The sequence below is a fragment of the Sus scrofa genome, chromosome X (assembly GCF_000003025.6).
Source record: "Sus scrofa isolate TJ Tabasco breed Duroc chromosome X, Sscrofa11.1, whole genome shotgun sequence".
NCBI classification, from domain to species: domain Eukaryota; kingdom Metazoa; phylum Chordata; class Mammalia; order Artiodactyla; family Suidae; genus Sus; species Sus scrofa.
This window is the reverse complement of record NC_010461.5, coordinates 125,372,541-125,515,300: the sequence shown is the minus strand read 5'-3', so window position 1 is coordinate 125,515,300 and position 142,760 is coordinate 125,372,541. Positions and strand designations below refer to the sequence as shown.

Genomic DNA, 142,760 nt, shown 5'->3' with positions numbered 1-142,760 from the left:
AAGAGCTGTCTCTGAGTTGAGAGACTGGTAGCTGGGAGACAAGTTGTGAAGCAATCTTCATTTCAATTGCGTAACATTGAATTTTGATTTTGATTTTTGCCCCATGTACCTTGTTATTTTTATTGGAGCCTGTTTTCTTAACATTTTGTGGCAATAATATTAGATTTATATAGATCTTCTTCACCCAAATCCTAGAAAACCATTTTGCTATGATTTCCTACAATGGATTGACAGTTCCCTTAGGAATTAAGTCATGTAGGGAATATGGAAGTAGGGATAACAACGATTTTTCCCAAATAGCTGGCTTTTTACCCCATACTAGCCACAGAATACTGCATTCTTTATTCAATGATTAGAAATTCTACCCCTTTCAAGTATTAAATTGTTGTATATAATATCTACATGCGTATATATATATATATATATATATATATATATATATACATATATGCTTTCGAACACTTATTCTGTAGTTCTTTAGTCTGTCTATTCCTTTCCTAACACTACATTGTTTTAGTTACAATAGTCCCATGGTATGTATTTATGATCTTTTTTCCCTTGAAAATGTTCGTTGATATCTTATGCATTATACTGGAACTTAAGAATAATTGTGTCGGGAGTTCCCTTTGTGGTTCAGCCAATTGAGAACCCTTCATGGTCTCCAGGAGCATATGGGTTTGAACCCTGGCCTTGCTCACTACTGTAAGGATCCGCTGTGGTCGTGAGCTGTGGTGTAGGTCGCAGATGCGGCTCGGCCAGCAGCTGCAGCTCTGATTGGACTGGGAACGTCCATCTGCTGCAGGTGCGGCCCTAAAAAGAAAAAGTAAAGAATAAATGAGTCAACACCTTTATCCACTCACATGTTGAAACAGCCAGACGCAGAAAGAAAACGACTGCGAGCTCTCACTGAATAGCTCAAACCTGAACCCCGCAAATCCATAGCTTGCAGAGGCCAGACGGCGGCTGCCGGGGACCGGGGGGCGGAGGGGGGAGCGGAGAAGGGCGCAAAGCTGCAGTTCCGCCAGAGGCAGAGGTTCTGTGCCGAACCCTGGAGATCTGCCAACCCTAGATTTCGGGTGCTGTCATCACACACACCCCAAAATGGCAACGCTTTGCGGAGATGGACGTTCACTACCTTGACTGTAGCAGTCACGTCACTGCTCACACGCATAGCGAATCACCATGGTGTACACCTAAAGCATACACAGGTTTTATCTTAAAAACGAAGGAAGAATAACTTCGTCACGTTTCCCCTCAGGCAGGGTTAGGATTTCTTTTTTCTTTCTAGGGCCGCTCCTGCGGCATCTGGAGGTTCCCAGGCCAGGGGTCTTGTGGCGGCTGCAGCCGCCGGCCTGCACCACAGCCACAGCCACGCGGGATCCGAGCCGCGTCCGCGACCCACACCACAGCTCACGGCAACGCTGGGCCCTTCACCCACTGAGCGAGGCCAGGGATCCAACCCCGACCGCATGGATACTAGTCAGGTTCATTACTGCTGAGCCACAACGGGAACTCCAGGGTTAGGATTTTGATTGCATTAATTTACTGACACTGATAGACTATGACCTTCCATTGATTTAGTCTCTTAATTTAATGTTTATATAGCATATTTACATTTTATTTAAATGGGTTTTCTCATTACATGTTCTAGTTGTTGCTGGTATGTAGGAACTCTGGATTTGTGTGTTTTAAAGGAGTACTGTTCTGTGAGAAACACATTGGAAAATGTTGATCTTCCGTGCTGTCATGTTGCGGCATGATGGTTATTCTGGCCTCGTGAAATCATGAAGTGGTTGGGTATCTGTCTCTTCACATGCCCTGGAATAGTTCAAATAACAGGGGCGTAGTCCGTTGCTCGAGAGTTTGATAGATTTCACTCCTAAAAGCTCTTGGTTCCAGCATTTCTTTGTATTTATGTTTCTTTTGTGGAAGGCGGTGTAGATCTGTAACAATCCTTCCAACTTATTTCATGGCTCTGGCTAGAGTCCACTGGAAACCATAAGCTAGACTTGTTCACATATATTTGTCGCCCTTCCCTGGATTCCCGAGTGACGTGGACATGTGGCCACAGGACTGGGAGTGACTCATACGTCACATAGCCCGGCTGTAGCCAGCTTAACGCATACATTCTTGTGAGCAAATTTTGGTAATTTATATTTTCATTGAAACTTATCTTTTCCTTCTAGATTTTCAAAGGCCTGGACATACAGCTGTAGTTAATGTAATTTTTAAATATATGTATTGGTGGATAGAAACCTCTCACTTATATGTTTCTGTTTTTTTCTTTTTATTATTATTCAGAGGAGTTTTTAGAGGTTTGTATATTTTTATCAGTATTTTCAAAGATCCAGTTCTGTTCCTGGTTCTTGCTTTTTCTGCATTGTAATGTATTCATTTCTATATTATCTACATAAATTTATACTGTCTTTTTTTCAAGTGAGCAAACCTTGCTCTGGTTTTTCAAATGCCAAGGAATCTTTAATTGTACTCTGAGCATTTTGAATGTTATGTGACTCTGAGTGTTGCTTAAATTCTATGGCAAATATCGGTATTTTTGCTTTAGCAGACAATTTACTGGACAGGTTAAGGTCTCACGTTCTAATCTGGCCTCTGTGGGATCTTTGCTGTGTTGGTGCTCCTCAGCTGACAGCCCAGAAACTGGGCAGTGGCCTATCCTTTTGCCCAGTTTTCCAAGTCTTCAGTGTGCTGAGTAGGAATACACACCGAACTCACAAGGTCACTTTCCTGAGCAGGAGGTAAATGAAGAGTGGAAGTTGTCTCATGTAAATGAATTCAGTAAGAGAGTCAGGGGCTCAGAGGGGGTGAGGCTCTGCTCGGAGTGAAATGGGAGGCCCTGGAAATTCTGAGCAAAAGAGACACTTGAGGTGACTTACACTGTACCAAAGTCTGTCTCCTCTGGCTTCTTTAGACAATGGATTGAATAGAGGCCCCTGCAATGGTCTAGGTGATAAACAGTGGTTTGGACCAGGGTGCTAGATGAGAAGGTGGCTAGAGTTGGGATTTAGTGATGCTCAAGATGAATGTGAAATCAAACCGTGTTGTGCCTGAGTGTGGGCAGACCTGGGGCGAGGTGTTGAGCGGAAGGAAAGGAGTTGTTTTCATTGCCTAGGAAGCTTTGCAGATGGAACAGTCACCTAAGCAGTTGGATTCGTGAGGTCTAAAGGTCCAAGTTGGAGATAAAAATCTGTCGCCAGTGCAGAGGGGGTATTTTTCCAACATGAGATTGAATGAATGCCTGAAATACATGGAAAGAGGTCAAAGGAGTAAATGCTAGGGAACAGCAGTACTTAAGGTCTGGAGCACAGAGGAACCAGCACATGAACTGAGCAGAAGCAGGCAGAGAGGCGGGAGGGGAGGAATGCTGAAAAGAGAGAGCAATATTCTGCGTCAAATGCAGCGCAGAGAGAACAGGAGGGAAACAATAGAGATTATGAATACAGACAACACCTTGGCGGAATTTTCTGTGAAGCGAACATGAGAAACGGGGATGACAGCTTGAGACGGAGTCAGGCCAAGAAAAAACTTGTTTTAAGGTGAGAAAGAGCCAGGGGGAAATGACTGCAGATGCAAGAGAGAGAATTGTTGGGGGAGAAGATTCAGGCACAGGTTCTGAGGGGGACAACCTATCTCTCTGGGGACTCGGTTCAGCCTGACAACTGGGGTGCAACTTTGCAGAATGTCAGGAAGAGAGTCAGCAGATGTAATTAGTTGAGGTCACCCTGAGGTAGGGTGGGACCCTAACCCAATACAACTCGTGTTCTTATAAAAGGGGGACATTTTAACAGAGACATGCACACAGGAAGGCCGCCCGATGAAGCTGCCACAGGCCCGGGGCTGCACTAAGTAACGGGGCTCCCACATCAAAGCTTCTTCTGGTGTGTGTTTTTTCTTTACCTTTTTTGGGTTTTAGTGGCAGACGGTGAGGACAAGATGTGCGGTGGAGCACGTGTTGGTTCCTCATTGCTTCGATCTTCTTGGCCAACGAGATGGCAGGGGCGCCAGCTGAGAGCAAGAACAGGGACCTGGCAGAGTCAGACTGAACAAGACAGTGGCTTAGCCAGCTCAGCCCAGCAAAGCAGGACGGGGACAAGAGCGTGAATGGTGCATGCAAGGAAGTGACTAGGATGTCACAGATGGTGAAAACCTGGGAGGCAGCAGAATGGCTTGCGGTTGAGATTCGAAAGGGGCGGCAGTGATGGGGGGAGGAACAGTATTACCCTAAGGGACAGAACATCCAACACCTTTATCGATGGAGGTAACAAAAGTTAGTGTGTTGGACATTTATTGATTCTTTTGAGTCTGGCATCAAGAGCTCCTACTTTCACTGAATCCCCTGTTCTTAAGTTTATTAGTGTTCTCATTGCATTAAGTTCTAAATAATCTATTTTGTTTTGATTTTTTGACCTAAGTTTTGCCTGTCACTTGAACACCTACAGCAAACTCCCTGGTGGCCTGGTCCTTTGGAACCCACAGCACGGAAACAGAATGAAAGATGTCAACAAGGGAGAGTTAAACTCCACTAGAAGGCCAAAAAATTTATTCTCCGAAACACCCAACTGTCATCGCATTTGAAGGCTTCAAAACACTTTTTTAAAAAAGTATATTACTCTGAAATACATGAAAACTTTGAGCTGTACAAAGACATTCTGAGCACATTCCTTCCCTTTTTGAAGTGCTTCTAGGCTTTCTTCTTCTCATCTGCTTTCTAAATGCCCCTTTCTCTGGTCATTACTACAGTGAACCATTTTGGGCCACATCTACTTTCAGAAGTTTCTGGTGTGACCAACTTACTCCCTATGGGGTAGGTGGAAAGTCAAGGACAGGGGTGTGCTAGAGAGCAGGGAGGAAGGCTCAGTTCCTAACTTGCACACCTCTGGATTGCCCAGGGCCAAATCCTCCTGCTCTTCCTGCCTTTGGTTTTCCAGAGCCATCTTTACTGTCTTGGACCACTCCTTCCCTAGGATAAAGTGTATTTTCTCCAGGCCCTTCTTTCTCACCATCTGACCTGCATTGCTTCTATCCAGAAAGACACCGCCAGCCCTAGACCTTGGTCATCTCTCAGATGGCTGAGGACCAATGGAGAAGATGAGGGTAACCGCTGGCAACTTTTAACTGAACACTGGTGTCAGTGTTGCAGTGTGACACCAAATGGATACTGAAAAGCTAGCTAGCACTGTCACTTTGCTCTGGTGTCGCAACTGATAGAGTTGAAAATTAAATGTCTAGGATCAGTTAATATTCAACTCTTAAGCTGCCTCTGGACCACCTGACTGAGAATAAATGATTGCCCAATCCAGCCTAGGACTAAAGTCCCCAAAGATGCAGGTATTAAAGAAAAGGAAGAAACTGTAACCTCCTGACCTTCTGCTCTTTTTGTATATTTTATTCTCTAGAACCCACAGGTTTGATCTGGGCAAATTAAGCTGATTCAGTCTAAGACTGGTTTACTTGAGAGTAAAACTTCATGAATGACCTACCTCTGAATAAAGCACCCTCAAAAGGCAAACAGAGTTGTTACACAAACAACCAGACATAAAATTATTTGAAAACCATGGCTAGGAGGCACGATCCTTTCTTTATACACAAACTGCTCAAATACACGGTGCACCCCAGGTGCATCCTTTTTGTTTAATGTGGCTAGAACCAAATCTGACATCAGACAAGAAAGGGACACAGGCAAAAGCAAATACTTGAGTTGAACTTTGAAGCACCATCCACAGCTGAGTTTCCAGGTGCAGATAGAACCCTGGGCCATGTTCTGCTAACAACTCAAACAAGAAGAGCCTCTCTGTGCACATAATACACTAACCAATTCCTCCCGCCTCAAACACTTCCAGTCCCAAACTAGTGCCTTCTCACAACCTGTCAGGTAAGCAGTACTCCCTGGGTACAGAAGAGCGTTAATCTGGAGAGAATATGGTTAATGAGCAGGCCTATCTATGATACTGGTTGCAGTTTTGGCCACAAGACTAAAACGTTTTGTGCAATGAGTTCATAGTTTCCCTAAAATTATGGCATCACTTGGCTTGGGGTCAAGGAGAAAAACAGCTCTCCAAACCGAGACAGAAAGGCTTCCATCTGGCCCTTTAAAGAATCTGAATTACTACTACCTTTTTCGCAGAAGTGGGTATTTAGCTAAATGGCCTTGTAAAAGGAACTGAAAAACGGAAGTAAGCCACTGTCAAAAACTGGCCATGATGAGGCCAGACCCAACAGGCTGAGTGAGAGGTGTTCAAAACCCTTTCTCCCTGGAGGCGAGGAGCTAACCCTGGATTGGTGTTCTAGTTTGGTTCCCCCTAGAAACTCGATGAAGGTGGGTTGTCAATGGTGTGACCAGGGGAGCCTGGTTCTGGTAAAATGTCCCCAGTACCTGGGTGAGTTGTACCTTGTGTGCCAGGGCCCTGGCCCTGGCTGGAACCACGGCTATGCACAGGGGGCTGTTGTGGCTTCTAAGGCAGGGCGGCTCCTGTACTCATCCGTGTAGTCTGTGGGGACTGCTGCAAGAATTTCCCCAGAATTGTTCAGCTGCCCCCTGACATGGTGTCCATGGTGTCTTGCCTGTCCCATGTCCTTCAGAGTAAACCAGTGCCAGATGTGGTCTATCTAGGTCTTCTTGGGAGTTTAAATGTGTAGTTATGCTGAATGTTGCCAACGCTCTTGGCAGTGTCTTCAGAGAGAACCCAATCCCGCATCAGTAATGAACAGATACAGACATGGCTACGTATGGGATTAGAACGAAGACAAACTTTTAAGAAATGAATCAAGATCCTTAAAGCTATCATGAGGTTTAGAGCAGAGAATAGCAAACTATAAAGAAAGGAGTGTATTCGCTTGTTCAGGAATTGAACTTAATAAATTATTGTTTAGGTACAGCACAGGAGGAAAGAAAGTCACCAAGGAACCAGATCTGGGTTTCTTTCTGGCCATGCGGCCGTGGATAAGGCCCTGCCTCTGTGGCCGTCGCTCTCTCTGCAGTGGAGGAGGGTAGGGGCAGCAGGGATGATGTGGTTCCCACCATCCTCTGCTGTCACTATGGACAAAACCACTCTCAACCGCTAGAAAAGACAATGCTATTATCTTTGACTCCGTAATTCCATTTTTGGCAAAATCTAATTTCAGAAAAATCCTTCTGTAAGAATGTAAACTGCTAATTATGTCTTAATTAGAGAAAAACATTTTAAATAACCCAAATGTCTGACTCACGGTTTACCAGAGTTCACCTATTAGAGCACAACTATGAAATCAGTAAAATAATGGTAATGTAAAAGCAGCGTACAATAAGCTAACTCCATGTTGAGTAAAGCAAACAGGATAAAAATTATAAAGACAAAATTATTTCAATTGTGGTTTTTAAAAACTTAGCATAGGAAAAGAAATGGAAGCAATGGAAACACCAAAGAGGACTGCGAGTGGGACTTAAATGTCTTTTTTTTCATCCTATTTTCTAAACTTTCTCAAAAGGAACATGTTTTACAGTATAAAACTCATTAAACTGCAGTTGCATTTCCAACACATTTTTTTGTTTTTTTTTTGGGTTTTTTTTTTTTTGTCTTTTTGCTATTTCTTGGGCCGCTCCCGTGGCGTATGGAGGTTCCCAGGCTAGGGGTCTAATTGGAGCCGTAGCCACCAGCCTAGGCCAGAGCCACAGCAACGTGGGATCCGAGCCGCGTCTGCAACCTACACCACAGCTCACGGCAACGCCAGATCGTTAACCCACTGAGCAAGGGTAGGGATCAAACCAGCAACCTCATGGTTCCTAGTCAGATTCGTTAACCACTGCACCACGATGGGAACTCCCCAACACATTTCTTAGTATCACATTTTGTGGTCAATCTTTTGCACGTTACTCTCTCTGGGTATATTATGCTAATATTAAGATTAAGCTTGAAAATATGTCAAATCAGGACAGTTATTTTATTCTGAAAATGTAAACTGTTATAAGACAATCTGGAAGAGGCATTTAAACATCCCTTATCTATTTAACAGAGCCTAATACTGTTTCTGACACATATTTGATATTTATGTGTGTCTGCTGAATAATTAATATTTCCTCCTTAATTCATCTCTCTAAAGAGCTGTGTTTCTTCATATTGTCTGGAATACCTGAAAATTCATATTGAGATTTTCATGGACTTAAAGTAAGACAAAACTAAGATCTTCTGAGCAAGTCATTCCTCTAATATTATCAGGGACATTTTATACCAATATACTTACCATAATAAAGTTTGGGGAAAAGTAGCACTTAAAATATCTCAAGATGTTTACAAACCTCAAATTTTAAAACATGGGAATTTAAAATTATGAAAGAACAACTGACAAGGAACTTTGGTATCTTTCAAATTTAACTTCTCAATTGTTTGTTCTGCCATCTTCCTTCCAAAAGGATCTTATAAGTTCTTGGGACATGGCTAGTTATATGTGCAACTGAATAAACTGTACAAATATGTGAAACGACCCATGTTAATTTTAGAAAGAATCATGAAAAAAAGGTGCTGTGCCACAGTTTTAACTTCACTGTTTTAATATCATGAAGTACAAGTACAAAACATTGTACAAGTATACTCTTCACTACACGGAGATGGAAGAATACATGTGTTTTTACCAGAATCTCTATCGCCAAGTACTAGCCACTGTGCCAGCGGCTTTCCACAGGGCTTTTCTGCTACTTTCATGAAGTTTTACCATGAATAAAAAAGCTCACAACTTGTTTAAACCATTGCAGAGATTTACATTTATCTTAATATTTCTGTTCAGCTGCTTTGGAGAACTGTTAAGAAATATAAAATCACCTTAGGCAAGAGTTTGGAGTGGGTAATTTTGTTTTTTCATCTTGGCCTTTATGCTGGCATTGCAAAGGCTCTGTGCACTTATATCGGGTTAGAAAAAGTGTTGTCTCGATAGCCCTCTAACTGTTTATAGGAACGCAAATTACCATGTCCTAAAAAGTACAGAATATTATAATGGTTATTGACTAAGCTGTAATTCATATAACTCTATTTACATAAGACAAATAACAGCAACAGAGGATCATAAAGGCCCACATGTACTAAAGAAAAACCAGTTTTCAAATATTCAAACTGTTTTTCCTACCTCTGAACTGGTTTAACCACACTAAGTGAGAGGAACACCAGCCAATAAAGAAAAAGTAAACTGTGCTAAACTGTCCAGAAATCAGCTTCCATAGCATACCTGACAGTTTTCAGCCATTTCGGTTCAGACCTTTCTTAGGACAAACAAACAAACAAACAAAAATGATGAAAACAGCACTGACTTTGTTGGAAATGAAAAAAAATAAAAATACTGCTAATTTCATAAAATATTTGAAACTAATTTTGTTTTATAAATAAATAAAGTGGTGTTATCTTTTTTTCAAGTTTAATTATCATTCTTGCTGTTAAAAATCATTTAAAGTTACGTCAACCTTTAAGGATAAACTTTGGGGTATTTAAAATAACATGTTTGGAAAACTGAACCATATTTTTAATTGCCAGCATTATGCTTTGTTCTTGGTAGAATCATCTTTGTTTCTTCTTTTCACATCCCAATTATAAACCCTGGCCATATCTGCAAGAATTGTCAAAGAAAATGCAAATGCAATTCTAAGATAACATACGTAATGACCAAGTATTCATTCACACACCGAATCAAAGACAGAAATCACACACACAAAATACTAGAGACAAGTCGTATCATGAGCCACCTTGCTATAGTATCATTTGCCAAGAAAAGACGAAACAAATTCCACAAAAACCAAGTCAGGGTTTCAGATCAGTAATTGCTTAGCATATCTAGTCAACTACGGTTTTATATTTAACAAATATGTGCTTGACACTCAAGAGTTTTAACGACAGTCCATCATGCATGAAATTTAAGAGACTGTTCAAACCATACCCTGACATGTCATAATTATGTATGACAGGTAATAATTTAAATTATTACACTTTTAACTATCAATGATTTTACCTCACCCTCTGCTCAGTTGCACAGGACACTCACCCAATTTATTCAGTGTCTGCATCTTTTCCCTTCCACGAGCACCGCCCAGTGTAGGCCTTTGCTTATCCATTACTTCTTTCAGGGATCATGCCTTTGGTGGTGTATCCGGAAAGTCATCACTGGACTGAAAGTCACCTAGATTTGCTCCAATGTTATGTTGTCAGTTTTTGTCTCTGAACGAAGTCTCCATGTTACCAGTCACACACCAACCCCTGCTCTAAGCCTCAACAGGCCTGCCTTCCCCTCACTCAACCACTCAACCCCTGTCACGTGGTCTGTGCCGGGAGAAGAGAGGAAGTGGAGCTCCCACATGTGAAGAGCTCCCAGTCCGGCATGAAAAACAAAGTACTATGTGCAAAGTGCTAAGTAAGCACAAAGGACCAACAAACCCCCCTGAGACAATGGGAAAAGTTCAGAACTGTTGTGCTGCTTGTGCCAAAATATGAAAGATAAAAAGAAGCAACCTAGGTCAACAAGAGGAAATCAGTCCCGGCAGGAGGCACTGACTGTGGAAGTACAAAAGGCATGGCACACACAGCGGGTGAGAAGACCTGGCCAGGGGTGCACTGGGAGCAAGGAAGCCAGCAGCAGGAGTTCGGACTGGCTGGGCACAGCTCACAGAAAGCCCGTGTGCAGCCCTTCCACATAGCAAATACCCCTGAAGTATTATAACCAGAGGAATAAAAAGAAAGAAGCATGACTCAGTAAATTCATGGTAGAGATAGTGCAAAGGACAGATGGGAGAAAAAGACTAGAGAACTACTGAGTCTAGACTCTAGAAGGCCAAAATGTGAGTAACAGCAATGGGCAGAGAGATTTACAAGGGAAAGTTGACAACAATCTGGTGCCTGGTTGGCTTCCGCTGATAAAAAAGAGAAGCATGAAGGTCGACTCCCAGGTTTCTGTCTTGGGCGACTGTGTGAGGCCCAGGACTGCGCCAGGAACCAGGAGGAGAGACAGGTCAGAAAGAAAAGGCCTCCTCTGCCGATATAAATCCTACACTGCCTTCGAAAACACTCTTAAGTTCTATCTTCTCAAAGCCCGTTCTGAACTAATTCTAGCTCACATCTATCTTTCCCTAACTTTGAATTGCCTTGGTATTGAATATATGAAATGAACTTACTTATATTTTACTATAAAATCATCACTTAGTTGTTTTACGGAGCAATACTTTGCCCCATGCAACTTAGCACAGTTGCAGGAGACCCTTAATAACCAACTGTGGAATTACACTACTTCATTAGCTATGAAGATGTCTTGAGAAAATATCTGAAAGAAAAATACTCATTTTGCTAAACTGAATTTGCTGTTTTCACATTTTCCCACTTCAAATTCAGATCAGTCTATCTGTAAATTTATTTATTAGTTCTAAATATGTCATTTACCACTCTCATAAAATCTGCAACTTAACAGTAGTCTAAGAATAAGAACATTATTGGAGTTCCCCTTGTGGCTCAATGGTTAATGAACCTGACTAGCATCCATGAGGACGTGGGTTCGATCCCTGGCCTTGCTCAGTGGGTTGAGGATCTGTCGTTACGTGAGCTGTGGTGTGGGCTGCAGAAGCAGCTGTGACTGTGCACTGCTGTGGTGTAGGCCGGCAGCTGCAGCTATGACTCAGCCCCTAGCCTGGGAACCTTCATATGCCACGGATGTGGCACTAAAAACACAAAAGACAAAAAAAAAAAGAACATTCTTCTCACTAAAGCAATGCAGGTAAGAATGTTAAAAACATCTTTCTTCCTTCCTCCCTTTGCCCTTTTTTTTTCTTTTTTTTTTTTCTTTTTTTTTGAGAAAGGATACTGACTTCCGTTGTAGTAAATTGATCTCGAAGAAAGTCGAGGTCTTCCTCAAGAGAATCAAGGTTCTTTGTGGCAGTTGACAAATTCTTTTCCAACAATGCCTGAGCTTCATCGATATCATATTCAAGCATTACATTAGCCTGAAGAAAGAAAATCATGACAATTAATAAACATTCACCTGGTCTTTATACATTAAAGCAGGGGCTGGCAAACTACTGCCCTTGAGTCAAATCCAGCCAGAGGCCCTTCGTCCTAAGTTTTACTGAAACCCGGCTAGTCTTTTTTTTTTTTAACGGCCACACCTGCAGAATATGGAAGTTCACAGCAATGTAGGATCCAAGCTGCATCTGCAACCTACGCTGCAGATGGCGGCACCTTGCAGCATCACCAGATCCTTAACCCACTTGAGCAAGGGCAGGGATCAAATCCGCATCCTCATGGATACTAGCCGGGTTCTTAACTCACTGAGCCACAGTGAGAACTCCTGAAACCCAGCTGTTCATTATTCACTTACACTTTCATGCCATGGTGGCAGAGCTAAACACAAGTTGTAACAGAGACTGCATGGTCTGCAAAAACCGAAAATATTTACTCTCTGGCCTTTTACAGAAAGTTTATTGACTCCCTGGGCTAGAGAATATATTTACTTCTCATAAACCCTAGTGAGGCAAGTTATCTTCTTCATAGCTAAGGAAACAGGCTCTGGGAAATCAGGTTACTTATTCTTTTGCTTATGGAATAAATAAATAGAAGAATAAGGATAAGAATCACTATCTTTAGTTACCAAATACTATCTTATCTACTAAGTCCATCGTGACACTATTTATAGTATTACATCTGAATCAATGTAAATAGTCATTTCTGAGCTGAAGATACAATAATTTAAAAGTTTTCAAAGGTAGACCATTATCTATATTTGATCCATTAAGACAAACAGCTAGCTTTTATCGCCCCCTCCCCACCTCCCACGCCAGCCACTAGGGGTGAAGGCAAGATGACTAAGTCTGGAATTCTGAGGATCCAGAGTGACCACATGCACACTGAAGGGGGCGAACCACACCTTTCCCAGGTCTGAGCTCTTCTAATCTGACTTCCTCCTGGGTATTTCTTGAATCCCTCTCCCCATCTGACAAATGGAATTTAAAAATTACTCAAAGGATTATTTTAAGAATTAAAAGAGACAACATGAAAGTATTTAGTGCAAATTAGGTGCTACATAAATACTTACGTATTTATGAATATACCAATCCATGATAATTAGAAAACTGTATAAAACTTCAGAGAGGACAAAAATATTCAAGGAAAAGGAAATGTCTCTCCAAACCCAGGCCCCTAATCTCATTCTTCTGTCAATTACTGATGCTTCTTAGAACTTTTTTCCCAAAAATGTCTACACATTGCTTACTTTTAACAAGAAAAAATATACAATACTTATGTTTAACGATTATATTCATTCACATAATTCTTCATTTATGTCAAAAAACAGTAATCATTCATTCGGGAAGTACCCTGCGCCAAGTATTTCTCCTTCGTTGATTCACTCCCAAAACACCGCCTTATCAGTCTCTCTACCCAATGGCCTAACAGACATCTCAAGACTAACATGCCCAAAACACAACTCTAAGTCTGTTAGTCTTCTGCCTGGGAATCTGTTAGTCCTTTTCCTGCTATATGAGTTACAAATATTTTTCCTGTTCACTGTCTTTGACCTTGCTATGGTCTTTGAATTTTTAGGCCTAAAAAAGCATCCTTATTCCAGGCTTACAAAGTAAGTTACCAATGACTTGCCTAGAACTCTGACGGCATCAGTATTTCAGGCTAAGTATGTGATCCATTTGGAATTCATCCTTGTGTGAGGTGGGCTCCAGCCACAGTTCTCACCAGAGCGCTCCTTGCGGCCCCAGTCCAATTTATGGAGTCATCTTATGCCCACCCACTGATGACATGTGCCCAAGGGGAACGAGAAACCAATGAGGATAACCCCTAGGATGTCAGCTACTGGGTGGATAGCTGCTCCATTTATAAAACAAAACCAAACAAGGATGGAAATTATGGTTGTAGAAGTAAATGTACAAACTAAAAATATTACAGCCAACAAAAATCAGGAGGAGGAACTAAGGGTTTCTGTGTATGAATCTGCTCAGGACCTCCCAGTAGGGAGGGTCTTGCTACATCGGATGGGAACCTGCCTGAGGCAACAAGAACTAAGGACAGCTAGCTGGACAGGTGGAATTGGCTCTTGGCTGGTTGGTCAAGGGACTGAGAGAAGTAAGATTTAAAAAATCACAGACAAGGCCCATGAAATTGTCAAAGCTGGAAAAAAAAAAAAAAGATTTAAAGAATGGTTTCTAGGTTTGGACGTAAAAAGACAGAAGACAAAAAATAAAAATTTTTTTTTAAAAAATGGGTTCTACGAATTCCTGTCATGGCTCAGTAGTTAACAAATCTGACTAGGAACCATGGGGCTTTGGGTTAGATCCCTGGCCTCACTCAGTGGGTTAGGGATGTGGCATTGCTATGAGCTGTGGTGTAGGTCACAGAAACGGCTCAGATCCAGCGTTGCTGTGGCTGTGGTGTAGGCCGTCAGCTACAGCTCCAATTCAACCCCTAGCCTGGGAACCTCCATATGCGGCCCTAGAAAAAGACAAAAAGAAAAGGGGAGGGGGTGGTTCTAACCTTAAGGTTTTTGTAATCTTTCCCCCCTTAAGTTTAGAGAGATCCTTCTTGAACTAACAAACTCTTATGATAAAGAAACACTATGTGAGGTTCAACAGTACCTTCTATTTTACTTACACTTAGGAGAGAAAGCATTAGCTGAAGGGGAAGTAGGGTTTTGATCACTTTTGTTTTGACTGGGAGAGACGTGAGCATGTCTGCGTGGCAACCTTCATCACACTCCTGATCCCCTCCGAATGCCACCCCTCCATTCCTCCCAGTCGAGGGAGACGGGCACTGTACACAGCTGGAACACCGCTACTGCGCGGGGGAAAACACACTGGCTTGCCAATGTCAGCCAAGGAAGCTATGGCGGTTACATCCACTTACCCCCAACCACAGACACACTTTATCAGTAGGAGGAACTGAAGCTTTGCAATACAGGTTATCTGCCAGTAAGAATCTGGTCTCCAGTGAACTGGTGGACTCCTTTAAAAAAAAAAAATACAGTACTGTACACAGTACATTTTAACACCAAGGTTATAAGGGAGAGATGGCAGAGCTGACCCTAAGCCATTTACAACAGTACCACGGGACCACCATGCAAACTAAGCAGGGTGGCAGCAGAAAGCAATGCTGCAGCCAGGCGGCTGGGCACGGAGGCCGTGGGTTCTGGCTGGCTCCTTACTACACCTCTGAAGGCTGCGTATGTGGTGAGCGGAGTTTACACAAACATACAACAGTTCCTGGCACAGAGTAAGCTCTATACAAGAATTGTCTGTTATTATTATTACTTCATCAGTGCTTCATGCTCAAGCAACTGGTTTTCTGAAGTCGCTTACACATTCATGATATAAAATAATGTACTAGAAAAAGGAGTTCCTGTCATGGCTCAGTGGTTAGCGAATCCGACTAGGAACCATGAGGTTGAAGGTTCGATCCCTGGCCTCGCTCAGCGGGTTAAGGATCCCCCGTTGCTGTGGCTGTGGTGTAGGTCACAGATGCAGCTCGGATCCCCCACTGCTGTGGCTGTGGTGTAGGCCGGCGGCTATAGCTCTGATTAGACCCCTAGCCTGGGATCCTCCATATGCCATGGGTGCAACCCTAGAAAAGACAAAAAAAAAAAGTACTAGAAATGGTTATTCTAATCAAGTTATAAATATACATATACTAAATATAAATATATAATATTTTAAATATAACATACTTATGAAATGTAATCTTTACAGCCTGTTTTTATTTAACAAATACTGGATTAAGACTCAGAAGATTTTCAAATCCAGTTCTGCTAGTAACTAACTACATGACACTGGTCTTTGCAAATATTTCTTGGATTGTGAAATGAGAATCTGAAACATAATTTCTAAGATTCTTTCCAGCTCCGTTAAGTCTTCGATTCACTCCTTATTCTTAGGGAGAATAATAACAACAAAAGCATCAGATGCTGCTACCTCAAAATACGGCATTTTCTTTTTGTATTTAGTCCCCCAAGAAGTGTGGGCCTGAGAAGGAAAGCTGCCTTGGGGGGGGAAACACCCGTCTCCCAGCAGTACACTGTTTGGACATCAGCACGTGTGCTCAGGAAGGCAGACCGGATCTTCCAGCACAGTTCAAACACCAGCGAGCAGAGTCAAGGAACACGTGTCTCCCTCCACTCAAGGATCCGGGATAGCTCATATTGACAAACAAAAATGCACTTACTTTTTTCTTCTGCATGTATTTTAGAATTTCTAAAGTTTGCTTAATTTCAGGAATCTGACCTTTTAGCCTGTGAATAAGAAAAAGGTTAACTTAGTATTCTGCCACCAGGCCACAGTCTTATCTAGCTTTGCATTTTCTACTGATACATTTTGAGGGCAATTTATATATAGGAAATATTTAAGATATCCTAATACATTTTGCTTATTAAATAAGGTATTTCAGACATAAGTATTTACTAAAATATTTAGATATAATAGCAAATATTTATAGAATGCCTACTGTGTACAGATCTTGTTTTACATGTCAAATACCCCATCGTCAGTTAACAATTCTAGAGAAAATCATAGGTGATTTGAATTTAATTAAAACTGCATTTTAAATAGATTTTTAAAATAACATACATTCAAATATTTTTTAATCCAGTTATTTGTTTTCTTTCTTTTTTTTTTCTCATGGAGGTTCCCAGGCTGGGGGTCAAATCGGAGCCATAGCTGCTGGTCTTCGGTACAGCCACACCACCACCAGGCCCAAGCCGTGTCTTCGACCTATACCACAGCTCATGGCAACACCAGATCCTTAATCCTCTGAGACCAGGGATCAAACCTGCAACCTCATGGTTCCTAGTCGGATTCATTTCCACTGCGCCACAATAGAAGCTCCTATTTGTTTTCTTATTGTTGAGTTTTGAGAATTCTTTTGTGTATTTTGGATGCCAGTCCTTTATCAGATGTGTCTTTTACAAACATTTCCTCCCAGTCTGTGGCTTATCTTTTCATTCTTTTTCAGAACAGAGGTTGCTAATTTTAATAAAGTCCAGCATATCAACTATCTCTTTCATGGATCGTTTTTGGTGTTGTATCTAAACAGAAATCACCACCCCCAAAGTCATCTAGTTTTTTCCTATGGTGTCTTCTAGGAGCTTTAAGTTTTGCAGTGTACATTCAGGCATGTGATTCATCTTAAGTTTTGTGAAATGTGTAAGGTCTATGTCTAGATTCATTTTGTGTGTGTGTGGATGCCCAGTTGTTCCAGGCTAGCAGATTTAAAACAAGGACCAAAGACATTAACAGATGTACTGAAGAAGGTACACAGACGGCAAATAAGCATATGAAAAGATGCTCCACCTCACATGCCAGGAGAGAAATGCAAATTTTAAAAAAAGAGAGAGCGAAGGAAGAAATGCAAATGAAGACCGCAACGAGTGGAAATGAATCCGAATGGTATCCATGAGGATGCAGGTTCAATCCCGGGCCTTGCTCAGTGGGTCAGGGATCCGGCGTTGCTGTGAGCTGTGGTGTAGGTCACAGACACGGCTCAGATCTGGTGTCACTGTGGCTGTGGCGTAGGCTGGCAGCTGCAGCTCTGATTCAACCCCTAGCCTGGGAACCTCCAAATCTGAGGGAGCAGCCATGAAAAGCAAAAAAACAAATGAACAAACAAAAAGACTGCAACGAGGCACCACTACACACCTATCAGAATGGCCAAAATCTGGAACACTGATAACACCAGATGCTGGTGAGGATGTGGAACAACGTGAATTCTCATCCATTGCCGGTGGAAACCTAAAAATGATGCAGCCACTTTGGAAGACGTAGTAACACTAAACATACTCTTACTATGCGATCCAGCAGTCATGCTCCTTGGTATTCACCCACAGGAGCTGAAAACAGAGCTCCACACAAAAACTGCACACAGATGTTTTTAGCAGCCCTATTCATAACTGCCCAAACTTGGAAGCAACCAAGATGCCCTCCCTAGGCAAATGGAGAAACTGTGGTACATCCAGACAACGGAATAGTATTCATGCTAAAAAGAAATGACCTATCGAGGAAACTCAAACGCACATGACTAAGTGAAAGAAGCCAACCTGAAAGGGCTACATAGTGTATGATTCCAACTATGAGACATTCTGGAAAAGACCAAACTATGGAGACGGTGAAAGGATCAGTGGTTGCCAGGGATTAAGGAGGATCTAGCGCTGCCTGGCTGTGGTGTAGGCTGGCAGCTGCAGCTCCAATTCAACCCCTAGTCTGGGAACTTTCATATGTCTTGGCTGCAGCCCTAAAAAAAAAAAAAAAGAAATAAGAGATAAAAACATGCTTAAAACACTGGAAGTCAAACTTAGGGAAGAATGAAACGGGTTTTTTTTTAGCTCTTTTTTTAAATGATCAGAAGCTGCCCGAGGCTTTCAAGTGTTTTGTATGGAAAAATGTGCAAACAGTTATCCAGGGTTCCTTTCAAATCACACTGTAATTTGTAACAAAACAGACTAAGGATAAAAAAACAAAGCTACGGTGATATTTAAATTTCATTTACATGCTGATCTTCAATAACATTTAGTGAAATATGATAATGAAAATGTACCTGCTGAATCATATAAAGGAAGTCACAGCATGGGTGAAGGCTAACACAGCACACTTTATTATACCCTGTGCTTAAAAAATAGTATCACTAGCTGCTAAAACAACCCAGTGAATAATCTAGAAACACACACTTAGCATTGATTTTTTTTTTTAAATTAGGTTGAAAGCCAATGCTCTGTGAACTCTTTACAGTTCAATACAGATCTTGGAGATCTCTTCAATGTTGCTTATTTTTGTGTACGTTAGTATACGTAAATGCTCGCAAGATGTAGATGCGTTCATTTATAAGATATCTGATACATATATAACATAAGTACATTCAGATGAAGTTTTTTTGGCCATGTAAATTATTTCTATGATATATTTTTAAATGTATAAAATATGACATGTAATATATAAGCTATGAGGCATGTTAATGAATCAAGCAGCTGCAACCCTGGCCAACTTAGGAACCAGACCACCAAGGCCGCTGTGCATGTCTGAGCAATATACCTCTTCCCAAGCCGGCTCTGTCCCAAAAGGCAGCAACTCTCTTGAACTATGTGTTCACAGTCCCTTTTCTACGTTTTTCAAACAGTTTCATCACATTTATGCATATCTTTAAGCAAAATATTCTTGGCTAGTTTCTTAGCATAATACATATAGTCTCATGCTGCATGCATTTTGCTTTATAACCCAATTAGGTTCCTAAGATTCGTTCATTCATTTTCACTGCTATGTAATATCCATTTACGAATATAACACAACTTGTTTACCCACTCTCCTGTCAATGGACACTTGGGGCAGTTCTAGGTCTTTGCTATTACATGAATGACGGAAATCTCTAGATCCTGGGAATAGGTAGGACAGTGAGGGAGAGACAGCAGCTTAGAAAGGAAATGGATCAAGTCTTCAAATGGGGGGTTTAAGGCTAAGACCAAAGGGTAACTTTCTAGGTGTTTTTCCTCCCTCTAAATTGCCCTGAGCAAATCACATTACCTACTCCATCACCGCTACAGGGCGGAAAAACAGTCAGAATGGCCAGAGGTAGGGAGAAGGTCAGGGAAAGGAGATGAGAAGACAAGTACTGGCCCCCGACAGTTCCCTCTCCCCATTCCTACCTCCAGGGGAGATGACAGTGAAAACAGCCATAGACAGGGGAACAAAAAGAATCTCCCAGAGGCCAAGGCACCTGATGGCAGAGAAGGAGCATTTGGCCAATGGCTGTGCCACACAGACCGTATCAGCAGCAGCATTCTTCCTAACCCTACCCACCAGGAGGGACTTGAATTACTCATACACCCACATGCCTTACTGGCCGAAGTAACCGATATTCCTGAGGGAATACAGGCTAACAAGAAAAATAAATGATAATCGGACAAATTCAAGTACACAATAACATAAAGGATATAAACTGGACAACCTCTACCAGATGAAACAAAAGCAAATACTAAAAGATTATACAGTGAGTATTTTAAAAATACCTCCAAGAGAAAGGACATGATATTGCTAATATGAAGAAGAAACATGTAGCTATAAGAAGAACCAACCGGAGCTCCCAACGTGGCTCAGGAGTACCAACCCAACTAGCACCCATGAGGACCATCGGGTTCGATCCCTGGCCCCGCTCAGTGGGTTGGGGATCCTGCGTTGCTGTGGCTGTGGTATACGCCAGCAGCTGAAGCTTTAATTAGACCCCTAGCCTGGGAACCTCTGTATGCCCCAGATGCAGCCCTAAACACACACATACAAAAAAGAGGAACCAACCAAAACTACTAGGTAGGTACAAAAAATGTAATGGTTGAAATAAAGAACTCATGAATATCCATTTAATTGCCAAAAGACAAATTACCAAAGTCAGCAGAAGAGAAGAAACAAAGAGAAAGGGAAGGCAGAATTAGAAGAGTCGACATCCCTATTAACAGGAATCCCACAAAGAGAGAAGAAAAAAAATTAACAGATGATAGAAAAAAATGATAATCGCAAAATTTCCCGTTAGAGAATGATAAGGAACATACAATTAATTCATGCATTAAAGAGGTCACCACAAGAGAATTATGAAATATTATATAACTCCGACACAGCTGAAGGTAAAATTAAGGACAAATGATGGTCTGCAAGAAACATTTTACAACATATATAAAGAAAAGTTAGGAGTTCCCGTCGTGGCTCAGTGGTTAACGAATCTGATTAGGAACCATGAGGTTGCAGGTTCAATCCCTGGCCTTGCTCAGTGGGTTAAGGATCCGGCGTTGCCGTGAGCTGTGGTGTAGGTCGCAGATGCAGCTTGGATTCCGTGTTGCTGTGGCTCTGGCATAGCCTGGTGGCTACAGCTCCGATTCGACTTCTAGCCTGGGAACCTCCATATGTCGTGGGAGCGGCCCTAGAAAAGGCAAAAAGACAAAAACAAACAAACAAACAAAAAACAGAAAAGTTAGTATCCAAACTACACAGTCATCTGCTGCAAAACAACTCAAAATCAAGCACAAAAACGGTTTCTGTTGCATAGCTGATATCACAGAGGAGAGGGAAATTCTAGAAAAAAAGTAAAAGGGAATAAAAGCTTTGAGTTGAATAGTGAGGACTAGAGAAAAGTAGGTGCCAGTACCAGCCGCAGACCTGAGCCTGGGCCCCTGACTCACAGCTCAGTGGGGGAGCTCTCCTATTAAGTGAAAGAACTTCTAATGGGCCTCAAGTGGTCCACGGCTGATACAGACTCACAGCTCACAGCAAAAGAAAAATCTTCTGTGGATAAAAGCAATCCACACAGGTAACCATGGTTACAGGAAGCTGACAGTTAGTTAAGAAAGAGTTTGAGAGAGATATGCTCACATAGACAACTTATAGTGAGATAAAAGCAATGGTGGAGCTCCCTGGTGACTCGGCAGGTTGAGGATCCAGCATTGTCACTGTGTGCTCTGGTTACAGCTGCAGTGCAGGTTTGATCCCTGGCCTGGGAACCTCCACATGCCAAAAATGTGGCCAAAACAAAAACAAACAAAACAAAAAACCAAAAGAGATGATCTTGAAAGTATCCAAAAAAAAAAAAATTACTTTATCTAAAAAGATAGGCTGGATTTTATATAGGGTTAAACTCACCAAGAAGACATAATTTTCTGTTTTTGGTTATGCCTGTGATATGCAAAAGTTCCTAGGCAGGGGTCGAACCCACACCACAGCAGTGGCCTGAACCACTACAGTGACAACGCCAGATCCTTAACCTGCTACACCACAAGAGAATCCAAGAAGACATAATTTTCAAACCGCATATACTGAATAAAACAGACTAAAAAGCTTTAAAAAAACAAACAAAAAAAAGGAGTTCCCACTGTGGTTCACTGGGTTAAGGACCTGATGTTGCCTCCCTGAGGATGCAGGTTTGATCCCTGGCCTCACTCAGTGGGTGAAGGATCCAGCATTGTCACAGATGCAGCTCAGATCTCAGATCTGGCCTTCCTGTGGCCCAATTCGATCCCTAGCCCAGGAATTTCCATATGCTGCAGATGCCTCAGTAAAAAGGGGAAAAAAAAAAAAAAGGATACAAATTGTTTCAGGTTAAGATGGCAGCAGACCAGCACTCCTACCTCTAGCTGTTCAAGTAGCCAGAGAAAATACACACTTCCTCAGTAACAAGGCAGCAGACAGCTGTTGAGGTGAGAGGAACTACAGGGCTACTCCTGCAAGGGAACAAACTGAGGGGTGAGCTGATTTCTTGCAGCCACTTTTACCAAACAGTACGTGAAGGGACATTTCTCTTTATAGAAGTATGCCAACTTACTAATAAGTAAAAAATAAATAACTGAATTAAAACATCGTCATTTCGCAACTCATAATTAATGGATCTAGGCAGTGAGTATCATCGTAAGAGAACTAGATACTACCTGACTCTTAATGGAAAAGCAATGTACAAACCTACAAAGCACTGTTGACAAAAAAAAAAAAAAAAAAAAAGAAAGAAAGAAAGAAAAAGAACGTGTGGAGTTCCCGTCGTGGCGCAGTGGTTAACGAATCCGACTAGGAACCACGAGGTTGCGGGTTCGGTCCCTGCCCCTGCTCAGTGGGTTAACGATCCGGCGTTGCCGTGAGCTGTGGTGTAGGTTGTAGACACAGCTCGGATCACACGTTGCTGTGGCTCTGGTGTAGGCTGGCAGCTACAGCTCCGATTAGACCCCTAGCCTGGGAACCTCCATATGCCGCAGGAGCGGCCCAAGACTGCAGATACAACTATCAATGTACAAAACAGAAAGAGCAAAGAAACATGCTTGAAAATCCCATGACTGCTTCGAAATTTAGCAACATACTTCTGAATATCTCATGAATTACAGATCTAAGTGTGAAAGATAAAACAACAAAGCTTTGAGAACAAAATACTAAGAATATCTTCACAAACTTAGGTTATTTCTTCAACAGATACAAAAGGCACTAAACATTAAGGGAAAAGACTGTTAAATCAGAGTACATTAAAATTAAAGTGCTGAGTCAAACAGTATGTCCACAGTGTATCTATTTAAAAACATAAAGAAATTGGAAGCCTACCATATACCATACATAAAAATAAATTTCTGATGGCTTAAGAAGTTAGATGTGAAAAGGAACATTTTAAGGCTTTTAGAAGAAAACAAAGTTCCTGTCGTGGCTCAGCGGTTAGCGAACCTGACTAGCATCCATGAGGACTCAGGTTCCATCCCTGGCCTCGCTCAGTGGGTTAAGGATCCAGCGTTGCCGTGAGCTGTGGTGTAGGTCACAGATGCAGCTTGGATGCAGCTGTGGCGTAGGCCGGCAACCATAGCTCCAGTTCAACCCCTAGCCTGAGAACTTCCATATATCGCAGGTGCAGCCCCCAAAAAGCAAAGAACTACTCATCAAAAGAATCGAAAGGGAAATAAAGATACATTACAAAAGAAAAATGTCTCATACATATAACCTAAAAGGACTAGTGTCCAATATATACAGAATTCCTACAAATAAAAAGACAACCAACTCACTATTAAAATGGATAAAACTCTTCACAAAAGTTTTCCATATCTGTTGTCTCTAATTCTTTTTTTTTTTTTTCTTTTTTTTTCTTTTTGTCTTTTGTCTTTTTTGTTGTTGTTGTTGTTATTGTTGCTATTTCTAGGGCCGCTCCCGCGGCATATGGAGGTTCCCAGGCTAGGGGTTGAATCGGAGCTGTAGCCACCGGCCTATGCCAGAGCCACAGCAACTCGTGATCCGAGCCGCGTCTGCAACCTACACCACAGCTCACGGCAACGCGGGATCGTTAACCCACTGAGCAAGGCCAGGGATCGAACCCGCAACCTCATGGTTCCTAGTCGGATTCATTAACCACTGCGCCACAACGGGAACTCCTGTTGTCTCTAATTCTATCATTCTCTTTGGAACCACTGTTCCCGTCCAGATGAGCAGTGACTTCCACTTTGCTGAGTCCATTCTCAGTCCTTATCCCACTGAGGTGAGCCATCAGCAGCATTTGGCCCAGGCGATCATTTCCTCCTCCATGATACACTTTCTTAGCTTGGCTTCCAGAACCCTATGATCCACTGAGTCTCCCTAACTTCATACTGTTGCAATGCCCCGATCTGTGTTTTTACATAAACTCTGTTGGTGATGCAGCTCATTTAGACTCCGGCTTTAAATGACTCCCCAGTTTTTATCTCCAGCCCAGATCATTCCCGAAATACAATCATTTAATTGCAAATAAGAAAAAATATCATATTCCCACCACCCAAAGATTTTCAATGTTAATATAATATTAGTGTCCCTTCTTCCAGATATTTCTGTGCACATATACATTTTTTCCAAAATGAGCACAGAGCGTTTTCTATCCTTTTCTTTCATCAACCTTCATCTGTCCATGTCAACGACTTTTCATATCATGTAACACCCAGCCCTTATTCAAAGTTCCTCAACTGTCATCAAAATCAAATGGGAAAATATACCTAAAAAATAAACTTTTTTATCTTTGCAGAAGTGGTACCCTCATGCCCAGACCACCCTTCCTCACTTTAGTTTGCCTCCACACTCATAACCAGCCTTCAAAGTTCTACACAGCCATCTGCTCCTCTCGGAAGCTTCCCCTGAGCCCTTTGTACCCTTCAGATCACACCTTCCCCTGTTGTGCCATTAGCTCACTGCTCTGCACCACAAGCACCCTGACTGCATACTTATTTACATACCTATCAGGCCCCTATAGACTATGTCACTGTTGAAAGCAGATACTAGACCTTCTTTCACCCAAAATAATATCTGGTACCTATGAGGAATTCCAGAAATATTTAACTGCCAGAAGAATGCTGGCACCTGTGCATAGCAGATCCATAAATATTCATCACTATGAACTGACTTCATAAGCTACTATAAAAATATAGGGGAATACAGGATTGAGAGCAAGGGTACTTTGGTCCTATGTCTATTAGCTATGAAGTCTTAGGAAAGTTATAACCTCAGCAAAATGAAAAGGAAGAACCAGACATTTAAGATGCTATGATCCTAGAGGCCTTGGAATTAAGGACCTCAATATTCTTTCTATTGGAGTTCCCGTCGTGGCGCAGTGGTTAACGAATCCGACTAGGAACCATGAGGTTGCGGGTTCGGTCCCTGCCCTTGCTCAGTGGGTTAACGATCCGGCGTTGCCGTGAGCTGTGGTGTAGGTTGCAGACGCGGCTCGGATCCCGCATTGCTGTGGCTCTGGCGTAGGCCGGTGGCTACAGCTCCGATTCAACCCCTAGCCTGGGAACCTCCATATGCCTCGGGAGCGGCCCAAGAAATAGCAACAACAACAACAACAGACAAAAAGACAAAAGACAAAAAAAAAAAAAAAATTCTTTCTATTATGTTTCCATAAGCATATTTAGACTGACAATACCAAGTGCTGGCGAGAATGAGGAACTCCATAAATTGCTGGTGGCAGTGCAACCTGGTAGAGCCACCTTGGAGGACTTCTGGCAGTTTTTTACAAGATTAAACATACATTTGCCATACACATCAGCAATTCCACCCCTAGGCAACCCAGGAGAAATGAAAGCATATGTCCACACAAAGACTTAAGACCAAATGGGAAAACAACCCAATGTCTATCAACAGGCAAACAGACAAAAAATAGACCAAAATTGTGGTTACATCCACATACAATGAAAAATGACTCAGCACTAAAAAGAAACTAATTTACTGACACAACACCATACCATGGTGAAAATAATCGTAACAGTGGTTATCTCTGGGAGTGGGCAGGGTTGGCAGGAAAGGGGCGGGAGGGAACTTCCTGGGGTAACAGAAATGTCCTATATGTATTGATCTGGGCAATGGTTACACAAGTGGATATGTTTATCAAAATTCATCAAACTGAACAGCCAACACACAGACATTTTATTTGTATGTAAATTATGTTTTGATCTTTTAAAAGTTTAAGCCACACAATATTAATTTTAAAAACGTAATCCTTTTTGCACTTACCTCCTTTTCTTTTGAGCAAGGTTGAGCTCCATAAACTTATACTTCTGGTACTGTTCATCCAGCTTCTTCAGTACTGTATCTGCAGTCTCATTCCCAGGCTGTTTCATGAAGGAATCTACATCTTCCTTTAAGAGCAAAAGAAAACATTACAAATTTGAGAATTTATACCTCTGATTTTTGCTTTAAGTTTTGGTTTTTGTTTGGTTTTTCAGGGTTTTTTGTTTTTTTTTTTTTTTGTCTTTTTAGGGCCGTACCCATGGCATGTGAAGGTTCCCAGGCTAGGGGTTAAATGGGAGCTACAGCTGCCAGCCTACACCACAGCCACAGCCACGCCAGATCCGAGCCTACACCACAGCTCACGGCAATGCCGGGATCCTGAACCCACTGAGCGAAGCCTGGAATCGTACCTGCAACCTCATGGTTCCTAGTCAGATTCATTTCTGCTGCGCCACGACGGGAACTTCCTAAGTTTATTTTTAAGACAGAAAAAGAGCCTGTGTTTCTCTTTCTCCAAAAGCTTGCTTTTTAACTAAGAAAGAAGCAGTTATAAAAAGCTAGAGGCCATTTCAGAGAGCGCACATACACTGTGTATATAAGTTATTCCTCTTCCACCTTCCTCTTTTTATTTATATACAAGGAAAGAAAGATGACCTTGTCTGCTTTATGCATCCTCCATGCAGCACTCGCAGCCACAAAAATGACTCGACAGGTTGTATGCCAAAGTTACCAATTTTTTTTTTTTTTGTCTTTTTGCCATTTCTTGGGCCACATCCATGGCATATGGAGGTTCCCAGGCTAGGGGTCCAATCGGAGCTGTAGCCGCCAGCCTACACCACAGCCACAGCCACGCGGGACCCTTAACTCACCGAGCAAGGCCAGGGATCAAACCCGAAACCTCATGGTTGGTTCCCAGTCGGATTCATTAACCACTGAGCCATGACAGGAACTCCCAAAATTACCAATTTTATTACTTAAATTTTTAACTAAACAAGTGCTGCCATAGAAGTCATGCTAAATATGGTCATTGGGTTCCCAAGACAAGCCACAAATGCCTCCTTAAGTATGAAGTGGTTGAAATAAAGTAAACCTAAAGGGCAAACAGAAGGATCTTCTGTTACAGGAATAATTAAGCAAAAGAAAAGCAATAAAACCGAACGGCATTTTTTTTTTCTTTAATGTATTCTACACATGCTGGGTCCTTGAAGAAAAGCTTGTTAATTAGATCAGGATCAGGAATAGGTGAAACTACATGGAAACTTTAAGGAGACTTTATAAGAGGCTTCCAATGGTTTAAAGAACCTTAGTCCTTCACTGTAAGTAAGTTAAATTCAAAAATCTTACAGTTTATGGGATCTCTAAATCATTATTCTTATCCATGCTTACTAGCAATAAGGGAATATTTTAGCCAAAACAAGACAAGAAGAAAAAGGAAGAGAAACACAGCAAGGGAGTGAATTATGAAGCCATCAAGCTAGACACAGTAAAAGAAATTGAAAAGGTGAGGCTGAAGCGATGGCTGAGTCGTGCATGTAAAATGGAGATAGCATCTTCCTAGAAGGACCACTGTAGGAAGAAAGAGACTGAGTGAGGTCGAAGTTTCTAGCACATGTTATTAGGAGGTTAGACTGCAGCAAGAAGAATTAACTACAGCAGCACAGGTTTATGGTTAGAAGACAGGGGCTGCCTGTTTTGAATGCTGGCTTCATCACATACTAGATGTACTGACCTCGGGGAAGTTATTAAACCTTTTGCTTTGTCTCAATTTCCTCATCTGCAAAATGAAAAAGAGGTAACCACCTCACAGGGGATCAAGTGAGTTAGCATGTGTAAAATACCCAGAAGGACATACAACAGCTACTAGTAAGTGTTCAACAAACATTAGCTATGTCTACAGCACAACGTGTGAAGGGAACAGAAGAAAGTGCCAAGAAGTCTGTCTTGGAGTGATGGTCTGCCTTGGAGATAAGGCAATAGAGATACAAACCAAACTAGGGTACTGCGTCCTATCATCACAGAAACTAATATATATTAAGCATCTACTTGCAATACTGAAAGCACATTCTGTTTCTCGTGGAAACTCTCTAAGTATTGTTACCGCCTATTTCAGTTAAAGAAACAGAGGCTCAAAGTTGTAAAATAATACGTTCGAGGCTGAGCAGCAAGTGGGAAGTAGAGGCAGGATTCAAACTCTGGTCTATTTAGAAACCAATGTTCTTTATACTGTGCTGTGCTATTCTAACTACTTTGAGAAAATAAAAATATTTACATAAAATTTGGATTGGTTTTATCATTTGGTAGAAATTTTAAGATCTAGAAAAAATAACCCATAACATTTTAAGGAAAAACGTATAAAGCCCTCAGATAAAGTTTATCCTTGTGAACTAGAGTGCTGAGCCCATGTCTCGCTGAGCACCATCACTGTAGTACTTTAAGGCACTACAGAAATTCAGCATCTGGTTATAAGCTTACACTATGTGTCAGGTACTGTGCCAGGATCAGGGGAAATGACAGTGAGCAAGACAACTACCTCATGTTCCTCCTGGTGGCAGAGCTTGACAGTAAGGAGAGGCTCTAGAGTCCTACAGAGGGCCCAAGTTCAAACCCTGGATAACTCTCTGGCACCCTGCGTGACTTGGGGCAAGTTACTCCAGGGTTCTGTGCCTCAGTTTCATCATCTACAAAATGAGAATAACAGTACCTGCCGCCTAGGGTTTTGTAACAGCATGAGGAAAGTGGCTGGTATTTAAGAAATTGTATCTCTAGTTAACAACTAGGTGGGAAATGAGGGTAAAGAAATAAAACGGCACAGCTCAGGGAGAAAAGACAAAATAAAGAAAACAGTAGAAAACTGAATCGGCACATGCAAATATGCATAGTGTACCTTAAGAGTGGCCTAAATAAAAGAATAAATAAAATAAACGGGTCTTTTGAAGACTCTAAGATATGATTAACAAAAAGGTGGAGGAGATAAGGCAACAGAGGCACAAACCAAAAGGTCGAGAAACTTCCACAGAGATTTCATAGTTGTTCAGCCAGAAGTGAGTGGACAGAGACGGGTTATATTGGTCTGGAAGGGCAGTCAGGTCTTTTCTCATTATTGAAAGAGCTTTCAAATACTATTTCGAGAATTTTACGGAAGCGCAGGAGTGGAAGCGTCTACTTGCTTCTCTTTGTTTGGACTCGGGTTGGTCTCCCCATTCTGCGAAGCCTCCAAAATTGCATTCCCTGCTTCGCCTCTGAACTCCACCCGATTTATTCTCTACTAAGTTATTAGGACGACGTACCTACAAGCAAACAGGCTGTACAGTGGCCTTCTTTAGACACCCGCTGCCCACTGGCTAAAGCCTCCGTGCCTCAGCAGGACACACAAGGGCCTCACGTTCTCACCGACCCCACTTCCCCGCCACTCGGCTCCCCCAAGGCAACAGACCAGGTGCCATTTTCCTACTTCCACACCTTAGCCCCAGCTCTTCTGCCTACTCACTGCATCCTGTCACCATGTGTACACCGCTCCCTCCAGCATCTACGCTGAGTCTCCAGCTCCTCGCCGCCTCCCTTTCTCCAGGCGGCACGGGAGGAAATCCCGCGTGGGGCGGGGAGGAGGGGCTGATGGGGCCGCCCCGCCCCCGCTCCCGAGTCCTCCGGGCCCCACGCCACCTTATCTGCTGGGGCCTCCTCGGACCGCGTTGCCCGAGGGCGGGTCCCAACACAGCACAGGGCGTGCCGGCGCGGAGGTGGGAGAGGACGGAGCACTCTCTCAGGTCCTCCCGCTCAACTCCGTCCCCCAACGATCGAGGCCGGGGTCGGGGCCAGAAAGGAAACGGTCGCCCACCACACAGAGACAAGATACCGAGGACCGGCGTGCCTCTTACCACAAAAACGGCCTCAGGAATCCCTAGGTGGAGCCGCCGCCCGTTCCCTGCAGCCACTTCTCCCAAACCACAACCGTCCTTAGCGTCCGCCATCTTGGGGAAGCGAGCGCGCGACAAACTGCCTCTCGGGCTGCCAGCCGCCGGGGGACTGTGATTGGCCCGCTCACACCCGCAGGCCCGCCCCTCGCGTGTGAGTCTGCGCATTCATTGGCGCACAGGAAGCAGCCGCCCCTCTCCCTTCGGATGAAACTCCCGACCATTGGATGCTGATTGGCTGCGTACAGGTGAGTGACAGGCGCGGAAGGGCAGCTGAGGCGAACCTGGATCTGCAGCAAGGACCAATACCGAGTCCTGGGAAAAGGGGTTCCGGCGGTTTTGGGGGTGGGCGGGCTGGAGGACCCCGATGATCCCGTACCAAGCCGGGACATATCCCACTGCTATCCTAGAACAGGCAGCGCTCTCCAGAATAGCCTTCGCGAGGCGACACGATCCCTTTTGGAATACAAGCAAATCCGGAACCTAGACGTCGCCACTGGGCTTGGGTGTCCTTCTGGTCCCACCATCCTAGCGAGCTTCCTGACCCTTGAAGGGGACTTGCTTTATGCTTGCTTCCACAGGGAGCGGTGGCCTGATTCTAATAAATACCCTGTCCATTGCATCAAAATTTACCAAAAGCCACCTTTGATCAGCCTCTCACCACCCCTGCTCAAACGTTTTCAAAACTTCAGTGTACATGCAAAATCCTAAGAACTCTTCCAATGCTCCTAGGCCCAAGGACTTCCCCAACATCATCCACTGCTGCAACCGTTTGAAAGTAACTGCGTTATACAGGCCCAAGTAATTATTTTTCCATCTGTTTTCTGACATCTAACCACCATGTTTGCTCCTACGTTTGCTTGCACTCGAGTGCTTCACGGGGAAGCGGTGCTTCATCCACTCGTACGAAGCCTACCATAAGCCAGGCCCTTTCTGAATAAAGGATATGTCAGCTCCCTTACTTAGTGGGGACAAACATATAATAATAGCGATGGACATTTATTAAAAATGGCTATGTGCAAGTCACGGGGTCATGTTATTTAAACCCCTAGTTTGTAGACAACTAAAGGGACCCGAACAATCGGTAAGATAATATAATAAATGCTGTAACAGGCACATTTAGGGTAGGAAAGGAGCATTACCTAGGTCATATTTTAAAATGAGAATAACAAGGGTGTACTAACAAGGCTGCTGTAAAGATGAAATGAGATTATGTATGTAGAATACCTAATAAGGATCTTGCCACACAGTAGGGCCGAAGTAGTGAGGGAGGTGGGATGGAGGTTGGGTACGGGGGAGGGGCTGAAGGAAAGGGGAAGGGGGCGGGCAGAGGAGGACTGGGCTAGAGGAAAGAGTGGCGCTGGAAGGGTTTTAAAAAATAGCCGTTGCTGTAGAACTGGCGAGACTGAGGACCTGTGGGACTAGAGCGAAGGTAAGGGGTCGGAGGACCTGAGAGGTGGGCGGGGCAGGAGGAGTGAGGAAAGCGGGCGGGGCTTTGAACTGCGCCAGGGTCCAGACCTAGATGGGACGGAGGGCTTGGAGGACCTTGGAGCAGGGAAGGGAGCGGGACTGGAGGACAGGGAGGGGGCAGGGCTGGAGGCCTGAGGAGAAGGGAGGGGGTGGAGGAGTGGGTGTGTGGGTGGGAGCCTGAGGAGTAAAGAAATTGGGCAAAGCAGGAGGGCCCGTGGGTGGAGGGGCTGAGGACCGGACCGTGGAACAGAGAGGTGGTGGTCGACGGTGGGAGCTTCTAGATACTAGCAACACAACCTTAGAATATGAAATTAAACAATGCCATTAAGTTAAAACACCTGGTACTTGTATAACGAAACATGCTAGTTACTATTAAGAACCCCAAATCGACAGAGAGAAATTAAAGAATTCCTGAAGAAATACACTTATACCGTGTTCATCATATTGTCAGGATATCTATATGTCTATTTTCTCCAAATTTAACCATAGATTCAATGTAGTCCTAATCAGCAGGTCCTCGGAGGCTTTTTTTTTTTTTTTTTTGCTTTTTGGGGCTGCGCCTGTGGCATATGGAAATTCCCAGGCTAGGGGGTCTAATCAGAGCTACAGCTCCCAGCCTACACCACAGCAACACAGGATCCGAGCCGCGTCTGCGACCTACACCACAGCTCACGGCCACACCAGGTCCTCAACCCACTGAGCGAGGCCAGGGATTGAACCCACATCCTCGTGGATACTAGTTGGATTCATTTCTGCTGCACCACAATGGGAACTCTGAGAGGGCTTTTTTTTTTCCCCATGGAAATTGACCAGTTGGTTGTAATATTTTGTGGAATTCAAACAAAACCTGAATATCTGAAACCATCTTGAAAAATATGTATAAAATACATATAAAATATGTATAAAATACATATAAAATACATATAAAATAGAAGACTAATACTACCTGATTTTGAGACCTACAGAAAATTATGACAATCAAGACAGCGTGTTAGTGTAATAAGGATAGAGGTTTGGAGAAATGGAACAAAACAAAGGAAAAAACAGACTCATATATATGTTGTCAATTGCTTTTTGAGAAATGTACCAAGACAACCCAAGAGGAAATTGTATAGCTTCCAGAAGAGAGTTGGAGGATATCTTCATGACAATGAGATAATCAAATACTTCTGAGGAAACAAAAAGCACTGATCATAAAAGAAGAACTTGATAAATTAGACTTCAAAATTGGAAAACACCTACTCATCAAATGATACCATTACAAATGTGAAAAGGCAAGCCACAGACTAGAAGAAACTATTTGCATAATATATCTAACACAGAATTAATATTCAGAATATATACACAACTGCAAATCAATAATGAAAAACATTATTTTTATTTTTTTTTATTTTTTGGCCGCCTGCAGCATATGGAGTTCCCAGGCCAGGGATCAAATCTGACCCACAGTTGTGACTTAGGCTATAGCTGCGGCATCACTGGATCCTTAAGCCAGTGTGCCAGGCTAGGGATCGAACCTGCATCCCAGTGCTCCCAAGATGCCTCCAATCCTGTTGCGCCACAGCAGGAACTCCAATAACAAAAAACATTTTTTCAATTTTTTAAAATTTTTTAAATTTTTATTTATTTATTTGCTTTTTAGGGCCGAATCCACAGTATATGGGGGGGGGGGGTTCCCTGGTGACTTAGTGGTTGTCACTAGAGTTGTCACTACAGTGGCTCAGATCTCTGCTGTGGCATGTGTTCTATCTCTGGCCTGAGAACTTCTGCATGCCACAGGCACAACCAAAAAAATAATGAGTATGAAGAAATATATTTTCAGACAAACACCAAGTTTATCACCAACATAACTAAACTAAATAAACTTCTAAAAGACGTGCTTCGGGATGAGGGAAAAGATTCCACTGCAGGAAAGGATAGTGAACAAAGCATTTCTAACACTATCAATTGGGGGGCTACCAAAAGGGAACAGGGCTCCAATCTTTGAGCAACTAACTCGAGTGTACAGCTCGGGAGGGAATGCCATCATCGTTTCAACATGTTCTAAGGTCCTTGTGTTATTTGGGAAGTGAGATTGAGATTTTAACTTTGGTTTTTGATAATCGCAGAATAAAATGTCAAGAATAACCATTAAAACGGAGAAAGGATGCCTGACCTCAAACACACTAAATTGAAGACTCTCAAGAGTATCGAAGGTCCAAACGAATGTTTATTTCACTTGGAAGACGGGGCTTCACCTCTGATTCTGAATCTTGTTGCTTTGGTGCTTCTACAGGGATTTTGTCTGTGTGAGAGAAAGACAGAGAGTAAATCTCTCATTAGCTCTACAAGTTTTTCCTGTGGTTATAAAACAAACGGCAAGTATTTTTACACAAAAGTCTGGCCAGTCTTCTCATTATCTTGTACTCGAAGTTTTGTTGGGCCTCCTAAAACAAACCTTCAGGAAGCAGGGGGCCCAATGTATTGGCTGAAGCCTGAAGGCAGAAACCTTGGAAAGACTTCTAGAAAAGTCTTCCGTGAGGCAATGAGCACCTGGATCACGACACCTCCCATACGCTTCAGCTGCACTCACCCGTGTGCCACGTGCACGTTCAGGCGGTTTTCTCTGCCTCTAATACTAAACTCCCATCATTGATACGCATCCTAGTTTAAAGTCTCCGTATCATCTGATACTCAATGCCCTGAAAGCTTTTATCCCTGCATTAACTGTTCCCTCTTTTGACCTCCCATGGGGCTTTGCCTTCCTATCTAAGTTTGTCTGGAATATCCTTTCCTTACTCCAGACTGAGCTACCCACCTCTCCAGCACTAATCACAGTTATGTTTGTTGAATGAATGAATAAAAGGATTGCTGAACGGGCATCAGAACCCAGCTGAGGTTTACCAACACAAGCTTGTAGAGGACCAGTTTTGCACAACTGTGCGTCTTTTTACAGTGCTTAAAATGTTAGAATTTGTGTCTCTCCTATGAGAGACCAACAGTGCACAAAAGACTAAACGAACCCACCAAGGCCCTAAGCAGCCTCGGCTCTGACATACCTTATGTCTTGTGGATGGAGCAGAAGGAGGGCCGGTGCTGAAGCCCAGTGGGGTAGAAAACATGGGTTGAGGTGTCATTAGGGAAAGAGCTCCCACTGGAGTCGAAACCTATGAATTCAAATGGTCAAGAAAACACCGTGAAAATGTAATTACGTCTTTAATTGCTCCCTTAAAACAAGAGTACCCAGAGGACAGGCAACCCCTCAAGAGCCAATGCCATGTTTAAAGAATGCCCACAGGAAGCAATGCTGAAATGCCGTTCCGTGCAGAGGACGTCAAGGGGAAGAAAGGGGGAGGCCTCCGTACCTAAACCCGAGAATTCGCCAGCTGGGTAGTGGCAGACCCTGGAGGTAAATGTCGATGGCGAACTAAAATTAGAAGCGTTTTGCTCGGATGCCGCTGGAGTATTCTGCAGTAGGAGAAAACGAAACATCACTCGTTTACAAACCAAGTGCTTTGCAGGTGCTAATGAAGTAACAAAACCTGGCGCTGAATAAGCTGTGGAAAACCCTCCACAGAAGAAAAAGAAAACGATGACCCCGAGCCATTCGAGGTGGAAGGGAGATGGTGATATGGAGGGTACTTGCGACTGAGATGCAGGCCATAGGGAGTAGGTCAAGAGAGGAGGGGAGGAAAAAACACAAGCAACTAGTGAATATAAGACAGAGAAACAGGAGTTCCTGTCGTGGCGCAGTGGTTACCGAATCCGACTAGGAACCATGAGGCTGCGGGTTCCATCCCTGGCCTCGCTCAGTGGGTTAAGGATCCGGCGTTGCTGTGAGCTGGGGTGTGGGTGGCAGACGCGGCTCGGATCCCGCGTGGCTGTGGCTCTGGCGTAGGCTGGTGGCTGCAGCTCCACCCCTCGCCTGGGAACCTCCATATGCCACGGGAGCGGCCCAAGAAATGGCAAAAAGACAAAAAAAGAGAGAGAGAGAGAGAGAAAAACACACTCATGGATACAGAGCGCAATCGGGTGGTTACCAGTGGGAACAGGGAAGGGAGGAGGGCAGGATATGGGGAAAGGATTAAGAGGCAGAGACTACTGAGTCCCCTCGCAGCTCCGCAGTTAGCGAACCCGACTCGTATCCACGAGGATAGCGTTGCCACCTACGCCACTCACGGCAATGCTGGATCCTTCCCCTACTGAGCAATGCCAGGGATTGAACCTGTGTCCTCATGGATACCAGTCGGGTTCATTATTGCTGAGCCACGACGGGAACTTCCAGAGCTTCCAGGACTTGTACTACATCACATGACATTTATGCAATGCACTGAAGCTATAAAAACAAGACTCAGTGACTGCAAACAGTGTTTAACGCAAAGAAAAATTCCGAATCATGAAAACACTGCCAAATAGGCAGAACAGAAATAACAGCCCGAAATGAGTTCGAACAGACTGGATAAAAAGCCAGAAAAATTCCCGATAGTTTATTCTACCTGTCTTACAAATGTCTCCCGTTGGAAGCCTTCAGCAATAAGAACAAATTCAGCCTTACTGAAGTCCCCTTTTCTTTACAACCTTCATGCAGAGTGTAAGTGAGCCCAAACAGCAAAATGGCAAATAAAACAAAACAAAGGAAACCACAAAACCCTTGTAATAAACCAGGAACTAAACAAAATTATAACTGACTTTCTATTACATGTATATTGATTATTCCTGTTTCGGGTCATCTATTAATTCTGGAACAGCTTTCCCTCAACTAGCTCTCGCTCGCAATCCCGTCTCCTCTCTTCCCTTTGGCCGTCTCGCAAAGCCTTTGCAAGATGATTTCTCAGAGGACCACTATTTCTTTTTACAGTGGATTACCTTCCATTTTAAATTATCCTTCTCCTGTCTCACTCTGTCAGTGCAAACCACGGAGGGTTTTAACTACACCTCTCACTCTTGAAGTTTTTTTTTTTTTTTTTTTTTGCTTTCTAGGGCCGCACCCGCAGCATATAGAGGTTCCCAGGCTAGGGGTCCAATCAGCCAGCCTACGGCGCAGCCACAGCCACACCAGATGAGAGCCTCGTCTGCAACCTACACCACAGCTCGCGGCAATGCCGGATCCTTAACCCACTGAGCAAGGGTAGGGATCAAACCCGCAACCTCATGGTTGCTCGTCGGATTCATTTCCACTGCGCCACCATGGGAACTCCTTGAGGTGTTAAAACTGTTTTTTGTTACCATTCTATACAAAGCACTTGCTGTGAAGTCACTGGACAGGCTGCTAGCATATACCTTTGAAGAAAAGGGTCAATGACTATATAGTACATTTTATACTAGTATTTAATAAGAAATGTAAGATACAGAATACTTTCTGCTATATATTCAATATAGAGAACAAATATAGTGAACCCTTTACAGCTGGGACAATGTTCTTGCCTTAGAAGCCACACCATAGCCCACGGTCGCTCAGCTCCCCTGAGGAGTGGAATTCTACTCAGCCAACATTCAACACCAAAGAGAAACGTGAGCTTAGCTACACAAGAAAGAATCATGACTTTCTTTTTATACTGCATCAATAAAATAATAACATTAATAGACAAAATCAAAGAAAATCTTTAATCACAATCTACCTCAAACAAATAAAACCTTCTTCATTTTTCAATGTTCATTTCCAGTCTTTGGTTAGGATAGTTTTCATGTGTGTGAAGAATGAGGATAGTTTGGCTTTCACTGCAACGGATGAAAAGCAGAGTGATGTATTTAGCGCTATCAGTGGAACATCAAATTATGCCTGGCTCTCAACCCTGCTTTAGTCTCCTGGCCTATACTGATCATAACTTTAATCCTTGTCGTGGTCTCTTTTGTATTACTGTGGAATATAACGTGAGACAAGTGGTCTTTGACTTTAGACAGCTGACCCCAGAGCGCTAGTGACTGGCCAGAAAGACTTGAACAAAGAGAGAGTGTGGCAAGGGTCTAAAAAAGTGAAGTATGCCCAGCATGTTCACAACCCCCGCAAGTGCACCTTCACGTTGGGGACTGTTTATTCTCCTGCCTTCCCAATTGCACATCCCTTTCTGGGCACTGAGGGGATTTAATTCAATGGTCTGTGTTTCACATACTAGGGGGCATATTGTGCCACCATCATCACCACTGAACTGGCAGTGGATTTGTAATTTTCCCTTCTAGCATCATCCGCCCTGGAAGCACAGCTGCCTAAAAGCTAGAAGTAATCTGGAAAAGACTCCTAACGCTCAGGGCAAGTCAGAAAAATTCCCCCAGTGTTTTTTCTCTTCCTCCTTTCACAGCCCCGCTTCCAGGCCATCCTGCAGCAGTGGCTACAGGGGCAGCAATTCCCTTGGCGTTCCTTTGGCCCACAGGGGCCAAATACGTGAGAGTGGCACTTTCTTCTCCCTGAGATGGAGCTTTGGCTTCACAAAGAGAGGAGGAAATGTTTTTTAATTCCCTCTCTGTCCTACCACTAGTTGGAAATTTCACTTTTTTCAGTTACATAAATGAATGGGGGTTTTGGCCAGAGGAAAGAGAATGGGAGGCCCAAGAAACTGCAAAATCCTGGAGAGAGAGCAGAGAGAGAGACGCTCAGGGAAGCTGTTTAGAACTCCTGCATTCATCAGCCCCCTCCCCACACCTGCACATGGGTGGACCTGATCTCAATGAGCATAGCAAAGACTTTGATTACTACGCCAATGGAGAGACCGAAGCCCAGGACCCAGGCTGACCACCGAGTGAAGCACACGCAGGACAGAAGCAAACAGCGGAGGGAAGGTTGTGGAAACTGAACTGACCCTGGGACCGCGGGCCAGAGAAGCAGACTGGAAGTTGTAGCTTAAACCTAGCCAGGTCAAGTGTCTGTTAAAGTACAAATATCAACATTCTCCATAATTTAATAAGATCTAGGGTCTGATAAATTAACAGTCAAAATATCTAGCATACAATCCAAAATAAGTGGGCGCATGAAGAACCAGGAACGTCTCACCTTGCACGGGAAAAGGCCATCAATACGGACATGGCACAGATGACACAGACCCGATGAAGACTTCAAAGTGTCTGTTACACAAAGGCTTGAATGAGAAATCATGAACACTCTTGAAAGATAAGTTAAAATAGAAAGCACCAGCCAAGAAGTAGAAGATATAGAGAAAAGTCAAATAGAAACTTCAAAACAGAAAAATACAATAATTGGAATAAAAATACCCAACGGGACGACTCAGTATCAGAATGGAGATGACAAAGAGTTACCACGAATGGAGACATAAATCATCCATTCTGAAAAACAGGGAAAAAAGAGATTTAAAAGAACCAAACGGAGGGTGAGGAACCAGTGGCTCGTCGACTCTTTCCTTTGTCATCTCCATTCTGAAAATGAGTCGTCCCTTGGGTGTTTGTCAAACTTCTGAAAATGAGAGAGAGAAAAATTTTGAAAGCAATCAAAGAAAAAAGATGCAGTATTTATGATTGTGATGACCATGGATTTTTCATCAGGGCCAGAATAAAGTGTCACATTTTTCAAGTGCTAGGAAAAAAGAACTATCAATGCAGAATTCCACATCGAGTAAAAATTCCTTTAGGAACAAGGGAGAAATAAGGCCATTCTCAAATGAAGGAAAAACAAGAGAATTCTTGTCCAGAGTTGCTAACGGATGTTCTTTTTGGAAAATCGAGACTGAAGGAAGAGCAACAGAAACCCTAAATATCCGAGTAATTCTATTAGGCTATTCTTCCACTCCTGAGTTCTAGAAAATACATTTGATGGTTGATGGCAAAAAGTGTAAGATCACCTGATGATTTTTTTCGATGTAATGTAAGTGTAGATAACAATAACATAAAAGGAGGAAGACAATGGATTTATATGGTGCTAACGTTTCTACATTTCAATTGCAAGAGTAAAATAGGAGTTGCCCTCGTGGCTCAGCGGAAACGAATTTGACTAGTGTCCACGAGGACACAGGTTCGATGCCTGGCCTTGCTCAGGCGCTTAAGGATCCAGCGTTGCCCTGAGCTGTGGTGTAGGTTGCAGATGCAACTCAGATCCGGCGTTGCTGTGGCTTTGGCGTAGGCCGGCAGTTACAGCTCCGATTCAACCCCTAGCCTGGGAACCTCCATTTGCCACAGTTGAGGCCCTAAAAAGACCGAAAAAAAAGAGAGAAAGAAATAGTAAAATATTGATTCTAAATGAACTTTGAGGGCATTCCCATTGTGGCTCCGCTGGTTAAGAATCCGACTACAGTCTGTGAGGATGCGGGTTCAATCCCTGGCCTCGCTCAGTGGGTTAAGGATCTGGTGTTGCCATGAGCTGTGGTGTAGGTCGCAGACGCGGCTCGGATCCTGTGTTGCTGTGGCTGTGGCACAGACTAGCAGCTGCAGCTCTGATTCGACCCCTAGCCTGGGAACTTCCATATACTGTGGGTGTGGCTCTAAAATAGACAAAAATAAATAAATAAACAGACTTTGAAAAGTATGTATTTTGTAATAGGTAGAGAAAACACTAAAAAGCTATACAGATATATTTCAAATCCCAATATATAAATTAAAATGGAATACCAAAAAATGTGCAAAGAATCCAAAGACAGGAAACAAAGGGACAGCAACAACAAATAGAGGGAACAAAGAAAACAACTAAATACAAACACAAATAATGAAATTAAGTGCAAATAGTCTAAATACACCAAATAAAAGACAGAAGTTGTCAAAATGGACTTAAAAAGTAACCAAACTATACACTGTAGACAAAAGACTCACTTCAAGTACCATCATACAGCCAGCTTAAAAGTAAAAGAAAATGGAGAGGAGATCCCGTCATGGCTCAGCGGTTAACGAACCTGACTTACATCCAAGAGGACACGGGTTCGATCCCTGGTCTCGCTCAGTGAGTTAAGGATCCGGCATTGCCATGAGCTGTGGTGTAGGTCGCAGACATGGCTGGGATCCCATGTTGCTGTGGCTGTGGTGTAGGCTGGCGGCTGCAACTCTGATTCAGCCCCTAGCCTGGAAACCTCCATATGCTGCAGGTGCGACCTTAAAAAGAAAAAAAGGAATATTATTAATAGCTTTATGAATATAAATTTGACCCAAACCATTATGTTGTTTCTACAGTGTGTCCTTTTCACTCCGAACCCCAAATTTTCTTGCTATACCCTTTCTAGGTATCCTCAAATCCACTGCAGCAGCATGGCCACACGCTTCCCCAGTACATTTCAAAATTACTTCTTCCCGAATCCTATCAAAATTCTCATTCCTAAATGCACCTCAGTTGCCTGTTAGGAAAACAAAGTCACTATGTACTCGATACTTTTAATCCCTAGTTTGTTGCATCATCAGACCAATGAAGTTTGAAAGCAAAACCATCCAAAAATAGCACAGATGCACATCCTTCAAGTCCTCGGGGAGTTCTGGAGTTCAGAATGTTTTGAATTTTAGAAAGATAATTTAGAATTTACCCATAGAACATACTAGTAAAACTCCAGGGGAACTGGAATAGCACCCCGTAATGAACCACACTAATACTTCTGCAGCAAGATGCACATACAAAATTTGTCTGTGAATATTTACACTTAGTAGGATACACAGGGACTTTGCCCTCATCATAGTTAATGTAAAGGTCTGTGGCTGAGAGTTTGCTGCCATCGTAACCAAAAAACTTGTCCTGATCTGTTTGAATTTTATATTTGCAGGTAAGTTACTGGGGACCCGTATTTCAACTTTCGATGTATCAGCAATTCCTATCAATTCCATCTTCAGATCTGTCTCTCGGAACTTTCTTTAGATCTACTGCCCAAATTCTAGCATTCCGCAAACAGAGGCCATTCTAGATCCCCTGCCTGGATGACTTGAAAAGACTTCTACCTGACTGCCCAATCTGTGTGTCATTTCTCTACTGTCCGCCTTCCACACTCCTCCCAGACTAACCTGTCAAAACTGTACAAGTGACTGTGCTACGGCGTGGGCTCCCCACTCCTTCCAAGACAAAGCCTAAACTCCAATGTAAGTTCCGTAAGATCTGATCCCTGTTAAGCTCGCGCTTTATCCCACGCTGCACCCTTCAGACGTTCCACCAGAGCCATGTTAAACTGCTTCAAGTGCCCTGAATGACCCACAGTTTCCATTTGCCAACCAGTTACTGGCAACTCCCTCACCTGCTTTGACCTCATGTTCAGCTTCTTTGCCAAGTTAACCAACACAGCCTCTAAAGTATTCCACTGGGAATACTGCCGGCCTCTGTTTGATGACACAGCTATCTACCCTTACAGCTCCTGTGTCTTTATCTCTCAGCCTAAATATCTAATAGCTGCTCGATAAATGTGAAGGTCTCTCTCAATCACAGAGTCCACACTTCCGCAAACAGAGGAATGGTTAGCTTAACATGTCTATGACAAGTGCTCGCACAATCCATTAAAACTTACTGAAAAAGAAAACAGGAGTTCCCGTCGGGGCTGAGCACTTACGAACCCAACTAGGATCCACGAGGACGTGGGTTCGATCCCTGGCCTGGCTCTAGCTCCGATTCGACCCCTAGCCTGGGAACCTCCGTATGCCGAGGGTGCGGCCCTAAAATAGCGAAAAGAAAAAAGAAAAGAAAAAACATTTCTTGCTCGACCTGCTTCCCTAATGCAGATTTGTATGTTATATGTATATATCAAAAAAGAAAAGAAGGTAGCCACATGTTACCTACCATGTGGGGAACAGGAGGAACAGAAATGGAATTCCAGATGGTTGACATGCAGGCACAGGTATTCAAATGCCAGTTGATTCCACCAGTAGTTTCCATCTCTGAAGGCTGGCACCACTTCATATCAAAACTGAAATGGGATAGTATAAATCAGCCCATTTGGGAAAATGACAAATCTACCCTTTAAACATCTAGTCAGGATATATAGCCTTTGAGACAATGTTCTTTCCTTTTTTTTTTTTTTTTTTTGTCTTTTTGCTATTTCTAGGGCCGCGCCCACGGCATATGGAGGTTCCCAGGCTAGGAGTCCAATTGGAGCTGTAGCCGCTGGCCTACGCCACAGCCACAGCAATGCTGGATCCTTAACCTCATCTGTGACCTATACCACAGCTCACGGCAACGCAGGATCCTTAACCCACTGGGCGAGGTCAGGGATCGAACCCGAAACCTCATGGTTCCTAGTTGGATGCATTTCCACTGCACCATGATGGGAACTCCAACTTTCTATTTTAATTAGCTAAGTAAAAAATCCATGCTTTATGGAGTTTTATAGTAAATCTTCCTCTATCTAATTTAAAAGTAATTCTTGGAGTTCCCATTGTGTCTCAGCAGTAATGAACCCAACTAGTATCCCTGAGGATGCAGGTTTGATCCCAGGCCTCACTCAGTGGGTTAAGGATCTGGTGTTGCCGTGAGCTATGGTGCAGGTTGCAGATGCGGCTCTGATTCTACCCCTAGCATGGGAACTTCCATATGCCACAGGTGCAGCCCTGCAAAGCAAAAATAAAAAAATAAAAGTAAATGAAAATAAAAATAATTATTTTATGGGCGTTACTCTCATTAGTCTCTTCCTCTGACATGTATTTATTGGCTATCTTTTTTTTTTTTTTTTGGTCTTTTTAGGGCCACATCCATGGCATGTGGAGGTTCCCAGGCTAGGGGTCGAATTGGAGCTGTAGCTGCTGGCCCATTCCACAGCCACAGCCACGCCAGATCCGAGCCATGTCTGCAACCTACACCACAGCTCATGGCAACACCGGATCCTTAACCCACTGAGTAAGGCCAGGGATCGAACCTGCAACCTCATGGTTCCTAGTCGGATTCAAATCCGCTGCGCCACAACGGGAACTCCTGGCTATCTTTTTTAAGTAATAAAAAACTTACTTGTTGACAGGACTTTCTCCAAACTGAAGATCTGTTTTATAAAACAAATACAAATTTCACATTATTTTATACTCTTTCTTAAAATGAATTTTAAATATATATATATATATATATATATATATATATATATACTATTAGTTTAAAAATAGATGCTTACTTCCTACCAGGCTAGCAAAGGAGCTGTCCAGATTGTTTGCTATGATTCTTCCACTTTGCTGCCTGCTTCCAGCATGTTTGTGGGCTTGTGAAGGCAATGTTAGTTGTCATGTATCACGGAGGGAAAATCATCTGTCAATAAGAGACAGAGTCAGATGAAAACCTGATATACATGTACCTTTACCATTACAGACTAACAGGACTTCAAATTATTAGGCTAATTAATATAAAGCCATTTAAAAGTAGTCGTTAAATAAACTTTAATTGAGCACTTGTTATGTGCTAGACACTGTAAGATGGAGTTGTGAATAAAGACGATAAAAATCCCTGCCTTCCTTTAGTTTCCCTTATATTGGAGACAGAAAATAACCAAGACAAATGCCATGTATAATATGTGACATTGTCCTCGGATGAGTGCCGAGGAAAAAACCCCAGGGAAAGGGGTGTGATGTGGTGGCGGGAGCGTGGGTATTTAAATTTTGGACAGGAAAGGCTCCCTGAGAAGGGGACTGTCAGAGGGAGAAGCGTGTGGATCCAGTAGAAGAAACAGCGTGAGCAAAGGCCCTGGGAAGAGTGTACTTGGTGTGTCTGAAGAACAGGGAGGAGGCCGGCGTGGGCAGAGCCTACGCGACGAAGGAGTCAGAAAGGCAACGGAGGCCCTGCGAGGAAGTGCAAGGACCCTGGCTTTTCCTCTGGGACGGGAAAGTCGAGGGAGGGATGAGGACAGCGGAGGCTCAGGCTCCATCGGCCTGGATTTTAATGAGACTGGGCTGAACGGCGTGTGGAGGACGGACTGCAGTGGGCGAGGGCGACCGTGGACGCGGTGGTGGCCGTGAGGGAGTGAGGGTGTCAGGTCCGAAGACTCTCTGACAGTTTAGATGTGGGGTGTGACACAAAGAAAGGAGTCAACGATGACTCTAGGCCTGCGTCACACGGGTCCTAGTCACGCTCTCCCTGGAAGAAAGGAGTTGCTGTTTTGCACAACTGAGCCGAGGAAAACCATGGACAAAGCAGATGTGAGGTCAGGTATCAAAAGCCTAGCTCTGGACACATCGAGTTCCGGAACCCTACGAGATAGTCAAGTGCTACCGGTGCACAGACCCTTGCCTATCCCATCCTGGAGTTCAAAGGGAACGGCTGTAGCTGGAGACACTAATTTGGGAGAATCCTTATCACGTAAACGGTATTTAAGGCTGTGAGCCTGGATGAGGTCATCTAGGAATGAGTGTGTATAGATAAAGAAGAGAAATGAGGAGAGATCAGTGGGGAAAAGTCTAAAAAAGAGCCAAGAGTTAGATAAAAAGAAAACCAAGAGGCAAACTGAAGAGGGAGTGGCGGACCAGGTCCCGTGCTGCCCCCTAAGCTGAAGACTGAGAAACTACCATCGGATTTGCAAATACAAGAGCCATTTTAGCCGTGTGGTAGGAACACATACCCGACTGGAACTACATAACCACTTAAAGGAGTTTAAGAGAAAATATGGCAAATGTTTTAAAATATGGCAAAATGTGTTTAACACACTTTCTCAGGAACAAGGAGACAAAGTAATCCGTGAAGATATAAAGGATTTGAACAGGAGAAGTAAAACCTCCAGAGGATACAGTTTCCAAGTGCATATGAAACTTCTATCCAAAAAAAAAAAAAAAATGGTTATATGCTGGGTCATGAAGCACGTATCAACATGTTCCAAAGAACCAACATTGCAGGGAAGGTTCTCGGACGTAGTGCAAGTAAAGCTAGAATCCAACAACGAAAATAGGTAATTACAAGGTCCCCATGTACCTGAAATTTTAAAAATACACCTCTAAGTCATACATCAGTCAGGTCCTGTTCTAAGTCCTCGACATTTGTACTGATTCGTTTATCCTGACAGCAACCTTAGGAGGATAAGGAAGCTGAGGCCCAGAGAGGCCTCAGCTTTACGTGATCTCCGCAAAGTCACACAGTACAAGAACGCTACAGTGAAAATGAAACGCAAGCACTCTGGGTCCATGGCCAATATTTTTAAATCACAATGATTTAAGAGAAAAGGTGGTTTCAGCTGGCCATAGGATTTTCAACGCGACCGGTTCAAGCAATGAGGGTTAGGCAACCCAGGCTAAGCGCTCAGGAGGGCATGTGCAGAGATCAGAAGTCAGCTTTGTTCTGTCGCTAATCGGGCCGTAGGCTTTCAAAAGACCGGAACAGCAGTTCCCCTGTGCCCCTCTCCTCCGCCTGGGATTCGCAGTGACATCAGACCGAATCCAGGGTTTGTCAGTCACTACTTTTAACCTTCTGATAATGGGTGTTGTAAGCACGCAGGATTTTCCCAAACCACAGGGCCTCAGAGAAAGAGTCGTTGTTTCGGAAATGAAGCAAGTGTACACTTTTGCTATATATATGGTTTTACTCAAAGGACTTCTTTTCTTTAATTTTTAGTTGATTTATAATGTTCTGTCCATTTCTGCTCTACAGCAAAGTGACCCAATCACACGTTATCTCCCGTTGTGCTCCATCACACGTGATTGGATAGAGTTCCCTGCGCTATAGGCAGGACCGCACTGTTTATATGTTCAAACGTAATAGTTTGCATTCATCGACCCCCAGCTCCCGGTCCATCCCGCCCCCTCCCGCTTAAGTTCATCATTGTTTTAGTGGAACTCACCCGGTGAAAATGTACAAAGTGTGTCCATGGAGAATACATGGTACAAAAGAAAAAGAAAAACAGTTTAAGTCTTCAAGTTAAATTAGGAGCAAACAGATTCTAATGCAAATCAGCCCTACGACAGAAGAGGTCGTTATTACATGGATTTCTGTCTAGAGTTGAGGATCAAGTAAGGTTGTTTCTTTGTAAACTTTATCTTTCAATTAGTAATTGTTTGCACGTACAAAATTCAAAAGTTACACAATGAAGATTCTCCCACCCATTTTATTCACTTCTCAACTATCCTTCCAGAAGTATTAAGAAATCAAATAAACATATATATTCGTTCTTTTTTGTTTTTAAAAAGAAAACGGGGTAGCGTACTACATAGGAAACAACACGTTGGAGATCCTTCCATCTCAGTACATTAAAAACAAGCTCCTTGCTGACAGTCATTTGGCCATTACCATGCTGTAGCAGATATCCTTGCTCATACGTCATTTGACAACTGTGAATATACATATGAGATAAATTCCTAGAAAGGAAGTTGCTAGGTCAGGACTGCTTTGAAGAGGCAGCCAACGCAGGAGGTGGTTAGGGAACGTAAAAATTAAAGATTCTAATCCTGTCCTCAATTATTCCTGACAAAATCATACATATTTCACCTGCAAACCAAGCTGTGCTCGCTGAAGCTTCCACAACCCGACTGTTTGCGATGGAGGGAATCAACGCCTGCTGGAGACTTAAGAGATCACAAGAAAGAGGGAGCACATTGGGGAATTAATAGAATCACATCCGGCCCACCCAGCTGAACCTGCATGTCTTCAATTCCTTCACTTATCCATCCACCTGGTGATCTATCCACCGGACTATATGCTAACCACACATCTACCCATGATAAAGAGACAGTTAAGGAATAGTCGACAGACTCGTTGCCTAATAGAGGTTGATAATATAAGTCAATTACAATCAACATACCCTATAAAGGTGGAATGAAAGAATAATGCATGACCCTTATGGAAAATTTGGACAATACTGTAAAGTACAAAACAGAAAATGGAAATCAACCACAATGTCGCCACTCAGACCTCAAACTTTCTATCATTCCATTCGTATGCATATGCACACAGACAGGAGTTACGTGTGTGTGTGTGTGTGTGTGTGTGTGTGTGTCTACGCACACGTCTAGAATGTTACTAAGCACACTGTTTTGTGGATAAACAGTTTGCCAGACCCTTCAAAGATCATCTGCACCAGTTATTCTCACTAGGGGAGCCCCTAAGGGAAGAAATCAAATTCTTCAAAAGAGGGGTTATTCCACTCCCAGCCTTGGACTTTGGGAAGTACACTACCCTCGTGAAAAGCCCGCAATTCCAAAAAAGACTGAAAACCTCCGCCTATATCAAAGCCCGTAATTAATTTTGTCACTCTGATGTTGCTAAAATAAGAGAAATTATTTAGATGAAAACAAAATTAACCTATATGAGGACATTTATTAACTTACCTATATGGAGGTAAAATGTCATTTTTCTCTTCCAAAGAAGCTAGATGTTGTTTTAGTGCTTCAAGTAAACTGTGGGGGGCCTAAAAATAAAGTTATTAGAAAAGAGTTGGTTTTTGATAGACAGTTCTTAGCAAATCCATACTGTCCTATATCACAAAAAGGTTTTGAACAAAAATTAAGATCTCTGTATAGCAAAAGCTTAAATCTAAATAACTGCGACAAGTAAATTCATTATTAAAAGTAGCATCTTGGTATCAAATCAGATATTCAAACTATGCATTTATATACTTTTTTTTTTCTTTTTGCCATTTCTTGGGCCGCTCCCGTGGCATACGGAGTTTCCCAGGCTAGGGGTTGAATCGGAGCTGTAGCCACCAGCCTACACCAGAGGCACAGCAACGTGGGATCCGAGCCACGTCTGCGACCTACACCACAGCTCACGGCAACGCCGGATCGTTAACCCACTGAGCAAGGGCAGGGATCGAACCCACAACCTCATGGTTCCTGGTCGGATTTGTTAACCACTGAGCCACGACAGGAACTCCGCATTTATATACATTTTTAAAAACAAATAAAGCCTCTTAAAATGATCAAAGGGCTGGAGTTTCCATCTTGACTCAGCAGTTAATGAACCCAACTAGCATCCATGAGGATTTGGGTTTGATCCCGGCCTTGCTCAGTGGGTTAAGGATCTGGCATTGCTGTGGCTGTGGGGTAGGCCGGCGGCTGCAGCTCCGATGAGACCCCAAGCCTGGGAACCTCCATGTGCCACAGGTTCGGCCCTAAGAAGACCAAAAGAAAAAAAAAAAAAAACGGATCAAAGGGCTGTACCTCCTTTGGAGAAGACATTGGGCTTGAAATTATTTATTTATTTATTTGTAATTGTTATTTCCCCAATGCAGTTTTCTTTTCTGCCGTACAGCATGGTGACCCATTTGGATCCTTCACGAGTCACTAGATTATGAAATGAATTCAAGTAAAACATTAAGCTTAGTGGCGAAGAGGGAGGGGGGAGAGAAGAAAACAGGGAGATAAAGAGGAAAACGGGGGAGGGAGGGAGACTCTCACTCATGGCCTCGGCCTTGGCCACACACTGTCTCCCCAGCTGGGATCCCCTTGACGACCCTAATACAAAAAGTAGTAACCGCGCCCCCCCCAGTCTCTTCCCCCAAGTGTTCTCTTTCTTTGCGGTAGTTGTCTTCACTGAAATTACAGGACTTTTTCTCTGTGTTTATTATCCATCTCTTTGGTATAAAATACAAAACTCCATGAAGACAGTCTGTTTTGTTCACTGACAAAGCTTAGTGTTTGGCATACAGTAAGTGCTTAATATTTGCTAAGTGAATGCAGATATATCTTTTCATTCTCCATATTCCCATTAAAAAGGGGGAAAGTGTGCTTCTTCAGTAAGGTCAGTTCCCAACGTCTGGTCATATACACACCACCATCTCTGTCCTGATCCAGCTGTTCACCCTGCAAGAGAAGCTTATGGATGACCTACTGTATTAGGCAGTAAGGACACAGCCACAAGGGAAAACAATCATCTAATCCAAGACTTTCACGACCTGGGAGGCTCCAGTCTACAGGTCTGGGGGAGGAAATACACCAAATCATCACCCGAATAAATGTAAACTCAACGTCGTGAAAAGTGCTACAAAAGAGTGGTACCTGACGCTCAGTACTGAAGTAAACCCATCTGACCAAGTCAGGGATGTCAGAAGCAAGTTCTCCTGAGCAAAGTACAACCGAGCTGAGAACTGAGGGGCACCCAGGAGAATAAAGGTGGCCTGCGTAGCTGGGGCGGAGAAAGCTGGAGAGGAGGGGGATCTGACGATGCAGAACCTTAACTTCAAGGCACTCTTGGAGAGTGTGGACCTGATCTGGAGAATCCTAGATGGCTATCGGAGGGCTTTAAGTGAGACGGATATCCGCATTCTGCAAGTTTTCACATCAGCATTCTGGTTGCATGGCGTGAAACAAACAGCAGGGGCAGAGCATATGAAGGCAGCCAAGTTGGGAAGTGAGCCCAGGCAAGCTGAAGGTCAGATGGTGGTGGCCTGGCAGAGAGGACATAGATGCTTGCTGAACTAGCAGCTGGAGGAGGGTTTAATGAAGGAAGTGTTTCCAGAGCTGTGGGCAGAGCTAAGGAACAGTTCTGAGAGAAAAAGAGGGTGCAATTAATTATTATAATGGCACAACAGGTCAGAAAGACAACAAACACAGGAGCCTGAAAACAGGAGGAGGAGCGGAGATACCACTGCGTACAGACCGGCTGCAGGATGAGGCAGCCAAGCAGGAATCCGCTCCGAGGGACTGCCTTCTGCCCCAAATCTGAGGACCAGGACAAGACCTTCCTGGGCAGGAACCCTGAGCACAGAGGAATGAAAGAAGCTGTCCCTTGACAGAGCCCACAGGCACCTCGGCGGGGCGGGGGCAGGAGTCTGGAGTTCAGAGTGAGCCTCAAGAGGTAGAAGGACCCCCCCCCAAAAAAAAACCTAAATAAGGTTGTCCTTCCTTAGCAATGTTAGTTGCAATCACTCGTCTGCATCGATTTGCTCTCAGACGGGTCGCTGCCGGCTAGACGCTCGCGGACACGCCGTCCCCGAGGGCGCGGACGTGCTCAGCGCAGCACCGCCTTCCACGGCCGGAGGCCGACGGCGCGCCCGCCCGGGGCTTCGCCGCCAAGGGAGCGGGGGCGGGGGGCCCGGTCCTCCAGAGCCCGGAGATGCGACGCCGCCCGGAGGGCGGCCGGGCGGCGCCCGAGCTGCGCCCCCGGCGCCCCGGGGAGGCGGGGGCCCAGACCCGTGCGTCCGTCCGAGCCGCTCCGGCCCGAGCGCCAGCCGCGGGGACCCAGGCCGAGGCCGCGGGCAGACGGCGCCCGCGGAAGGAGGTCTGCGAGCCCCGGCCGGCGTCGAGGGCCAGGCCGAGAGCCGCAGCCCAGGCGGCCCGCAGGGGGCCGGGGCCTGGCCCGCCAGCACGGGGCGGTCGGGCCGGGGCGGGGGCGGGGGGGGACCCGGAGAGCGCGGCACCGGTCCCCGCGCAGCCCAGGCTGCGGGCGGCAGAGGGACGCACGCGCCGCGAACCCGGGCCGGCCTGCGGAGAGCTCCCCACCGCGCCCGGCGGCGGGGCGCTGCGGCCCGGGGCGGCCCGTGGCACCCGAGCGAGCACGTGCGGGAGCGGCCCTGCCTGCGAGGCCAGGCCCGGCCACCGGCCTCTCCGGACCGGCTGAGGCCCAGCGGCCAGCGGGCCGATCGGGAGGCTCTCCCAGGAAAAGGGCGGGCTCCATCTGGGGAGGAAGCAGTGGGGATGGGCATAAAAGTTGACCCACAAAGAACCCTGCCTGCTTGCCCCAGGCTCTCCCACAGCCATCCAGTCCGTTTTTGATTCAAAAGTCCTGGGGATCCTGAGGACCAGAGCTCAGGTAAGGAGGACAGAGGGTGGCCTGAAGGGAAAATGGATCTCCATCCTGGGGCTCCTCCTGTCCGTGTCCCCCAGAGCTCCAGCCACCAGCACTGTGGTTCTCAGCAAAGGGACCCCCTGCCACCTCCACCACTGCCTTCAAGGAAGTGAGGTCACTGGGGCGCAACATCGGAGGACGTGGAGTGGAGAGGAACCGAGTCTTGCTGCCATAGTCTTTGTTCTCTTTTCTCAGGGACTCAGGGGCCAGGACTGTGTCTCGTTCATTACAGCTCCTTCTTCCCGGACCGGTCAAGCACATGTCTGTGAATGACTGTTGACTGAATCCACTGGTTATGGTTCCCGTGGGCCAGGAAATCCTGCCGTCGCCCCTCCCAACCCAGACGTCCTCACTGCCTCTCTGTCTGGTTAACGGGATTCTCATTCTGGAAGCTGCGCATCACTTCGCACGACGGTTCCCACTGTGGACCACGCCAGGGGGTTGGATGTCTGTACATGAAGGGACACTTGTGAGGACACGTTCCTTTCCTTTCGAGATGCTGGAGGTGACATCAGACAGAAATTTCCCCCTTCTCTGCCCCCAAACCTAACACTTACTCGCATCTGCAACTCCCTCTCCTCCTGAGCTCCTCTAGCATCTTATTTCAGGCCACTGCTGGATCCACTGTGTTCTGGATCCAAATCCACTCATTCACTAGGGGACCGCCATCGCCTCCTCCTCTGCCCGTCCATCTTCACCCCCTCTCTCTTCGCAGGCTTCTTCCCACACACATTCCTCCAGTCCCAACCAAGGCAGCTGTACCCCACCAGAGTCGGGGACCCGGCTGGGAAAGAGTAAAAGCCTCGACCTCTGGGATAGGGGAGGCGGGGAGGGGCTAAAGGCCTGAAGAAGCTTCCTCCTCCTCTCCTGCTGGAGATGATACGGAGACCCCTACCCCACCAGTTCCGTGCCCCATCAGAACCTGCCTCCACCCTCTTCCTGGCGGCCAGCCTCTAACTGCAGTTAAGTCACAGCACAGCCCAGCTGGGGACATGGCTCTGAAACCACCTCCATCTGCCATCCAGTCAAAATAGTAAAAAGAGACAAGATAACCTCCCAGGATGATGGCAGAAATCAGTGCCCATCTTAAAGACAAAAAGCATGCTGGGGCGATGGTCCCTGTCATAGCTCCGTGATTCATCAGTATGCCCCCCAAACCAGTCTGGCCCTGGAGAATAACAAACTATACCATCAGGAAGTAACTCATTTGCACCCACAATTGGGCTTTTAGTAGTTTCTTTAGTAGGGATGGGTTAACAAGGTTTCGGGAACATGGGATGTGGCTACCAGTTTGGTAAATATTCTGCTTTCTGTTGCCGTCAAAAGTGGGGACCAGAGGCACACGCAACGGACAATGCTGTACGTCTATAGTGTGAGCCAGGCCATGTTCATTCTCTCAACCCCTACGTCATCGTAGGGTCAAAAGAAGTTTCATCCATCTGGCTCCCCCTCAGAAAATGACATCGATGCGCTTTATTCATGAAGTATATGCTAAACGGATTGGGTGAGCGGGAAGTGGCCAGTACAGTGGAGCCCTTAGACGGTTATATGTGCTCCAGAGGATGAGAGGTAAACACTCCAAAGATTCAGGAGCCTTTCACATAGGTCAAATTTTTAGGGTTTCAGTGGTCAGGGGTCTACCAGAAATCCACTCGAGACAGAAGAAAACGTGTTGCATCTCGCATGTGTCCCTATGAAAAAGAGACATTCCTATTGGGTCCTAGAGATGGCATGTTCTCACAGCAGGGACACTGCTCTGGCCCATATTCCAAGGGACCTAGAAGCCTTCCATATTCACTGGGGACCCAGAGCAGGGCCAGGCTGGGCCAGCAACCCCTGCTGCTCAAGCCCTACTACACAACTTGGATGGAGCGCAGGATGAGCAGGCTGCCTCAGGAGGGATTCCTGATGAGTAACTCCCAGGTAAGGAAAAAGCCTGTGTTCATGCAACTCTTAAACACTACTAAGACAGACAACAGTATCACACCCCTTCTGCATGTGCAGAAATGAGGCGCCGAGAATGGAAATGAGCTGCTGGATTACACACCTGAAAGGCAGACAAGGCGCCCGCAAACCTAAGTTTGTCATTTCCACTGATCAGTTCTGTCTATTTAAAAAGTTCGTTCGGGAGTTCCCGTGGTGGCACAGCAGAAACGAACCCAACTAGCATCCACGAGGTTGCAGGTTCCATCCCTGGCCTCACTCAGTAGGTTAAGGATCTGGCGTTGCCTTGAGCTGTGGTGTGGGTCACAGACGTGGCTCGGATCTGGCGTTGCTGTGGCTGTGGTGTGGGCCAGCAGCTGTAGCTCCAATTCGACCCTGAGCCTGGGAACTGCCACATGCCATGGGTGCGACCCTAAGAAGCAAAAAATAAAAATAAAAAAAAAAACATGTTTGAGTTGTTATACTATGAGTCACTATTTAGCACTCAGCAGGGAATAGCCTCTTTTTTTTTTTTTTTTTTTGTCTTTTTGCCGTTTCTTGGGCTGCTTCCTCGGTATACAGAGGTTCCCAGGCTAGGGGTCCAATCAGAGCTGTAGCTGGCGGCCTACACCACAGCCACAGCCACGAAGGATCCGAGCCGCGTCTGCGACCTACACCACAGCTCATGGCAACAACGGATCCTTAACCCACTGAGCGAGGCCAGGGAGCGAACCCGCAACCTCACGGTTCTTGGTTGGATTCGTTAACCACTGCGCCACGACGGGAACTCCAGGGAACAGCCTCTTTTATAAGACCAACGGCTCACAGACCTAATCAGAAGACACAAGTCTATGTCTATATAAGTACAAATACCAAAGTTCCTTTGGGGAAATGAAGATGCACATGTAAGTATATGGAAAATTATGGAGTCTCGGATGATGATTGATATACTAAACACAACAACATAAAGAGCAAACAGTCACCTAAACACAGAGGAGAGATATACTGACCTGAGTAAGATACGGAATCTCATTCTGGTCAATTCCAACTTGCTGAAATCCCAAAACAAAAAGGGGAAAAAAGAATACATTACAGCAGGGAGTGCTAACAAAGAAAAGTAACTGTGAGACCCGCCCCAAGACCATGAATGCCTTCCTGGCTGGTACACACCCAGGCCAAGAAAAGATGTCAGGCTACGAAGGTCTTGCACCCTTACACACAAACGTATATTTGTCCTAAGGATAAAACGAAAGAAGACAAGACTTGCCAGACGTTGCATCTTTGCTCTCTGGGGAAGAGCTAAGCCAGCCTTTGGATGACACACAAATGTGTTCCACTTTCCCAAGTAGTCAGAAGTCAGCTATTAGGGCAAATGTGGGGCTCACCCCCAAAGTTCCCTGTTCTCATTGACCACAGAACTGTTCTACCTCCTACCTGCTGCCTTAAAAGACTTATATCGCTTTTGGCCTGGTTCTAGAGTTGCTTCCGCTGGGAGAACAAGCTTGGTATCAGTTATCTCATGGCCACAAACAGAAATCCTTGTAAGACTGGGTTTTTTCTTAAATTCCAATTATTTGTATTTCTAAAATTATAGTTGATTTACAATGTTCCCTCAATTTCTGCTGGTTTTGAGCCTAAGTGCATTGGATGGTATATTTGAAGCGCCTAATTTTACTTGTCCGTTGTACTGTTTAGAAAATAGTTAAAACTACCAATGCTGTGTTGGCGGGGTCAGAGGTATAGTTATGTAGGAGACTAAACGAATACAGAAAACAGCAGAAAAGCCTTGGAAATAAGTAGATTTCTGTACCTCTGCAACTTTCAGGAACTGTGCCAATTTGGTCGTTCTTCCAAGGAACTTGATGTAAATATCCAGGCTTTCTCTGCATTGGTTCTTCCTCATGTCAAAATACTTGCCTAAAAGTAGAAAAAAAATTTAACAAAGGAGCCAGTATCGTATCACTTTCAAGTTTTGCTCCGTTCTGGTGATTCTATCTTAAGCTGATTCTGGATGTGATTTTAACTTGTTGAAAACAATTACAGCTTTAATCCAATCATTTTTTGTTTTAACAAGCAACAACTCTACTCAATAAGTATAACCTACGGATTTTCATAGAGTAAATACTGCATGCTGAACACTGACGCTGATAATACGTATGGCATTTAATAGCATACGTGTATAATTTAGATAGCTTGGTAGTTTAAGTTCTATAACTTCTCATCTGGAATATTTTTGAGTAACATCAAGCTTTGATGTTCTCTGAGGGAAGGGGCTGTGTTTCCTACCCTTTATAACTCTACAAATGTACTAGGTACTTCTTCTATATGAGAAAAATCTCAAATTCTCATCAATGAAGTCTGGAGAATCCTTCCTATGAAATGAATCACTCATTAGGGCGAAATGATAACTGAATTTTTCTGAGAAGCCTAAGAAGTATATGTTTGTATATAATCAAAATGGTTCTTTATGTTATAGGCTGTATCTTCTTAGGAAAGTGAGAACTGTATTACCGGACCTTGGTGACATGGAAACGAACATGTGAGGTATAAATACGGCAACCCATGTTGATTTCCTAGTAATATTTCTAACTGAAATTCAAACTGAAAAGTTCTGTGGCTCATTAGCCTTTTTTTTTTTTTTTTTGGCTGAGCCCGCAGCGTGTGGAAGTTCCAGGCCAGGGATTAAACCCGTGCCACAGCAGTCACCAGAGACACAGCAGTGATAATGCCAGATCCTTAACAAACTGAGCCATGAGGGAACTCCATAGCCAATTATTTTTAACCGAAAAAGGCAAGAGTATGTTTCATTATTTTAAAATATATATGACCTTGCAAGAATCTTCTGTTTTGAATTTAAAACACATATGAATCGAAATGTAGAGATAAAATATTTTTACAAATAAATTATTTTTCTTGGTTTATTGTTTAAAAGTAATTATGTAGGAGTTCCATCGTGACTCAGCAGGTTAAGAACCTACTAGTATCCAAGAGGATTCGGGTTCAATCCCTGGTCTCATTCAGTGGGTTAAGGATCCGGTGTTGCCGTGAGCTTCAGGGTAGGTCACAGATGCAGCTCAGATCTGGCATTGCTGTGGCTGTGCTGTAGGCCGGCAGCTGCAGCTCCGATTCGACCCCTAGTCTGGGAACCTCCATATGCCACGGGTGTGGCCCTAAAAAGACAAAAGGAAAAAAAAGAAAAAATTTTTAAGAGTAATGTCTATAAAGACATTCAGTATAATTGAAAGTTTGACAATAAAGGATTGTTTGCTTGTTAAAAAAAAAAAAGAGTCATGTGCATTCCTTAGCTTACCTAGCAGGTTAAGGATCCCCTCATTATAGGCTGCAAAGAGGCGAAGAGAATCCTTAAAGAGTAGCAGGAAAGCAGCATGTATTATACCATTAGTCAGTTCATCGGGATTTGCCTGGACATTAAATAAAAGAGTCATCAGTGACCACCACGATTTAAAAAAATTCCTTCTCCCACCTACCGTTAAACAAAGCCATTTGCCAGTATTTTTCAAAAGGATTTCTAAAGCTCTTACGTTAAAATTAAGAAGAGCATCAAACTGTGTTTGAATAACCGGAAGTGTGTTCAGTAGCTCTTTAGTATTCATAGTTCTCATCACACCGTTCGTCCTATAAATGGTAAAAGAGATTCAATCAATAATTCAGAGTTTGAGCAGCACTGTGACATCAGCATCTTGAAATAAAGCTGTTTTTGGCAAACTACGTATCAGACCACATGTGCATTTCCGTATTGCCTACAAACTGAGAAGTACTTACCCTCGCTTGGTTTTGGTGATGTCAATTGCAATCAGTCTATACGCAAGTGACTTTTCATTCAAGTACCTGCTGTATCGTCTGATGAAGGTTGACATAGTATAGCCTAAAAAATGAAAGCTTTTTATTCTTTCCAGTTTAACCAACATTAATCACTTATAACATATGTCGATAAATGCAAAGACTTATGACTCCACATTCACCCTACCATTAGCTGCTGAGCGTAAAGAACAAAACTCGGGCAGAGGAAGGACCAAGCGGTGTGCCATGATTTTTGGTAGACTGAACCAGAAAAGCCTCACTGGGTAAATAACCCCAAATTCTGTCATTCTTACTAAGTACTCAAATATCTGTTGTATCAATGAATTTAGAAATTATTTACTATCATAAAATGTACAACACACTGCACCCTTCATAATTCAGAACCATTTTTTTTTTTTTGTCTTTTTAGGGCTGCACCCGCAGCATATGGAGGTTCCCAGGCTAGGGGTCGAATGGGAGCTGTTTTGCCGCCGGTCTACGCCACAGCCACAGCAATGCAGGATCTGAGCCGCATCTGCGACCTACACCACAGCTTACAGCAATGCCGGATCCTTAACCCACTGAGCAAGGCCAGGGATTGAACCTGCAACCTCATGGTTCTTAGTCGGATTCGTTTCCGCTGCGCCACGACGGGAACTCCTGGAGGCATTTTTTTTTTTTTTCTTTAACCAGACATGGTTTGCAGAACATTTTCCTCCTTGCCCCCCAGAAATATGTCCATCAAAGGATCATCTTACCTTCTATGACACTTTCATCCAAGAAGTTGTGTAAAGTGAACAAAGAGTTTCTGGATGCAAGATGTTGGATAAAACGCTGTCAAACAAACGTGCCAAATTGCAAAATTAGTGTCTGTCCATAAAGTTCATTGATGATTTTGTTATTGCGAATGCATACTTAACATCATTCTATCCTACAGCTTCTGGCTATTTCAGGAGCACGCATTAAAGTGAGCTTTACCAACACAAGGATCTGCAGTGGTGTCAGTCTGTTTATATACCCCCAATAAACAAGGAGTTAAACATTAGGACTTACGTGAATATACGCTTTTCACCCAGGACTTTCTATCTAACCATTTCTCCCTTTTTGATTTTTGAGGAATTTTAATGACAATTGACCCTTGAACAACTTGGAGGTCACAGGTGCCGATACTCTGTGCAGTCGCAAATGCGCATGTGATTTATAGTCGGCTCTGTGTCCCCTGTCCCTCTAGAACCACGACTCCACCTCTGCACATTCAAGCAATCACAGATAGTGTGGTGCTGTAGTATTTACTGGGGAAAAAAATCAGTGTAGGGTTCAAACCCGTGAGGTTCGAGGGTCATCTGTAATTACAGAATTAATTATTTGAATAATTACTGTGAAATTATTTAATAATAGAAAAATAAAAATAATTTGATACAGCTGTGTACACCACTAACCAGAAATGACAACTGCTAAGTTTTAGACATACCTGCTTTGAATCAATTTTAGAAATAAGAGGAACAGGAGTTCCCGTCGTGGCGCAGTGGTTAACGAATCCGACTAGGAACCATGAGGTTGCGGGTTCAGTCCCTGCCCTTGCTCAGTGGGTTAAGGATCCGGCGTTGCCGTGAGCTGTGGTGTGGGTTGCAGACGCGGCTCGGATCCCGCGTTGCTATGGCTCTGGCGTAGGCTGGTGGCTACAGCTCCGATTCGACCCCTAGCCTGGGAGCCTCCATATGCCGAGGGAGCGGCCCAAGAAATAGCAAAAAGACAAAAAAAAAAAAAAAAAAAAAAAAAAGAAAGAAAAGAAATAAGAGGAACAAAGTATTACAAAATTTAAAGTAACACCAAGATCACAATTTTAATGTTATCTTTAGAGTCTATTTTCTTTGCAGTTTCATATATATCGTGCAATGGATAAATAGTAAGAGCGTAGTTTTAGAATGTGGATAAATGAAACTGGGCTCTGAATGTTATCCTGCAACTCACCTCCTCTCTGAGCATTGTTCTGAGATCTGGCCTTGTTGGTCTACATCCCGTTTGATGTTATGTAGTATTTCATTGTATAAACACACCTCATTGTATTCATCTGTTGCCTGCTGATGGGAATTCAGGCGATTTCCAATTTTGAATTGTCATAAATATGCTATGAGAAGTGTATTTGCTGGGTCGCTGAGCGTTTTCAATTGTACTCAACACGTCTCAGTGCACTTCTCTCCAAACCTCCGGGCAGCGCCAGACACACAGGTCCACGAAGTCGTTCTCAGCATTCTTTTACCATCCTTTTAACATCTGCGCTCCTCCTTGATGTAACTTCTCTCGTTCCTGATACCGAGAAGGTGCGGCACCCACAGGATGGGTGCGCTCCCATTTCCTCAAAGTCCCAGCACTTCATGCTGTCGTACATTCTAAATCTTGCTTATCTGGTTTCCTTTTCTATGAATTGTCTGTTCATTTCTTTTGCTCATCATTCCAGGGGACCGCTGAATCCCTCCTGATCATGCAGTCTGCTCATCCAGCGACATACGCTGCAAAGGTCTTGTTCCAGCCTGATGGCATCTTCCCTCCTCAGACGCCCTAAGCATATTCCCTCCCTTTTCTTCAACTTTTAAATGTAGCTTTTTGCATTTATAGATATTTCATTCTTGTGGAATTTATTTTTGTATAAGGGGAATATAAAGATCTCATCCTATTTTTTCCATAAGGATGTTATTTGTACCAAAAGGCTTTATTTTAAATTTCCCTCATGTTTGTAGTGCCAGCAAGCTCCCAGGTAAGTACAGTTCTACTTCTGAGCTCTCTATTACATTCCCTTTATATATTCCAGAGTCTAGGATATATATTCCACTTTTACCGACTCCATACTGTGTAATTACTGTTGCTTTGTAATAAGTTTCAAAATCCAATCAATTTCTAAATCTTGATTTTTTTTTTTTTTTTTTGGCCTTTTTTAGGGCTGCACCCATGGCATATGGAGGTTCCCGGGCTAGGGGTCGAATTGGAGCTGTAGCCACGGGCCTACACCACAGCCACAGCAACGCAGGATCCAAGCCGCGTCTGCAACCTACACCACAGCTCACGGCAACGCCAGATCCTTAACCCACTGAGCGAGGTCAGGGATCGAACCCGCAACCTCATGGTTCCTAGTCAGATTCATTAACCACTGAGCCACGATGGGAACTCCTAAATCTTGATTTTTTTTAAGCACAGCTTACTGAGACAAAAGTTCAAGCAGAAAATAATAGGCAATTTAATGCTGTCGAACATTTCAGTTGTTCTGTGAAACACAAAGAGTGTATGTGGGGAGAGGTGGCGAGGTGATGCTGTAATACTCGGGTATCCAGGTTCTCCTGGTAAAGTAAAGCAGTTATGCAGCCATACATTTTTGAGGGTTTTCTGTTTTTACAGCCTAAATCATCTAAAGAATTGAGAGAAATAGCTTCCGTATTACCCACTTTATTATCCAGTAGCTAAAATAGTACATTTCAAATAGTGATGCAAAAATAGAGTCGTAAGAACGGAAATCAGTTTTTAAACATCTGCCGCTATGCACGTCCTACCCTTGTCATTAATGAAGTAAAATGTTCTAAGTCCTGACACACTAAGACTACTTAGCAATCGTGTGCTGACGGGCCCTGGTACCAAGACGAAGGACTGTACGCCACGCTCACCTCATTTCCGTGGACCATAAGGTGATGCACAGTGACCAGGGCTTTGAACACCACCACCCAGCTGCTGCTCCCACTTTTCTCAGAGAGAACATCCGCCAGATGTTCGACACTCATATTTGTTCCATTTACGTACTGGATTAGATCTAAATTAGAACAGTGACAAGCGTTAAAATGGAGATTAGGAAATGGTTCTCGAAACCAAAATTTATAACTTTAGCTGAAATCAGTTACAGTCAAATCTCAGAGATGTGACAAAAGGGACAGGGCCAATCGTTTTCTTCATGGCGAGTACCTCGACTGGTCCTTACGCGTCGGGGAAGTTGAAGGCCTGCCCGCCCAGCTGTTCTGCACCCCGCCTCCCCGAGGGCCAGCGCGATCTGCCTCGGCGGCGATGGTAAGTACTTGTTAAATGCAGGAATAGGAGCCAAGAAGTAAGTAGCACACTCAAGGCCACACAGGTAGTTTTAAGTGGAAGGGCTGGGACTTGAAATTGGGGTTGTTTAAGCCCAGAGACCAAGGTATTAACCATTATGTCACACCGCCTCTCTCAAGAAAAGTGGACACTCAGAAGCTTTCCTCGTGGGGTCTCCCCACATCTGACCCTTTTGTTGGCATCCTTTTTCTTCTTGAGTCCACGGCCCTGCAGCTTTGTACCTGACTTATTGCAACAGCTTCCTGATTTCCTGCCTAAAGGCTATAATCACTCATCAATTGACCTCAGATAGCCCCTCAGAACTGTTTCCTTTTCATATTCAAGAACAACGATTACCTACTGTTTATCAATTCAAAGCTTCTCCTTGCTTTCCAAACCATCGATAAACTCGCATGAGAAAACAACTTCTTGCCTAGCACTTAATCATGACTCAGTGATTTCATGTACGTAGCACTAGGATAGGTACTGAGGAGCAATAAGCTGGCCCTGTGGAGTCAGGTTCAATTATTCAAGAAGTGTAAACACTCAGTGTACACGTGTAGTTCGTGCCCATTGCTGTGCCCTGTTGAAGGTTACGGAGTATGAGATTCTGTGATTTGTTTATGTCTAAGCCTGCTTCATTTTTCTTTCTATAAAGTTTCCTCTGCTAATTTTTGGTTTCGGCTTTCACAGGGTTTCAGCCTCTGGACTGAATCTGGCAGCTACCATGGTTCCATGCATTGTTCACACCCCTAACCACTGCGAATCCTGAGAAGTCCATTCTGGCACGTTTCATAACAATCCAGAACTGGAATCAATCTATCTATCTATGTAGATATATCCAGCATATTTATGGGGCCTGTTCAGATAGTGTTCAGGAAACTTTAAAATTATATACAAATGCAATGAATCTGCTCAAAGGTTTTTTGTTGTTTGTGTGTTTGTTGCTTTTTAGGGCCACACTCGTGGCACATTGAGGTTCCCAGGCTAGGGGTCGAATCAGAGCTGCAGGTGCCAGACTACGCCACAGCAATGCTGGATCCGAGCCGCACATACCACAACTCACACAACGTGGGATCCTTAAGCCCCTGAACCAAAAAGGCACATCCTCATGGATACTAGTCGGGTTCCTTACCCTTTGAGCCACAAGGGGAACTCCATGAATCTGCTTAACTTAATGAGGTGTTAGCTGCTGCCCTACAGACACGTTATCATGATGGCAGGAAGATAAAACTTCAGAAGGCAAATTACTCAATTATGTCAATGAATCATTTAGAAGCAAAATACCGAAATAAAGAGGGGCTGCAAAGGGTGACTCAGCAAGGCAGGTTTCCAAAGCAGTAGCGTTTATGTACACCGCCTACCGCACACGTGGTTTAGGAAGTCACCGCTGGCCGTGAGGTCAAACAAGGGAGAGTAGGCCTGGCCTGGGAGTCTGCTTCGTCTTGGACCAACAGACCATTTTAGGAACCGAGACCCTCCTCAGAAACCGAGCTTGTTATTCTCCCGCCTCTTGGATCCCAGCAACCACGAATCACTGGCAACCAGAATTGTGTCTGCAGTGCGAAAGGCCAGTGGTTGTCCTCCGGGCTGGGGGGCGGCTGCACAGTGAGAAGTCGGGTGGCGGCGGTGCTGAGCGGGGTGAGGCGAGGGGCCCGGGCGGGAGCTCCTGGGGCGGGGTCCGGGGGGGTCCGGGGTCGGGGGGGGGCGCGCCTGGGGGGCGGGGCGCCAGGGGCGGCAGCGGGATGGCGCCACCCCCGGGCCCGAGGGCGCCGGCGGCGGCCGCCGAGACTCACCCGCTAGGTGTTTGGGCTCGGGTTCGGTGGGCTCGTCGGTGGTGGCTCCGAGGGCAGCCTTGGACGCGGACGACCCCATGCGTGCGTCGCAGCCTGCCAGCCACGAGGCCGATGGCGGCGAGGGCGGTCCCTCCTCTTCCGGAGGCGCGGACGAGGCGGGGGACCTGCGCGCCTGGCGCCGGACGGACGCGCGGGGAGCCTGGGCTGACGGCAGAAAGGCCCGGCCGGCGGCAGAATTGTGAGGTGAGGCCGGGGGCAGCGGGGCGCCGCGGCCGGCAGGGGTGCTGGGCGGAGCCGCGCCCCCGCGCGGCCACGGCGGGAAACGGGCGCCGAGGCCCGAGGCCGCGCCGTGGACGGCGCCGCGCCGCGCGCCGCTCCCGACGGAAGGGCCGGGACCTTCAGCTGCGCGACCGCAGGCCCCGGCGCCCCGCGTGCGCTCGGCGGGCGTCAGCCCCAGCGTTGGGGCCGCGGACCAGCCCGTGCTCCTTGGGTACCTCTAACGCCGGGGACTCCGCAGCCGTGTCGCGTCCATCGCGCCTGAGGTCGGTAAGGTGCCCTCTGGCGTCGTACTCTGGACGGGTGCGGCCGGAGGGTCATCCGTTTCTTGGATCCTGTCGAAGAAGCACCTTTTGGCTTCAGTGATTGTCTCTCTCTTCGTTCTGTCTCCTGACTTTCTGCTCTTATCTGCATCATTCCGCCGCTTCTTGCTTGCAGTTTCTGTTGCTCGCTTTCTGGTTTCTTTTTTTCTTTTTTCTTTTTTTTTTTTTTTGTCTTTTTTTGCTATCTCTTGGGCCGCTCCCGTGTCATATGGAGGTTCCCAGGCTAGGGGTTGAAATCGGAGCTGCAGCCACTGGCCTATGCCAGAGCCACAGCAACGCGGGATCTGAGCCGCGTCTGCAACCTACACCACAGCTCACGGCAACGCCAGATCCTTAACCCCCTGAGCGAGGCCAGGGGCCGAACCCGCAACCTCATGGTTCCTAGTCGGATTCGATAGCCACTGCGCCACGACGGGAACTCCAGCTTTCTGGTTTCTTAAGGCACGCGGAGCTCCTTAAGAGTCTTCTTTGGTAATATAGGACTTTAGAGTTGAGTGCTGCTTCTCCTGTCGAAGAAAATGTTTCTTGCTATTTCCGTCTTTTAAACTTTGTCGAGATGTGTTTGATCGACCAGAATATAGGCCCTGTGAAGGTACATGTTTTTGGTACCCTTGAAAAGATTCATATTTTTCTGCTCCATTCAATGTGTATTACAGTTCTTGACGTTTTATCACAAGGGACAAAGGCTCCGTTCATTTGCATTTTTAGAGCCTTTTCTGCCCCCGTACTCCAGGGCGGAGACCTTCTTTTGCTGTGGCTTCACGTTCGCCCATCAGTGCTTCTACAGAGTCTCGTCTTCTCCTGATCCCATTCGGGACAGTGTGCGCTTCCAATGAGGTATTTTTCATCTCTGGAACGTCCGACTGAGGCTTTTAATATCTTTATTTCTCTCTTCATTATGTCCATGTTTTGCTTTAAATCCTTGACGGTGTCATAATATCCATCAAGGTTGTATGCGGGTTAAGCAATTCCTTCATCTTTGGCTCTGTTTCTATTGACTTATTTTTCTCTTCGGTATGGGTAACATTTTTCGCCTTCCTATGTAATTGTGTATAGATGCCAAATATTGGTCATTGACTTCATTGAGTGCTGTGTCTTTTATGTCTTCCTTTGAGGAATGTTGAAGTTTGTTTACACAGGTACAGACATGACTTTTATGTCACTTTTATCCTTTCAGTGCATGTTTTCTCAAACTTTATCTAACTCACACATCACATCCTTCACCCATTGAGTCTACAAATATGTAGCATTTAGTATACTCGCAGTTCCGTCAACATCACCAAGATCAGTTTACAACATTTTCGCCACCTTGAAAAGAAACCCCAGACTTATTAGCCACCATTCCTCCTTTCCACCTAAACCTTCCAGCTCTAGGCAACCACTGTTCTACTTTACGTCTCTAAATATTTCCCTTTTCTCAACATCTCATATTAAAAGGAATCAGTCAATACGTGAGGCTTTGGGACTGGGCTCTTTCACTTAGCATAATGGATTCCGGCTTCATGCCTGTTGTACCATGAATCAGTACTTCACTTCTTTTTGGAGTCAAATAATACTCCATCGTACGGATCTTCAACAGTTTATCTCTTCGTTCATTGATGAACAGTTGGACCGTTTCCCTTTGCAAACTGTTGTGCTTACAATATGTCTTTCAATACCTGTTTTCAGTTCTTTTAGGCATATACCTAGGAAGGCAGTTGCATGGTCATGTGGTAATTCTGTGTTGAACTTTGTAAGGAACTGCCAAACTATTTTCCACAGCGGCTGAACCATGTTACACCCCACCAGCAATGTATGAGCATACCAGTTTCTCCACATCCTTACTGATACTGGTTTTTTATTTGTTTGACTAGAGCCATCCGAGTCGGTGGGAAGTGGTATCTCTTTGTGATTTTCATTTACTTTTCCCTGATGATTAATGATTTAGAAGATTTTTTTCACGTGCTCATTGACGATTCGTGTGACTACGTTGGAGAAATGTCTGTTCTGATCCTCTGCTATTTTCTTTTTTCCTTTTTTTTTGGCTGCACCCATGCATATGGAAGTTCTTGGACCAGGGATCAAATCCTCACCACAGCTGCAGCAATGTCAGATCCTCAACCTACCGTGCTGAGTCGAGGATCAAACCCATGCTGCCACAGAGACAAGGCTGGAACCTTAACCGGCTGTGCCACTGTGAGAAATCCTCTTTTGCTAACTTTTTAATTCTTTCCCCTTTTTCAGCTTTATTGAGGTATGATTGACAATGTGACGTTTTCTTCTAAGGTGTGCAAGATGAAGACGTAATATGTGTTTACACTGTGAAGGTGCGGGGAGCCGAGGAGATGCAGGGACTCGAAAAAAGGACCTTGCCTGATGGCAGAAAAACCTGAAGGCAGGTTCCCAACTAAGGAAGGGAGCTCACCTGAACGGTGCATGCCGAAGGTGGGCTCCTGGTCAGGCCGAGACCTTCCAGGACGGTGCCAGCCGAGGGCAGGCCTCAGGTTACGAGGGCAGGCCTCAGGTTACACAGCTCTCATTTTGATGCTGATGGGGAAGAACTGGGGCTTTCCTGGGAAAACAATTTCCATGTTTGCGCCAGAGAACAAGGATTGTTTCTCCGGGTGACCTAGTCTTTCCTGTTGTTTTATTTGTTATTCAGGTATTTCCTCAGTCTTTCCTGATTATTTGCTGATTATTCTTAATTTTCCATTCTTATTTTCCTGTGGTGATTTGTGATTTAACAAAGTTACAACGATAATATAAGAATTTCATCCTAAAGGATTTTCCCCCATTTAAATCCAACTTAGTTAGAACATAGTGTTTATCTACTAACTAGTTATATAGTAAACTTTAGAGTTAGGATTGTAATGAGGTTCATAGAAGTTAGACATATATTATCCAAGAAACCTAGCTGTGAGTTTTGTTCTTGATTTTAAAAGCTTTTAAGTGATAGCTAGTTAAGTTGGTTTATATTTTCTTAACACTGTCTCCCTGCCATAACGCTTTAAAGATAAGCACCAGTCTAAAAACAAGATTTGTGAATGCCAAGTTCTTGTGTCTGTGACCTCTTCAACCTGTAAAGACTGGCTGGCCATGGGATGCTTTGTACTGAGTCTCCTCCTTTCCACACGATGTATTGTACCTAATTGCCCCTAAATTGTACCCGCCAAGTTTAGTTAAAACAAAGATCTTAAAACATGATGTATAGCTGCTATACCATGTAATAGTTAACCAATGTACTTTTAACACTGTGATGTAATCTGTAGCAAAAAGCTGTCTATATGATCAACCAGTGTTGCCAATAAAGTTTGAGCAGTCCAGCGCCCTGAAAGAAGGGACAAAGAGGCTGTCTCCGTATGTACATTTCACCGACACGCGTCCCTCTCCTATCGGGAAAGTGTAAAGTCCCTGGCCACCAGAGCTGGCCTCCAGCATGAAGGGATCACCACAATCAAGTTAATCAATTAACCCGTCTGTCCCCTCCATACCTACAGTATTTTCTGTGGTGAGAACACTTAAGATGGAATCTTTTAGCAAATTTCAAGAATACAACACAATATTATGAACTGTGGTCATCATGCTATACCTTAGATCCCGAGAAATCATTCATCTTTTTTTTCTTGCTCTTTAGGGCTGCACCTGCAGCATATGGAGGTTCCCAGGCTAGGGGTCCAATTGGAGCTACAGCCGCCAGCCTACACCACAACCACAGCAATGCAGGGTCCCAGCTGTGTCTTCAGCCTACACCACAGCTCACGGCAACACCGGATCCTTAACCCACTGAGCGAGGCCAGCGATTGAACCTGTGTCCTCATGGGTGCTAGTCGTTTCCACTGAGCCACAACAGGAACTCCCCATTCATCTTTTTTTAAAAATGAATTCATCTTATAACAGAAAGTCTGTACCCTTTGACCAACTTCTCCCCATTTCCCCCACCCCCTCAGGCCCTGGAAAACATCATTCTAATTCCTGGTTATATAAGTTCAGCATCTTTAGGAGTTCCCACCATGGCACAGCAGAAACAAATCTGACTAGGAACCATGAGGTTGCGGGTTCGATCCCTGGCCTGGCTCAGTGGGTTAAGGATCTGGCCTTGCCATGAGCTGTGGTGTAGGTCGCAGACACAGCTCGGATCTGGCATTGCTATGGCTGTGGTGTAGGCCAGCGGCTACAGCTCCGATTGGACCCCTAGCCAGGGAACCTCCATATGCTGCGGGTGTGGTCCTAAAAAGACAATAAGACCAAAAAAAAAAAAAAGTTCAGTGTTTTTAGATTCCACATATAAGTGAGGTCATATATTGTTTGTCCTTCTGTGCTTGGCTTATTCCACTTAGCATAATGTCCTCCAAATTTATCCATGTGGTCACAAGTGGCAGAATTTCTCTCTTTTTATGGATGAATAATATTTCATTTTACACATGTTTTCTTTTCTTTTCTTTTTTTTTTTCTTTTTTTTTTTTTTTTTGTCTTTTTGCCATTTCTTGGGCTGCTCCCACGCCATATGGAGGTTCCCAGGCTAGGGGTTGAATCAGAGCTGGAGCCACCAGCCTACGCCAGAGCCACAGCAACACGGGATCCAAGCCACGTCTGCCACCTACACCACAGCTCACGGCAATGCCGGATCGTTAACCCGCTGAGCGAGGGCAGGGATCGAACCTGCAACCTCATGGTTCCTAGTCGGGTTTGTTAACCACTGCACCACGACGGGAACTCCTTTTTCGTCTTTTATCTTTTCAGGGCCGCATGCACCTTTCCCTTGCGCATCTCTCACCAGACTCCACATTGTTTACATAGCTTGACTATTCTGGATGATGCCACAGTAAACATGGCGACACATATGTCTGAGATCCTTTTATTTCCTGATTTCATCTGTTGTGGGATTATATACCCAAAAGTTGGATTGCTGGGTCTTATGGTAGTTCTACTTTTCATTTTTTTTTGTATATAATGATTTTTATTTTCTTCCATTTTAGCTGGCTTACAGTGTTCTGTCGGTTTTCTACTGTACAGCACAGCAACCCAGTCTGACGCATCTCCCTGCCATTTTACATAAGGGCTATAGCAGGCTACGTTCCCACCAGCACTGCACCAGAGTTCCCCTTGCTCCACATCCTCAACCTTTGTTATTTTTTGTCTCTTTGATAAGAGCCATTCTGACTTGTGAGGTCATTTCTCATGGTGGTTTCGATTTGCATCTCCCTGGTACTTTGTGATGATAGCATCTCTTATGTGCCTGTTAGCCATCAGTATGTCTTCTTCGGAGAAAAATGCTTTATCAGGTCTCAGGCAATTTTTTGTTTCTATTTTTCTTTTGTCTTTTTGTATTCTAGGGCTGCACCTGCGGCATCTGGAGGTTCCCAAGCTAAGGGTCAAATCAGAGCTGTAGCTGCCGGCCTACACCACAGCCACAGCAACGCCAGATCCCAAACCCACTGAGCGAGGCCAGGGATCGAACCTGCGTCCTCGTGAATCCTAGTCAGTTTCGCCAACCACCGAGCCAGGAAGGGAACTCCCTGGCCTCTGGTTTCCAATGAGAATTCAGTTGTCGATATTATTGAGGCACCCTTCTATGTGATGAGTCGTTTCTCTTTTGCTGATTTCAAAATTAATTGTCTTGGGCTTTAGATATTATAACTATGCGTCTAGGTATGGGGCTCTTGAATTTATCATACTTGGAATCTTTGAGCTTCTTGAATGCGTAGATTCAAGGATTTCATCAAATTTGGCAAATTTTCAGTCATGACTTCTTTTAATATTCTTTATGCCCCTTTCTCTCCTTTCTCTTTTGCTGGACTTCCCGTTATGGTTGATGTTGTCTGATGGGTCTCTGAGGTCCTGTCCCTTCGTAACTTTTCTGATTCTCAGACTCAGATAACTGAGCTATCCTCAAGTTCACTGATTATTTCTGCCTGCTCAGATATGCTGTCGAGCCTCTGCAGGTCCAGAATTTCTATTTCATTCCTTTAAAAAGATTTTCTGTCTCCTTGTTATTATTTATTTTAGGAGACATCATTCTACTGGTTTCCTTTTGCTCTTTGTTGTTGATTTATTTTTTTTTTTGTCTTTTGTCTTTTTTTGTCTTTTGTTGTTGTTGTTGTTGCTATTTCTTGGGCCGCTCCCACGGCATATGGAGGTTCCCAGGCTAGGGGTTGAATCGGAGCTGTAGCCACCGGCCTATGCCAGAGCCACAGCAACGCGGGATCCGAGCCGCGTCTGCAACCTACACCACAGCTCACGGCAACGCCGGATCGTTAACCCACTGAGCAAGGGCAGGGACCGAACCCGCAACCTCATGGTTCCTGGTCGGATTCGTTAACCACTGCGCCACGACGGGAACTCCCCTACAATTGTTGATTTAAATTCTTTGTCTAGTAAATCCAATCCAATGCCTGGGCTTTGTCTAGGGTAGTTTCTTTTAATATCTTTTTTCCTGTCAATGGGCCATAGTGTTTTTGTTTTTGTTTTTTTTTTTTTTTTTTTTTTGCTTTCATAATTTTCTTTGTTGAAAACTGGACATTTGTAATATTATAGTATGCAGCTCTAGAAATCAGATGCCTCCTTCCCTAGGATTTGTTTTTATTCTTCATTTACTGAATGAGTAAATGTGGTACTGCCACCACATAGAATAGTAAGCGACTATTTAAAAAATAATTATGAGGTCTATGTACCATATACAATTTTAAAGATTATGTCAAATGACTAAAATCCACATACAAAAAATATAAGATGCATTAATATTAGAACTGGATAAAGACAGAAATAAAGAGAAAAGCAAAAAGGAATAGCAAAAAGGATAGTAGGTGAGTCTCTGTGAACCAATTAGTTTCCAGTCTGTGGAGCTTCCCACCCAGGAGGTGTGGGGTTGTTTATATCGGGAAATCGCCCCTCCGACCTCCTGATGTGGCCTCCTCTTGTTCTTCTGGAGTAGGGGATCTTTTTTAAGGTTTCTGGTCCATTTTGGTGAAGAGTGCTCAGTCTTTAGTTGTGAATTTTGTTGTTTTTAGGAGAGAAGTTGAGCTCCAGTCCTTCTATTCCGCCATCTTAATCCCGTCTCTCTCCAAGGTTTCTTTATTATATTACTTTTTGTGCTTTTAAACATTGGATATTCTATTTTAGTTTTGTATTATGAAAGGAATACATGTTCATTGTTGAAACTGAAATCAGTTGACAGAAGATTTCAAAAAGAAGAAGACTCTGTTTCTCTGGCCTGAACCTCATCATTTTCTCATGTAGCCTTTCAGCCGTTGTACATACATGTATATACAGCATCTTAAATGTAATTCTTTATAATTTTCAATTACGGAAAAGTTGGAAGAACAGTGCTAAGAACTCCCACGTACCCTTCACCCATGCCATTCCATTGTTAACATTCTCCCACATCTGTGCAGTGTGTGTGCATGTGTTTGTGTGTGTGTGTGTGTGTACCATTATTATCATTAGGGGTTTTCTGTACCATTTGAGAACAAGCTGCAGACATGATGCTCCATCACCCCTAAATACCCTAATGTGCATTTCTCAAAGTCAAGGATACTCTTGCACATAATCCCCACATTGGTTTGTTTTTTGGTGTTTTTTGTTTGTTTGTTTGTTTTGGTCTTTTTGCCTTTTCCAGGGCTGCTCCCATGGCATATGGAGGTTCCCAGGCTAGGGGTCTAATCAGACCTACGCCGGCCTACGCCACAGCCACAGCAATGTGGGATCTGAGCCGCGTCTGCAACCTACACCACAGCTCACAGCAATGCCGGATCCTTCACCCACTGAGCAAGGCCAGGGGTGGAACCCGCAACCTCATGGTTCCTAGTTGGATTCGTTAACCGCTGCGCCACGACGGGAACTCCATAATCCCCACATTGTTAAGCAAAAGGCCAAGCACAGGAGTGACTGGTTTGGCTTGGAAAGTAACAAGTCCTTTTTAGATACAGAGAGCCACCACTAAGAGGTTGTGTACTCTGTAGTTATACCCTGAGTGGAGCAGGGCCGAGAGACTCACGCCTCATTCGAATCCAGAAGGCAATGAGAAAGTGTCTCAGGACAGCCTCCAGGAGAGATGAGAAGGTGAGAGGGAGATGGCCTCACAAGCCTCCCATCTTGTGTTCAACTTGGATCACAAGACATCCTGCCAAGACCAGGTCCTGAGGGCAACTCCACCACTGACTTTTCACCCAGCTAAGACTTCTCAGATGCATAGGCTGCACCATCAAGGGTGCTCTAATTGATTGTACTGATAGAGGCTTATGCCAAGTCCATTCCGTTTGCTTAAGGCACACAGTTCAAGAGTGACTGTGACTGATGCCTCATGTTATGATCGGGTCCACCCGGAGGACAGACTTCAGCCAGGCTCCCCAACCGGAAGTGAGCCAGTTAAACATGTCACTGGCCCAGGCAGAGCAAGGGCGTCTGGGCAGCTGCGCATACCCTGCCCTGACCAGCCAGTAGGAGGTCCAGACTACGTGACCTCTCATGTTCTCTCCGGGTGGCACAGCAGTCTTTTGTGTACTCCTTGTACCTAGAATGGTCTCGCCTCTGACGTATGGGCCACACCAGTATCACTTTTAGGAATCATCACTTCATATTCATCTTTATCATTAATGTCCATAATGACTCAAATGCAGCATCAGATCCAGGTGACGCGAGAGCACCAGGTTAGAGCTCCCAGGGAGCCCGGGGCAGGCCTGCGAGGAACTGAGGAGCGAAGGGCGTTCATTACGCACGCACGTGGTCTAAGCTTCCTCCCCCTTCCCCACCGAATAAGGAAACATCCTGCTGGTTTTGTTTTCTTTTTAGGGCCACACCCACAGCATATGGAAATTTCCAGACCAGGGGTCGAATCAGAGCTGCAGCTGCCAGCCTATGGCACAGCCACAGCAATGCGGGATCCAGCTGCTTCTGCGACCTGCACCACAGCTCTAGGCAACGCCAGGTCCGTACCCGGCTGAGCAAGGCCAGGGCTGGAACCTGCGTCCTCATGGAGCCTAGTTGGGTTTGTTCCCGCTGAGCCACAATGGGAACCCCTCGCATCCTGTTTTGATGGGAGGTCCTCTTCTGCCGAACTGCCACCTTTACGCGCCTACTGACCGTCGGAAGGGGGGGCTGCACTGAAAGCTGAGGCTCAGTCATCCTGCTCGCTGAGTCAGTGCTCCCTTTGAGCCCGTTTGCCCTCTTTCCGCCGCGCCCGCTTCCGCGCAGCAGAAACGTGAGGCACGTGCGGATTCTCCGGATGTCCCTTCTCTGCGGCGCCCTGCCCGAGGCCACCCCCGTGGCTCACTGGCTCGTGTGTGGGTCCCACCGCGGCTGTCCTGCGGGTGTCAGCCCACACCGCCCAAGCGGACGGCGGGCCGGCTCCCTTGCCAGGCGCCGTTTGAAGCAGTTTTCCCTGAGGCGGTGCCGGCGCAGCCCGTGGCCAGGCCAGGCCGACTGGCTTGTCCTTGCGGGCGCGGCCGTCCCCGGAAAGATGGGTCCCACCGGAGAGGACAGGCGGCTCACGAAGAGCTTAGGCGGCGGAGGGGGCGTGGGGGGGGGTCCCCGCCGGGTCCCCGCCGCCCCGGCCCCGCGCGGCCGGCGTTCTCCCACCTCCCGGCGCGCAGCCCCAGCAGCCGGCAGCCGGGCTCCCAGGACCTCGGGTCCGAGCGCGGGCGGCTGGCAGCCCCGAAGCAGCAGCGCCCGAGCCCGAAGGCGCCCGCCCGGACCCGGGGCCGGCCGCCAAGGCCTCCTTGGACTCGGCGGCGTCACACGAGCCGATTCGTTTGGGGCAGCAGTTGAGCTGCTTTTTTAAAATCCGGAACATGGAATTCTTTACCTTGCAACGCACAGGTGTTTCGCCTTGACAGCCAGAGAGGCCAAGTGCGGTGACCTGACCGTGGGGTCTCAGGAGGTGACCCGGGAGCCGGCTGCCCGGCCCCCGTTCCCGCCGCCGCCGCCGCCAACTTGCCAACGACCAAGGCGCGACTCAGGCCGTGTAAACTCGGGCTCTGGAGACCGTTTCTGACCCTTCGGGAACATCTCGTTGGAACGTGTCAACACCAGGTACACGAGTTTACATACATGCAATTAACTGAGCCAAGCCTCACTCACGGATTCACCTTGAACTCTTTTTCTGGCCACCGCAAGTTCTGTCCCAACTCTGCGGAGGAGTTTGGTTTCACTACTTCTTAACTCCTCGGCCGAGGGAGGGGCGGGCAGAGAGGAAGGACCCGCCTGCAGGGTTGGCGGGCGCTGCATGCAGAGCCTTTCTCTTTTTCATTGCGGTAAACAGTTTTATTGAGACTGTTTACATCCAATTCGCCCATTTGAAGTGTACGGGTGCGTGGCTGTTGGTGCAGTCGCAGCGGTGGGCACGCTGATGTCACCAGTCAGCTTGCCAACACCTGCGCGACCTCAAAAAGAAGCCTGATACCTTCTCACTCCCATCCCTCCAGCCTCTGGCAACCGTTAGTCTGCTTTCTGTCCCTATCCTGGACATTTCATATCAATGGAATCATACAATACGTGTTCCTTCGTGTCTGCTTTTTTTTTTTTTTTTTTTTTTTTTGGTCTTTTTTTTGTCTTTTTTTTGCCATTTCTTGGGTCGCTCCCGTGGCATCTGGAGGTTCCCAGGCCAGGGGTCGAATTGGAGCTGTAGCCACCGGCTTATGCCAGAGCCACAGCAACGCGGGATCCGAGCCGCGTCTGCAACCTACACCACAGCTCACGGCAACGCCGGATCCCTAACCCACTGAGCAAGGGCAGGGACCGAACCCGCAACCTCATGGTTCCTAGTCGGGTTTGTTAACCACTGCGCCACTGCAGGAACTCCTCGTGTCTGCCTTTTTTCACTACATTTTCAATATTTATCGGTGTTGTAGCAACTGTCAGTACGTCATTCCGTTTTATGACGTTTGTTTCCACCTTGTAGCTATTGTGACTAGTTCTGTTAGGAACGTTTGTGTCTTTTTGTTCGAATACCTGTTTTCAATTCTGTGAGGTGAACACCTAGGAGCGGAGTTGCCAGGGCTGGTGGTGACATTCTGTGGTACATTTTGGAGGCCACTGTCCACTCCCGGCCACAGCGTACAGCTCTCATTTCTCCACATCCTTGTCAACATTTGTAATTATCATCATTTTTATTCGGATGAGTGTGAAGTGTCTCATGGATTTGACTGGCCTTTCCCTGAAGACCACTGATGTCAGGCATCTCTTCATGTGCTTATTGACAATTTGTACGACTTCCACGGAGAAATGTCTGGTCAGATCCTTTGCCCGTTTTTCCAGTTGTGTGTGTGTGTGTGTGAGAGAGAGAGAGAGAGGGAGGGAGTCAAGTTCTGTGTACAATCCAGATACTGGTCTCCCGTTTCTGGGAAGTGCAGCTCTCCCGCCCTCTGGGTCGGCTCGTGCGGTGCAGGTGCTCTTTCCTAGGCCTTCGGCTGCGCGGCCCTGAGCTGCGGGGAGGTGGAACCCTGAACCGGTCTGGAGTGGGGTCTCCTCCTGGCAGAGCTGGGAGGGGCAAGGAAGGAGCAGATCTCAATCCAAATGCTAGAAATTCTCAGGAGTTTTTGTAGATTTTTCCCGCCTGTCTCTTGGCCCTCAGGGCCCCTTCCGGAGACTGGGTACTTTTCCCCGGGGAGTGGGGACTGCCCACCTGCTCACACGGTCCTGCTACGAGTTGATCCGGGCTTTTCCTCTCTTAAAGCGGCTGAAGTCAGGGTGCAGGAGGCAGTGATTTGGGGGAGGCTGCAAAGCTGCTGGTACCCGTAAGCACTGCTGAGTTGACTTCCTTCGCAGCGGCCTTTTGTTGCTCTAAGGAAGCTAAGTGCCCATCAGGGGGCCTGTTTCAGTCCTTCCTGCCGCTCTAACTCCAGCTGTTTATCAACAGCTAACTGCAGCTTTGGGATCTCAGGGGGTCCTCTGGATGCTGTAACCCTTACTCTCCCTGCTTTTGCCCACACTTAGATCTGTGCCACCAGCTCTGAGGGAGCCGGTCCTGTCCCCGAGCCTGGCGCTATTGGTCTTTTAAAAGGGCATTTTAACTTCACCAGCCCCATGCTGGCCACCAAATCTGTTAGGCCCTAGCCCAAGACTGACAGATTCGGCGGGTTTAGCCGCAAAGGCCCTTTCTAGATTCAGACCGTTTATTCCTCACAGAGTCAGCGGAAGGAAGAGGAACCAAAGGCCCCAGCTCCCCGTGGTCCTTGTCCCCCACACACCAAAATGCACAAAACCTGCCGACTGCGGTGGGAGCTGCGGCTCAGCAGGTTGAGAACCGACAGAGTGTCCATGAAGATTCGGGTTCCATCCCTGGTCTTTCTGCCGAGGCCCCCCTGCTGGGCCGCGCTCAGACCCTGGGGGTGCCAGGTGGCTTGAGTGCTGTTCTCTGCGCGCCTCTGTCCTCCTATGGCAAGAGGTTCCGCCAGCCCTCGGCTTGGCTGCGGTCCAGGCCCCGCGTATGTGGCATATGTGGGTCCCCTTCAGGCCCAGAGAACCTACACTCCTCCCTCCAGATCAGGGACCCCACGCAAACACAGCAGCTGTTTCCTTTCTGGTCCGGAATCCAACATAGGAGCATGTGTGGCACTTAGTTTTCCTGTCTTAAATGTGCTTTAATCCCGGGGACGCCTTGGCTTGGCCCTTTTCCCCGTCCTTGACAGGTAAACCTCCGCACATCAACCCACCGTCGCATCCACTGATGACTGCTGCGAATGAGCCACCGCTCCCGTCACCACCCAAGGGGGAGTTCCTTGTCTCACCACTTTGTACTCAGAAGGAGGGCTTTCTTTCCTCCCCCATCTGTTTGCATCCGTGTCGACTCAGACCCTTAGATTATTCACAAGGTTATAATCCTTTACGCTCACTTTGATGCACAAATTGTCCCCACCGAGGCTGGGACCTCTGTCGCCCTCGCGCAGGAATCCCAGCCCTGCTCCCTCAGCCACCAGGTGTTTTGACACGTCCATGTACCTGCCTCCTCCCCCACATGCCTACTTTGCAAAGTACAACTCGGATTACCGGCTTAGAAAAAGAATTTCAAATCGCCGTAAGTCTATCAATGTAAAGAGCTCATTTAGAAGGGACAGGTGCTGAAGGTTGGCCTGTGAAAATATTCGAGTCATCTTATTCCCCTCAGATTTTCTTTTTACCGCTCCTTTCTTATTTCACAAAGCACCATACCTCCTAGTTCCTTATTTAATACTTACAACTTTTTATTTTGCAATAATTATAGATTAACAGGAAGTTGCAAAAATAGTACAATGAGTCCCATGTACCCTTCACGCAGTTTCCCCAACATGGTGACAGTGGCTAATTAGACTACACACCTTATTCGCATTCACCAGATTTTCCATGCATTCATTTGGGGGGGCTGTAATTTTAGCCCAGATAGAGATTCCCGTTTTAAGAATGCTGTACGAATGCAATTATACACCATGTGACCTTTGGAGACCGGCTTTCTTCAGTCATCATAACACCCTTGAGGTCCACCCGAGTCGTGTGACTGCTCGGTTCCTTTTCCTGGCACACTAGTATTCCATGATGTGGGTGGACGCTTTACCCACCCACTCAACGGCAGGACATGGAGGCTGTTTCCAGTCTCGGGCTATGACAAGCGAAGCTGCTAAGAATGTTTCTGTATAAGGACTTGTGCCAAAATAGGTTTTCACTTCTTTGGGAAAAGTATCCAGGAAAACAGTTGCTGGGTAATAAAGTATGTGTGTGTTTAACTTTATTAGAAATTTCCAAACTCTTTTGTCCAGAGTGGCTTACACTTTACACCCTGTCCGCAGTGTATGAGAGATCCAGTTTGCATGCTCAACAGCAACTGGTATTTTCACTATTAAGTGTGTAGTCATAATCCATTGGTTAAGAAGGTAGACATAATTCATTATAGTTTTAATCTCATGCCTCGATGACTAAGGAAGTGCTGGCTTGCCAGCCATGTACCCTCTTTAGTGATGTCTATTCAAGTCTTCTGCTCATTTTCTAATTGTTGTTTACTCCTCACTTTATATAGTCTAAATTGATTTAGATAAATGGTTTGCAAATAATTTCTCTCAGTAATTTCCTCCTCTTAAATTTTTTTGCAGAGTTTTTCATCTTAAGTCCAATCTATCCACTTTTTCCTTTGAGGATTATGCTTTCAGAGTGAAGGCCAAGAACCTGTTGCCTAGCCCGAGATTCTAAAGATTTTTCTATGATTTTTTTCGAAAAGTTTTAGAGTTTAATATCTTACATCCAAGTTCATGACACATTTTGAAGTGAATTTTGTGTAAGGTATGCGGTTTCGTCAAAGTGGGTTTTTTGAGTTTCGCCAATTGCTCCAGCATCATCCGTGGAAAGACCGTCCTTCCTGCGCTGAGCGGCTTTTGTGCCGAAATCAGTCGGGCGTCCACGGGACCGTGCGGACGACTGCGGCATCAGAGGAAATCTCCAAATTGTTCTTCTTGCTGAATTTGACACCCGATGTTTCCATCCTCCCTACAGGGAAAGAGGAGAACAGACAAGACAACACTGACACGGCCTCTGCCCCAGGAGAGGGGTTCATCAAGATTTCGGGGCTCCATTCGCAACGTTGAAATCTGACCTCCAAATAATACACTGAAATTCGAAAAACAATAATGTAGGGAGAAATAAGAGAGAAAAACAAAAACCAAAGCCAACCCTTTGTTACTATTTGCTTGTGTTTTTCCTTTTTTTCTTTTTCGTCTTTTTGTCTTTTTTTTTTTTTTTAGGGCTGCACCTGCGGCATATGGAGGTTCCCGGGCTAGGGGTCGAATCGGAGCTTCAGCCGCCGGCCTACACCGCAGCCACAGCCACGTGGGATCCAAGCCGTGTCTGCGACCTACACCACAGCTCACGGCAACACCAGATCCTTGACCCACTGAGCAAGGCCAGGGATCGAACCCGCATCCTCAGCGTTCCTAGTCAGATTCGTTTCTGCTGCACCGCAACGGGAACTCCCACCCTTTGTTACTGCTGTTGGAGTCGAGGCCTTCTTTGCTTCCTTCTAACTCCTCCAGCTGCCACTTTAATGTCCAGTATACAATAAGCTTGGCTCTTTTCTGAACCCACACCACAGCAGCGACCCAAGCTGCTTCAGTGACAACGCTAGATCCTTAACCGAGCTACCAGGGAACTCCTCCAACAGAACTTTTAAAGCTTTTTTTTTACGTCCACAGTCCTAAATGTTTCTGGGAAAAAACGCATTTATATTATACTGGAGGTTCTTAGGTAAACAGAATCTGATCAGTGGGAATTTGCTTCAGAGAAGCACCCACATAGATTCGGCCTCTGATATGTAGCTCAGAATACATATTTTAGAGCCCAGGAAGGAAGAGGTAAGACAGACGCCTCTCAACGGGGGCAAAGAACAGATGTGAGGTGCTTCCACGAACCCTTGTGGACTTAGCTGCTTGCCCAACAGAAGTATCATGAGATTGAACAGGAAATACTCTCTCCTTCAGCTCATTCTAGGAAGACATCTTATGCTTCCTCACTGCGGGGGGGAAGCACACCCAACGGCATGTAAGGAGAGCTGCTCCACCGTCTGCCTCACGTCCGCTATGTGAATTCTGAGGCCATGTTTAATAGACAAATTGGAAAAAAATGGTTATACCTCATTTTGGCTTCCGCTTTATTCCAGAGAAGAAAGTTCCTGCATCAGCTCTTCCTTTTCTTGTTGCAGCTCCTGCAGATGCTGCTGGTTCTGCTCCAGTCTGTCCTCCAGCCACTGAAGCAGAGGCCCGCTCACTGCGGACATCTGACTGCACAGATTCTTGGTAAACACTTCAAGAGGAAAAACACAGAGCTAACACTCTCCCCCAGCGGCTCCCCAAGGATGAGTACAGAATGAAGGAGGAGAACGTAGAGAAAGGGCGACAGGCAGAAGTGGGAAGACAGGAGAGCTGAGCGATGCAGCTGGCCACCCAGAGGCCATCCTGCAGCCCTGGGCCCCTAAGCCAGAGGGCCGCCTGGCTGTGCAGAGAACCCAGAGATAGCCAGCTTTTTCCTCCTTTAGGCAAAAGGGCTAAGAGCAGCTCTCAGACCCTCCCACACTGTAAGTGACCATAACTTCCCAAAGAGCCAGAACTCTGTCTTCTGCAACTTAATTTTTCCCACGTCCAGAAAGAAAACTGTTTACCAAGTGTTACATACACTGAAGAAATAAATACATTGATGCAACTCAACCTGAAACCTCCTCTTTTTATTTTTTTGTCTTTTGTCTTTTTTTAAGGGCCTCCCCCACGGCATATGGAGGTTCCCAGGCTAGGGGTTGAATTGGAACTGTAGCCGCCGGCCTACACCACAGCCACAGCCATGTGGGATCCGAGCCACATCTTCGACCTACACCACAGCTCATGGCAACGCCGGATCCTTAACTCACTGAGCGAGGCCAGGGATCAAACCCGCAACCTCATGGTTCATAGTCAAATTCGTTTCCACTGCGCCATGATGGGAACTCCTGAAACCTCCTCTTTTAAAATGAGGAAAATCCAAACAGATGACGTGTATGGGAGTTAACGTCTTTCATGACTTACTGTGAACGTTCAGCCTCTTGGTGAGATAAATATTTTTTTTCTTTTTTTTTTTTTTGGCTTTTTAAGGCCACACCGTTGGCATATGAAGGTTCCCAAGCTAGGGGTTGAATTGGAGCTGTAGCCACCAGCCTACACCACAGCCACAGCAACATGGGATCTGAGCCATGTCTGAATCTACACAACTCACAGCAACGCCAGATCCTTAACCCACTGAGGGAGGCCAGGGATCAAACCTATGTCATCATGGATCCTAGTCGGGTTCATTATCACTGAGCCGCGATGGGAACTCCCAAGATAGATTCTATGGCACTCACTTTAAAACAAATTCTGGGGAGTTCCCGTCGTGGCCCAGTGGTTAACGAATCCGACTAGGAACCATGAGGTTGCGGGTTCGGTCCCTGCCCTTGCTCAGTGGGTTAACGATCCGGCGTTGCTGTGAGCTGTGGTGTAGGTTGCAGACGCGGCTCGGATCCCGAGTTGCTGTGGCTCTGGCGTAGGCTGGTGGCTACACCTCCGATTCGACCCCTAGCCTGGGAATCTCCATATGCCTCGGGGGCGGTCCAAGAAATAGCAACAACAACAATAACAACAGACAAAAGACAAAAAGACAAAAAAAAAAAAAAAACAAATTCTGCCCAATAGAAATATGTACTTCTCTTGGAGTTCCCTTCATGGATCAGTGGTTAACGAACCCGACTAGGATCCATGAGGACTCGAATTCGATCCCTGGCCTTTTTCAGTGGGTTAAAGATCCAGCGTTGCTGTGAGCTGTGGTGTAGGCTGGCAGCTATAGCTCTGATTGGACCCCTAGCCTGGGAACCTCCATATGCCACACACGCAGCCCTAAAAAGAAGAAAAAGAAATATCTTTTTCTCTGTTATGACACATGACTTATTGCAAATGCCACTGTAATATTGTGGGGTAAATTGTCCAAGATTTATGCATATGTGTGCATGTGTATGTATACTTTTCAAGAAAACCTGTATAATTTTAGATGTTCCTTTTACCCCACATGCCAATAAGCCAGAGACATCTTTCTGTGCTGCTAAAGATCTGCATTTTCTTCTTAAGGGCTGTATAATATTCTATTGCTGGACATTCCAGTGGTATCCGATTTTTTGCTGTTATAAAGATGGCCTTTAGGAGTTCCCGTTGCGGTTCAGTGGAAACGAACCGGACTAGCATCCGTGAGGATGCAGGTTCAATCCCTGGCCTCCCTCAGCGGGTTAAGGATCTGGCATTGCTGTGAGTTGTGATATCGGTCACAGACATGACTCGGGTCCCGCATGGCTGCGGCTGTGGTGTACGCTGGCAGCTGCAGCTCCAATTCGACCCCTCGTCTGGGAACCTCCATATGCCCTGGGTGTGGCCCTAAAAAAGGCAAAAAGACAAAATAATTTAAAATTTTTTTTAAATAAAATAAATGAGTTTTATAGGCCCAGAAGTAGGGCCATGTGTACATATTTAAGGATTTATATTTACAGACGGTAAGTGTAGACAGAGCACAGTCAGCACATAGACCACGTCCATCAGCCCACAGGCCCTGTGCTCCCAGTGCCCGTTCGCCTCTGCCCCTCTTGCTACCCTGTACATTAGCTTTGCCTGTTCTTGAATTTCCTATAAATGGAACTAAAGACGAGGCAGCACTTTATGGGAAACTTCTTTCTCTTGGCCTAATGGGACTGAGATGCACCCAGGTTGGTCTTCTCATTGCTGAGCAACGCTTCCTCATATGGGCGACTCACACTTTCTTTATCCATTTACCCAGGGACAGGCACTTTGCTATTCCTGCTTTTGGCTACTGTGAATCATGCTGCTGCAAACCTTCCTATACGAGTTCTTGTTTGAACACTTGTCTTCACCTCTTTGGGGGTATTTGTTTAGGAGAGGAACTGGCGGGACATTTGGTAATTGTAATTGCCAATGTCTTTTCCAAAGTGGTTGTACTATATTTAATAGTAAAAGCTTAAATATACATGGAATTTATTTTTTGTGTAGGGTATTAGGTAGAACTCTATTTTTCTTTTTTCTTTCTTTTTTTTTTTTTTGTCTTTTTGCCATTTCTTGGGCCCTCCCGTGGCATATGGAGATTCCCAGGCTAGGGGTCCAATCGGAGCTGCAGCCACCGGCCTACGCCAGAGCCACAGCAATGCGGGATCCGAGCCGCGTCTGCAACCTACACCACAGCTCGCGGCAACGCCGGATCCTTAACCCACTGAGCAAGGCCAGGGATCCAACCCACAACCTCATGGTTCCTAGTCGGATTCGTTAACCACTGCGCCACGACAGGAACTCCTGAACTCCATTTTTCCCTGAATGGAAAGAGAAGTATAAACTAAGAAACAAATGATTGATTTGATGTAACTTCGTTTTTTTTTTGTTCCACTTGCGGCACATGGAGGTTCCCAGGCTAGGGGTCGAATTGGAGCTGCAGCCACCAGCCTACATCACAGCCACGACGACGCAGGATCCGAGCCACGTCTGCGACCTACACCAGAGCTCACGGCAACGCCCGATCCTTAACCCATTGAGCAAGGCCAGGGATCGAACCTGCATCCTCATGGATACTAGTCAGGTCCGGAACCCAACTGAGCCACAGTGGGAACTCTCTAATGTAGCATCTTTCTTAAATATAAATTCTTAAATATGTATACACGGGCCTGTTTGGGGGTTCTAATTTATTTCTCCATTTTTTTTAACTATCGACATACTTTTAAAATGTCTCTGCCTTTACAATATATTACCAACTTTTACCTCTTTGTCATGTTTTAACTCCAGATAAAAATGATGGGACAGGAGTTCCCATCACGGTGCAGTGGAAACAAATCCGACTAGGAACCATGAGGCTGTGGGTTCGATCCCTGGCCGCACTCAGTGGGTTATGGATCTGCCGCTGCCACGAGCTGTGGTGTAGGTCGCAGACACAGCTTGGATCCCATGTTGCTGTGGCTGTGGAGTAGACCAGCGGCTACAGCTCCAATTGGACCCCTAGCCTGGGAACCTCCATATGCTGTGGTTGCGGCCCTAAAAAGACATAAGACTAAACAAAAAGACAGATAAACCAATCCATGTCCCTCTTCTTTTTCTCCCAAAGTTACTGCCTGTAACACTTGAAAGCCTCCTCTTCTTCCTCACCAATGACTTTGCCAGAATGGCCTGGGGTCAGCGCAGGTCAGAGGAGCTGTGGGCGGGCGGGTGTGTATATCTGACTAAGCTTTTTGCTCTTGAACCACGTGGAGGGCTTCCTTGTGTATTTATTTACACGAAAAGAGTTCCTCCACTATACTGTCCCTTTTCTATGTCTGTCTGTCTATCCATCGCTTTCACCTCCCACCCCAGCGGGCTGGTAGTGGCGTGCTGGCACCTGGCTCACAAGAGCTGAGTGCTGAAGTGTCAGGCCGTGTTGGCTCAAGTCAGCCATGCCAGGGCCTGCACGTCATGGCCCCCAGCCTCGCTGAGAACTGGTGTTAACCCCCCCCACACACACACACACAGACCCTGCAGTGGCCCCCGGGCTTCCACGCAGAAGCTGGGAGCGGGATTCCTGAATGGCAGGGCTCTTGGGCAAGAAAACTCAAGGACGAGTTGTGCTTGAGAAGAAAGAAATCTCACCTGAGCCATTATGGATCTTGGTCACTGAGTCCAGATGTGTAAGGCTGGGGGGACAAAACGGTTAGGTTATAGCGGCATCATCGTTCAGGCGAGAGAATATCTATCATTTAACTTCATCAGGAAAATGCTCGTGATGTGGGGTATGTGACTTCATTCAGAACCTTGATAGAAATCAAAGAAAGAATTCTGGAAGGACTGCGTCTCTTGGCAGCCCTCACCGCGGCCCCAGCAGCCGGCAGCAGAGATACACTCGCGGCTGCTGGGCTTTCAGAACCGAGCAGAGGCTCTGCTCCTGAAGCATCCCGCCGGCACCAGGCGAGAGGACGGAAGACGACCGAGGGGCCCAGGCCCTGAGGGCGGGCAGAGGAGCAGGAGGCCCCTACCTGTGGATCCTCCTATAGGCGTCCTGCTCCTCCTGGCAGAGGATCTTGGGCAGCTCAACCGCTGACTCGAGGCACACCTTCCCAACGGCTACGTGAGGCACAACATGGATCGGGATTTCAATTCTCTCATACCTGCGAGAGAATCAGGGCAGGTCAGTCTTTGTTTGTTTCCAGTTTTACTGAGGCATAAGTGACACATGGGAGTCATATGCATAACTCCAAGGTGTACCTACATTGGGAAATGACTGCCACATTCAAGCCAATGAACATATGCATCACCTCACATAATAACCATTTTTTGTAGTGATTTAAGATTTACTTTATTGGAGTTCCCGTTGTGGCGCGGTGGTTAATGAATCCGACTAGGAACCATGAGGCTGTGGGTTGGATCCCTGGCCTTGCTCAGTGGGTTAAGGATCCGGCGTGGCCGTGAGCTGTGGTGTAGGTTGCAGACATGGCTCGGATCCCGCGTGGCTGTGGCTGTGGTGTAGGCCGGTGGCTACAGCTCTGATTCGACCCCTAGCCTGGGAACCTTCATATGCCGCGGGAGCAGCCCAAGAAATGGCAAAAAGACAAAAAAAAAAAAAAAAAAAGATTTACTTTATTTACTTATTTTTGTCTTTTTTAGGGCCATACCTGCGGCACATGGAGTTACCCAGGCTAGGAGTCGAATTGGAGCTGTAGCCACCAGCCAACGCCACAGCCACAGCAACACGGGTTCCTTAACCCACTGAGCAAGGCCAGGGATCAAACCCGCATGCTCATGGATACCCGTTGGATTCGTTACTGCTGAGCCCCGACAGGAACTCCTGAAGATCTACTTTCTTTTTTATTTATTTATTTATTTTTGTCTTTTTGCCATTTCTTGGGCCGCTCCCGCAGCATATGGAGGTTTCCCAGGCTAGGGGTCTAAACGGAGCTGTAGTCTCCAGCCTACGCCAGAGCCACAGCAACGCGGGATCCGAGCCGTGTCTTCGACCTACACCTCAGCTCACGTCAACGCCGGATCGTTAACCCACTGAGCAAGGGCAGGGACCCAACCCGCAACCTCATGGTTCCTAGTCGGATTCCTTAACCACTGCGCCACGCCGGGAACTCCTGAAGATCTACTTTCTTAACAAATTCTGAGCGTACGGTGGCCATGCTGGGCATTAGCACTTCCCCCTCTGCCATCCCTGCCACAGCAACCGCCCTCCCGCTGTCCGGGCCCGAGTTTGACTAAGGCAGAGCCTGCAGTACGTGTCTTTCTGTGTCTGACCTATCCAGTTTCATCCACTGCAAATGGTACACACAGCACGCACGCACCCACACACACGCACACGCACGCACCCACACGCACACACAGCATCTTTTCTTTACCCATTCGTCCATCCCTCGACCGTTGTGAGCAATGCTGCGTGAACCATGGGAGCGCAGACAGCATTGGGAGATCCTGACTTCACTTCCTTTGGACACCTGCTAAGAAGTTGATCCGTTTTCATGCTAAGCTCTCATGATCAGAAGTTTTCTGTGGTTTTAAGAGCTCTGTGCGGAGTGCAGAAGGCCCTTGGCAGTAAGACACTGCTGCCAGTTAGGCTACAGCAGTGTATTACCACACCCAGCCACACAACACGCAGGTAACAGCTGAAACAAGATGCCCATGAAGGAAAAGACCAGGGAGCCGTGGCTACAAAGACAAGTCTCCACGAGCACGCCGGGCGGCATCAGTGGCCACTCTCCTGCCCGGGCCATCTGCCTCGTCTGGAAGCACCGGCAGGTGAAGCAGGGGCCTTACACACTCAGGTGAACCTGGCTCGTGTGACCAACGGAAAGATACAGAGGCCTGAAAAACGGTTAGAAAATATGACAGATGGTGAAGAGAAAAAGTCAGTAGAGCAAGATCCGCAAATGACACAGATACTGGAATTGCTAACCAAGCAACTTTACAATAACTGCTAAACAGATAGCTGCTAGAGTCCTCTGGTGGTGCAGCAGGTTAAGGACCTGGCAGGGTCACTGCAGCGGCTCCCCTTGCTGCTGTGGCGCAGGCTCAGTCCCTGGCAAAAGGTCAAAAGATAAATCAAATAATATAGCAGCTTTGAAGTCTGCAGCACCAAGGATACATCGATGCAAGGGAAGCCTTTATTTCCAGAACTGTGCAGTGTTAGCGGAAAGACAAAATATTAAACTAGACACTTATAACCACCATGACAGAGGAAGTACAGGACCCTATTTAGTTCTCAAAAGGAGGGCTGAACTCGAGTGGTATATTGAGGGCCAAGGGGTAGCGGACAAGAATTCCTAAACTTGAGCTTCATCTTCAAAAATGAGTGTTAGTAAAAAGGCGGGGGAGGCGTACAGATGAGTGAGAGACAGCGCGGCTGGAGAAGCAGGCAAACCGCGAAGGGCTTCGGGTTCGGTTTGGTTTGGTTTTCGTGAGGTTACTATGGAGCAAGACCATTTCAGAAAAACTCCGGCAGAGAGACCAGACGGAAGAGATGGCAGACGGGACACAATGGTGGGTGACATGGACACCAAAATGAAAAGACCTTTACAAAATAAGGAAAATGAAAATACCGCTACTATCCTAGCCTCTATGGGAAATATTTAAAGCAGCTATCAGTGGCAATCCATAGCCTGAAGCACTTGTATCAATAAAAAGAAAAGAAAAAAATCTATTAAATGAATTCCAAACTCCAAATGCTAAGATAAAGCACAAGTAAATAGCCAAAATAAAACATAAGGAAGGAAATAATGAAACATAAAATAAAAATTAATGTGAGTTCCCTGGTGGCTCACTGGGTTAAGGATTCAGTGTTGTCACTGCTGTGGCTCTGATTACACTTGCCGTGCAGGTTTGATCCCCAGCCTGGGAACTTCCATGTGCTGTGGGCATGGCCAGAAGAAAAAATGAGGGTAGAAGTAGGAATCAATAATCAAATTAATAAATATAAATAAAAGTGATTCTTTGGGGGGACATTAAGAAAATAGACAGACTCCCAGCTAACATAATCAAAGTGGAGAAGGGAAAAGTATAAATTACATAATATGAAGTGATAAGGAGGAGATAACTGTTGAAATTTAAAATACCACAAGAGACTCTGGCAGATCTTTATGCAAATAAATTTGAAAATGAAACAAAATGGTTAATTTCTTAAGAAAATAAAGCTTACCAAAATTGAATCCATTAAAAAACAAAGCATAAATAGATGAGTTACCATAAAAGAAAGAGGAATACATCCACAAACTATCTCCCTTCCAAAAAAATAAAAGGCCTTTTTGATTTAATAGAGGAATTGTCAAAGAATACACTGTCCCCACTGCTGCATGCGTTGTACCAGACCCTAGAAAATGAAAGAAGACACCAAGCCATGCTTATGAATCAGGATTAAATACAGTACCCCAAAATTCCAGGAGTTCCCCTGTGGTGCAGTGGGTTAAGAATCCAACTGCAGGAGTTCCCGTCATGGCGCAGTGGTTAACGAATCCGACTAGGAACCATGAGGTTGCAGGTTCGATCCCTGCCCTTGCTCAGTGGGTTAACGATCCGGCGTTGACGTGAGCTGTGGTGTAGGTTGCAGACGCGGCTCGGATCCCGAGTTGCTGTGGCTCTGGCGTAGGCTGGCGGCTACAGCTCCAGTTGGACCCCTAGCCTGGGAAACCTCCACATGCCGCAGGAGCGGCCCAAGAAATAGCAAAAAGACAAAAAAAAAAAAAAAAAAAAGAATCCAACTGCAGTGGCTCAGGTCGCTGCAGAGGCATGGGTTTAATACTCGGCCTGGTGCAGTGGGTTAAGGATCCCAAGTTGCTGCAGCTGTGGATAGGTTGTAGCCACGGCTCAGATTCAATCCCTGGCCCTGGAACTTCCATATGCCGTGGTTGGGGCCATAAAAACAAACAAATAAACAAAATTCCAAAAAGTTACCACTTAGGACTGTTAATGAAAAGGTACTGGGAGTTCCCGTTGTGGCTCAGCAGTAAACAAGCCCAACCAGTGTCTATGAGGACACGGGTGTGATCCCTGGCCTTGCTCAGTGGGTTAAAGGATCCGGCATTGCCATAAGTTGTGGTGTAGGTCACTGATGTGGCTCAGATCCGGTGTTGCTGCTGCGCTGGCCAGCAGCCGGAGTTCTGATTTGACCCCTAGCCTGGGAACTTCCATATGCCGCAGGTGTGGCCCTAAAAAGCAAAAAGAAAAGAAAGCACTAAGTTAAATGTTAGCAAAAATAGCCCAATATCACATTAAGAAAACCTAGTAGGATATTCTTCCAGGAAGGCAAGCTTGGTTGCATGGTAGGAAATCTATTAATACAATACATCATACTAATAGATCTAAAGAAAATGTTTACCTTCATAGATCCTGGAAAACGTAATAAAATTCAACACTCATTTCAGATTAAACACAGGACAAAAGAGGTAATTACGGATGTATGGATATGTTCTTTTTTTCTTTTTCTGCCACACCCACAGCATATGGAAGTTCCCAGGTTGGGGATTAAATATGAGACACAGCTGTGACCTATGCCACATCTGTGATAATGCCAGATCCTTAAACCCACTGCACTGGACCAGGGATAGAACCCACACCTCCACAGTGACCTACGGCAACACAGTGGGAACTCTACGAATTTTTTTAACAGGAAAAAACTATAAATACTTCAGTCCCGAATACGGTTTTACATAATGATGAACGACTACAGGAATTTCCACAAGAATCAGAAACGAAGCAAGACGGCCTACTGTTTCCACTGTTATTAAAATATAAAGGAGATACTAGACAATGCAGTTACACATGAGAACTAAATTAAAGGCCTAGGAACTAGAGAAGAAGTAAAATTATATTTACAGATGAGAAAATATTTATCTGGAAAGCTGTAGAGAATCAAAAGTAAAATTAACACAAGGAAGAAAATCATTCAGAAAGGTAAAAATGTTAATACATAAATAACAGCCTCCAAATACGGAAACAAAGTGGAGAGAACAAACCCCAGTCTAGACTTTCAGGGATCATTTCAATAGTTGGTTACTGCAGTCTCTCTGCACGTGTAGAGCACACCCGACATGGAATGTAAAATATGCCACAACTGACCCTCTCCACAGAACAGAAGCACCCTCACGAACACAAAGAAGAGCCTTGGGGATGCCGAGGGGGAGGGGGAGGGAGTGGGATGGACAGGGCGTCTGGGGCTCGTAGATGCCAACCTTGACATGGAGAACGGATCAGCACAGGGCACTCTCCCCAGTCTCTTGCCATAGACCAGGACGCAAGATGATGTAAGAAATGGAATGTATGCGTGGGTACGGGTCCCTTTGCTGTCCAGCAGACATGAACAGAACAGCGTAAATTGAAGGTCCCGTCGGGCTCAGTGGCTAACAGAATCCAACGAGGAACCATGAGGATGCAGGTTCGATCTCTGGCCTCACTCAGTGGGTTCGGGATCTGGCGTGGCTCTGAGCTGTGGTGTAGGTCACAGACGCGGCTCGGATCCCACGTTGCTGTGGCTGTGCTGTAGACCGGCGGCTGCCTGGGAACCTCCATATGCTTCAGGTGTGGTCCTCAAAAGACAAAAAACAAAAACAAAACCAAAAAAACACCATAAATCAATTACAATAAGAATCTTTTCAGGAGTTCCCGTCGTGGCGCAGTGGTTAACGAATCCGACTAGGAACCATGAGGTTGCGGGTTCGGTCCCTGCCCTTGCTCAGTGGGTTAAGGATCCGGCGTTGCCGTGAGCTGTGGTGTAGGTTGCAGACGCGGCTCGGATCCCGCGTTGCTGTGGCTCTGGCGTAGGCCGGTGGCTACAGCTCGGATTGGACCCCTAGCCTGGGAACCTCCATATGCCGTGGGAGCGGCTCAAGAAAACGCAGAAAGACAAAAAAAAAATTTTTTTAAATAAAAGACTTTCTTAAGCTCCAAGAAGTACCATTATAGAGTAATAGGGAAGTTTCTGCCATCTGCTTTCAAGAATAAAATTTGCCTTTGCAAGAAAAAAAGAAAAAAACAAAGCCATTCAAAATGCGCAGCAAACTTTGAGAACCGCGGGGCGTCAGAACCTCCTTCCTGCCCCAGGTCCCCTCTCGCGCCAGGTCCTCTCCCTGCACTTTGCCCCCTGTTTTTACTTAACTAATTGCTCTTTTTGTGTTTTCTTTTGCTTTTCCTTTTTAGGGCCGCACCTGCGCCACACGGAAGCTCCCAAGCCAGGGGTCGAATGGGAGCTGTAGCCGGCGGCCTGCACCACAGCCTCAGCCACGCGGGATCCAAGCCGCGTCTGCGACCCACACCACAGGTCACAGCAACGTCGGATCCTTCACCCACTGAGCGAGGCCAATCAAACCCGCATCCTCCCAGAGACAATGTTTGGTCTTTAACCCGTTGAGCCACAATGGGAACTACTACTTGACTCATTTCTAATCACCCTTCAGAAACCAGCTTGAGAACCAGCAAAGACTTCCCTATTGCTGCTACATAGCACTTATCACAGCTGCAATGAAAGAATTTTCCCCTCTTCTTCTTGCAGCTTCATTGATACATACTTGATATATAACACCGTGTAAGCCGAAGGTCTCCACGTTGATGCGACATGGCTTTCTAGCAAAATGACTGCCCCAGAGTGTCAGCTAGTTCCGCTCTCTGATCACGTAAGTGCCACTTCTTTAGAGGGAGAACGGTCACGATCTGTCTTTCGCGAGTCCTGATACTCAGGCCTCCTCCTTTATCCCATTAGCAAAATCACTATTGCTGGGGGAGGGACCCAGGCATTCTGTGTGAGTGTGAGTGTGTGAGTGTGAGCACAGTTAGGTTCACAGCAACTTGGCGCAGTACAGAGATTTCCCATATACCTCTGCCTCTGCGCGTCCATAGCCTTCCCCAGGTATTAACATCCGGCACCAAAGTGGGACATTTGTGGCAATGGATAAACCTCCACTGGCACATCATTATGACCCAAAATCCAGGGTTTATATTAGGGTTCACTCTGGATGCTGTGTATTCTATGGGTTTGGACAAATGTCTAATGACACGTATCCATCGTTATAATATCGCTGCCCTGAAAATCCTCTGTGCTCCGCCCCTTCATCCCTCCATCCTGCCCAAGCCCTGGAAACCACTGGTCTTCTCACAGTCTCCATAGCTTTTCCTTCTACAGCGCCTCATACGGTTGGAATCGTACACTGTGTAGGCAGATGGGCTCAGTATAGTTTTTAAACTGCTCAAGGGACTCTAGCATTCAGCCAAGTTTAAGACCGAGTGTCTGACTTACTTTTCTTTCTGCACGTCTTCCAATCTACTCAGCTCACATGTTGCCTAACTTTTGGTGACAAAATAGTCCCTTCTTTGGAAAGAAAAAAAAATAAGGTCAGCTATGTGTGTTTTCTTTCTAACAATAAAAGAAAGCTTCTGATCAGCAAAGTGCTTGCTGGCTACATGTGACACATCAGAGACTTTTAGTTCCTTCCAAGTGTCTTCCTAAACTCCTTAAGTCACAGACTTTCAAAGGGTGAGAGTGAGAATTCTGCTGGCTCTAACAAGCTCGTTTGTTTACTTTCCTGTGATACTCATTTATATGATTTATTTTAAAGGTGTATGAGATAAGTTTTAGAGAAATTATGTCATAAAAATATGGCTATTGTATTGGAGTTCCCATCATGGCTGAGCGGTAACGAATCCGACTGGTGTGCATGAGGACACGGGTTCGATCCCTGGCCTCACTCAGTGGGTTAAGGATTCTGCGTTTCCGTGAGCTGTGAAGTAGGTCACAGACACAGCTTGGATCCCGCATGGCTGTGACTGTGGTGTAGGCCGGCAGCTGTAGCTCCAGTTCAACCCCTAACCTGGGAACCTCCATCTGTTGCAAGTGCGGCCCTAAAAAGACAAAAGACAAAAACAAAAAGAAACCTAAACAAAACATACACAAAATCTATATGAGAAAGACACAAAAGTAGACTAGAGCACATGGAAAGACATCCAGTGTTCTCAGAGGGGATGATGCAAACATCAAAAAATAATTATAATTTACAAATTGAACACAATCACAATAAAAATACCAAAAAGTTTTTAGCTGGAGCTGGCCAAGTTGACAGTAAAGTTCACATGGAAAACTAAACATGTACAAATAGGGAAAACAGACAGTGGACCATACAGTAAAGCCTCTATGCAGTTCTGACTTTTAGAACCATGTTGAGATTTCACAAACTCCAAAGGGAAATTAAAAGTATTGGTTAAAAAAATTCTAAAAGGGGAGTTCCCATTGGGGCTCAGCGGGTTAAAGCATCTGACCAGTATCCATGAGGATGCGGGATCAAACCCTGGTCTCACGCGGTGGGTTAAGGATCTGGCGTTGCCATGAGCTGTGGGGTAGGTCGCAGATGCAGCTCCGATTTGACCTCTACCCTGGGAATTTCCATATGACGCAAGTGTGGCCCTAAAAAGCAAAAAAAAAAAAAAAAAAAAATTCTAAAATGGAAAATATCCAGGAAAAAAACTGTCTCTCAATTTTTTCCTGGATATTTTCCAGGACATGCTACTGCATCTAGGGAATGGAGGCGACAGATGCTGCTCGGTATCCTACAATGCAGAGGACTTCTTGCCGCTACAGTTCTCTGGTCCATGATGTCATTGGGAATATAATGCTGGGAGACCCTGATACATAGCCCAAGGCATGATAAAGTAATATCATGAAAAGTTATCACCAATAAACCTCCAAAGAAGATAACATTGAATCATAAAAATTAATTAATCCAAAAGAAAAAAGAAGAAAGAGGGAGGAGTGAATAGAAATCAGATGAGATAAATATAGAAAACAAATAGGAAAAAGGTAGATTTTAAACCTAATATCATTAATAATCACATTAAATGTAAAGGATCCCACATGTCAATTTAAATGGATGACTGTCAGATTGGTTAATTCCTAGACCCAACTATATGCTAAGGACAAAAATCACACTTAAATTTAAAGACACAAATAGGTTAAAAGTAAAGAGACACAGGAGTTCCCACTGTGGTGCAGTGGGTTAAGAATCTGACTGTAGCGGCTTGGGTCATCGTGGAGGGATGGGTTCAGTCCGCAGCCTGGCACAGTGGGTTAAGGATCTAGCCTTGCCACAGTTGTGGCATAAGCTGCAGCTGCAGCCCGGCTTCAGTCACTGGCCTGGGAACTTCCATATGCCATGGATGCAGCCATAAAAAAAAAAAAAAAAGGTAAAAAGACACAACATGCTAACTAACAAAACTCAAAGACAGAGTAAGTGTGGCTACCCTAATATCAAAAGTGAGTGATTTCAGAGTGAAGAATATTAACAGGGATGAAGAAGGCAATTTTATAACGATAAAAAGATTATTGAAAAAAACACCTAATGGCCCTAAACATGTAGACACATAATTACAGAAGCTTCAGAAGCTATTAATAAAAACTGATAGAACCATGAGGAAAAGAGACAAATCTACAATTACAGTTGGAGAAGTTAATATCCTGCTTTCAAAAACTGACAGAACAGGAGTTCCCGTCGTGGCACACTGGTTAACGAATCCGACTCAGAACCAGGAGGTTGTGGGTTCGATCCCTGGCCTTGCTCAGTGGGTTAAGGATCCGGCGTTGCCGTGAGCTGTGGTGTAGGTCGCAGACGCGGCTTGGATCCCACGTTGCTGTGGCTCTGGTGTAGACCGGTGGCTACAGCTCCGATTGGACCCCTAGCCTAGGAACCTCCAGATGCCGTGGGAGCGGCCCAAGAAATGGCAAAAAGACAAAAAAAAAAAAAAAGAATCCCACTGCAGCAGCTTAGGTTGCTGCTGAGGTGTGGGTTCAATGCTCAGCCCAGTGCAGGGGTTAAAGGATCTGGTATTGCTGCAGCTGTAGCTTGGATTCAATCCCTGGCCTGGGAACTTCCATATGTCTCAGATGTGGCCATCAAATTTGAAAAAGAAAAGAAAAGAAAGAAAGAAAATTGAGAGGACTTCCCTAGTGGCTCAGGAGGTTAAGGATCCAGCATTGTCACTTCTGTGACTCGGGTTTGATCCCTGGCCGGGGAACTTGTACATGCCACAGGCATACAAACTCAGACTGCATACCAGCTGTTAAGCTGAGCGAATGTCTTTATTCTGGTTAGTTTTGCCCTGTATATCTCTAAATGGGAAACAACAAAGATATCAATTAACAGTTAATCACAATCTCTTTGTTGTTTCCCACCAGCAGAACGCAAATTACCGAAGCTCACTCAAGAAGAAACAGATAACATGAATATCCCTGTATCTACTAAATAAGTCAAATTGGCAGGAAAAAGATTCCCACAAAGAAACCTCTTATTGGTACAATAAGAATCTAGGTGTCCACATCAATATAAATAAATGAATGAAAAAATAAACAAACGGGGAGAAAAGAAAGCCCTCCCCTTGAGTAGAGTGCCGACTACTCAATACAGAAGGAACACGGGAATTGGAGCACTGCATCTGATCACCATCGTAGTCATGAGCCATTAGGAGCGAATCCTTGATGGATGCTAAAACTCCCCCAAGATAGTTCTGACTTTCAAAGGGAAAAATTTCCAGTGGAAAACCTCACAGACACTTCCTTAAGCGCAAGGCCAGAGTGCAATCTCCTGTGATGGGACAAACTAATATCATGTGCCACCTAATGCAAATCACTGAGAAGAGCACATCCCTTCTGTGGTGTTATCGTCAAGTGGACAATCGAATCTAATTGTGATCAAACATAAATCCAAAGTGAAGGACATTTTTCCAAAATACTGAGCCTGTAGCCTTCAAAAATCCTAAGGTCACAATGTTATTAGGAAAACTGGTGAAATCAGAATATCATCTAGGAATCTGACATAGTATTATATTAATGGTAATGTCCTGATATTGACTATTTTATTATTGTTATGTGGAAAAATGTCCTTGTCCTTTAGGAGATAGGCACAGAAGGGACAGCATTCATGTGACTTATTCTCAAATGGTTCAGGAGGAATTATCCGTGGGTATAAAGAAAAATCCGGGAGTTCCCATTGTGGCTCATTGGGTTACAAACCTGACTAATATCCATGAGGATGCAGGTTTGCTCCCTGGCCTTGCTCATTGGGTTAAGGATCCCGTGTTGCTGTAAGCTGCAGCATAGGTTGCATATACAGCTCAGATCTGGTCTTGCTGTGGCTGTGGCATAGACCTGCAGCTGCAACTCCAGTTTGATCCCTAGCCTGGGAATTTCCATATGCCGCAGGTGCAGCCCTAAAAAGCAAAAGAAAAAAAAAAATCTGGTAATGGAAGCAGGATCCAATTCGGACCCCTGGGAGATCTGGGTGAAGGGCACGAGGGAATCCTGTGGACTATTCTCGCAAGTTTCCTGTAAATCTGAAATAATTTCCAAGCAGAGTGTTGTAAAAGATTAAGAGCAATAATTGAAAGACTCGAAACCTAAGGACAATTTCTAAAACTGAAAAGACAGTTAACAGAAAATTCAATCAGAGAAACATATGGAAGAAGATGTAAAAAGAATTAAAAAGAAAGTATGGCAAAAAGAAAGCAGAAATGATAAGAAAATGAATGCATCACATGCACCTATTAATAGAGAGATGTTCTGGTTTTTCCAACCAAACAACTCAAGATCTTGCTATATTCTGTTTTAAAAAGACATACCTGAAACCAAATAACTAAGGAAGGTTGAGAATAAAGAGATGGAAAAAGCTGTAAGAGGAAAAAGATACTAACAAGAACTACAACATCCAGCAAACAGGGAATGGCCGAGATTTCTGGCTGCCCTAATCCAAATGTGCTTAGAAAAGAATTGCAATTTTTTAGCCAAGATACAGCTACCTGACAGGCCTCCCTGGGAGCTGATGTGTGAACACTTGATGAAATGCTGCCAATGAGGTAAAACTGGAATTGTATTCTGGGAAGGTCACTCGTTAGAAATTGGCCGAGCGGGGACCAGCCCCTTCGTGCCCTCCTACCTTGCCTCTTCCTTCTGGCCCTCAATGGACATGTGCTGGCTGCAACTCCAGAAGTCTCGTGGACCATGAGGGGACCTTAGGATGGAAACCATACACCAAGATGGTGAAGCAGAGGATAGGAGCCTGGGTCCCTGACAGTACTGTAGAGTCCTGGAATAGCTATCCCTGGACCTCTTCTACCCAAGAAAGAGATGTCCAGGACAATATAAAAATTATGAGCCTTTATACATTCTTTATGCACTAACAACACAGCTAGAAAAAATATATAAAGCTAACTCTGTGGAGTTCCCATGGTGGCGCAGTGGTTAATGCATCCGACTAGGAACCATGAGGTTGAGGGTTCGATCCCTGGCCTCACTCAGTGGGTTAAGGATCTGGTGTTGCCATGAGCTGCGGTGTAGGTTGCAGACATGGCTCGGATCTGGCGTGGCTGTAGATGTGGTGCAGGCTGATGGCTACAGCTCCCATTCGACCCCCAGCCTGGGAACCTCCATATGCTGCAAATATGGCCCTAAAAAGACACACATACCAAAAAAAAGTAAACAAGGGAGACAGAGAGTAAACTTAATTTTCACCTCAAGAATTCAGAATAATGAAGAGTTCCCATCGTGGCTCAGGGGAAACGAATCTGACTAGTATCCATGAGGATGCAGGTTCGATTCCTGGCCCTGCTCAGTGGGTTAAGGACCTGGCATTGCTGTGGCTGTGGTGTAGGCCAGTGGCTACAGCTCCGATTGGACCCCTAGCCTGGGAACCTCCAGATGCCGTGGGTGCGGCCCTAAAAAGACCAAAAAAAATTTCAGAATAATGACAACAATAAGAACAACAACACAGCAACAATAAAACATACAGAAAATAGAAGGAAGAAACTAATAAAGAGAGGAGCAGAAATTTTTTTTAAAAAAGAAGCTAAGAAGCTGAGTTAAGAGAACCTAAAGCGGGTCCTTTGTAAAAACCAGTGAAATAGATAAGCCTCTGGAAATAGAATCTAGAAAAAGAGAAAACACACGTAAACAGCATTAGGTGGCTTCCCTGACACAGTCCCTGCAGCCAGAGAGACAATGATTGGGTGGAGAGACCAGAAACAGTAAGTGAGAAAGTAATGTATATTAGCGATAAACGCTACAAAGAAAAGAAGCCAAATTTTAAAAATAAACCATAGGAATTCCCACAGTGGCCCAATAGGTTAAGAATCCGACTACCATGGCTCAGGTGGCTGCAGAGGCAAAGGTTCAATCCCCAGCCCGGTGCAGTGGGTTAACGAATCTGGTACAGGTCACAGTTGCAACTCAGATTCAATCCCTGGCCCAGGAACTTCCATGTGCCATGGATGCAGCCATAAAAAATAATAGTAATACAGTTTTTAAATAAAAATAAGCTATATACTTCCTCAAGTCAAAAAAAATGGAAAACTTGGATGAAATTGACAGTTTTCTAGGAAATTATTACCATAATTGACTCAAGGAGAAGTAGAAAACCTGCAAAAGAAAAAACAAGCAAGAGAAAATGCAGTCTGATGCAGCCTGTCCCAGGGAGAGAGGAGTTTTCTTAAACGGATAAGGAACATCTGTCAAAAACTACAACAAACATTACACTTACTGATGAATTATTAACAACTATCTTCCTGAATCTGGGAATAAAAAAAGGATGCCTAATATCCCCGCAGAAAGCCCTACCGAATTTAGTAAGGCAATAAAGAGAAATAAAAGCCATACAGATTACCAAAAAATGAAATTTGATTATTCACAAGTGACCTGATTGTGTTTATAGAAAATGATAAAAACGCACATACTATTAAAATTAATAAGTAAATATGGCAAGACCGCTTGGCATAAGACCAATATACAAAAATCCTTTGACCTTACATATACCAGCAAAAATGGGAAGGAACTTTTTTAAATGATGCCATTTGTAATAGCTTTACAGTATTTTTAAAATAAACATCAAAGAGCTAGGAATAGGAGTTCCCGTGGTGGCTCAGTGGTTAACGAATCTGCCTAGGAACCATGAGGTTGCGGGTTCGATCCCTGGCCTCACTCAGTGGGTTAAGGATCTGGCGTTCTTGTGGCTGTGGTGCAGGCCGGCAGCTGCAGCTCCGATGGGACCCCTAGCCTGGGAACCTCCATATGCCGTGGGTGCGGCCCTGAAAAGACAAAGAAAAAAGAAAAAAACAAGCTAGGAATAGATCTAATAAAAGATGTATAACGCCCCTATACTGAAAATTATAACGTGTTACTGAGAGAAGTTAAAGACCACACAAAAGGAAAGATATAACATATGCTCCCGGAGAGGAAGCCCTCCCTTAAAAACTGTCGGTTTTCCCTGAATCGAGCTACAGATTTAAGGCAGTCTGAATCAAAGCTGCCGCAGGTCTTTTGCCTGTGGGTATTGAAAGGCCACATTCTGCAATTTCTGTGTAAAGGCAAAGGCTAGGAATAGCGAAGGCAACACTGCAGAAGCAAGACAGCGCGGTGCCGGCACAGGAACAGACCACAGGCCAAGAGAGCAACGTCAAGAATCCAGAAGTAGCAACGCGTCCCGGAATGTGCCGCACCGATGACAAGGAAATGGTCTTTTCTTGTTTTTTTAAATCACACAAAAGAAACGTGTTAACGAAGTCTTACGGGGCAAATGCCCTTGCTTGAAACTACCAGCCACTCCAGTCGCGACACAACTGTCTCCTCCCAAAACGTAGCGACTATCCTGACCTTTACGATCAGCGCTGCCTCGTAGTTTTACCATCCAGGTCCGCCTGCCTAAACACCACGCCTCGTGCTCCCCACTCCTCAATTTGTTCTGTGCTTTGAGTTTCTTAAACCTACAAATTTCCCCCCCCTTCTCTTCCTTCCACTCCAGTTTATTTCGTCACTGATTTTGTCTGCGCGCGCGCGCGTGTGTGTGTGTGTGTGTGTGTGTGTGTGTGTGTGTGTTCTACCTCACTGCTGCTCATTCTGCAGCAGCTCTCCTGGAGCAGGTATTTAGATTCTGTATGCCCTCCAGTCATAGAGACACGGACTTCTCCACTTCCTTTTCTTTCAACGTCTTGCTTTCATTTTTAAACTTGACTTCCTCGAGTTCGCCCTGGGGTCGTCATGGTTTGGTGATGTGCCAATGATTGGTCAGAATATTTTCGAAATACCTTAAACCAGTAAGTCTTTGAATTTTTGCCAATGGCATCTGTATATGAAGGCGCACTTTCCAATTTCAGGAAGTTTACGAATCAGCCTTAGTTCTCACCTCCTGCCTATGCAGGGTTTCAAGGTCAGCCAAGGTGAGTGACCAAAGTCCTTTCTTTTCGTAGGTCTTTTCTGGGCATGTGTACAGCCTTGTACACACATAAAGACTTCTAGGTCCTTAGCAGCTTATCCAAACCTTTAATAGCCTCTACAGCCATCACAAGACCCTACCCTATAGCACAGGAAAAGCTACTCAATAGCATGTCATAACCCATATAGGGAAAAGTAATGACTATGTTTACCTGTATTACTGATTCACTTTGCTGTACACCTGAAACCAACACAACACTGTAAATCAACGGTACTCCAATGAAATTAAATTTTTAAAAAATCTCCTCTCGGGAGTTCCCATCGTGGCGCAGTGGTTAACGAATCCGACTAGGAACCATGAGGTTGCGGGTTCGATCCCTGGCCTCGCTCAGGGGGTTAAGGATCTGGCGTGGCCGTGAGCTGTGGTGTAGGTAGGTCACAGATGCGGCTCAGATCCCCGCATTGCTGTGGTTGTGGTGTAGGTCACAGACGCAGCTCGGATCCCGGCGGCTACAGCTCCGATGAGACCCCTAGCCTGGGAACCTCCAGATGCTGAGGGAGTGGCCCTAGAAAAGGCAAAAAGACAAAAAAATAAAAAATAAAAATCCTCTCTGGCATCAAATTTCCCAAGACTTTCTTTTAAGTTTTGGGCCAGGCTCTTGTTTGGCTCCAACTGAAATTAGAGCCTTACTAGCTATCATGTGAACAAGTTCAGCCACTCACTACTGGCTTGGGTTACAACCCGAGATAGGGTTTTTTCCACAGAATTGATATCCCAATCAAATCGAAGAGTATTAACTCTCTGGGAATAGGGCTTTTACAAGGAGACGAGATGATGCCTGCGACAGAGCTCCAAGAGGTGCGTTCCCCTGGGTTGGTTCTGAGGCTTCCATTGCTCGCGGCTACGAAGCCCAGAAGCCGGGGGCATGAGGCTGCATATTCGGTAGTTCTGATTTGTTGTGATGGCTGCACCTGCGGCATGTGGAGGTTCCAGAAATGGTCTTTTCAATAAACAATTCTGACTCAATGGACATCCATGTGAAAAAAAAAGTGAATCTTGACCCCTGCTTCAGAACAGTCACAAAAATCAAATCCAGGGGTATTATAGATCTAAACACGAAAGGTAAAACAATAAAACTTTAGGTCAAATGCAGAACATCTGAATGAGCTTGAGGTTGGAAAAAATTCTTAATCGGAATACAAAAAGCTCTAAAGTGGGGGAAATGATACATATTAAAACTAAGAACCGGTATCAAAATATTTGCAAACCATGTACCTGATAAACAGTTAATATCCAAAATATATAAGGAACTCCTACGACTCGTCCTGTTAGGATAGCTAATACACAAAAAGACCAGTGTTGGTGAGGATGCAGAGAAAGTGGAAGTTTCTCAAAAGACTAAAAATAGAACCACCACACGATCCAGCAGTCCCAGTTCTGGATATAGAGCCAAAAGAATTGAAATCAGGATCTCAAAGCAATGTCTGCGCGCCTATTGTCATTGCTGCTTCCCTCACAACAAACAAGATATGGAGACAAACCAAGTTGTACTGAAGTGAACGGATAAAAATGTGATATATATACACACACGAAGGAATATTATTCCGTGTTAAAAAGCAGAAAATCCTGCTGTTTGCAACAACATGGATGAACCTGGAGGACACTATGCCAAATGAAATAAGCCAGACACAGAGAGACAAACACCGTATGATTTCACTTATCCGAAGTATCTAAAATAGGCAAACTCAGAGAAGCAGAGAATACCATAGTGGTTGCCAGGGGCTGGCGGCTGGGGGAAAGGAGAGTTATTCAACGGACATAAAGTATTGTGCATATTTCAAAATCTGTGGAGAGGGTAGATCTCGCATTGTCTTCTTAACCACAAAACCAAAATTAAATGAAACACAACAAAAGCAAAGAACACAAGCAAGCTTGCAGGTGCTGGATGTGGCTGTTACCTTGATTGTGGCCATGTCAGCCCTAAGCCTGATTTATACGCAGGCTCTAGATCATTTATAACCCAATAAAGAGTGCAGCTAAAACAAGGGTGAGTCTCAGGAATTCAAGCGGTGCTTCTAGTGAGAACGTTGGTGACCCTGTCAGGACCTTCTCAAGGTCAACAGATGCAGGATTTGACATTCTTTATTAAAAGGAGGCACACAATGGGCACTGGATGAGCCATTTCGTTTCTATCGACTCAAGCTTCTGAAAGACATTCAATGATCTTTTTTTTAATTAAATTACAGAGTAACGATTTTTATTTTATTTTTTTGCTTTTTAGGCCACATCCACAGCATATGGAAGTTCCCAGGCTAGGGGTCAAATCTAAGCTACAGCTGCCAGCCTACACCACAGCCTCAGCAATGCAGGATCCGAGCCACACCTGCGACCTATACCATGGCTCAGGGCAATGCTGGATCCCTAACCCATTGATCGAGGCCAGGGATCGAACCCGCAACGTCAGGGTTCCTAGTGAAATTCTGTGCCACGACAGGAACTCCTCAATGATCTTTTAAAAGCATTTTTCCTTTACAAGATCAGCACCCTTTAATAAGAATGCAATGAGAAACACATTCTTTTTTTTTTTTTTTTTTTTTGTCTTTTTGGTATTTCTTGGGCCGCTCCCACGGCATATGGAGGTTTCCAGGCTAGGGGTCGAATCGGAGCTATAGCCACTGGCCTACGCCAGAGCCACAGCAACGCGGGATCAATCTGAGCCGTGTCTGTGACCTACACCACAGCTCACGGCAACGCCGGATCCTCAACCCACTGAGCAAGGGCAGGGACCGAACCCCCAACCTCAAGGTTCCTAGTCAGATTCTTTAACCACTGCACCACGACGGGAACTCCAGAAACACATTCTAAAATTCTGGTAAACGCACATGGAGAATAAGTTTCCAGCTAATACAGTTTCCCTCCAGAGATGTACTCCCAAATAGATTTTTCAGACATCTAAATGTCACCATCTTACACAAATAAAATGTTTTTAACGCTTCAAGTGTTTCCCTTATAGCATTCCAAAGTTCAGAAAAAACCTCAGTACTCTGTACTTCAACTACCAATAATCTCACCAATTGCCCGTCAGGCATCACGTCATCAGCAAGAACAGGGAGTTGCCCAGAGGAGTTCGGAAGCAGCTGGAGACATTTCCGAAACCCAGAAGACTAGATGCCGTATCCCACTCTCCAGTCCCTGCACCCGGCTCCCATCTAGTCAAACAGCTGCTGTCTTGTTCCCTTCCCGCGACAACGGAGACTGAAAGACACAGAGGCTTGCCCCTCCTAAGGCTGCTTCGAATGGCTTTCACCTATTTTTGAGCTCTCGCCTTGCATGAATGTTCTTCGGCTTCGCTGAGGCACAACTGACAAGAGCGCTGTACACAGTGAGGGTGCGTGCTGGCTGCTCCGGCCTCACGCACGCTGTGAATAATCACCACAGTCAAACGCATGCTCCGTCACCTCGCGCTGCCGCCTTTTAGGGGCAGGGGGAGAAGACAGGACTTACCCTCTTAGCACATTTCAGTACAACACGGTCGCCCATCAGATCGTCTGTAACCACCAGCTCCCGCCTCCCCTCCCTCAGCCCCTGGCACCCACCGTCCCACTCGCCGGTTCGGACGCCGCGTGGGAGCGGGCTCCTGCAGTTCTTCTCCTCGCGCCAAGGGCCTACTTCACTCCAGGCCGACCCAGGTCGGCGCCTAGGGTGGCGTCCCTTCTCTGGGGCGCTGAAGGGCGTCCCTGTACCTTTTCGTGTACATCTCGTAGCCGTTTGTTTGAGAAATTTCTCTTCTTTTCTTTTTCAGCTTTTTAGGGCCTCCCCCACGGCATACGGAGGTTCCCAGGCGAGGGGTGGAATGGGAGCTACAGCTGCCGGCCTGCACCACAGCCCCAGGCACGCCAGCTCCTTAACCCACTGAGCCACCCGCAACCTCAAGGTTCCCAGTGAGATTTGTTTCCACTGCGCCACGACGGGAACTCCTTCTTTTGAGAAACTGCTATTCAGCTCCTTTGCCCACCTTTTAATCGAGTTACTTGATTTTTTCTCTGAGCTCCTTGTATATTTTAGATGTTAATCTCATAGCATGTACATGGTCTGCAATTATTTTCTGCCATCGTATATGTTGCCTTTTACTCGGCAGACATTTCCTTTGCTCTGCAGAAGTTTGTTAGTACGAGACAATCCCACTTGCCTATTTTTACTTTTGCTGCTGCCTCAGAAAAATTTTTCATTACCAAAGCCAATGTCAGGGGTTTCCCATCTCATGACCCAGTGGTTAACAAACCCGACTAGGATCCATGAGGATGCGGGTTCGATCCCTGGCCTCGCTCAGTGGGTTAAGATCCAGCGTTGCCGTGAGCTGTGGTGTAGGTGGCAGACGCAGCTTGGATCTGGTGTTGCTGTGGCTGTGGTGTAGGCCAGCGGCTACAGCTCCGATTCGACCCCTAGTCTGGGAACCCCCATATGCCTCGGGAGCAGCCCCAGAAAAGACAAAAAATAATAATAATAAAATAAAATAAAAAGACAACCCACAGAATGGGAGAAAATCTTTGCAAATGATGCAACAGAGAAGGGCCTAATCTCCAAAATATATAAACAACTCATACGACTCAAAAATAACAAAAAACAACCAGAGTTCCCATTGTGGCGCAGCAGAAACGAATCTGACTGGTATCCTTGGGGATGTGGGTTCGATCCCTGGCCTTACTCAGTGGATCAAGGATCCAGGATTGCCCTGAGCTGTGGTGTAGGTCACAGAGACATGGCTCAGATCCTGCGTTGCTGTGGCTGTGGTGTAGGCCAGCAGCTGTAGCTCGGATTCGATCCCTAGCCTGGGAACCTCCATATGCCATGGGTGTGGCCCTAAATAGCTAAACAAAACAAAACCAACCAATTGAAAAATGTGCAGAAGACCTAAACAGACATTTCTCCAAAGACGACATACAGACGGCCAACAGGCAACACGAAAAAATGCTCAGCATCACTCGTTATTAGAGAAATGCAAATCAAAACTACAATGAGGTACCACACCTCACAACGGTCAGAATGGCCATCATTAATAAGTCAACAAATAAATGCCGGAGAGGGTGTGGAGAGAAGGGGACCCTCTTTCACTGGTTGGTGAGAATGTAAATTGCTACAACCACTATAGAGAACAGTATGGAGGTACAGAAAACTAAATATAGAATACCATATGATCCAGCAATCCCACTCCTGGGCATATACCCAGACAAGACATTCGTTCAAAAAGATACCTGCGTCCCTATGTTTACTACAGCTCTATTCACAAGAGCCAAGACATGGAAACAATATAAATGCCTATCAACGGATGAATAGATTAAGACGATGTGGTACATATACCCAATGGAAAACTACTCAGCCATAAAAAAGAATGACATAATGCCACTGGCAGCAACATGGATGGAACTAGAGATTCTCATGCTAAGTGACATTAAGTCATGAGGACAAATTCCATATGATATCATTTATATGTGGAATATAACATTGGGCACAGATGATCCTTATCTACAAAACAGAAACAAATCACGGACATGGAGAGCAGACTTGCAGTTGCCTGCCAGGCGGCGGCAGAGAGAGAGGGAGTGGGATGGATGGGGAGTTTGGGGTTGGTGGATGCAAACTCTGACATTTGGAGTGAATGGGCAGTGGGGTCCTACTGAACAGCACAGGGAACTCTGCGTGACTGGGTCACTTTGCTGCACAACAGAAACTGAAGAAACGTTGTAAATCTCTATACTTTCATAAGAAATGTATATAAAACAATCAAGAACCTACTGTATAGCACGGGAAACTACTCAATATTCTGTAACAACCTATAGAAGAATCTGAAAAAATGAATATATGCATATGTGTAACTGAATCACTTTGCTGTGCACCTGAAACTAACACATTGTAAATCAAGTATACGCCAATTTAAAAAATGTTTAAAGAATTAGAGTACGTTCTGAATTACTTTTAAATTTCCTGAAGCTAAACAAACCTTCTATTTCTGAATGACCCTGAACTTGGTCATTGTGCATTATTCCCTAATAGAGTTATATTTGATTTGTTGATATTTTATTCTAAATTTTTACATCTATAGGTAAGATTAGTCAATAGTTTTCTTATTCTATGCTACCTGTAACCAGGTTTTGATGTTAAAATTATTCTAGCTATTTTTAAAAGTTGAGGAGCTTTTAACCTTTTGGTGTGGTCTTTAAAATATATATATTGGGTGTTCCTGTCATAGCTCAGTGGTAACAAACCCAGCTAGTATCCATGAGGATTTGGGTCTGATCCCTGGCCTTGCTCAGTGGGTTAAGCATCCAGTGTTGTGCTGAGCTGTGGTGTAGGTCACAGATGCGTCTCAGACCTGGTGTTGCTGTGGCTGTGGTGTAGGCCGGCAGCTGCAGCTCTGATTTGACCCCTAGCCTGGGAACTTCCATATGCCTCGGGTACAGCTTTAAAAAGACCAAAAAAAAAAAAATGTATAAATTGAATTAGAGCCACCTTAAGGTTAGAATTCAGCTGTAAAGCCATGTAAATTTGCTATCTTCTAAAAATCACAGGTCCTTGTTCACCTTTTTCGGTCTCTGCTTTGATAACTGCATTAAGCTTTCTATTTTTTTATTTATTTATTTGCTTTTGAGGGCTGCACCCACGGCATATGGCGGTTCCCAAGCTAGGGGTTGAATCAGAGCTGTAGCTACCAGGCCACACCACAGCCACAGCAACGTGGGATCCGAGCCTCGTCTGCAACCTACACCACAGCTCACGGCTACGCCGGGTCCTTAACCCAGTGATTGAGGCCAGGGATAGAATCTGCATCCTCACAGATACCAGTCAGATTTGTTTCCGCTGAGCCATGATGAAGTCTTGTTTATGAAATATTTCTTTTATGGAAAATGCTTTTGGTTCCAAGAATAAGAACGTGTTGGCAACCTCGGTATCCTACAGACTTTTTCTTTAAAACTTACATGGCTGGAAGTTCCCGTCGTGGTGCAGTTGTTAAAGAATCCGACTAGGCACCATGAGGTTGTGGGTTCGGTCCCTGGCCTCGCTCCGTGGGTTAAGGATCCGGCGTTGCCATGAGCTGTGGTGTAGGTTGCAGACACAGCTCGGATCCCCTGTTGCTGTGGCTGTGGTGCAGGCCAGTGGCTACAGCTCTGATTCGACCCCTGGCCTGGGAACCTCCATGTGCCACGGGAGCGGCCCTAGAAAAGGCAAAAAGACCAAAAAATAAAAAATAAAAAAAATTAAAAAATAAAACTTACACAGCTGTATGTTTTTTATTTGGACTTGTGGTCCCTTTTAATTACTACGTTTGGTATGAAGTTTAGATGTGATAAATTTTGATGCATATACACGTGTCTCATGTTTTGTATTCTAAACGGTCCTGTTATGGTTTTGTTTCCAATTTTACGTCGCTAGTATATAGAAACATGAATGCTTTTGTCTGGTGACACTGTATCCTACGCCTCTCTTAACTCACTTATCAGTGCTAGGAATTTAGAGAGTCCTTGGGGTTCTCCATACAGACAACCATGTCTTACACAAGTGGGGATCAATTTGTTTTTTTCCCAATCCACATGCCTTTATTTCTTGCTTTACTGCACTAAGACTCTTCCAGCACAAAGTTCAACAGAAGCGGGAAGAGGGGATTTTTCAGCACCACACTCTACTCTTCCTCTAGGACTATGGTGAATGCTTGACCTTTTAATCTACAGAGCTCTCCAGCTGTTTGGGGGTTTTTGTTGGTTTTTTGGTTTGTTTTTTTGTGTTTTTGTCTCTTTAGGGCCACACCTGTGGCATATGGAAATTCCCAGGCTAGGGGTCGAAGAGGAACTGCAGCTGCCAGCCACGGCCACGGCCACGGCCACGCTGGATCCAGGCGGCATCTGTGAGCTACAGCACAGCTCATGGCAATGCCAAATCCTTAACCCACTGAGCGAGGCCAGGGGTCAAACCCACATCCTCATGGATGCTAGCCGGATTCGTTTCCAGTGCCCCACAACAGGAACTCCCATTTTTTTTTTTTGAGGTAAAAATTCTGTGGCATTTTTTTATGACAGCCCTAGCAAACTAATACGCCCCCGATTTACCTCTCTTCTCTAATTTTTGTCTCTACGGATTTGCCTATTCTGGACATTTCACTTAGCATGTATTCAGGGTTATAGCACTTATCAGTTTATTCTCTTTACGGCGGAATATTCCATTGTATGACTCCACTATTTATCCACTCACCAGCGGATGGACATTTGGGCTGTTTCCACTTTTTGTCTATTATGTTGCTGTGAGCATTCGAGTACAAGGTCTGTTTGAACACCTCTTTTCCCTTGTCTTTGGTATATACCTCTGGGTGGAATCACTGGATCATGTGGTAATTCAGTGGGTGAAGGTTCCTTTTCTCCATGTCCTCAGCAACACATTAGTAAATCCATTCTACTGGGTGGGAGATAGTATCTCAGTATGGTTTTTAGTTGCCTTTCCCTAAAGACTAATGATGTCAGGCAGTTGGAGAAATCTCTGCTCAAGTCCTTTGCCCATTTTAAAAACCTGAGGCGAAATTCACGTGATATAAAATAAACCATTTTAAAGGGAACGATTCACTAGGATTTAGTACATTTACATTGTTGTGGGGCCATAAGCCATATTTGGATACTGCGAGATTCCTCCACGTCGTAGCACGTTTCAGTACTTCCTTCCTTGCTTATGATGAGTAATGTTCCACTGAATGGCTACACTAAAATTTGTTTCTCTCTTTGTCAGTTGATGGACATTTGGGCTGTTTCCACCTCGCGGCTATGGCGAATAGTGCGGCTACAAATATTTAGGTACAAGTGTTTGAGTATCTGTTTCCAATTCTTTGGAGTACATTCCTAGGCATAGATAAATCCCTTGCTAGGTCATATGAGAATTCTATGTGTTAACTTTTGGAAGAACCACCATTGTACACTCCTCACCAAAAATGTCCAGAAGTGCCAGCTTCTCCACATCATTCCCAATACCCGTTATTTTCCATTTTTCAAATGATGGTCTACTTAGGGCATGTAAGGTGGTATCTTGTTATAGTTTTGACTTGCATCTTCCAAATGACTGATGCTATTGAGCATCTTTTCAGGTGACATGTACATCTTCTTTGGAGAAGTGTCGCGTCAAGTCCTGTGCCCATTTTTAAATTGAGTTGTCATTTCGTTACTGAGTTAGAAGAGATCCTTATTTGTTCTTGATACTAGACTCATTCAGACATAAGATTTGCAAATACCTTCTATTCTGTAGGTTGTCCTTCCAGTTTCTTGATAATGTCTTTTGATGCACGAAAGATTTTAGTTTTTATAAAATCCAATTTATCTATGTTTTCTTCTGCTATTCATGCTTTTGGTGTCTTATCAAAGATATCATTACAGAATCCAGTGCCATGAAGACTTACCCCTATTTGCTTAAAAGCGTTTTATGGTTTTAGCTCTTCCATTTGGGTCACTGATCTCTTTTGAGTTAGTTTTTATATGTAGCGTACGTGGATAACCCGTCGTCCCAGAACCACTTGTTGAACGCACTCTTCTTTCCCCATCGAATGACATCAGTAGCCATGCTGCAAAGCAGTTGGCCATAGATAGGCGGACTTATTTGTGGACTCTCAATTTTATTCCATCAGACTCTATGTTTCTACTTATGCCGGGTTCACACTCTTTTGGTTACCGAAGCATTGTAATTAAGTTCAGAAATCTGGAAGTGTGATTGCCAAACTTTTTCCAAAGGAATTTCAAGATCATCTTTTCCATGTCTGTAAAGGGCCACTGGAATTTTAATAGGGATTGTATTGAATCTGCTGATCTCTTTCGGAAGTATGGTCATCTTAACATTATTGTGTTTTTCAGTCCATGAATATCGTATGTCTTCTGATTTATTTAGGTGTTCTTTAAATTTCTTTCAGCAATGTATTCTAGTTTTAACTATAAAAGTCTTTCCCATTGGGTAAGATTTTTCTTAGGTATTCTATTATTTTGGATGCTGTTATAACTGGATTTTTTAAATTTCCTTTTTAGACTGCTCATTGCTGGTGTATAAAAATACAACTGATTTTTGTACATTGATTTTTGAACACTGGAACTTTGCTGAATTCATTTATCAACTAGTAACTTTTAAGGGCTTTTTCAGATTTTCTATATATAGGATCATGTCATCGGCAAATAGAGATGGTTTTAGTTCTTACTTTCCAATTTAGATGACTTTTATTTCTTTTTTTGCCTAATTGTTTTGGCTAGAACTAGGAGTAAAATGTTGAATAACAGTGGTAAAAGCAGGCATCCTTATCTTGCCTCTCATCTTAAGGAGAAAGCTTTCAGTCTTTCATCATTGAGTAAAATTTTAGCTGTGGGTTTTCATAAAAGCCCATCAATGGTGAGGAATGTTCCCTAGATTCCTAGGTTTATTATAAGAGGATGTTGGATTGTGTCAAATGCTTTTTGTGCATCAATTGGGATGATCATGAGGAGTTTGCTTCTTTCATTCTATAAATGTAGAGTATTAATCCATTGATTTTATGTTGAGCCTCACTTGTATTCCAGAGATAAATCCCACCTGGTCGTGGTGTATATGCCTTTTAAGGTGTTATTAGATTCAGTTTGCTAGTACCCTGCTAAGTATTTTTGCATCTGTAGTCATAAGAAATATTACTTTGTAACTTTTTTGGTGATATCTTTGTATGGCTTTGGTATCAAGGTAATGCTGGCCTCAAGGATGAGTTCAAAGTGCGCTCTACTCTTCTAATTTTGGAAAAAGTTTGAGTAGGGTTAGTGGCAGAATTAATCAGTGTAGTCATCTGGTCTTGGAGTTTTCTTTGTTGGGATGTTTTTGAATACTGATTCAATCTATTTAATTTTTACAGATCTGTTTAGGTTTTGTTTCTTTTTTAGCCAGTTTTGGCAATTTGTATCTCTATAGAAATGTGTCTATTTCATTTACGTTATCTAACAATTGTCCAGTTCTTTCTTTTTTCTTTCTTTCTTTTCTTCCCAGTATATGGCAAGTTCAAGGCTAGGAGTTGAATCAGAGCTGCAGCTGCCAGTCTACGCCACAGTCACAGCAACACCAGATCCGAGCTACATCTTACACCATAGCTCATGGCAATGCCAGATCCTTACTCCACTGAGCGAGGGCAGAGATCAAACCTGCATCCTCACAGACACTACGTGGGATTCTTAACCTGCTGAGCCACAACGGGAACTCCTCATCTTTTTATTTCCGTAAAGTCGGTAGTACAGTCTCTACTTTTGTTACAAGTTTTAGTTATTTGGGTCTTCTCTCATCTTTGTTAGTCTAGCTAAAGATATGTCAATTTTGTTGATATTTTCAAAGAACAAACATTTAGTTTCTTTGATTCTATTGTTTTCTATTCTCTATTTTGTCTTCACTCTATTATTTCCCTCCTTCTAACCATTTTGAATTTAGCTTGCACTTCTTTTTCTAGTTCCTTAAGGCATAGTTAGGTTACTGATTTGAGGTATTTCTTTCTTTTTTTAATGGCTGCACATAGAAGTTCCTGGGCCAAAGACTGAAGCCAAGCCACAGCTCTGACCTACACCACAGCTGCAGCAACACCTGACCCTTTAACTCACTGTGCTGGACCAGGAATCACACCTACACCTTGGCAATGCCCCAAGCTGCTGCAGTCAGATTCTTAACCCACTGCACCACAGTGGGAACTCTGAGGTATTTATTTATTTATTTATTTATTTATTTGTCTTTTTGTCTTTTTGTTGTTGTTGTTGTTGCTATTTCTTGGGCCGCTCCCGCGGCATATGGAGGTTCCCAGGCTAGGGGTCTAATCGGAGCCGCAGCCACCAGCCTACGCTAGAGCCACAGCAACGTGAGATCTGAGCCGCGTCTGCAACCTACACCACAGCTCATGGCAACACCGGATCCCCAACCCACGGAGCAAGGGCAGGGACCGAACCCACAACCTCATGGTTCCTGGTCGGATTCGTTAACCACTGCGCCACGACGGGAACTCCCAGAAAGACATTTTCTGGAGTTCCTGTCGTGGCACAGCAGAAACGAATCCGACCAGGAACCATGAGGTTTCGGGTTTGATTCCTGGCCTCGCTCCGTGGGTTAAGGATCCAGCGTGGCTGTGGCTGTGGTGGAGGCCGGCAGCTGCAGCTCCGATTGGCCCCCTAGCCTGGGAAGCTCCATGTGCCACGGGTGCAGCCCTGAAAAGACCGAAAAAAAAAAAAAAAAAAAAAAAGAAAGACATTTTCTAGTTTGTTATTTGGAGTCTTTTCTCTGTGTCTCTCTCACACACATAGACTATATACATATGGATGAATGGTTTCCCTGGAAATTACAATTAACATCTCAGTTTATAACAGTTTAATCAATACTCAGTTTCAAACACATACACACTGTTCCTATATAGCTCCACTCTCATCCTTCTGTGTTATGACAAATTACATCTTTACACAATATGTGTCTACCAATTCAGATGTTTAACTGTTGCTTTATGTAATTGTCTTTTAAGTTATAGAGGAGACAAAAGGAGCTATAAACTGAAAATGCATTCATACTTTCATGTGGGTTCAAGGTATTGTCTGGCACCCTTTCATTCCAGTCTAGTGAAGACTTCTTGCCTGGTAGACCAAACGCTCTCATTTTTGAAAATCTGGGAACCTCTTCATGGCTCCTTCATTTCTAAAGGGTGAAGACTTCTTGCCTGGTAGTTTTTTTCCCCTAAATCAGCATGTGACTATATCAGCCTCCCTGGTTTCTGATGAGAAACTGCCCCTGGACCTTACTGAAAATCCCTCGTATGTAACCAGTCGCTTCTCTCTTACTGCTGCCAGAATTGTCTTCGGCTTCTGAAACGGATCAGAGTGTGTCTCAGTGTGGGTCATCCTACCTTGAGTTGAGATTTTTCGATGTCACAAATTTGGGATGGTTCTGACCCCTATTTCTTCGTATACATTTTCTGCCCCTTTCTCTCGTCCTCTGCTGAAACTTCTATTACGAATATATTGACAATGGTCTGAGATGTCCCACAGATCTTGGGCTCTGTTCATTTTTCTTCCTTTTTTTCCCTTTCTCTCCTCAGACTGGGTAATCTGTATTCACCTATCTTGAAGTTTGGTGGTTCTTTCTTTCATCTCTGAAACCTGTTCTTATTGTACATCTCAATTCCAGAATTCCTATTTTGTTCCTTTTTATAATTTCTCTTTTTATTTATATTCTCTTTTAGATATCCTTTATAATCCTCATGGTTTTCTTTAGTTCTTTGTATATCATTTCCTTTAGCTTTTTGAGATTATTTTAAATACTTCATCGCAACTCTTCATCTAGTAAGCCCAATGTCTTTGCTTCCTCCAGGAATGTTCTGTATTAATTTCTTTTTCTTTTTTTTTTCTTTCTTTGGCTTTTTGGGGCCATACTCAAGGCATATGGAGGTTCCCAGGCTAGGGGTCCAATCGGAGCTGTAGCCGCCGGCCTACACCACAGCCACAGCCACACGGGATCCAAGCCGCATCTGCGACCTACACCACAGCTCACGGCAACTGTGGATCCTTAACCCAGTGAGCGAGGCCAGGGATCGAACCCGCAACCCCATAGTTCCTAGTCGGATTCGCCTCCACTGCACCATGATGGGAACTCCTGTATTAATTTCTTTTTCCTGCTTATGGCCCATAATTTGCTTCCTTGAATGCTTGTTTTTTTGTTGAAAACTGGACATTTTGGTGTTATAAGGTGATAACTATGGACATCATATTCTACCCCCTCCCCAGGGTTTGTTGCTGCTGCTTGTTTTATCTACTTTTGTTTATGTGTTGAGTGACTTTCTTGAACTAATTTTTTGGTCTATATTCTTGGTCACATATGGCCACCAAGGCATCTGTCCTGTTATCTTAGTAGCAATATAGTGACTTGACGGAGAGTTCCTTAAATGCTGAGATTCTGGTGCTTTGTTCTTGAGTATTTGCCTGGTTGCTATAAAATAATGAGTAGTTTCTAGAGTTGCAGTAAAGTTGAATCTGACAGTTTTTGCCAGATTATTCATGGCTTTTGTGGAGGACTTTTCGAAGTTTCCTACTCTGTCATCTTTGCTGATGCCACTGTCTCTAGTCACTTTGTCAATTTTAATGTCAATTTAGCATATTTTATCCATTCGGGTTATCAATGGAGAATAGAAACATTTTCAGGCAGTCAGAGACTCAGAAAGTTTAACTCCAATGCCAACCTTTCTCAGGAGAGCCTTTCACAGCACACTGACAGTGAACCAAGAAACATGACATTAAATCCAGACGAAGGCGGATCCAACCCAGGGGAATAACGAAGGGAAGTCCCAGGATGTCAGCTGAGACCTTATTAGTGTCGGAAGATGGAAGGTTTTAGGGAGCCATCCTAAGAAAAGCAAGGATTCCAAAGATTTCTATCTTACTCCTGAGAATGTAGAACTCAGGAAGTGATAAAAGAAGGGTATTAAGGGAGAAAAAGCCATTCAAAAACCCATGAAAAAGCAAAAAGCTATACAAGAAAAGAAACAGAATCACAGAACACTACCGTGCTCGGTTGTACATGGAATAATATTTACATAATCATAATAATAACACCACCTTGTTTTCTATTCTTAGAATCAATTAGTAGACAAAGCAGAGAAATCATAATTGCGGTTACAACACAGAACACAGATTTTTGCAACTGTGAAAATATAAAGGTTTATGGTAAAAGCGCAAGTAACGGTAGAGAGCCAAAAGATAGTGTAACATTGTCTGTTGTTCCTTTTAAAAAAAAAAAAAAATTGGCTGTGCCCATCACATGCACCATAGCAGTGACAACACTGGATTCTTAACCTACTAGGCCACCAGGGCACTCTCTTGTCTGTTGTCGATAGGACAAGTGAAGAGGCAAGCTTTATCCAAGATTAGAAAAGTAACCTCAGAAGAACGAAAAGCAGTAATACACCTATATTGGGGAGGAGGGATGCAGCAGCCTAAGTGAGCTGAACCCTCAGTTGTGAGAGTAAAGGTAAAGTGAGAAGAAGAGATAACATCTAACAGCAGGAAATCCAGAAAGAGCAACAAAAGTAAACACCAGAGGAGCTAAAAACAAAACTAGGAGAAAGAAGTGGCTCCCCTGGAGGAGTAAGACTATTTGTCATAATTCTTCCGTATCATTCAATATCTTTCCGCACATGTATCTGTTACTTTGACAAAAATTTGAAAATTCGACCCTTCTGCATCGTTCAACATTCCAAAGGTATATAAGGATGCGAGCCAGTGTCCACATCCATCGGTCCCTCCTTCCCACTTCTCTGCTGAGGTGACAGATTTCTGTGTATTTACCAGCGAGTGGGCTGGTGTGTCATGTCATGTATATATTCCTTTTCCTGACATGAAAGGTAGCATTCAGTACGTACTATTCCCATAGCTTGCCTTTTTATTTCCCAATGTATCTGAGAGATATTTATGTATCGCTACTGGGTTTCCTCGTGTTTTTAACTACTCCATATTATTCCATTATTTAGATGCATCTTAATCTATTTCGTCAGTTCTGTATTGCCAGCCATCTGTTCTTTTCCTCATTGCTTTGCTATTTCAAACAATGTCATCGTAATAAATCGACAAACATAAGGGAAAAAAATAAGGCATTCTTTGCTTTTGTCTCCCAATTAGAAAATAAACTTGGCTTTCAACTCTGCGTCCCTGGGGCCTACTATGGCGCTCGGCGTACAGCAGATTTTGAATTTGCTCATTCAGGTTGAGCTGAATTTAGCAGAGGAAACTAACCTAGGCAAACATCTGAATGAGATAGTGTAATTCTAAAATCAGGTTTATGGCAGAGCAAAGACAAGCGCTTATACAAATTTACAATACTCTGCATGCTCAGCCTTTGTTTTACACTTTACCGTAGAAAGGAGACGTGACCGTGCGACTCAGTTTAGGACGGTTCAGGAAAGGAAATGCGGAACAAACAGGCTGCTTACGTGAGCCTAGTTTCTAGATCCCCGGTAACCCAGACGCTAAAGAGATTCTACCTCTTCACAAAGATGTTAACAGGTGTGAGTGAACTAGAGAATTCATAGTGTCCTACTAAGGAGGGAAAGAAAATGAAACAAAACAGTCAATTCCCTGAACTGGAGACGAACCCTCAAATATACACGTATATCTGTCATACTTACTCTGAGCTCTTTTGGGCCTGTATGGATTGAAAGCAAGTGTAGAGTACCCGGCCAGTCTTAAAAAAAAAAGAAAGAAAGGAAAAAGGAAGGTCACACAGAGGATTAATATTGAAAAAGGTATAGCAATTTAGTAGCCTCCAACCCCCAACTCAGAGGCCCCTCTGGGAGTGGAAGGTTCAAAGAGATTCCAAAGAGGGACTATGCACGAACGAGTTTCCCTAAGAGGGATCAAATACCCAGTCGACGTGAGACGGCCACAGTCGAACATCTGCTCGTGTGACAAGAGAGAACCGGTCACCAAACCCAAGCATCAGGAACTAAGAATGAGACCATCCAAACTGCTTTGGCGAAGCTGTCAAACTCATTCGACAACTACTTACGATGACAATAAATAAATGCATGACGGCTAAGCCGGAAGCCTTTCAAATAAAGTATAAAGTTCAAGGCGCTGAACTTCAATGTTTCCAAAAACGAGTGATTTTATGAAGAATATTCGTTATTAACCTAGATTCTGAGAATAGGACACAGATTCTGTGTACTTAACAATAGGACACACTTGCTAAGTCAGCAAAATTCATACTTGCGGTGTTAAAGTTTCTTTTTGTTTGAACTGACACAGTAAAACCGCTTTACCTGAATATAAAATTCAAACAGAAGCACTCTAAACAGCTTCAGTTTTCTTCCCAATAAAAATAGAGGTAAAAATAACCCACATAGACCGCAGTCAGAGTTTTTGAGCATATTTAAGTAAAACGCCCACTAAGTAACTGCCATACAACAGGTGGCAAATGGTAGCCTGTGTTACTACAAACATCTGGGCGCCTGGATGCCGTGGCTTCTGTCCCTCCCCATCCCTGTCCAGGCGCCCCCCGTTTCAGGATGACCACATGAGTTACCATCCAAGCCGGGACACTTCCAAGAAGGAAAGGTGCAAACTGAATAGAAGGCGGGGATAACGGGGTGAAAGGGGGACTGACAGGCAAGGGGCGCACACGCTCACGTGCGCCCTCCCTCTGCCGGAGCCACGCTGACGTCCTCAATAGCCCCTAAGGTGCCCCACTCACCTCGGGATCTTTTCACTGGCTATTTCCTCTGCCTGGAAGGCTCTTCCCCCAAGAAATCCACAAGACATGCTCCCTCACTTTCTTCAGGTCCTGACTCAGTGACCCTTCTCGTTGAAACCTTCCCTGGCCACTCTACTGAAATTGCAAAGACTTTTCTCTATTCTGTGTGTGTGTAAGTTTTTTATACGTCCGCACGCGCGCGCGCACACACACACACACACACACACAATACCTTTGTGTTTTTATCTTCTATGAAACAGGAAAATATAAGTCCTACAAAGCCTTGATCCATCATCTGGTACATGGCTTGTGTGCGAACATCTGCAAATAAACAAAAATGAAGTTCTGCTGTCAATCAACAATATCTCATAGCCATGAAGATATAAATATAATAGCAGCATACAATCCTCCCCAGGTTCAGATTCTAAAGGCAAAATAGGGATATGTCCTAAGGACAATATGATTATCAAAGCATAGACATTTTGCTGGGTTACAGAAGTACTATAGGAGTCTGCAATTAAATAAGAAAATGTATTAGTAACTCTAGGCTGACTAGCCCACGACTAGCCCTGCTATGAAAACTTCCATTAGCCAAAAACAACTTGATAATTTCTTCCAAGGGGACTCCAAGAGAAAGAAAGGTGGCGTTCCCGTTGTGGCTCAGCAGGTTAAGGACCCAGTGCAATCTCTCTGAGGATGTGGGTTTGGTCCCTGACCTCGCTCAGTGGGTTAAGGATCCAGTATTGCCACAAGACGCCACATAGGTCACTGATGCAGCTCAGATTCGGTGTTGTTGTGGCTGTGGTGTAGGCCAGCAGCTGCAGCTCCAATTCGACCCCTAGCCTGGGAACTACATATGCCTCAGTTGCCACCCTAAAAAGCAAATACACACACACACACACACACACACACACACACACACACACACACAGAGGATTGCATAAATAGTCTCTGTACCTGCTACATGACCTCGGTAAAAATTTTAATACCTCTAAGCCTATTTCCACATCTGTTAAATAAGGATAAACATCATCCCTGCTTTCACAGGGTTTTGTACTTTATTTTTTATGGCTGCACCCATGGCATATGGAAGTTCCCGGGCCAGGGATCGAACCCGAACCCTTCTGGATGCTAGTTGGACTCGTTTCCACTGCGCCACAATGGAAACCCCGCAACTGTTACCCTTACCCTTACCCACGAGCTCTAATCATGGTACTTGGAATGCAATCCCCACCCCCGACCTGCAGGCGGTCCCTAGGCCTCTCACCCAGATTACAGCTCCTCCCTCAGATACCTTCAGGGTCCTAAACCGCCCCCTAAACCCCACATCCAAAAGACACAGTTGACTCTCAGTGAGTGCCATCCAGAGAATTTTCTACAACCGTGCTGGCCAGAGCAGCACTTCCTCAGGTAAACACCCCATGGCGTAGTCTGCGTGCATTTGGGGCCACATTATATGAGAAATATGTACTTGCAAACACTCAGGTGAAAGTAGCACCATCTAAGCTCTACAGTCTTTCATTTACAGTCGTCTAAAAATTTTCCTGAAAAGAAACCACAGGGCTTAATTGGTAATAAAGAATTTTAAAATGAGACTATACATGCAAAAGTCTTTTCAGAATACAAGCCTACAATACCCATTACATCATAATAAATGTTGGTTGGCCTTCCCTTACTCTATCCTTTGTCCTAACAGAGTCTCCATCCAGGCCTGTTTGCTGAGAAGGGCACAGGCTGGTACTCGAATAGCGAACAAGTCGATTGTAATGATTCTAAGGAGTATTGACCTGTAACTTTTAGAACGGAACGTGTTTGGGAAAGTGTAATTTGAGGTGGGACCGGGGGTGGGGGGGACCCACAGCATGTGTAACTTTCTGGGCCATGGAACAAACCCAAGCCACTGCAGTGACCCAAGCCATAGCATTAACAAAGCCGGATCCTTAACCAGTAGGCCACCTGGGAACTCCTGAGAAAATGTAATTTTCAAAAATGATTGGGGAGCTCCCACGGTGGCGCAGCAGAAGCGAATCTGACTAGGAACCATGAGGTTGTGGGTTCGCTCCCTGGCCTTGCTCCGTGGGTTGAGGATCCAGGCGTGGCCGTGAGCCATGGTGTAGGTCCCAGATGCAGCTCGGATCGGGCATGGCTGTGGCTGTGGTGTGGGCCGGCAACTACAGCTCCAATTCGACCCCCAGCCTGGGCACCTCCATATGCCACCGGTGCGGCCCTAAAAGGATAAAAGACAGAAAACAAACAAAAAAAATTTTTTAATAAACACAAATAAAAATGATTGGTTACACCGGAGTTTCTGCTGTGGTGTGGTGGAAATGAATCCAACTCATATCCATAAGGACACGGGTGGATCCCTGGCCTCGCTCAGTGGGTGAAGGATCCGGCGTTGCCGTGAGCTGTGGTGTGGGTCGCAGACTCGGCTCAGATCCCACGTTGCTGTGGCTCTGGTGTGGGCAGGCAGCTGCAGCTCTGATCCGACCCCTAGCCTGGGAACCTCCATAGGCCCTGGGAGTGGTCCTAAGAAGTAAAAAATGGTTACAGAAAACTGCCTAATTAAAACTACAGCATGTGGAAATTCCCAGGCCCAGGATGGAACCCACGCCATAGCAGCAACCTGAGCTGCTGCAGTGCCACCACATCCTTAATCCACTATGCCACCAGGGAACTCCCACCTTTCTCCTTTTCCTATGCACTTCAAAGGACAGTAAAGCGAATGTAAGAATCAGTTAAAAACAGTGCTGGAGTGCCATGGTGGCCTAGGGGGTTAAGAATCCAGCACTGTCACTGCAGCATCTCTGGGCACTGCTATGGCATGGGTTCGATCCCTGGCCTAGGAATTTCCCTATGACCCAGGCGTGGCCCAAAAAACAAACAAAAACCAGTGCCAAGTGTCATGAGATTTATGAACCAGGTTGCACTATTTAAACTGCTTCCATTTTTCTTTTGCAAACAAGTCTATATCCCCATCCCCGCCACCACAGCCGTGCTTCCTCCTCCATTTCCTGTTTTCGTAACCAGCATGTTCTCCCTTAACCGGGCAAGATGCCTAGGCCCCTGCTTCACGGAAACCGCAGCTCAGATACTGACTCTGCCACTTATGCGCCACTGGTTTTGGAAAAGCTATTTGGGGCCTGAGGCTCAGCTTAGTGTCAAATGCTACACAAGGTTTACTAGGGAGTTCGCATCGTAGCGCATTGGAAACGAATCCGACTAGGAACCATGAGGTTGCGGCTTCAATCCCTGGCCTTGCTCAGTGGGTTGAGGATCTGGCGATTCCATGAGCTGCGGTGTAGGTCGCAGACACGGCTTGGATCTGGCATTGCTGTGGCTGTGGCATAGACTGGCAGCTGCAGCTCCGATTGGACCCCTAGCCTGGGAACCCCCATATGCCACAGACGCGGCCCTAAAAGGACAAAAGACAAAAAAAAAAAAAAAAAAAAAGTTTACTAGCCTTTCCACATGGATGTCACTGATGACTTCAGCAACAGCCACTTTAATGGTGATGGGCTAGAAGCCAGACTAGAGTGGGGTGAAGAGTATGGGTGAAATCACTGCAAATCTTGTTACACTTACACACACACACACATACCCCCAATGTCACATCCCACGCCGTCCCTACTGTTTTTGAATGAAAAAAAATTCATAGTAGTTCCCATTGTGACTCAGAAGGTTAAGAACCCAACATAGTGTCTGTGAGGATGTGGGTTCGATCTCTGGCCTCGCTCAGTGGGTTAAGGATCCAGCACTGCCACAAGCTGCAGTGTAAGTCACAGACGCAGCTCGGAGCTGGCCGTGGTGTAGGTCGGCAGCTGTAGCTCCGATTGGACCCCTAGCCCGGGAACCTCCACATGATGCAAGTGTGGCCTAAAAAATAGAAAAAAAAAATGCACTTATTCTTACTTGTCAGTCTTGAACATAGCTTGGAGTTCTTTCCCTATTTAAACATATGTACTATACATATTTGAAATCAACCTGTTTTGAATCTTCACTCGTTTTTTTCCAAGGCCTGCTAATACAGGGCTACTGTTTGACTCCATTCTTAAATGGCTCTCTGGAGATAAGTTGTACCTTTGTATCTCTAAAGTCGCTCAGGCTCAGGAAACTCACCACAACCTATTCATTGTGAACCCAGCTTAGCTGGAAGGTTACTTTTCCTTTAGTTCCACCCATAGTTTTCCTACCACAAATATTCTGAGGCCTCAGTTGAGACACCTGATGCATTCTTATTGTTAATCCTTGAATGCAGCCTGCCCTTCAACTTCAGATATACTCAACTTCAATTATACTCTCTCTGTGCCATCAGAGTTTCACTGATAAATACTTTAGCAGCTTTCTTTGGAATTGTAACAAACATGCGACAAAATGCCATGCACAGTCACCCCCAGTAGCTGCAGGGGCCTGGTTCCAGGAACCTGCCCCCACCCCACCGCAGCTCCCCAATCTGTGGACACTGAAGTACCTTAAATAAAAGGAGTAGTTGCAGGTCACACATGCACATCCTCCCACAGACTCTAAATCATCTCCAGATGACTTATAATACGTAATGTAAGTACTGTGTAAATTTAAGCTGCTCAATGTAACGCGTACAAGAGAGTGGCTTTGTGTTTAAGATATTTCAGATATTCACACCCAAGAGTGTCTAGCGGACTAGAGTCTGCAACTTACTCTCTCTCACACATAGATATACGTGCACACACACACACGCACATATGTAGAAAGAGAACAGTACGGCACATGTTTCAAAATGTTAACATTTGCCAAATCTGGGGGAGGAGGATTCATGAATTCTTTGTACTATTTTGTCAACTTCAAGTCTGAGATTATGTCAAAATAAAAGTTAAAAACACCTCTGTTCTTGTTACCACAGGTTAACGCTTCAAACTTTTCCCTTTCCATTGAACAAACTGTTTTGATAACAGTTTTGCTCATGTCGTGGGCCTACCGCTATTACGGTCAGCAGGTCGGGTAAAATGCCATCAGCACGAATCAGAGCGAGGCGGTTGTATCCCTCATTCTAGGTCAGTATTCCCAGCACTCACCTAGCGCCCACTCCCAGGGATGGGTGCAGGAACCCACAGGGTGGGGAAAGAGGAACCTCGGCAGGTACCTTTCAGAAAAGCCCTCCCAGGTGACTGAGAAGGATCCTTCCCCACACCAAGAACTACTTGAGATACAAGACCACTGCTCTTGATTTGGGGGACTCCTAACACAGTGGAGAGAGTGCAGACTTGAGAGACAGATCTGGGTTCAAACCTCATCAATGCCACTTATTCGGCCCACGGGACCCTCTGTTTCCGCCCCACTGCCATGAGTCACAGGAGAGAGGAGAAAACGTAAAGTCATTCTACTTCTTTGCAAAGAGTCAGAGAGGAAAAAAAATGCCCATGATTAGGAAAGGGGGGTAAAGACAAAAACAGAGAAAACAATTGTGTGACATTACACTGGTAAGAGGGCTGAGGAGGGTAGGTCGATAGATCTTTTAAAACAGAGACTCTGGAAACATCCGTTTTGTAAATTTCACCCTCCCATCTTTGATTCTTCTGGACGGCGAGAGCAGTCAGCAATTTTCAGCTACAGGTGAACTTTTTTAGGGGGGCTATCAGCCAGTGGTCAGCTTTGTCCTAAAGTCCTGAATACTATCAAAATGAAATTTCATCTCTACTAAAAACAGTCAATATAATTCATTATTTTTAAAACAGCCAAATAAAAATAAGAACACCTGCTTCAGGATAGTCAAATTATGATTTAAAATAATGACAGCACATGAAACGGAGAGGGAAAAAGTGATATTCATTGCTAAGAACAATAAACAAGGCGCCCCCCATGAAACTTACCAACGTGTGAAGGCCAAACAGTTATGTGGGGGTGGGAGTGATACCAGCCCACGACTCTCATCGGGCGACCTGTGAGTTCAGCCAATCTGTGTGTCTGTCAAGGTATTTTCTTTTCTTTTTTTTTTAGGTTGACATTTATTTATTTTTTGCCAATCAATATTCTTAAGTGGTTTTCAAAGCTGATGTGAGAACCATCTAAAATACAGTTTAAGGCCACATTTGGAGAGACCCTTGGGTGGTGGGTACGACTGTTCCAGTGGAAATTACTTTCTGGTTGAGGGATTGTCAAAGTATTTTCAACTTGTGGGAACAAAATCTGTGGTGCTCAAAAGGGCTCAGAAAGCATCCTGAGGTTTAAAATAAACCTATTACAACTTAATATCAGCAAAAGAGTAAAGAAAGGTCCATGCCCAGAATTTCCTAGTCCTCCCATCTAAAGCCAAAGGTGTTTCTTTTTTTTTTAATAGGATCCTTTTGGTTTCCATTATGATTATATATCCTTACATCCTCTTCATCCAATTTAGCTACTATTTGATCACTCGAGGACGTAGCACCGCGCCGTGCTGCGCCACCTGAAATGAAGCTTCTCCATCTTGGAGTGTCACATTGTTAACTTGAGCAAAATCTTCTATCCTCCCTCTAGCCCGGCCTGCTCTCAATTTTTACAAAGTACAAGATTCTTAAAATGCCCTGGATTTCTCTCTGGCGGGCTGTCCAGGTCAACAAGAGCCATGACAGTGGTTTCGGAGACCAAATGAACAGAGACCCCCTGCTTAGTCTCCCCATTTGCCTAGAAATATCCCTCTGAAGAACATTGTCCTCCTTTGTTCTAGAAATTGAAATTAACCGTAACTACCTGAGGCTCTAACCTGAGAAACGAGCACAGCCGGAGCTAAGACGCTGCTGTCCCGCAAAAGACTGCCATGAAAACCCAATAATCCCTTCTAGACAACGACGTCTACAAATGTTTTTCAATTTTTTTCAACTGTCAGGAGAAACTACTTAAGTTCTCCAAGCCCATTTCTCCAGCTGAGGCCGGGAAGGGCCGCCCCGGGGCCTGAAAGGCAGCTGGGCGCAGCGCTCAAGCGGGAAGGGCCTGGGGGCTGCCCCCACCGGCCGGAACCCGGGGGGCATCGGGCAGGGGGCTCAGAGGGTCTTGGCTCAACAGTGAGGGAGAAGAAGGCCGCCCACACCGAAGGCCGCTCCGGTCCCACGGAGCAATAGTCACAGAGGCTCAAAAGCCCCCAACTGCCCCCGGCCCTCTAACCGCATCACAGAACAAAGCTCAGAAACGACGTCCGGGAACACAAAGGCATCCAGCCCCCAAGTGAAAACCCTAATGCTGACATCTAATCTAGAAGGACCAGGTTGCAGAAGTGGGAAAATCAACCCACAAAGAGGAGCTAGAGACCAGATTAGTGGCTTCCAGGGGTAGGAACCAGGGGAGGAGCAGAGGGAAAAATTCAGTCTCCAAAGGTCACAGACTGTATGACTCCACTGATCAAACATCCCTGAAATGACAGCATTAGAGAGACAGAGAACAGATTAGCGGTTCCCAGGGCCTAGGAGGCTGAAGGGAGGGGAAGGTGTGACTATTAAGGGGGAGCACAGGGAGCACCCGTCATGGCTCAGTGCCAATGAATCCGACTAGGAGCCATGAGGACGTGGGTTCGATCCCCGGCCTCCCTCAGTGGGTTAAAGATCCGGCATTGCCATGAGCTGTGGTATAGGCTGCAGATGCAGCTCGGATCTGGCATGGCTGTGGCTGTGGTGGTTACACAGATCTACACATGACAAAACAGCACAAAACTACACATATTAAATGAATGTCAACTTCCGGGTTCCCACACTGAACTACAAATTATGTAAGATTTAACCTTTGCGGGAAACTGCATAAAAGGTACAAGGATCCTTATATAGTATTTTTTGCAACGTCCTATGAATCTATAACTGTTTCACAATAAAAAGTTTTAAAAAGATGCAAAAAGTACACACCCTAAGAAGAGACTGATATGTCTGATTATATAAAAGTGCAAAAACAACAATTTGGGAAAAAGAAAACACATACCATGAATAAGCTGAGAAAAATCACTGTCTTTATCACAAAGGGCTAATTTTCTCAACACGAGTACCTACAAATTCTTAAGAAAAATATTTCCAGGGGTTCCCATTGTGGCGCAGTGGAAACAAATCCAACTAGTACCCATGAGGATGCAGATTCAATCCCTGGCCTCGCTCAGTGGGTTAAGGATCGGTTAAGGATCCGGCGTTGCCATGAGCTGGGGTGTAGGTCTCAGACACGGCTCGGATCCCACGTGGCTGTGGCTGCGGTGTAGGCCGGCAGCTGCAGCTCCAATTCAACCCGTAGCCTGGGAACCTCCATATGGTCACAGGCACAGCCCTAAAAAGCAGAAAAAAGAAAAAGAAAATATTTCCGAATCAATAGCAAAATGGGCAAAGGACGTAACCAGATAATTCAGAGAAAAAAACAAATGACTCCTAAAAATTAAAAGCTGATCAAATTTATTCACAAGAAGAAAGCTAATTAAAATCACCAGAAATAAGATACAATTTTTTGCCAATCAGACTGTCGATAATCAAAAACTTACCAGGGCCTGGTGGCACAAAAATAAAAGTTTGCTCATGCACAATGTTTGGAAGTATGTAGGGAAACAGACACTCTTGCACGTGGCTAGAGGGGAGACTGTCCAACTACTGCAAGTGTATATAACCTTTGCCCCGGACCAGAGATTCAACCCGGGCTGCAGTGGTGAAAGCGCTGAATCCTAATCACTGGACCACCAGGGAGCTCCCCACATTTAAGAATGGATTGATCCTACAGATACACGCACATGTGTGAAATGCTGCAGGGACAAGGTTAGTGGCTGTAGCACTCTCAGTAAAAGATTACAAATAACGTAAATGCCTGCAGGAGGACAGCGCAGTCATCCAGGGCTGGGTTACGTAGTCTTAACAAAGAGGCAGCTCCATGCACTGATATGGACAATTCTCAAGATATACTGTTATGTAATGTCATTGGGTGTCATATGTATTAGATACTTTTAAAAAATTTTACTGGACCAGGAGCTCCCATCGTGGCATAGCGGAAACAATCTGACTAGGAACCATGAGGTTGCAGGATCGAGCCCTGGCCTCGCTCAGTGGGTTAAGGATCTGGCGTTGCCATGAGCTGTGGTGTAGATTCAGATACAGCTCCAATCCCACGTGGCTGTGGCTGTGGCTGTGGTGTAGGCTGGCAGCTGCAGCTCTGATTCGACCCCTAGCCTGGGAACCTCCATATGCCGCGTGTGCAGCCCTGGAAAAGACAAAAAGACCAAAAAAAAAAAAAATTACTGGAGTATAGTTGACTTAAAATACTTTTGTTTAGGAAGTTCCCATGTTGCACAGCAGGTTAAGGGTCTGGTGTTGCTGCAGCTGTGGTGCAGGTTAAAACTGCAGCACAGGTTCGATCCCTGGCCCAGGAACTTCCACCTGCTGCTGGCACAGCCAAAACAAAACTGTTTTAATTTTTCAAAAGTACTGTTTCTTTAAAAAAAAGAGAATATCTTTATGTGTTTCTATATGCGGAGAATTCATCCCTAAGGACACATGAAAAGCTGATAACTCGGCTTAGGTCCAGGGAGGGATGGAAGCGGGACTGGGGCACAGAGCTGGGAAAGAAATACTTATTTGTACACCTTTTTGTACCTTTAAAAGTTGCACTATGCATGTTTTCTATTTTTATAAGTTACTGTTTAATTAACTACACGATTAACTTAATCCAAAAGAATGACAATTCCTGACAGCACTGACGTAAATTTCCTTTGTTGGAGTTGAGGTACACGGCCTCCCATCTGGGCATATTCCTTGGCTGCATTTAACAGGGAATATTGCGTTCGGTTCTCAGCAGTGCGTTTTGTTTGAGAGGCAGCCTCAGCGAATCTCCAAAGGATAGAGACCAAGACAGCCAGAGGCCTAGACAGGAAATGATACGAGGAAAACTGCAGGGCTGGGGGAGGGGAGCGCGGCGGGGGAGGAGCAGAAAGGGACTCGCCAAAGAGGCCACTGGCACAGTCCTTGACCACGGCCTCCTTGGCATTTCAGAGCAGAAACGCTAGAGGTGCCTACTTTTCCCGACAAAAGCCATTCAAAAGGCCACGTGGAGAGAAAGCCTAAATAGCCCAGACACACAAACGCTTCTTTCTTATGGACCCATAAGGATATCTCTGCCTCTGTGGAGGCCGCAGACAGCTGCTCGGGAGAAATTTCCACTCGATCCTTCCTCTTATCGGAACGTCGCAAGATGATGACAGAATGAATGTGAACAATTCGCACGGCGTCGACCTAAAGGAAAAGCCACAGAAACGTTTACTCCCTCAAATAACATCTCTCCCTGTGATGCGCCGCATCATGTCACCAGGACAACATTTCCATCTGAGAAAACGGGCGTTTTTCTCATGAATAATGGAATGTTTCAAATCACAGACATCCAACCTCAGGATATACCTTTCGAAACAAAAATACAAAGGCTGATATTTACATCAAGGGAGGACGTTTCGAATGATCAATCGACTCATGTGCTCGGGTGTCCGACGATGCACAAGAACACGAGCCACAGCGCCAAATCGATGCGGATGAGCTGTGTGCAGACAAGCTGGCCACCCGATTTAAATGCAGAGCTTGAAATGGAGTGGCAGATACGAAGGCTAAGAGAGAAGGTGAGAGTGAAAGCATCCAAGGCCTCAGATGCCAAGCCGTGGTCTGAAGGGTGAACGGGAAGGGAGGAAATGATTTCAGACAGCTCGACCAGGAGGCAAGGACACAGTCTGGACTCAGTGTGTGTCAGAGATGGAAGAAACAGATTTGACACTCATTAGGAAGGAAGAGTCCAGAAGTTCCCTGGTGGCTCGGCAGGTCAAGGATCTGGCATGGTCACTGCTGTGGCTGTGGCGCAGATGTGATCCCTGGCCCCAAAGGCGACCCCCAAAAAGATGGAAGGATCCACAAGATTGAGTAGCTTATAGACCAGGGATGATAGAGGGCAGGACACTGTCACGGTTGAGACTCAGTGGAACACAGGAGGCAGATTTAAGTTTAGGTCAAGAAAGAAGGAACACGAGTGTGTTTTCAGCTGAGCTGGACTGAGAGAGGACGTAAATCGAGGCAGGGATGTGCACTGTGATACATGCAGGATGATGACTAAAAGGAGAGTTAAAACTGTCATCACTCATGGAAGAGTAACAGAGGAAAGGGGACTAATACAACATATTGATGAGTCCCAAAGAAGGCAGGAAAGAGAAGAACAAAACAAAGATGTTGGTCAAATCAAAAGCAAAAGTATGGCAGCTTTAATATATACGTAAGATGCGTGTGTGTGTGTGTATGTGTGTGTGTGTGTATAATTACATTAAAAGTAATTGGAGTAAATACTCCAATTCGGAGTTCCTGTTGCGGCTCAGTGGGTTAAGGACCTGATGCTGTCTCTGTGAGGATGCAGGTTCCATGCCTGGCTTCGCTCAGTGGGTTAAAGATCCAGCACTGCCACAAGCTTCAGCAGAGGTCGCAGATGCGACTCAGATCTGGCATCGTGTGACTGTGGTGTAGGCTAGCAGCTGCAGCTTGACCCCTGGCCTGAGAACTTCCATACGCTACAGGTGCAGCTGTAAAAAGAAGAAAAAAGAATTCAAGATGAGGACATGGACTCTTGAAAAATAAACTGACATCATTAACACTGGGAATGTAGGGAGTTCCTGTCATGGCTTGGTAGAAACGAATCTGACTAGCATCCGTGAGGATGCAGGTTCGATCCCTGGCCTCACTTGGTGGGTTAAGGATCCAGCATTGCTGTGAGCTGTGCTGTAGGTCACAGACACAGCTGGGATCCTGCGCTGCTATGGCTGTGATGTAGGCCGGTGGCTGGAGCTCCGATTCGACCCCTAGCCTGGGAACCTCCATATGCTGCGGGGGAGCGGCCCAAGAAATGGCAAAAAGACAAAAAAAAAAAAAAAAAAAAAAAAGATTGGGAATGTATTTACTAGGAGTTGATGCCCAGGATGAATTTTCTCTCTCTGGGCAGAGACAGCGTCTGTGCCTAAAAAGAATGAGTAAAAGAAGTTCAGCCCGGGAATACAGCAAAACCAAAGTAAAACAGCAGAAACAAAGGTCACAAGGGAAGGAGAGATGTCGCTGAAAGCCCGAGGGAGCTGAAAGGTCTGAGGAACAGGTTATTGTGGTCAGTCACACAAGAAGGAAGGTATTTCAGTGTGGCTAGATCGGTCCCTACACTTTTCCACTCTTAGAATTAAGGTACTAAAACCCAGTTCCTACAAGTGTCCATGGGGACAGACGACTGGATTAGGACGATGTGGTTATATGTACACAATGGACTATTACTCAGCCGTCAAAATGAACGACATAATGCCATTTGCAGCCACGTGGATGGAACTAGAGACTCTCATCCCGAGTGAAATCAGTCAGAAAGACAAATACCATATGATATCACTTATAACTGGAATCTAATACGCAGCACAAATGAACATCTCCACAGAAAAGAAACTCATAGACTTGGAGAATAGACCTGTGGCTGCCCGGGAGGAGAGGGAAGGAGTGGGAGGGACTGGGAGCTTGGGCTCAACGGATGCAAACTATTGCTCTTGGAATGGATTTACAGTGAGATCCTGCTGTGTCGCATCGAGAACTGTGTCTAGACACTTAGATCGCAACACGACAATGGGAGGAAAAAGAAGGTACACATGCATGTGTAACTGGGTCCCCATGCTGTACAGCGGGAAAAAATAAATAAGTAAAAGATAAAAATTAAACCAATAAATAAACAAACAAACAAACAAAACCCAGTTCCTGGAAGTCCCTGTGTGGCCCAGTAGGTTAAGGATCTGGCGTTGCCACAGCTCTGGTTCAATCCCTGGCCCGGAAACTGAGTAACTGCAAGAGAAACTGCATGGCCAGCCCACAAAGCTCTGTCTGTACCATCTGGCCTTGGCAGAAAGTCTGCTTCCCTGGCATGGCTCCCCATGGATCTCGGGGGCAGGTAGCACTACCCTCCTGCCGCAGGGGGTGCATGTGAATGCCTACAAGTATTTATCCAGTGTGTACTACATGTGAGGCGCTCCAAGGGGGCCTAAGTGTGCAGAGATAGACAGGATCCAGCCGTCCCATCCAGGAAGAGAGGCAGGTCAACGAGTCAGGACCACACACATGCACTGCGCTAGACATGTTCAAGGAGCTGGCCCACAGGTGCCTCACAGGAGGCAGGTGGCACCTGGGCTGAACTGCAAGCAGAGAAGGAGAAGGAAGCCGTCCAGGCGTCATACCCAGCAGCTCCCACAAGGAAAGCAGCATCGTCTGCAAAGTGACGTCATTTACCACGGCTGGAACTTGGAGCCACGTAAAGAAATGGAAGGACACGACAAACAGAAATGAGATCACGAAAGATCCTGAATGCGTCACTAATGCGACTTCATCCTCAAGGTAAGGGGAAAGCACTGAGTTTGAAGCCAAGTTATATCAGACCTAAACCTTCTCCAAAGATCATATCCCAAGCAGTCAGAAGACTAGCGGCCAGACAGACTCACGACCGGGCAAGCAGGGCAGAGGCTAACGCGGTATTCGACAAAGGCAATGAGAAGGACCTCAAATAAGGCAGCAGCAGTTGGGATGAAGTGTTGCCAAACAAACCTAAAAGCGGTGTACCTTAATGGTTCAGAATGTCAGGCAGTGGTTCCCCAACTTGGCAGCACCTTAGAATCACCGGAGCTTTTCAAACTCCAGCCACACAGATCTCACCAAAGACCCACGTAGTAGTCGGCATCCGGATTTTGTAAGGATTCCAAGGTGCAGCCAGGTGTGGGAAGTGATATGGCAAGAGGAATGTGCCGAGGGAGCCACGAGGAGCTGGCTGGAGAGACGGAACCGGAAACCAGGCCTTGGTGGGTTTCACTGGTGCAGGTGAAGGGGTTCTGACGGTAGCCTGTTCTCTTAAGAGGCCTGGCTATGAAGGGAAGGGTACAATAGCAGTTAACTGCAGGAGGTTCCAGGATTGAGAAGTTATTTTTCTTTCTGAAAATGAGAGTAATTTAGGCACAGTTGTATCCTAAGGGGGAAAAGCCAGATGACAGCAACAGGCTGAAGACTCAGAAGAGAAATAGGATATTTGATAAGCAAGTGTCTACAGAAGCTGTGGACAGGAAGTGGACTTCTTTCCCCGACGTGGGGAGAAGGGAGGCAACGTGGTTGTGATGTGAAGACTGTACCTAAGGAGGTGGGGTTGCTGCCTGACAGCTCTGCACAAACTGGCCTAATCCCTGGCTGAGAACAGAAATCCCTCCCCAAGTGCGAGTTTCCATCATGCAAAATTAGAGCACACGTACCTTTTCAGCAACTGTGCGCATTTCAGTTCCAGTATATGTAAATTTGGGGTCACTCCTTTTGGGGATAAATTAGAAAAAAGGGAGCTGAGGTTTGGAATATAAAAAGGTATCAAAGCAAAGTAACAGGATTAGCAGTTTTTGCAATGAAACAGCAGACACGAAGGAGGAGGAGGGCAAGTAAACTGAGGCTAGGGCAGTGCTCACATATCTGTTAGAAGCAGTGTGTCACATGCCTAAGTGGCTAAGTGCATAGTTGTCGTGGGCAAGGCAGAGCGACATGTTAAACTCCTTTAATCATGCGTGTTAAGGAGGTGGGTTTGACAAGTAGACGCTGCTATGCTGTGAAGTTTAAATAAAGGAAACCCAAAGCTTCCACCACCTCAAGCATTTGAGCCACTGGGGGTGGGGGGGTCTCTGAAATCACTGTAGGGCATATCAGGGGCAGGCAGAAAGCTACTGACAGTTTAGATGGAGAAGTGGATTAAGAGGGGGCAGTGTCTCTTAATATGCGCAAAGAGCTTTCAACAGGTTCCCTGGTGATCTCCCCCCCCCCCCCATCTTTTCCCCATAGGGTCATAAATATCTCAAGCAAAAATCCTCGTGCTGGAAAGTAAGGCGGAAAGCAACTGTCAGGGTTGAGGTGGAAGTAAAAGTGTATTATTGCGGGGGAGCCAGGGTCCTAATGGTAAGTTAAAACACAACCTATAAAAAACATTGCCAAACTTGTGATCATTGTAAGTTAACAGGGACACAGAGATCAAAAGACAGGAGTAAACAAATGCGGTCTTACCTTGGGTCATCATTCAACTAGAGTGGGAAAGAGCAGAAAACATTATTGATCACATTAAGCTTATCAGATGTAAATGCATGCAGACTACATGAAATTTAGGTTACGTGCTCCTGCACAGCTGCACGAAGGAGTAAAGAATTCTTATTTGGGATTGTCCACAAGTAAGCTCTAGTTCGTCATGCTATTTCGCCCCTCTGCAATACTGAACGCAGCGGAAATTCTGAAGTCTTGGGTTATGTGGTACCTTCCAAATGATTTCTAGAGGGAACAACCGAGGCGAGGCTAGGGACCCTAATTGCGGCCAGCCGCTTGCTAACACACCGACGTCCGCGTTATGCAATAATGTTTTTCGGGTCTCACTTGCGGTTGTGGTGGTGAATGGGGTGATAACTCCAGCTCTAGAGAAAACCCAGACTGCAAGAGAAAAAGCAAGGCTTCCCCCCCTCCCCGCCCCCCTTCCCTGAGGCTTCTGCGGCTCGCTGGGGGCTCGCGGAAGGCTAAACGAGCAGGAAGCGAGCGGAGGAAAGGGGACCCCGGCGACAGGATCATCCCAAGGATCTACCCCAGGAGCCAAGTCAGGGGAGCCTGTGGCCTCCGCAGCCCTGGACGGCGCCGGCACCCCACCCGGGGACGCGGTGGGACCGAGCACTCCGCGCAGTTCCGGCCCGGGGCAACTGACCGACGGACTCACCTCGCCTATGCACAGGCCCATCACCTCCTCCTTCTCGGTGCTCAGAGCGTGGTTGAGACAGACGAGGAAAGCATCCGACTCCAGATGAACCGCTTGCACCGCCTGCACCACCTGCACCGCCATCTTGGTCCGACCCCGCTCACGTCCGCCTCGGGCCCGCTCGGGCCTGGCCAACCCAGTGCTCCGGCTCCGGGTTCCGCGGGGGCGGGCCGGGGGGCGGGGCCGGCGGGCGCGGGGCGGGCGCGCGGGGGCGGGGCCGCGCGGGGGCGGGGCCGGCCCGGCGGCACCTGGGAGACGCCCGCGCCGGTTGGGGCAGGCGTGGCCAGCGCGGCGGAGGGCGGCGGCCGGCCGAGGTCGGGACGTCAGGCCGGGCGCGGGGGGCTGCAGGGAGGCGGCGCTCTCGGGCCGCAGGCGGCCGTGGTCTGTAAGGAGCGGCCGGGCGGCCGGGCTGGCGCCTCCCGAGCGCCGGCGCCCATTTTGCCCGCCCGTTGAGAAGAGTCTTGCGCGGCCTACTCGCTCCGGGGACCTCCCTCCGAGGCGACATCGCCTCGCGCGCCGGCCTCTTGAGCCAAGGGGACGTTCTTTTGCAATTCGGCCCTCAGTCAAGGTTTTCTTTTCTTTTGTTTTGTTTCCAAGTTAGGGGCCCCCGAATGTTGTCCAACTCTCCTTCCCTGGACCACTTCCGGTTGCCGGCCCGCGCCTTGTAACTTCGGTTCTGGTGACCTCGGCCCGGAATGCCCCTCGCCTCGTCCCGGGCTCACGTCCCGATCCCGGCTTGAGTGGCCCGGGGTGGGTGACCAGAAGTTTTAGCCTCGCAGCTCTCGAGGCGGATTAATTAGCCCAAGAAACATTATATTCATGTGAGTAACCTCTCGGCAGCAACAGTGCTATACTGTATCTAAAAAAGTATCACTCTTAAGCTTGGCGGCTGCTCCTTTCTGCAGAGGCTTTTAGGTATCTGTTTGTTGGATACAGGGAAGGGGAACGGGGAACTTCAGTTTTAATTCAAGGTCGGATGTATCGCAGCAGATGTGCACGATGCAAGTTTCCTCAGCTCTCCTTGTCTCGAGGATATCAGACATGGTGAAATGATGGGTAAAAGGCATTGTCTTTGGAGGCGTAACAAACATGCCTTAGGGGAAAGGACCGCCCTTGCAGCTCCCAAGGTTAGGAAGGAATTACACGTGGATTCGAGGTACGAGTCTCAATCAAAGACGAATCTATGCCGTGCTGCCTGCACGGCCCCATCGGGGTCTATGTTCGTTTGATGTGGTTTTCTATTCCGTGGGTACTTTTGAAGCCAGGCCGACATGGCAGTACTGGAAAGGGAACATGCCCAGGGTGCCCCTCGAAGAGGTGTTGATGCTTTGCTCTTTTCTCCCAAGTCAGTTCCAACACAAGTCTCCCCACTAATAGGGCCCGCATCCAGTGCAACTATATCTGCAATATACCTGCCAGCAACCTCCAGGTTTTCCTAATGTTTAAGGATCATATGGCACATGCGTCCATGATTACTTTTGATAATGAGGAAGCTTGGGCAAAATTGCAAGTGTGCAGTCACATTGGACCCACCTCGTTTTTCTCTTAAGCTTCAACTTTACACCATGCCTTATTTTCAGGTGCTATTGGTGGCTATCATGCCCTGCCCTGATGGTGCAAGTATGGCTGTTCTCATTATTGTGTTTTGTGATGGGACGTTGTGTGTTTATAGGCACTTTTAGGCATCTTCAAGAAGAAAAACACCTTTTGTCTATGGTTGGTGTTAGTCAATCTCATACTCCAGAATGACATTCTCTAACTTTTATAATGCTCGTTGCTGCATTTTACAGCTCTAAATGTTTTATTGGAGTAGAAAAAAAACCCATTAACATTTATGGCAACTTTATAATGTGCTACACACTCTCCTAAGCATTTATGTACCTTGTATGTGTAAACGGCCCCAAATGGAATCAGCCTCTGCGACTTCCTAGCTGTGTTACCTCATGCAACTTACCTAACTTCTCTGTGCCTGACTTCCCTCATCTTTAAGTGGGGATCATAACAGTATCCATGTCATCGGTGATTGTGAAACTTGCAATGGTCGCTATGTAGAGAAAACCTGTAGGAAGTGCTAAGTAAGTGCTGACCGTGATGATGGATGTGCTCCTTAAGTCTCATTCTACACCTTAGAAAACTGCTGTGTAGAGAGGTCAACTTCTGTGAGGTCACAGAGCTACTAAGTGGCAAAATCAGCATTGATACACACACCAGGCTGACTCCAGGGCTTGCATTCTTGGTAGCTTCCCCCATTGTAATTAGATGAGTTGATTAATTGCCTTCAAATAAAATAAGTCTGCTCAACTGCTTAATGTTCAAAAACTGTTCAAACACCTGGAAATTGAACCAAATTATACTTTATTTTTTGTTGGTTTTTTGCTTTTTTTTATACTTTTTTTTAAGAAGACACAAAATAATTGATTCTGTAAATGAAAAATAATGGTTTTACTTACATTACCTACCTAAGGAAGCCCTTCTGTGTTTATCATCTACTTAAAACATAGTTTACAAAATGCCTTACTAATAAATATTCGACCTAGGCCAGTGTGCTCCCTGGCCGTGGCGGTAACCCCATGGGGACAGTCTCTTTTAGTGCATTCATGGGTAATAAAGCTATGTAAACACTTTTATGAATCCATTTGAATTTGCAGCTGGTAGTATTCCTTGAGTGGAACAGGTTTATGTTCTGTGTATTGTACCTTGTACCTAAGTTCATCTTGAGGTTTTAAGAGATTCATCTCATTTCACGAGGTCCTGAATTTTGTGCACAAGTACAATATGCAAAAAAAAAAAAAAAAAAAAAAAAGTTCTCCAGTCAAATAAATTTGGGAAATGTTAAAATAAACTTTCTTTACTGCATAACTTGCCAGAGTTTTACTATGCTTATGTGCTCTGTGATTCTACAAGATCCCAAACTTATTTGACCAAGGAAAAAGTTAGGGGCAAATATTCTAAGAATCGCATGTAGGGAAACTGTGTTCTGGTCATACAACCTGTGATTTCGTGGGCTTTGATCGGAATCCCTCTCACGCAGCTGGTCCTTTCTCTGCTGAGAATGGTGTTGATTCACGCTCACAGGGGAGCTTCTCCGTCCCCGGATGGCTGCAGCTGCCTTTCGCTGGGCCCGCACGCAGTCTCCGAGTGGCAGCGCACGCAAGGCCAGGGTTGTGCGCTGGGCTTTGTTCCCAGGCTCGCCCTGCTGGTGCTCAGCATGTTGACCTTTGGGTCACACCAGCACATCACACGGCTTTTCTTCGGAGAATATTTTGTAGTGACTCATAGGCCGCTTTGTAGTGATTCATACTAACGCAGACCATCAGCTCCAATGTGTTTGCCCTGAATTCCACTGGCCTTATTTCCTTTTCATGTCAGTATAACCAGGAAGATTTTGCTTTTCATTCGAAACATATTTAAATACCCCTGCGCTGGTTGTCAGTAGGACCTGTCTGTGAATTTGAGATGCTCCTTAAAGCCTTAACACTTGGTTTCTACTTTGAAAGGTGGGGGGCACACTTATTTCTTTTGTACTCAAAATTCAGACTTTAATTTGTCTTATTTTGACATTAGTATTTACTGGGTTTTTGTTTGTATCTCTCCTTTCCAAGGCTCAGGGGAGGACAAGAGGCTGAACAATTGTATCTGCTAAATGGGAAAAAAAATGGCTTCGAGACAATAATCTATAGCTATGTAACATACCTAGAGAATTGATCTCTCCCCGTGCCGTGTGGCTTTTGTCTCCCCTCTCTACCCAGCAGACACAGCCATCCCCTCACAGCAGCACCGCACGACTCAGATCTGAGACTTAGGGCGCCCCGGCACTCATAATACTGTGCTGGAGGGGGAGAGGTGACAGGACGTGAGATAAGCAGAGCCAGATACGAAGCAGTTTGGAATGAGAGCCCCAAAGGCGAAGTTTACCTTAGACAGAAACGCGACCCCAGTCATAAGAGGCGAGTTCTTCCAGAGCAGGCGGGCACCTTCACTGTCCTAATGGCACCGGCATAGGCAGGCCTGGGGAGGCGTTTGGGAGCAAGATACGGAGCTGGCCACGGGAGCCTGGTGTCCCGGGAAAGTTTGTCTCCAATTCGGTGGTAGTGGGCTTGCTGCCCTTGCTGACAGATGGGATGGGCCACGGAAGCAAGGAACGAGCCCGTGGTAACTCAGACGTTTGGAGTCTGCAGGATCAGGAGAGGCTGTGCTGCCGCTGAGAGAAAATCAGGATCTGGATAAGGCGCAGGGCTTCCACGTTAGGTGAGTCGGAAATGAGAGAGCCCTGTAAGAGCAGAGCTGACGGTGGGCTCAGAGTCCGATCTGCTCAGGGTACAATGGGCGCAGCAGCTGTGATGCTCGGAAATTATTCACTACGCTCCAACTATTTCTTAAGCCTAGAAAAGAAAGACTTGCCTTTTAGGGACAGTAAACGAACGGTGTTAAGGAAAACAACAAGTCAGACTCCCCGATCGTTGTTCTCGAAAAGAGGGCTTGGTTTCGCTCGGTTGTTCTCTCTGGCATCCTACTGTGTTCTGGCATCTCCTTTGCGCTTGACAGTCTCGCTTTGAGGGTTTAACAAGCTCCCAAGCTGTGGCGCAATTCCGCTCCTACCTAATGGGCGCCTAATGGGCGTAGGAGGCCTTTGTTTTGTGGAGCAGATCCCCGTGGAGCTGTGCTCTGCCGAGTGGGGAATCCAAGGACTGCTGTGCCCGAAAGACCTGCTCCTGTAAAACCCAGGTCGAGTCGTTGTGAGATCAGGGCTGGGCGGGGGAGTCCTTAGGGGTTAGAGCTGAGTCTGCCTTAGGGAAAGAGTTTGCCCAGAAGGTGTGCAGCCCTTATCCCCATGGAGGGCACAGGGGCTTCTTGGCTGGCCTTGTGACGTGGGAAGCCAGAGCGTAAGCCCACGCCTCTGTGGACACAGGGGCTCCTGCCACTTCTGGAAGCGTATTATTAAAATGCAGCGAGGAGGCTCTCCTGTGCTCTCGCTTGGCTCTGACTCATCGTGATCCCCAGAGTCTCTTGCAGCTGAAGAATAATTCCATGATGCTACCGAAAGCGCTTTCCCTAAAATGAAAGCCCCCTTCTGGAAATGCCTGCCCCCCCCAAGGAACCTTTCTGAGTAAACTGATGACTAGGTGCTTTGCCCTTAAAACACCTCTCACTTCACCTTAGACAAGCCACGCGCAGCGGGAGGCCCTGACTTGACCTTCACAGTCTTGCCTTTGCAAATGCCAAGCGCTTGGAAGGAAGGGGCTTCTCCCTGGCGAATAGGGCCTGCATGTGTTGTCTGGGGTACTGCCTTCCCGCCCGAATAAGCGTGCCCTTGTGCCCACTCCCGTGCAAATTCCGTTGCTAACTCCAGGTTGCCCGGTGCTGCCCGGCTTCTGGTAGTGCTAGGCCTGCGTTTCCACAGAACTCCTCGCCGAGCGGAGTTCTTGAGTGCTTCGCGGTCAACAGCATCACCTGAGGTTCTGCCCGAGGGTCCCTTCAGTGTCTGGCAGGGAGCCTCAGGTGCCCTCGGTTCTGTTTAGGCTGTGCAAGTAGACATTTGCGAGGTTTGGTTCTAGGTGGCGGTTGCTAGGACCAGGTCACCTTGCTCACTGGTGAGTTCGTTCAAACCCAAACAGTCACACCTGTGTCCTGTGCGCGGGTGCTGCAGGCTTAGGTGGAGAAAAGCAGGGCTAGAATTGGAATCCAAAGCCCAGCATGGCAGGAGAGGATGTGGGGGCTCCACCCGATCACCTCTGGGTTCACCAAGAGGGTATCTACCGCGACGAATACCAGCGCACGTGGGTGGCCGTCGTGGAAGAGGTAACTGCTTACGTTTTGCTTACTTCTTTATGGATTTTGCTTTCAAGCAACTTGGTGTCTAACCAGTCTCCATATCCTGAAGTCTTTGGTTTTATTTTTGATCACTTCTTTCATTAGGAGACGAGTTTCCTAAGGGCCCGAGTTCAGCAAGTTCAGGTTCCTTTAGGTGACGCCGCCAGGCCAAGTCACCTTCTTACCTCCCAGCTACCTCTCATGTGGCAACTCTACCCTGAGGAGCGCTACATGGATAACAACTCTCGCTTGTGGCAGATCCAGCATCACTTAATGGTACACATGTTGCTTAATAATTGTTCATTGTGCTGGGACTCGTAGGACAGAGTACTCTAAACTTGTCTTTTCCTGACAGGTCAGGGGAGTACAGGAGCTGTTGCTTAAGCTTTTGCCTGATGATTAATCTGGTAGGTATTTCTAGTTCTCCCCGGCCCCACCCCCTTCATCTTCTTCACTCTGTTCAGCCGGTGATTTTGATGATGTTTTTTTCCAGGTGCTGGGATCTGGGAAGATAAGCCCCTCTGCTCTGTTCAGTACATGGCAGTCACGTCATCCGTCCCTGCAGTGCACCCCCCCGTGGGCCTGGGGGGAGGGAGGGGGTTGAAAAACTGTTCAAGAACACGGAAGTTTAGGAAGGGCCATGAAGAACACCGAAAGCGGAACTGCAGAAAAAGGGTTATGCAGGCAGAAAGCAAGTCGACAAAAGCACTTAGTTAGGACACGTAACTTGAAATTGACTCCTTTGGAAATTGCCATAGAACCTTTAATGGACATCATCAGCTGGAACTGGGATCTGATGAATCCCCCAAAAGTCAGCACCTGCTACAGAACAGATGCCCTGATCACCAAGGACTTGGTACTGATTTAGAGAGAAGAGAGCAGCATCAACATCTATTTGTCGCTTATTGCCCTGCAGCAATCCACCTGCCTTTCCTTCTCCCATCCTGTAAATATCCCAGATTTTGCTCCAGTGTTTCCCATCCCAGTACTGACCTAACTTGGACCCACCAAGAACTTAGGGGGCTCTGAGGAAAAAAAAAAAAAAAAAAAAGCAGATCATTTGCATTAATGAAATTAGCTACAAAGGCTCCTGGGCCTTTTTCCTTTCTGAAATTGTGTCTTCAAATTATTAGAAGTTGCTGATCAGAATCGTGGGCACTTAAATTATTCCCTGGTTACAAATATTTTAAATAAGTTGCTTTCTGTTAGAACTCCAAAAAGCGTTTTAGCTGCTTAACTAGCACCTCTCTCAGGAAGTAATAATAGCACTAGGTATTGCTGATTCACTACCTGCTAAAGAATTTCCTGAGTTAAAATAGTCATAGCGGTTTACATACAGAAAAAGCAAGGTTTTGCTGGAGTTCTCTTGTGGCGCAGCGGGTTAGTTACAGATCTGGCATTGTCACTGCAGCGGCTTGGGTCTCTGCTGTGGCTCAGGTTCATTCCCTGGCCCAAGAGGTTCCGCATGCCTCTGGTGCCGTCAAAACAAAACAAACCAAAAAAAAAAAAAAAAAAAAGTAAGGTTTTACTTTTTAAAAAAATCTTGGGAATAATACCTATCACGTATTGAGGCCTTCCTGCCTGCCAGGCACGGTTCCATGCGCTTTCTATTCGTTATCACTTTACTCCTTCCCTAAATGCTTTCAGGTAGGTATGATCCCCGTTTTACACACAACTAATAAGGAAAAAGGCTCAAGGAGTTAAATCACTTATCACGGGCGGTTCTGTGAAAGACAGAGCCCAGCAGTGAGGCGGTCTCCTCGGGCTGCAGCGCCGGCCCCTCTAGCCCAACGCTAGTTTACGATAGTCAAGATGAGTTGAATTCAAAGGATTTTTTTTTCCCCATGTAAAGCTATTTATATCTTCTAAGTCAACTGGAATATTATAAAAATACAGTTGTTTCATCCTTGAAACGGGAAGAGTATTTCTTAGTGCACTCGTTTTGCAGCGATTGTAAGAGCATCCTGCTTGTCTCAAGAAAATTCCATCTAGAAAGGCTTTAACGTCTATCTGTATAAAATTCAAAATAAAAATCATCTTTCTTATTTTAGTTTTCTGGATATGCCGCAGAAGGATCCGTGCCAGAAACAAGCCTGTGAAATACAGAAATGTTTACAAGGTAGTATGTTAAATGTTTTTTATATTTTTCCACTTCTCTGTGAACTAACTACAAGAGATCAATTGTTCTTTTTATCAGCAGACTATATTAACGCCTCTCGGAATATACTATTTCTGTAATTAACTTAGACTAAAGATTTTCCTCACCGATAGTCAAAGACACAGAAAATAAAAAGCGATGCGATCTAAGCTGGGGGTTTGCAATCCTGGTTGTACTTTTAGAATCACCTGGAGAGTTTTAAACACTTGCCTAGAACAATTAAATCAGACTCTCTGGGGGAGGAATCCGTCTAAAAAGCTAACCAAGTGATTTTAATGGCAGCCAGAGTGGAAATTAGGCTGACTTAAGCTGAGCAAAGTCCTTTTTTAAAAAGACTAGTTTTAAAGGGGTTGGTAATACTTGACTGTGGCCGACAACTCACTTTTTAAAAGCAATCAGGTTAGAAGGGGCAGGGGGTGAAAATGCAATTGGAATTCAGGCTGCCGCAGTCAGCAACTAAACCTCAAAGGCAAAAGTGAATTTGAGCTCATGCGTATTCTTGATGTGATTTGTCCATTTTGTTTTAAGCCAGTTAATAAGTTTGATCAAATGCTAGAGGATTTTACTTTCTTAAGTCAGCAAATGACGATTAGCAGAATAAAGAGAAAAAAAGCTACAGGGCTATCTGAATTTGAAAATTGACTTTTTTGGTAATTTTTCCCATTATTAAAGTAATAGAGATGGATGCCCATGAAAATATAGAACTGCAGGAGGGAAAAATGTTCAGAGTTCACCCAAAGACTCACCACCAAAGAAAACTGCTGTCTGTGTATTTCCTTTGACTTTTAACTTTCATTCTTGGACTTTTCATTTTATGATGTGAGCAGTATTTCATAAACGCTTTTAATCTAAAATGTTCATGTATAATAGTAATCCTACCTATACTAATAAATGAATAATAATCCATTCATGTCTTCCCTTCCTCCAAATTTAAGAAAAATGCAAAATGTCTTTCGCCCTTTCTTCTCCCAAATAAATCCTTACCTGATTCTTTCTTACCTGATTTGCATGAGCAGCATTTGGCTAAAGGAGAATCGAGCTGAGCTGGCTCCCCCCTTGCTTCTGTGCAGATGGGGGAGGACTCAGGACAGCAGCACAGAAGTTCTGTGCCTTGTCCGGGTCACAGAACCAGGAAGGGTCTCAGAGATGATGTGAACCCCTTTGGTCTGGGGCCAGACCTGGACTCAGCCACCCCCCACCCCCACCCTTCCTATTCTGGGCTACCTCCCACACACCCGATTTTAGTCCTGCGGGGGTTGGGGAGGGGCCAGGTCAACTGCAGCGGACCTAGAACCTTTAGCCCTCTTTGACTTGGAGTCTCTGCTTAGGAGGGATCTGCAAATGTTTGTGTGTGTGGGGGGGGGTTCTTTCATTTTTCTTTTCTTTTTAGGGTCGCACCCATGGCATATGGAAGTTCCCAGGCTAGGGGTCAAATGGGAGCTGCAGCTGCCAGCCTACACCACAGCCACGGCAACTCTGGATCCGAGCTGCTTCTGCAACCTACGCTGCAGCTTGCGGCAACCTTAACCCACAAGGCCAGGAATCGAACCTGCATCTTCACAGACACTATGTCGGGTTTTTAACCCACTGAGCCACAATGGGAACGCCCGCAAATGTTTCATGTAAAGGACCAAACAGGAAATGTTTTAGACTTTGGATGTCAGGAGGTCTTTGGTGTGTGTGTGGTCACCAACTTTTGCAAAAACAATTCTTAGCTCAGCTCTAAAAAGGGTTGGATTCCACCCTGCCGCTGCAGGCTGCCAACCCCTGATGCACAGACATGGTAGGGAAGGTCAGCCACCTGAAACTGAGTGCAAAGCGATGGGCGTAGTTTCTCCATTTCCCTAATTAGCAAAGGTGTCAGTAACCAGAAAAGAGAGAAAGGAGGTCCAAGACCACTGCCCTAGAGAAGGCACGTAGGTAATCAGCCTTAAAGAAAAGGAAAGTATATGCGAGAATACCTTCTGGAGTTCCCTGGTGGCTCAGCCAGCGTGGTCACTGCAGCAGCTCGGGTCGATGCTGAGGCCCAGGTTCAATCCCTGGCCCCAGAACTTCCACAGGCCACGGGTGCGGCCAAAAAAATTTCTTTACCCCCTTTTGCCGACTTTGTAAATCACCTTTTCTTCCTTGTGCACGTGTTTTCGGGTCACTAAATCAGAAAGAATGCGGTGCACTTGGGTACCTGCTGTGTTTCTCGAGTCTGTAGATACGCGGTCAGGGCCAAGGGAGTGGGACGCTCCCACCTAAGCCCCCTGTGCCCTCCCGCAGCCTATGAGGTCGTGACTGAGGTCTACCGGTCTGTCTTTCAGCCAATAACTACATGGAATCTAAGTGTCAGGCTGTCATCCAAGAACTGCGTAAGTGTTGTGCCCGGTACCCCACGGGGAGATCTCGCGTCTGTTCGGGATTTGAGAAAGAAGAGGAAGACCAACTGCCGCCGAAGCCCGCCTCACAGTAAAGTTCTGCTGACCAGTTGGATGCTGCTCCTCATTCCCACCACGCGGGGTTTATTTCTCCTCCTGACTCTGTCTTCAGGCCAGGTAGCAGCAAATAGCCAGTGAAAATGTCAACTGTAAAGGTTAATATGCCATCTATGCAGAACAAATACGAATACATTGAACAAATTTGTACAATGTAATAAACAGCTGCTAAAATAAATCTTTTAAGTGAGAATTTCTGCTTTGGGACCTGTGCTCTTTGGGCTTTGTCTCTGGTCCGGCGCTGGGCTCCTCAAACCCTTGGACCTTCCGTGGCCAAGGTGTCTCTGGTGATTTTAATGAGGTGACCCTGGAAAGCCCCCGGGGAACCGCAGGCTGGGGGCCGGTTGCCAGGGGAGCCGACCCCCGCTACCCGAGGGTCCAGCCCGCCTCCTGGGGAGGGAGGAGGGTGACAGGCTGGGGCAGACGGACATCCGTCCCCAGCAGCCGACGACTTACTCCAAAGATCGCAAATGACAGAACGCCCGCGACTCACCGAAGCAGTACTTCAGGTTTATTGTGCAGGCACCAAACCGGCGTTTGCAAACCGCAGCGCGCAAACCCGAACAAGGCCTGAGGCG

At 45.4% G+C, this 142,760-nt stretch overlaps 5 protein-coding genes across 14 annotated transcripts; 2 read left to right on the top strand and 3 right to left on the bottom strand.

Annotated features, from left to right (window-relative positions):
* Nucleotides 8,520-29,944, bottom strand: VBP1 (VHL binding protein 1). 2 transcript variants are annotated; one of them, XM_005674019.3, is made up of 6 exons: nt 29,454-29,659; nt 25,970-26,094; nt 16,176-16,242; nt 14,865-14,963; nt 11,821-11,959; nt 8,520-9,585 (listed from the first exon to the last, which is right to left on the bottom strand). In XM_005674019.3, the coding sequence occupies exons 2-6, from the start codon at nt 26,074-26,076 to the stop codon at nt 9,515-9,517; spliced, it is 483 nt and encodes a 160-aa protein (XP_005674076.1). In that variant the 5' UTR covers nt 26,077-26,094; nt 29,454-29,659; the 3' UTR covers nt 8,520-9,514. The 2 variants fall into 2 exon arrangements, with proteins under 2 accessions (XP_005674076.1, NP_001231909.1); NM_001244980.1 differs by lacking the exon at nt 29,454-29,659 and adding an exon at nt 29,842-29,944 and having other exon boundaries at nt 8,531-9,585.
* LOC102163557 (phosphatidylinositol-binding clathrin assembly protein-like) lies at nt 33,539-63,183 on the bottom strand. Its single transcript, XM_005674025.3, has 17 exons — nt 63,061-63,183; nt 62,491-62,986; nt 60,283-60,425; nt 57,388-57,463; nt 56,612-56,714; nt 56,371-56,464; nt 56,139-56,250; nt 54,639-54,745; nt 53,839-53,880; nt 47,449-47,528; nt 46,610-46,686; nt 43,323-43,406; nt 43,166-43,196; nt 42,005-42,131; nt 34,692-34,794; nt 34,386-34,493; nt 33,539-33,631 (listed from the first exon to the last, which is right to left on the bottom strand). Exons 1-16 carry the CDS (start codon nt 63,181-63,183, stop codon nt 34,387-34,389), a joined length of 1,905 nt encoding a protein of 634 aa, XP_005674082.1. The 3' UTR covers nt 33,539-33,631; nt 34,386.
* BRCC3 (BRCA1/BRCA2-containing complex subunit 3) lies at nt 76,219-131,909 on the bottom strand. 4 transcript variants are annotated; one of them, XM_021079471.1, is made up of 12 exons: nt 131,695-131,909; nt 131,004-131,020; nt 130,214-130,268; nt 126,051-126,170; nt 121,827-121,914; nt 116,213-116,301; nt 114,917-114,972; nt 95,485-95,559; nt 83,569-83,700; nt 83,186-83,229; nt 78,652-78,821; nt 76,219-77,513 (listed from the first exon to the last, which is right to left on the bottom strand). In XM_021079471.1, the coding sequence occupies exons 1-11, from the start codon at nt 131,815-131,817 to the stop codon at nt 78,670-78,672; spliced, it is 951 nt and encodes a 316-aa protein (XP_020935130.1). In that variant the 5' UTR covers nt 131,818-131,909; the 3' UTR covers nt 76,219-77,513; nt 78,652-78,669. The 4 variants fall into 4 exon arrangements, with proteins under 4 accessions (XP_020935130.1, NP_001229952.1, XP_020935131.1 ...); NM_001243023.1 differs by lacking the exon at nt 95,485-95,559 and having other exon boundaries at nt 131,695-131,897; XM_021079472.1 differs by lacking the exons at nt 130,214-130,268; nt 131,004-131,020.
* CMC4 (C-X9-C motif containing 4) lies at nt 132,029-142,360 on the top strand. Of its 5 annotated transcripts, none has more exons than XM_021079968.1 (3): nt 132,029-132,047; nt 139,596-139,663; nt 142,012-142,360. In XM_021079968.1, exons 2-3 carry the CDS (start codon nt 139,606-139,608, stop codon nt 142,158-142,160), a joined length of 207 nt encoding a protein of 68 aa, XP_020935627.1. In that variant the 5' UTR covers nt 132,029-132,047; nt 139,596-139,605; the 3' UTR covers nt 142,161-142,360. The 5 variants fall into 5 exon arrangements, with proteins under 5 accessions (XP_020935627.1, XP_005674088.1, XP_005674087.1 ...); XM_005674031.3 differs by lacking the exon at nt 132,029-132,047 and adding an exon at nt 132,187-132,301; XM_005674030.3 differs by lacking the exon at nt 132,029-132,047 and adding an exon at nt 132,420-132,554.
* Nucleotides 137,391-142,360, top strand: MTCP1 (mature T-cell proliferation 1). 2 transcript variants are annotated; one of them, XM_021079964.1, is made up of 6 exons: nt 137,391-137,532; nt 137,650-137,820; nt 137,900-137,951; nt 138,038-138,490; nt 139,596-139,663; nt 142,012-142,360. In XM_021079964.1, the coding sequence occupies exons 1-3, from the start codon at nt 137,428-137,430 to the stop codon at nt 137,945-137,947; spliced, it is 324 nt and encodes a 107-aa protein (XP_020935623.1). In that variant the 5' UTR covers nt 137,391-137,427; the 3' UTR covers nt 137,948-137,951; nt 138,038-138,490; nt 139,596-139,663; nt 142,012-142,360. The 2 variants fall into 2 exon arrangements, with proteins under 2 accessions (XP_020935623.1, XP_020935624.1); XM_021079965.1 differs by having other exon boundaries at nt 138,038-139,663; nt 142,012-142,356.

Coding starts and splice junctions, on each gene's coding strand:
- MTCP1 (XM_021079964.1), top strand. CDS start 137,428: ATGGCAGGAGAGGATGTGGGGGCTCCACCCGATCACCTCTGGGTTCAC. Junction 137,533..137,649: donor GGGTGGCCGTCGTGGAAGAG/GTAACTGCTTAC, acceptor TTCTTTCATTAG/GAGACGAGTTTCCTAAGGGC. Junction 137,821..137,899: donor AGATCCAGCATCACTTAATG/GTACACATGTTG, acceptor TTTTCCTGACAG/GTCAGGGGAGTACAGGAGCT.
- BRCC3 (XM_021079471.1), bottom strand. CDS start 131,817: ATGGCGGTGCAGGTGGTGCAGGCGGTGCAAGCGGTTCATCTGGAGTCG. Junction 114,973..116,212: donor TAGAAGATAAAAACACAAAG/GTATTGTGTGTG, acceptor TTTTTTTTTAAG/ACTGGCCGGGTACTCTACAC. Junction 83,701..95,484: donor GGCCAGAAGGAAGAGGCAAG/GTAGGAGGGCAC, acceptor ATTCTCTCGCAG/GTATGAGAGAATTGAAATCC.
- VBP1 (NM_001244980.1), bottom strand. CDS start 29,934: ATGGCGGACGCTAAGGACGGTTGTGGTTTGGGAGAAGTGGCTGCAGGG. Junction 16,243..25,969: donor CTTGCTCAAAAGAAAAGGAG/GTAAGTGCAAAA, acceptor TCTTATTCACAG/GCTAAAAGGTCAGATTCCTG. Junction 9,586..11,820: donor ATTTACTACAACGGAAGTCA/GTATCCTTTCTC, acceptor CAATTCTTGCAG/ATATGGCCAGGGTTTATAAT.
- CMC4 (XM_021079968.1), top strand. CDS start 139,606: ATGCCGCAGAAGGATCCGTGCCAGAAACAAGCCTGTGAAATACAGAAA. Junction 139,664..142,011: donor AATACAGAAATGTTTACAAG/GTAGTATGTTAA, acceptor TCTGTCTTTCAG/CCAATAACTACATGGAATCT.
- LOC102163557 (XM_005674025.3), bottom strand. CDS start 63,183: ATGATGCAGATAAGAGCAGAAAGTCAGGAGACAGAACGAAGAGAGAGA. Junction 53,881..54,638: donor AGTTCCTGAAAGTTGCAGAG/GTACAGAAATCT, acceptor TTGGGATTTCAG/CAAGTTGGAATTGACCAGAA. Junction 43,197..43,322: donor CTTTGCTAGCCTGGTAGGAA/GTAAGCATCTAT, acceptor TTTATAAAACAG/ATCTTCAGTTTGGAGAAAGT.